Consider the following 144179-nt stretch of genomic DNA (forward strand, 5'->3'; position numbering starts at 1 on the left):
TTTTTAATTTTTAATTTTTAATTTTTAATTTTTAATTTTTAATTTTTAATTTTTAATTTAATTTAAATTAAATTTTAATTTATTTAAAAAATAATTCAAGATATTATTTTTAAATTATTTTATTAAAACTTCTTTAAAATAATTTTTTAATTTTTTTTTAAATTGTTTGTAGTTAGGATCGAGGCACCGTTACCGTTTTTCAACTTTTAAATTTTCTCGACTTTTTAAAACAAAAATTTAAAATTTTTTCATCGCAAAATACACTTTAAACATTTCTAAATACGATACAATTATTGTTTTTGTGATACGTCAAATAAAACATAAAAATTTTTTACTTTTATTTTGGAAAGTCGAGAAAATTTGATTTTCTTAATAAAATTCTCAAGCTACCGTGATTTTTCAAAAAAATTTCAATGATTAAAAAATTTTAATTTTTATTGACTTTCGAGCAAATCTTTGTATCAGATAGCTAGAAAAGCCTATAAATTTTAATAATTGGTAGGTTTCAACAGTCAAATTATTGTGTAAACATACTTTTTTGTTAGAAAAATAAAATCACGGTAGAAGGATCCAATATTTCTGTATGGTTTCGTCTACCGTGATGAGTATTTTTGTTCGTGATTTTTTCATAAAATTGAAATTAAGAGGTTTTCTGATCAAAAATATTGCATAAAATGATGTTAATTAATCAAATAGCTAACAATTAGTTTAAAACTTTTGAGATATTAGCATCTTTTCTATAAAAATATCGAATTTTTAAAAAACTGATAATTTCCAAAATAAACGAGTTGGTACTTTGCACACATGTTTAATTATGCTAAATAAAGTATTTTGCAAAGTTACAGCCTTGTAGAATCATTTAATCGATAAAATTTGAAAAATCGGAAATATCAATTTTGTATTTCAAAACCAACGATTTTTCAACCTTATTTAATGAAAAACCTATTAAATCAAAAGTTCTATATGGACATGTTAGCTTTTTCTTATATTTTAATATTATTGGCACTAAAACGCGGAAAACAAAAATTTTAAACTAATTTTAACGGTAGAAAAGACTATTCACGGTAGACGGACCTTTTCAAGGAGGAGAAAATTCAAGTTTTTAAAATTTTAAATTTCTCTATGAATTTTAAACATAAATTAAATTTTTATGATTGAAAAACACGAATTAAGGAGTTCTTTTTTCATCACAGAAATCGGTTTGCAGATACCTTTACTTTAAGGCAAAAAAATTTATGTTCAAAAATAAAAAATCCTTAGCATCACGGTAGACGGAGCCTCTATCCTAAAAGAAAATTAAAAAATTAAAAAAAATTTAAAATAAAAATTAAAAAAAAATTAAAAATATTTAATGGTAATAAAAAAATATATTTTGCAAAGAAACTATAAATTGTGTTGAAAAAAAAAATATTTTCTATAAAAAAAAAATTTAGTTTTAAATAATTTTCATAAGTTTAAAAATTTTTTCGAAAATATTTTAATTAAATTAATTTTTAAGTCTTATTTTTTTTATTCTTTAATTTTTAAGTTTTATTTTTTTATTTAATTTTTTTATAATTAATTACTTCCTTAAATTTTAAAATTTTAGACATAAATCGTAAATAAACTTAAAAATACGCTTTCATCACAGTTTCCTTACAAAAAACCAACAAAAATCAATTTTTGTCATTTTTCCATTAAATTTAAGCCTTGAATATTCAATCCGTATAAAATATCCCCGTACTTATCATCAAAAAGTCAGAAATAAAATTAATTGAAACATAACAACTTTCAAGCGATTCCATTTCCACGCAACGATTGATGGCTTTATTTTTACATCAGAAATCATAAAATAACACTGCGGATAAAAGTAATTTCAATATTTTTATTTATTTATATTGAGCGGTGAGACCACAAACCAGCTTTAAATTATAAATAAATTACTTTCTCGCCAGTTTTTTTTTTATTCAGAAAAGAAAAAAAAAGAAATCATTATTTTTTTAACTTTCATCTCTAACACGACGACGAAGATTACAAAACGCGTGGAAACGCCAGGTGATTTTTTTCTCTCTCTCTTTCTTCAAATAAATCTTTTAAACATTTTTTCCGATTCTTCCATGCATGCAAAAAAATGGAGAAAAATGAATAAAAGTGAAAGTTATTGTATTATTTCGTAATAAATCTCTAAATGAAAATTTTTCCACGCGCCCCACGAAAAAAAACGAAAAAAAAAGCAAATACACAAAGAATAAAATATGCAAATTTTTCAAGTCTTAAGAAATGTTTCAAATATAATTTTTTTTCCGCGAGTTTTCCGCGCTTTATTCTATTAACAATTCAACACGACGAACAAAAAAAAAACGACGGTGATTCCCTCGACAAACAACGGTAGGTACGAAGATGGTAAATAATGATATTTATCGTTTCGGTTAAATATATTACATGATTCATCATCGCAAGAGCAAGAGAAAAAAATTTATTTTATGAATTATTACACTTTGTTGATGGCAATGTCAAGAAGGTGGGTCAGTAGGTAAGTGGCGAAGGGAATTAAGAAAAAAAAATAAAGTAAAAAATTATACCTTGACCTTTTTTATGGATTCGTAACAAAAAAAAATCTTAATTTTAAGACTTAAAGCCTTAAAGCAAAAAAAGGACAAAGTTTCGTTTTAAAAGATTATAAAATAATTTTTTGTCTCTTATTGAAAAAAAAATATCATGAAGAGTATCAAGACTTTATATTTATTCGAAAAAGTTGCAACAAAAGTTCTAAATCTTCCGTAAATGGAGAATTAGACAAAAAAAAAGAAGCAACAAAAAAATTTACAGCAACAACTTTCGTCAATTTTAAATTCCTTTTGGGAATCATAAATATAAAGTACGTGTAAATACATAATGCAAAGGATTTTTTTTTTTGAACGTAATATATTTTAAAAGGTTCCACCTCCGCAACTTTAGAGAATGCCACACAAACTTTTGCCTTTTTTCATCCTTCTTCCGTTGTTTTTTTTTGCTGTGTGTCGAATGAGAGCTCTCGTTGAACAAGAACATGAGAGACTAACAAAGGTATTAAAATGGTAAAAAATTGTTTGTTTAGAATACGAAATTCACTTTTTTTTTATTTAGCATGGAAATGAGTCTTAAAATATTTTTTGTTGTGTACGGAATTAAGTTGTGTGTAATAAATTATCGGCGGGATTTTATGTCTCTCAGTCTCTCTTTAAATGAAGAATGTGTATTTAGAGTTTTTTTTTATTTTATAGAGGAACTTTAGTGCTTTGCAGTGATCATGGGAGGATTGTAAGTTTCAATACTGGTTAAATTTGACTTTTAAATTTAAAAGGAATTTTTTTAAAGGAGGTTAGATGAGAACTTTTTGGTTTTTAGGACAATTTTAATTAAAAATTAAAATTTTTAATGAATTAGGATTTTTAGAATCAAATCTGAGTTAATGTTAAAATTAATTGAATTAGCTAGAAAGCGATTTGCAAATTTTTGATATGTCATACTTTTGAATGATTTTTTTAAATTTTTGAATAAAAAAATATTCTATTGAAAAAAATTTATTAGAATAAATTAAAAGTTTTTCAATATTATTGAAAAAAATTAATCAAAATATTCTAAATTATAGAAAAAAGGAAAAGTTAATTTTGGTCGAAAAGAAAATTGTCAAAAATCTAATTTTAAGATTAATATTCTGTGTTTAAAAAATCTAAAGGATTTTTTTCAAATCGAAAAAGGGTTTGTATCATTTTGAGTTATACCATAAATGACACTTTTCTTAAAGCAAATCGTATATTTAATTCTTTTAAGGTTCGTTGTCAGAATCTGAATGTCGTTTTTTTCTATTTTTTATTGAAGGCATTATACTCCATGGTTGCTTTAATTTGACTTTTTTTAAACAGCTTAACGGCGTTAAGAAGTAACAATAGTGTTTCGATTTCAAATATTTGTTTCTCATTAGGCGACGGCTCAAGCATTTCATTGACATTCTCAGTATCTGAAAATAAAATAAAAAAACTTAAAATTAAATTATTCAAAACATAAAATTCAAGGAATAAATAAGGAATAAGGGATAAATTTTGTCAATTATGTTCTTTAAAAAATAAAAAAAAATTAATTTATAAAATTTTTAAAATAATAAATTTAAAAAAAATTAAAAAATCTAAATCAAATAAAAATAAATTTATTTTTTCTTAAATGTTATTTAATTTTTAAATAAACTAATTTTTTGCTCCTTATGGCATCTCAATTTTGGTCAAAGTTTTCAAATTTTTTGATTAGAATGTGCTGTGCTGATTTATGCTTCTTTTAATTTTTTAAGTTGTTTTTGATATTTTTTTTATAAGAAATTCGAAGCTATTAAATTAAAAAAGCTTAAAAATAAAAAATTTAAAAGAATTTTTAATTTTTCAATAAATTTTAAAAAATTAAAAATTATTATTAATTAAATATTTAATTGTCTTTTATTTAAATAATTATGAAATGATTAAGTTTTTAATTTATTTTAAAAATATTTAAATAAATTAAATCAATTTACTATTATTTAACTATTTAAAATTGATTTTTTAATTAATTAATTTTTTATGTGAGTAATTTCTTTTTTTTACAATCTAACTGAGATTCTTATTTTTTAGATTTGAAAACGTTTTTTTATTAATTCATTATTTATTTAATTAATTTTGACAATTTTCAGCTTTTCTCTAAATGTGACTAATTTTTTTTCGAAAAGTGCCTGAAATGGCTCAAATAATTATTAGAAACACAAATAAGCACAATACAATCAAAAAAATTGAAAAATTTGACAAAAAACGAGATAAAACGAGGAGCAAAATAAACCTTTTTTTTTAAATTTTCAAAAATTCATAAAAAAATAATTTGACCTGCTACAGCCAAACAAAAAAAAATACGTATCGAATATTTTTTAGTCCTCTATCAACTCCTATAGGTTTTAGAATTTTTAAGAATTTTTTTGTTAAATAATTTGTGGGACCGTGTAATTTTTTTTTAGATAATATTTGAAAATAAAAATTTCTCAAACCATTTTTTTTCTTGAGAATAAAAAAAATCCTGTTAAAACTTTAATTCTACAATAACTTGTAACTTACCTTTAAAAATCCATAAAAAAAAACTTTTTCCATCCTTTTCCTACCTTCTACAATAATCAACATCATTAAATCGGTGCTCTTTATTCCAATTTCAACTGCATCGAGTGACAAAAGCGCAGCAAATCATTTTCCATTAGATTTGTTTTTTAATGATCCTTTTATGACCCCCTTTTATGCAAAAATATACCTAAAGGAGGAACCTAATAAAAATATAATGCACAATAGCAACGTCTAATTAATAAAACTTTATTACCATAATAAAGTGCATCCGGTGCCAGTTTTCCTCCGTCTTTCCTCGTTTTATTGTGTCTCATCTCTCGTTGCATTCCAAAAGTTAATGATAATAGAAGTAGATTGAATTGACTTTATATTTTTATTTCATTATCCTTTTGTCTCTTCTTGCAACTTTTCCTTGTTGCTCATGTTCGAGTTGATGTTTTTTCGTTGCTCTCGATGCAATTGAAATGTTTCGCAGCAAAAAAAAATAGTAAATCCAGGTATCTCATGAATGAAAATGGAAAAAGTTTTGTCGTGTGTTAAACTTTTTTTTTCTGCTTTTTCTCGTTTTTTTTTTCGTACAACAAAGATGGCATAATCTGGTGTGCTTCCACGATGATGAGCAAAAAAGGTGTTTTTGCTTGCAAATAAATATGTAACAAGGAATTAAAAACTTTTTGAATTATTATTGTTGAGTCTCTAACGAGATTTTGTGCGTTGTTGCGAGAGACAGGAATTGAAAGAATGTTCTCTCAGCGGTATTAGTACTTACCTTAATATTAATAAAATAACTTTAGATACAATTTTCTGCCATTTCCCTGAGACAAAACGATCTAAAAAAATTCAAATAGAAAAAAAAAGTTTATCTCAGAACTTCATTAAAAAAAATTTAATCTGTTTATTAAAAACGTATGAGATTTATTCCGAACCTTCCGAGCGACAGAAAATGCGGGTTTAACCATCTCCCATATGTTGATGATGTCGCCTCATTTGCATGTCATTAAACTTTTTTTTTCCATTTTGTTGAAAGATACAAAAAACAAAAAAAAATTACATTAACACACTTAATTTTTTCTATATTATTCCCCCATTTCCTGTTTTCCATTCAAATTTATATGAGCGCCAGAACTCTCGTCGTATTAATAATAAAATATGTTTGGAAAAATTCTGCATGTGAAGAGTACTTGGCAAGCTGCTCTTAGATGATGTCAGTTATGGTAGAAGAAGTCGATGAGGAGCGATGAAATTAAACTTTACTAATGATTAGTGATAATGAGAAAAGTACTGTCATCATCGTTGAAAAGGCTTTTTTTTGTGAAGAGCTCAAGTGATGGGTTTATTGTAGGATTTGCTGAAATTAATCCAATGGTAAGTTACTAACAGAAAAAAAATTAAATAAATAAGTTTTTTTTGGTTCAATATTATTATTACAAAAAAAAAATAACGTTACCCGTAAACTTCGTTTTATCCGTCGATTTTTTTTTTCTCAATTTTTTTTTAATTTTTAATTTTTTTTTCTAAACCTTATCTATAGTATTTCAAATTTAATTAAATAAATTACAAGAATTTTAAAGCATGATTTGAGTTATCTCGTTTCAAAATTTTGAAAAATTTTTAACTTTTAAAAATTTTATTTTTTACTTTTTTTTAATTTTCAAAAAACTTTTAATTTTTTTTAATTTTTTTAAAGTAAAACAATTAAAATAACATTTTATTTTCATTTTTTGTCGAAAAATTTTTAAAAATTTCATTTTTTTATTCAAAAACTTAAAAATTTATTTTTTATTTTTTTTTTTGATGAAAATAAAAAAAAATTTTTGAAAAAAAATTTTTATAAATTTTTTTTAAATATAAACTAAAACAAATTTAATTTACATTTTTATTTATTTTAAAATTAAAAATTTTATTATTTTTTTTTGTTTTTTTAAATTTTGGTTTTTATAACTATAAACCAAAACAAAATAATATTTCAAAAAATATATTTCGATTAAATTATTAAAATTTGTAAAAATAATAATTGAAAAAACAAATTTTTCAGAAACTCAAATTCTCCCTCCCATTCTCTTTCCTCAAATTCTCTTTCTCCCATTGGGAAATTTGGGTCTTTTTTTAGACCCTCAGGGTCTAAAATAAAAGCCTTTTAAAGTTTTCTTAACAGTTTTTCAACTTTTTATAGGTTTTTCGAAAAAAAAAATTAGAAAAACGAAAAATTGAGTAAAATTGAGTCAAAAATTTCTATGGAAAAATATATTTTATTGTAATAATTGTATGATTAATAGAATTTGGGCTCAAAAATAGAATTTTTTTAAATTAATCTGTGAGTTAAAATCGAGCTGTTGAGCCATAAAATATTCAATTTACTTAAATTTTCATTCTTGTAAAATAAATTTCTCGAAAAACCTACAAAAAGTTGAAAAACTTTTAAGAAAACTTTGAAAGGCTTTCATTTAAATGCTTAAATATTGAACAAAAATTTTTTATTTACATTTAATTTTTTTATAATATTTTATATTTTTTAAAGTTATTAAAATATATGCTTTTAAAAATTTATTATAAAAAATAATTTAATTATTTATTATTCAAAAATAAAAAAAAAATAATAAATTATGTTAAATCATCCAAAAAAAAAAAATTAAAATATTCTCAAATCGCATGCCAGATAAAATTATTTTCAATTTTTGATAACATCCAAAAATTGTCATGCAAAACGATAAAAACACTTGTTTCTCCAACTGCAATAACAATAATCTTGAATGACTCTCACAATAATTGTGAACTGAACGCAAAAAAAAATGCAACAATGATTTTATTTTTATTTGTACTGCATGCAAAATGCCTGAAATAATAGCGCACAAGTTCACTTCAACATTCTCATTCCCCATTATTATGCATGTTTTACATGATAAGTTTAAATTAAAAGCTCCATGTCTCTGTCTCCGTTTCCGACTCCGCAAACACAGTTCATTGCATTTGAAAAAAAAACATTGTAAAAAATTGTAAAGTTGTTCAGAAAATATTTTTTTTTTAATTGTCCCGAACAACTTTGCACGTAAATTTAAAAAAAACGAGGAAAAAAGTAAACAGAAGCAGACTAATAGGAGAGACCTCGACAAACACACACACACAAGTCAAGTGCTAAAATGCTCATGAATGGCAATTAAAATTATATTAAATTAGTGAGCATGCGACCGACACCGAAAGCGACTGGAAATGCAGTTATTTTGTGGCATTAGTTACACCTCGAGCTGTTCCTTTAAAGTGTCAAGCGGGAATAATTTTGAAAATCGCTTAAAACTACAATTACTGCGTTTAATCGACTTTGAGTGTTTTGAGAAAATCGGATAAAAAGTCGAAAAAATTCAATGTGAGAAGAATTAAATTGAAATTATTCCCGGATGAACGATTACTTTTTTTCAGTTGGATTAAATATCGAGGAGGATATGTTTAATTGTGAATTAAAATGTTACTTTAGAGTGGAAAAAGCAAGAAGAAAAGAAGAGAAAAGGAAGGAGGAAGCGAAAAAAATGATTCTATTTTAGTTGAAGCGTACCAATGAAAATAAATTACTTTTCCCCGTTGGGTCGAATAAAGACAATTGCATTTATTTCTGCAAAGACTTGAAAAATGTGCGAATGAGGAAAAAAATCGACAAAAGGTAATTTTTTATTTAAAAAAAAAATGTAGGAGGAAATTAAGAAGTGTTTTTTTTATTTTGAATCATTTGTGATTTAAAGTTTTTTTTTTAGAAAAAAAAATAATTTTATTTGAGAATAATTTTTTATCATTATTTTTTTAATTATATTTGTGAAAAATTATATTTAAAAAAAATCGTAGAAAAGAAAATTAATTTTTCATTTATTTGTTCAAATTTTTACGATTTTCAATTTTTTTATTCAGTTTTAAAGTTTTTTTTTAATTTAATTTTTTTTTGTGAAAAACTGAGTAAAAAAAATTAAAAATTCTACGAAATTCTATAACGAGAAAAATTTAAAAATAATCATGAAGGATTCAATTTATTTATTTTTAATTAAACATTTAGCTTTTAATTAATTAATTTAAATTTAATTTAACAAAATTAAGATTTTTTTGCATTTTAAAATTTTTGTGAAATTGAAGAATTTAAAAAAAAATTAAAAAAAAGCTTTTTAAAAAATGAATAAAATGTCAAATAGAATTTTAAAAATCCCAAAAAGTTTATAAAAATTATCAAATAATAAAAATATGATTTTTTTTTATTTTCATAAATAATTTATGAAATAAAAAATTATTAAAAAATTCTAAAAAAATCAAATATTTCCAAGAGATTTACTTAACAAAAATCGTTCAACTGAAAAAAATGTTTTGGAAGAACTTCATGATAAAAAAAATAATAAAAAATATTTGTTTGGCATTTAATTAACAATTTATTACTATTTTTTCACTAAAAAACTAAAATTAACAATTGTCACTAAAATTTTATTGCACGTAACTCGGAGGTAGCTTCAAGTTTTTTTTAAATCTTAAAATTTAGCTAAAGAATCGTACATCGTCCTCGATGTGACTTCCTCAGAACTGATTCTGGTCTTAATTTACTAACTTTTGTTTCATCTACCTTCGTTTCATGCAACTTTCTGACATAAAACGATCTAAAATTGTTAATTTTTCCATTAAAATCCATCAAAATTGGTGCAATAATGAAATTTTTCAGTCTATTTTCCATTAAAATTGTCATTAAATCTTGCTTTTCTTCGTTTTTAGGTACAAAAATACTCAAATCTGAATTAAAAGCTAAACATGAGAAATTTTTCTTCTGCACCAGCAAAGGCAACATCTCCGCCGTGGGCGTCAATTTCAACCCGTCTCCCGATTTCATCCAATTTTGTGCCTTTTTTGTCACTCCAACGCCATGAAAGGTCATTTTCACTCTTTTGGGATGACTTCCAACGGGATGCTTTTCTAAAAATCCCTCACGATCGAGCAAAATCGCCAGTGACTTCCACCATTCATCGGGTTTGTCCTTTCCTGATCCGTAAATTGGTTTTAATTGAGCAAATGCGGGAACGGCTTTCGCTTTACTGCCTCTGAGAGTCAAAACGGAGGCGTTTAAACCTTTTTTGCCGTTGAATAATTTAATGGCTGCAAGTAATTTTCGAGCATCTTCCGAAAAATCGAATTTTCCGTCTTCGGTGAGTTCGTCAAGGTCATCAGAATTTCTCGAAGGACTCAATTTTTCGATCGCAATTATCACAACAATTCGCTTTAATCGAGGTTTTTGGACTCAAACCTTCGAAATAATTTAAAATAAATTCTCGACGACAGTTTCGGGTGTTTAAATAGTCCCACATTTTGTCAGATAATTTTTCTAAATTTTTTTTCACAGCAGGAGATAATCGCCCAGCTTCCCTTAAGACGCCGTGAATCATAAAATCCGCTCTGCTGTAAAAAGTGACGCATTTTGCGGGTTTTCCATCTCTTCCAGCTCGTCCTACTTCCTGATAATAGCTCTCGATGTCCATCGAAGCCCCATAATGAACCACTAATCGCACATCCGGCTTGTCAATTCCCATCCCGAAAGCAATTGTCGCACAAATTATTCGAATTTTATCGTTTTTGAACCTTTCATGGACGATTTTTCGCTGTTCCGAAGTCATTCCAGCATGATATGCCTCACATACGATCCCATTTCCGCGCAGCTGATCGACCAAATCTTCCGTCACCTTCCGCGTGAGACAATAAATGATGATGCTGCCCGTTGGCGTTTGCCGAATTAGCGGTTTCAAGTCGCTCATGGGTCCGCCCTCGCCTTTCAGATGCACGTAAAACGCCAAATTGGCACGATCGAAGCCCGAACACGACTTCAGGGGGTTCTGCAAGCCCAAAACTCGAACAATGTCGTCGCGAACGGCGTCTGTGGCAGTTGCCGTTACCGCGACAATCGGAACGCCGCGAGTTTTTTGACGCAATGTGCTCAGTTGGCGATACGACGGACGAAAATCGTGACCCCTGTGAAGGAATTTCAGGTAAAAAATCAATTTTTTAGGGAAAAATTTTGAAAAAAATCACCATTGACTGACACATTGAGCTTCGTCGATGGCAATTAGGGTCAAATCGTCATGCAATTCGGTTAAAAGCCTTTCTCCGGTTGGACTGGTGATGAATTCCGGTGTCACATAAACCAATCGATACTTTTTCTTGAAGACATCATGCCATACTTGTCTGTCATTTTGGGCTGAATTGAGATAACAAGCGGGAATATTTGAAGCGTTCAAGGACAAAACCTAAAAAAAATCAAAAATTAAAAAATAAATTAAAAAAAAAACGAAAAAATTTACTTGATCCTCCATTAAACTGATCAACGGAGAAATAACGAGCCCGACGCCATCCATGAAAACCGGCGGATACTGAAAACACAAAGATTTTCCGTAGCCAGTTGCCATCACGGCGAAATTATCTTGACGGTTGAGGATTGCGGAAATAACTTTCCATTGCATCGGGCGAAAATTTTCGTGACTGAAGTGTTTTTTGAGAATTTCCAAGTGAAGTTGAGATGGTCCATCGTTCGTTACTTCTTTCAAATAATCTTCAAAGTCATCTAAGTCAATTTCTGGAACAGGATCTCCAATTATTTCGTTCATTTATTGAAATAATTAATTAAAATTTGAAGGAAGAAATTTTTCACAGTCTCACGTTTCGCAATGTTTACGTTTTATTGCGCTTTTTTGTTTTGTTTCATTTTCGGACGTTTCATTGTTGAATTAACAAGAGGCGAATTGTGAAGTTTAGCACTTTCAGTAAATTTTTTTTTAAGAAAATAAATTTTTATGAATTAAATAAATTATAAATTATTAAATTAAAATTAATTTAAACTGAAAATTATGAAATAAAATAAAATTATTTTTATAATTTATAATTTAATTTACAAAACATAAATTTATTTAATTAATTTTCCTATTATTATTTAAAAAATTTCATAAAAAATTCTTATCAACATTTTAAAAAAATTATTTAAAAAAAATTATAAAATTTCAAATACAAATATGTATTTTAAAAATTATTTTTTTATTATTTTGATATAATTATTTTAATTAATTTTCTTAATTTATTAATTTTTAAATTAATTCTTAATTTTTAAAGATAATTGTTAAAAATTTAAAAAAATATATAAATAAATTTAATTTAATAAATTTATTTTTTTAAACAATCCGTTTAGTAAAAGAATTTTTTGTTTATTTTTCTCGCGAATTTATTGTTAATTTTTTTTATGAAATAGCGCTCAAATATTTTTTTTTAAATAGGTGTATAAATATTTTAAATACAATATTTCTAATTTTTCAAACCTTTAATATTTGATCAATTTGAACACAATCTTTTATTATTGTCAAAGGAATTTTTTTTTCAGTTTCTATTTTTCGGCAGTTTGGAGTTTAAAAATGATAAATTAGAGCCCTCTAACAAATTTTTATCCATTTGGAGCAAGATTTGACAAAAATTCCTTTGACACAGTTTTTGACACAGTTTTTTTGTTGTTGATTTAGTTTTCAAAACAAAACTATGTCAAAGGAAAAATTTTTTTTCAGTTTCAATTTTTTGGCAGTTTTGAGTTAAAAAATGATTAAAAATGATAAATTGAGCCCCCTGACAAATTTTTATCCATTTGGAGCAAGATTTGACAAAAATGGCTTTGACACAGTTTTTGACATAGTTTTTGACACAGTTTTTTGCCTTGATTTAGTTTTCAAATCAAAACTATGTCAAAGGAAAATTTTTTTTTCAGTTTCAATTTTTTGGCAGTTTTGAGTTAAAAAATGATTAAAAATGATAAATTGAGCCCCCTGACAAATTTTTATCCATTTGGAGCAAGATTTGACAAAAATGGCTTTGACACAGTTTTTGACATAGTTTTTGACACAGTTTTTTGCCTTGATTTAGTTTTCAAATCAAAACTATGTCAAAGGAAAATTTTTTTTTCAGTTTCAATTTTTTGGCAGTTTTGAGTTAAAAATGATTAAAAATGATAAATTAGAGCCCTCTGACAAATTTTTATCCATTTGGAGCAAGATTTGACAAAAATGGCTTTGACACAGTTTTTGACATAGTTTTTGACACAGTTTTTTGCCTTGATTTAGTTTTCAAATCAAAACTATGTCAAAGGAAAATTTTTTTTTCAGTTTCAATTTTTTGGCAGTTTTGAGTTAAATGAATTAAAAATGATAAATTAGAGCCCTCTGACAAATTTTTATCCATTTGGAGCAAGATTTGACAAAAATGGCTTTGACACAGTTTTTGACATAGTTTTTGACACAGTTTTTTGCCTTGATTTAGTTTTCAAATCAAAACTATGTCAAAGGAAAATTTTTTTTTCAGTTTAAATTTTTTGGCAGTTTTGAGTTATAAAATGATTAAAAATGATAAATTAGAGCTCTTTGACAAATTTTTGTCCATTTGGAGCAAGATTTGACAAAAATGGCTTTGACACAGTTTTTTTGCTCTTGATTTAGTTTTCAAATCAAAACCATGTCAAGGCAAAAATTTTTTTTCAGTTTCAATTTTTTGGCAGTTTTGAGTTATAAAATGATTAAAAATGATAAATTAGAGCCCTCTGACAAATTTTTATCCATTTGGAGCAAGATTTGACAAAATGGCTTTGACACAGTTTTTGACATAGTTTTTGACACAGTTTTTTGCCTTGATTTAGTTTTCAAATCAAAACTATGTCAAAGGAAAAAAATTTTTTCAGTTTCAATTTTTTGGCAGTTTTGAGTTTGAAAATGATTAAAAATGATAAATTAGAGCTCTGTGACAAATTTTTATCCATTTGGAGCAAGATTTGACAAAAATGGCTTTGACACAGTTTTTGACATAGTTTTTGACACAGTTTTTTGCCTTGATTTAGTTTTCAAATCAAAACTATGTCAAAGGAAAATTTTTTTTTCAGTTTCAATTTTTTGGGTTTTGAAAAAATGATTAAAAATTTTTTTCTGACAAATTTTTATCCATTTGTTTCAATTTTTTGCCTTGATTTAGCAGTTTTTTTTTCAGTTTCAATTTTTTGGCAGTTTTGAGTAATAAAATGATTAAAAATGATAAATTAGAGCTCTCTGACAAATTTTTATCCATTTTGAGCAAGATTTGACAAAAATGGCTTTGACACAGTTTTTGACATAGTTTTTGACACAGTTTTTTGCCTTGATTTAGTTTTCAAATCAAAACTATGTCAAAGGAAAATTTTTTTTTCAGTTTCAATTTTTTGGCAGTTTTGAGTTAAAAAGTGATTAAAAATGATAAATTAGAGCCCTCTGAAAAATTTTTATCCATTTGGAGCAAGATTTGACAAAAATGACTTTGACACAGTTTTTGACATAGTTTTTGACACAGTTTTTTGCCTTGATTTAGTTTTCAAATCAAAACTATGTCAAAGGAAAATTTTTTTTTCAGTTTCAATTTTTTGGCAGTTTTGAGTTAAAAAATGATTAAAAATGATAAATTAGAGACCTCTGATAAATTTTTATCCATTTGGAGCAAGATTTGACAAAAATGGCTTTGACACAGTTTTTGAAATAGTTTTTGACACAGTTTTTTGCCTTGATTTAGTTTTCAAATCAAAACTATGTCAAAGGAAAATTTTTTTTTCAGTTTCAATTTTTTGGCAGTTTTGAGTTATAAAATGATTAAAAATGATAAATTAGAGCCCTCTGACAAATTTTTATCCATTTGGAGCAAGATTTGACAAAAATGGCTTTGACACAGTTTGACATAGTTTTTGACACAGTTTTTTGCCTTGATTTAGTTTTCAAATCAAAACTATGTCAAAGAAAAAAATTTTTTCAGTTTCAATTTTTTGGCAGTTTTGAGTTATAAAATGATTAAAAATGATAAATTAGAGCCCTCTGACAAATTTTTATCCATTTGGAGCAAGATTTGACAAAAATGGATTTGACACAGTTTTTGACATAGTTTTTGACACAGTTTTTTGCCTTGATTTAGTTTTCAAAACAAAACTATGTCAAAGAAATTTTTTTTCAGTTTCAATTTTTTTGGCAGTTTGAGTTATAAAATAATTAAAATTTTTAAAAAATATCAGAATATAAATATTTTTCAACAGTTTTTGGTGCTTTCATCGAATCTACATAATTTGATGAAAAATTTTAAGAAATCTAATGAAAGGTCAATTACTTACAACTTTCTTTTATTTTTAATTGTTTATTAAAAAATTATAAATTTTATTAAAACAATTAAATTGGCGCCAAAAATGTACGAATGACGTAACCTCAAAATAATTAAAGGAAGATCGACTGAAAAATGGTTTGATAAGGGAAAACAAGTAAATTTTTGGAATAATAAGTATTCTTTATTAATTATTCATATAAATTGCAAATTAATTGCTCACAAAATAATCTTAAATCTATGAAAAGTCACAGCTTTTCAGTACATTTTTTTATTTATCTTAAAATCTAACCTTAAAACTACTTTCGAAAGGAACTTTATTCGTATCAAAAAACTTTTTTATTTTATTAATTTACCAAACCAGCCAGATCCTCTGGAGTGATGATTTTCTTCTCTGGGCAGTAGCGAACCGTGTGACCATTTTTCCCGCAAGTTGGACATTTGTAGGCATTCAGCACCGGGCAGCTCTTGTTATCGTGGGACTTGAACTCTCGCTGAGGACGTCCATTATTTTTGCAGAATCGACACTAAAAAGAAAAAAATCATTTAAAATAAAATTAAGAGAAAAAAGTTTTAAAATTCTTACCATAATGTCCTGATTCTTGCTCCGCTTCCTCTCGATAGGAAGCTTTTGCTGCGGTGCTGTGGGCTCAGCCCAAAGATGACTAAGGTTCAAAAGAACATCTGTAAAGAGAAAAAATTTTAGTTTATTGAAGGTTTGAAAAAGAAAAGTTTACTTACCAATTTTAGCCTTTTCGAAGTCCTCCTTGGAAGTTCCCAAGAGAGTCCATTGCGGGATTTGAGAATAAAACATTTTGATCAACAAAATTAAACTTACTACTGAACTACCAGAGATTGAATGTGCCGACTAAGGATCCGACATGGGTTTATATACGCAAGGAAAGGACATTTTGGATCAGGATGCTCTTCTGAGTCATCATCGGTCTTTTGATGACTGAAGATATTTGAACGTTTGTTAATGTTTTGGGACATTTTTTGTCGGTTTTTATGATTAATTTTTACTTTTGAAGTACATTTTTAAGTAATTTTATGAAAATATTTAGTTTCAAAATTTTTTTGAAATAATTATTTTTCTTTATATTTTTGAACCAAAAATCAGAATAAAATTTTTGAAACAATTTTTGTCAAAAATGAGTCATTTTTATAAAAATTTACTTTAAATTTTACTATCAAAACTAAATTTTCTTCAAATAAAAATTAATTAGTTTTCAAAATCATTAAAAAGCTTTAGAAAAATTTAGTTCAAAAATTCATTAATAAAAATTTTCGACTCAAAAAATTAATTTTTTAAAATAAAATTTAAATTATATTTATTTTTTATATTTTTCTAAAGAAAATCTTAAGAAAAAAAAACATTATGACACTAATTTTTTTTTTATAAATTAATTTTTTTTACACATATTGTTCAAAATTTATTTTAATTTTATTAATTAAATGTTAACTTAAAAAATTGAAAAAAATCATTAAAAATCCAAATTTTTTAAGTTAACATTTATTTAATAAAATTTTTAAAAAATTAATTTTGAACAATATGTGTAAGAAAAAAATTTAATTTATAAAAAAATTAAGTTTCATAATGTTTTTTTAAGTTTTCTTTTAGAAAAATATATTTTAAATTTTATTTAAAAAAAATTTTTTTAAATGGATTTTTGAAACGTTTTTGAACTTAATTTTTCTATAAATTTTCAAAAAAATTTTTACATAAAAAAAGAATTATATTTTGTTCAAACAATATTTACCTATTTATTAAATAATTTTTTTATTTAACTTTAATTTTTATAAAAATTAATATTTATGAGTCAAAAAAAAATATATTTAAAATATTTATCTTGAATGAAATATATTTTTTTTTCTATAAATTTTTAGACTTGTTTAAGAAAATTAAAAATAAAATAGTAAAATTACTAAAAATATAAAATTTTCATGATTTAAAACATTTTTTTTTCAATTTATTTTTGGTTTTGTACCAAATATAAGATTTTTATGAAAAAATTTACATTTCAACTAAGGCTGCTCCAAATAAAAATCAAAAATAAAGTCCGATGTCCCATTTTAAAAGTCGAAAATCGAATGGGGAAAAATAAAAAAAAAGTTAAAAATTTCATCAAAAATTACTGTTCACTAACTTTCATAGTTTTTCAAGAAATTTTCAAAAATTTTTAAATTTTTACTGTTTTTGGTTTAAAAATCATGTTTTAACAGTATATTTCTTTTCTAAAAATTTATTTCATAAAATTACTGAAATAAATTTTTAAAATTTTTTTGACAATTATTCTTTATGATTTTTTTTTCTTTGTAATATGAAACATTCTAATATTTTTTTTAAATTAGCAAATTTTAAGGTAAAAAGTTTAAAAAACATTAAAAATATTATTTAACGCTCAAAAATTGTTATAATTTTGTCATTTTGTTTAAAAATAGTATTTAAAAACATTTTTTTTTATTTAACCCCCCCATTTTATTTTTAAAAATGTTGGACTTTATTTTTGATTTTCATTTGGAGCGGCCTAAAAAATAAAAATAAATAAATAAATTTTAGAAATTATGTTCTTTATAAAGATTTTTATATTTTTAGAAAAATTTTTTTAGATTTTATTAAAAAAATATTTACCTTCTCATAAACTTTTCATCAATAATAAATGAAAAACCCAAAATTTCATACAATTTTGTTACAAAAAAATTCAATTTATTCCTCGAGCCTTATTTAAAAAATCTTTTTTGTCTTAAAAACGAACGGTTTCTTCGGCTTCGGCGCCAAATTCTGTACAGGTTGCGACGTTTGCGACACACTTTTGTTCATCCATCCATTACTACTCGTACTCGTTAATGGCGCTGCTTTCACCACTGACGGCAACTTCACTTGACTTTTCTCATCGTCACTACTATCGACGCCATAATCAATCTTCAATCCCGTATGCGGTGCCTTACTTTCAACCTTTTTCGCCACAACCGGACTCGAACTCTGAATTTTCGCCTTTTTCGCTTCAAACTGCGACAAAATCTCCTCCGTTGACGGTCTCTTGCCGACCTGCGTCGATCGAAAAGTCCCGTAAGCCGAATCTTGTGTCACTTGTGTTTGACTAAATAATCGCGACTTTTCGCGTTCAAATTCCTCCAAACTCGCAACTTTCGCTGCCAATAATTCGTCATCTTCGTCGTCGCTGAGCCAATTACTTGTCGCCGCTTGAGGTTTTTCCGGGAGTTCCATTTCTCGTAAAAGTCCGTCGTCATCGTCATCGAGCAAAATCGTCTCGGGACTTTTGGCGGCAGAAATTTTGGTCGTTTTTGGCGGTGTTTGACTCGAAATTGGGCGATCTGGATCGACATATGGGTATCCGAGCTGATCTAAATGCCATCTGACATGAACGTAACTCACGACAATTCGAACGCTTTCCCAACTGAAATGCGGAAGTTGATCTTTTACCTTTTTCAGCGTGAATCCTTCCCCAAAACTCGCTGGAAGCTTGGATTTAATGATTTTGAAGACGTCATCATCGATCCCGAGACGCGGAAAATCATTTTTAGACAGAGGAAGTCCACATTTTATGGCGATCGCGAGATAATCCAACACTGTGGTCGACTTTACATCTTTCGTGATGGCGATTTCTTCGATGGACATCCCATCTTCGAACTGTTGGAAGCATTCCTGAATAGTTGGGGTCAATTTGACGCTTTGTAACGGATTTTCCCGCAAAATATCCTTCATCGATCTCAATTTTTGGGTACTTTTCGGCTGTGAACTGGGCATTTTTTGACTAAAATCCGAAGATTGCGTCGATTTCAAGGCATTTCCCGGGCTTTTGGAGTCTTTTTCAGGTACATATCCCAATTTTTCTTGAATAACTTTGATAAAATCAGGTCCAAATTTCAAAATTTTTGCTCTATTAAAGCCATCCAACTTTGCTTCCTCCATTTGTTGCAGATTTATGGGTCTGGCAGTGGCTAATTGGGTAATTGCTACATTCGATGATATCATGTAAGGCATAATATCGAGCTTTTCGGCGAGTTTAACTCTTGTTTCGAGCAGGAGTCGGACCAATTCTTGTTGCAAGTCGTCCGTTGGAGTAAAAGAGCCCAAATTAGAGCTTGTTGAAGCAGAAGACGACCCTTCTTTGGCTGTTTTTGATGATTTTTCGAGGGAATTTTTGCGTGCCAGATGCGGATACATCTCCGTCGTTGGCAATAATCTCAATGCTTGAGCCGTTTTCATCCAATTTTGTCCTTTGTGGGTCACAGCAACACACTGAATCGCCATTTTGAATTTTTTTCGGTACCCTCCGGAGTTGCCGACGGTTCGTTTTTCCAAAAATCCTTCGCGATCGAGTAAAATCGCGAGAGATTTCCACCATTCTTCGGGTCTGTGCTTTCCGGCGCCGAAATGCGGGCTGGATTGGGCAAAAGCAGGTACCGTTTTGGCTTTGCTGCCTCTCAGAGTCAACACGGAGGCGTTTATTCCTTTGTTGCCGTTGAACATTTGCACGACGCCAAGTAATTTTCGGGCGTCTTCCGAAAAATCGTATTTTCCATTCGCGTCGAGACCCTCGTATTTGTCGCAATCTTTCACGGTGCTCATATTTCGGTCGCAATTATCGCAGCAATTTGGTCGTTGGTTGCATTTTGCCTTGGAACCTTCGAAATATTTCAAAATAAATAGCCGGCGACACTCCCGAGTGTTTAAATAGTCCCACATTTTGTCGGATAATTTTTCCAAATTTTTCTTCACAGCTGCCGGGGAGTTTCCAGACTCGCGGAACATGGCGTGCGTCGCAAAATCGCCCCGATTGTAGAACATGACGCATTTCGAGGGTTGTCCATCTCTCCCGGCACGACCTACTTCCTGATAATATCCTTCGATGTCCTTCGAGGCCCCGTAATGGATCACCATTCGAACGTCAGGCTTGTCAATTCCCATCCCGAATGCGATTGTCGCACAAATTATCCGGATTTTGTCACGTACGAACTTTTCATGGACCTTCCGACGTTGCGTTACCGACATGCCAGCATGATACGCCTCACATACGATCCCATTGCCGCGCAGCTGATCGACCAAATCTTCCGTCACTTTCCGCGTGAGACAATAAATGATGATGCTGCCCGTTGGCGTTTGCCGAATTAGCGGTTTCAAGTCGCTCATGGGTCCGCCCTCGCCTTTCAGATGCACGTAAAACGCCAAATTGGCACGATCGAAGCCCGAACACGACTTCAGGGGGTTCTGCAAGCCCAAAACTCGAACAATGTCGTCGCGAACGGCGTCTGTGGCAGTTGCCGTTACCGCGACAATCGGAACGCCGCGAGTTTTTTGACGCAATGTGCTCAGTTGGCGATACGACGGACGAAAATCGTGACCCCTGTGAAGGAATTTCAGGTAAAAAATCAATTTTTTAGGGAAAAATGTTCAAAAAAAATCACCATTGACTGACACAATGCGCCTCGTCGACCGCTATGAGAGTCAAATCGTCATTCAATTCGTTCAAAAGTGTGTCCCCCAAGTCACAAGTGATGAATTCGGGCGTTACATAAACGAGGCGATACTTTTTCCGAAGAACTTCGCCGAAAACTTTTTTGTCTGGTTGGGCGGATCCGAGAAAACATGCGGGAATATTCGAGACATTCAATGCCAAAACCTAAAAAAAATTCTAAATTAAAAAAAAAAATTAAAAAAAATCAAAAAAATTTACTTGATCTTCCATTAAACTGATCAACGGAGAAATAACGAGCCCGACGCCATCCATGAAGACCGGCGGATACTGAAAACACAAAGACTTCCCGTAGCCAGTTGCCATCACGGCGAAATTGTCTTGACGGTTGAGGATTGCCGCGATTATTTTCCATTGCATCGGGCGGAAGCCACTGTGACCAAAATGCTGCTTGAGGATGTCGAGATGGAGTTGCGAGGGCCCGTCACTCGCTACTGCTAAAACTTGGTCGTAGAACATTTGACTCATTTTGATAAAAGTCTGTCATGCGCTTTTTTCTCATTTATTACATTAATTTACGACTAAAACGAGAAAATTTCGAGACGAAGAAAGTTTTTTTTACAATGTTTTTGTTTTGTTTGCGCCTTTTAACTGTCAAATTTTGGTGCAATTCAATTTCATTCGTCTCATTTTTTGAATTAGCAGAAAGCGAAAAATTAAGTTTAGCTCAGATTTTATTACCGGATTTCGTAGAAAAAATGCGGTAATAAATTTTTATTGGAAAAACTGAAATTAAAGCTAAATTTAAAATAATAAATTATTTAAAATTTTATAAAATATAAATAAGGCCACTCCAAATGAAGCTCAATAGTTTTGTCCGATGTCTCATTTTAAATTCGAAAATCCAATAATGCAAAATAAAAAAAAGTAAAAAATTTTATCAAAAATTACCAATTTTTGATGTATTTTCATGATTTTTCAACAAATTTTCAAGTAAATTTTTAATTTTTAGTAATTTTTGTTTTCAAAATCGTATTTTGAGATAAAATTTTCTTTAAAAAATAATTTTCATGAAAATTATTGAATTTTTTTTTCAAAAAATTTTTGACAGTTATTTTTATGATATTAATTTTTTTCAAATTAAAAAATCAAATGTTTTTAATTCAATTTTTAATACACAAATATAAAAAACTAAAACTAACAAAAATATTGATTAAACATCAAAAATTTTGCATTTTGTATGAAAAAAAGTATTTTAAATTTTTATTTCAAAAATTTTGGACAAAACTGTTGAGTTTCATTTGATGAGGCCTAAATTTAAAATATAAATTAAATTAATAATAATTAAATAAATTATAAAATTGAAACTTTTAGAATTATTTAACTTACTTTGTCTTAAAAACTTTTTTTTTTAGAATTTTAGAATAAAAAATCCAAAATTTAAAACAATAGTTATTTGAATTTTTGTCAATAAGTTCTAAAAATATTAATATTGAGATTTTCTAATTCTTTCACTACGTTAAATCTCAGTAATTTGAAAAAAAAAATATAAAAGTTTGTCTAAATATAATTTTTAACAAAAAAAAATATTTTAATTAAAGAATTACTTTAATTTTTTAACAAAAAATTTAAAAAAATTCTTTTAATAAACTTAAATTTTGATTAATAAATGAACCAAAATTTTTTGATAAAATTTTTAATTTTGTCTCGTTGGATTTTTAAATACTCAAAAAAGTTTTATTATTTAAATAATATTAATTTAAAACTTATTTATTTATTGAATCGGCTGAAATAGAAATAATTTTTTAAAAAAATATTTCTTAAATAAATGGATTTTTTTTGTATATTGTGGCCAATAAATAATTCATTAAATTAATTAATTTTTTATTTTTAAGAAATTGAACGAATTCAATGTAAATTTTAATTCAAACTTCAAAGCTAAGCCAAATAAAATTTCAAAAATATTTTTTTTTAAATTTTATCTTGGATTATTTCAAATAATTATGTTATAAAAATTAAAAATAATAATTTTAATAAAACAATAATTAATTTAAAATAAATAATAAAAGATTTTTTTATTTTCTTTTATATATTTTATTCATACTTGATTTATTTTTAAACATAAGTTGTACATTAAAATATATCATTATATTTCTATGTTTTTTTTTATTTCAATTAATTATAATTATATACCATTATACAATATCATCACAATAATTTTTTCTCATTTATTATATTTTATTTTTTTAATTATTTTTTTTCATTTGCTCTTTTTTTATTCAAACAATTTATTTATCTATTACAAATAATAATAATTAATATTTTTTTTTATTTAATAATCACCAAATTAAAAGACAAGTTTTTTTTAAATATTTTTTTTCTTTTGTTTTTTTAACTTTTATTACTGGATTGGATTTCGATTTGGATTATTAGTAGTTAATTACAGTAATATTTTATTTATTTTTATATATGCTAACAATTATTCTATCTCACTTTGATTGATTTTTATTTTTTTTTTTTATTTATAAATCTCGATCTCTCATTTTTTAACAACATTTTTTTTTGTTTAATTATTATCTCATCCTGTTTTCAATCTTTTTTTTTATTTTATAAATACAGTTTATATCTTAAAAATTTTTCATCTTTCATTTTTTTATCAATTAAACACTTTTTTATTTACTGTTTTTTTTTCGTTAAATATATATAGACAAGATTTCTATTCAATTTGTTTTGATGAATTTCAGAGTCCCTAATAAATTTGAAGTATTTTAATACTGTAGGAAAAAGTTTTTATTTTTTTTACCAATAGGATGCCAATTTTTTTTAATATTTTTTTTTTCATTAATTCACAAAAAATAAATAAAAATTAAATAAAAAAAGGAGAAAATCGTGTTAGTTTGAATGAAAATATCGATCCTGTGCGCTTGATCTCCAGAAAAAATGTTTTTTGTTTTTATTCTATGGATTTTAAAGGTGGGAATTTTTTGTTGGTTTTATGGTCAAAATGTGTCTATAAGAACTTTCGCGTGCTACCTTTAAGCTCACCAAATCCATGAACTAATGACATTTATTTTTTTCTGTTTAACTATTTTCTATGATTTTAATTTTTTTTTTGATCTTGTCAGAATTTCTATTTTTTTTGCGTTTTGAACATCGATAGATAAGCATTTCTACGTTCTCTTTTCTAAATATTTTTTTTTTGTGTTTTAATTTTTTTTCTGCTCTGCGTCGAATCATCGATTTAACTAAGCACAGGATGAAACGCTACAAAACTAAAGGTTTGTGATTTACGATACTGCGGGATCCTTGCGTCCAGAAAATGAGACAATCGACCGGATTCCTTTAACTGATGTCTGAGTGTTGGTAATTTTTTTAAAATTATTTTGTGTGATGGTGTTAATGTTTGTGCATTTTTAATAATTTTTTTGTTTAAGATTTTTTTTTGTATTTATTTTAATTCATTGCCAGGAATAGAAAAAAAGAGAAAATATGAAGGGTTGTGTTTAAAAATTTTTTGGGACAAGGGTTCTCATTAAATATTAATAAATATTTTTTTTTTGTAACTAAACTAAACTAAAACAGGCTATAAACTAAACATATACAAGGACATGTAAAAAATATATGAAGGAAAAATATGTAACATGAACATTGTTGGCAATCCAGTTGTGTTTTTTTTTTAATTAAAACTTACCAATAGAAGTAAAAAAGTAAATAGAACCTATTTACAGCAATCAATTTTTGTTCAATAAAAATAGTGATTAAGTATAATAATTAACTAAATCTAACAATTCATGTTTTTTTTATTGATTCTTGTACTAATTTTTTTTTTTCGGAATTATGTTATATAAATATACAATGAGAACTAAATGCTATATAAAATTTCACTAAATGTATGAAAAAATTCTATTCTAAAATATTTAAAATTATTGTGATAATTTAATATTAATAATATATGAATTCAATCAAATGATTTTTAATGATCAAGATTAGAAAAAATAAATATATAATATAAATATAAAATATAAATATAAATATAAATATAAATATAAATATAAATATAAATATAAATATAAATATAAATATAAATATAAATATAAATATAAATATAAATATAAATATAAATATAAATATAAATATAATAAATATAAATATAAATATAAATATAAATATAAATATAAATATAAATATAAATATAAATATAAATATAAATATAAATATAAATATAAATATAAATATAAATATAAATATAAATATAAATATAAATATAAATATAAATATAAATATAAATATAAATATAAATATAAATATAAATATAAATATAAATATAAATATAAATATAAATATAAATATAAATATAAATATAAATATAAATATAAATATAAATATAAATATAAATATAAATATAAATATAAATATAAATATAAATATAAATATAAATATAAATATAAATATAAATATAAATATAAATATAAATATAAATATAAATATAAATATAAATATAAATATAAATATAAATATAAATATAAATATAAATATAAATATAAATATAAATATAAATATAAATATAAATATAAATATAAATATAAATATAAATATAAATATAAATATAAATATAAATATAAATATAAATATAAATATAAATATAAATATAAATATAAATATAAATATAAATATAAATATAAATATAAATATAAATATAAATATAAATATAAATATAAATATAAATATAAATATAAATATAAATATAAATATAAATATAAATATAAATATAAATATAAATATAAATATAAATATAAATATAAATATAAATATAAATATAAATATAAATATAAATATAAATATAAATATAAATATAAATATAAATATAAATATAAATATAAATATAAATATAAATATAAATATAAATATAAATATAAATATAAATTAAATATAAAATTAAAATAAAATTTTTGAGGTTTAAGGCAATGAATATTATTGAATGAAATATGTATGTATTTACCGGTAGCTTTAATTTTTCTTTAAAAAAAATCCTTAATAATCAAAAATTAATTTAAATTCATTTTTTATATCAATTTTTTTGTGCGACTTTGAATATTTTTTAATACTGGCTCCTTTTTACAAATATTCCTGTATTCATCATACAAGAAGACAAAAATAGGCTAGTAGAGTATTATCATCCTAATTATGTCTCACAACAATATAGTTTATTATTTAATTATTTTTTTTTTCATTTTTTTTAAGTAGACGTTACCGTTTTCTCTTCATTTATTATTTTTATTTACTTTGATTTGGTGGGAAAAATTCTTTTGTACAAGTAATTGAACCACCTTTGACAATGGTTTCGCCAAAAAAGGAAATTATTCTATACATGTACAGGACTTTTGAGAGAATTGTTGAGTAAAAAGTGCGAATTTTGTATTTTTTTTAAGCCGAAACACGGTTTTGTGATGATTTTTTCATCTTTTAAAAAAAAACTCTTATTTTTTAATTAAAGCTAATTTTTTATATTTCTCTCTTTTTCATTAATTTTATTTTTTTAAAATCCCTTAATTTTCTCGAGTAGTTTTTTTTTTTGCATTTTTTTAAATGCATAGTAAAAATATTTGCTTATGTTCACTTTTTTGCCACATATTTTTTATTTTTATTTCAGAGGAGACTGGCATGGACCAGAATTATTCGATGAATGGATGAAAAAAGGTAAGAATTTAAGGATAGATTTAGAGAAAATGATTCGATCGATGGATGACAAAAACAGAAAAATATATAAATTTGCATTCTCAAGACACATTGATTTGTGAATTAATTGTTAAATTTAAATGTAAATTGTAACAGAACTTTTAACGTTTAACACTGAACAAATTCTGAATGGATTTTACCTTTTTCTTAGACCCATTTAAAAATTCTTTATACATGTCGGAGCGCAAGTAGCGCGAATACGAGTCGCTTCGCATCAAATGGTACACGTGGTCGGCAGCAATGTCAAAGCACCACCGATTTATCGTGGGCGCCTTCATGGCTTCGCGTGCCATTTCTTGGGATTTTGAGTCAATGTTGACAGGACATGCGCACTCTGGGGCCAAAAATTCCTCAAAGATTGCGGTGGCAGCTTCTTTTATTTTGGACTGTGGTAATGTTTTCATCTCTTGTACCGCTTCCCAGAATCTGAAAAGATTAATTTTTTTTTTTTTTATAACATAAAAACTTTGAAATTGAAATTTTTTGAAAATTTTTGACAGCTGTCAAATTTGAAAATTTCAAAAAAATTTTTTTCTCTTAGAAAATGAATTTTTCATAACAAAAACTTCTAAGAAAAATTTATGTTAAAATAATTTTTCATTAATTAAAAACTATCAACGTCAAATTTGTTGGAAAAATGAAGTTTTATGAAATTTTTGACACTTAAATGTCAAATTTTGACAGATATTAATTTTTTTTTTGATAAATTTGATTAAGATAAGTATTAATTTTTGTGAAATAAAATGAAAAAATTAAAACTGTTTAGCCTTGAAAATGTTTAAAAATTAAGACTTTATGAAAATTTTTGACAGCTGTCAATCGATGAACTGTCAAAATTTTGACAATTAGCCCATTTTTTGAGGGAATTTAAATATTCGGGAAAGTATTATAGTTTAAAATCTTTAGATTTCTACATTTTTGAGACTTTTGAAACTAAAAATTTATTTGAATATTTGACAGCTGTCAAAAAAGCCTTAAAAGCGTTAAAAATTGAGACACTTGCTTTATTCATTTTAAAAGATTAAAGTTTTTTTTAATAAAATTTTTGAAAAAAAATCGAATCTTTGAACCTTGAGAACTCAAAAAATTAAAATTTTATTGGAAAACCTATGAAAAAATTATCAAAAGACAAATTTCAGATAAAACTTACTTCAAATTCTCTCCGCTAAATTCTTTGGCTAAGAATTTGGTGAATTGTTCTCGTCCAATAGGATCATTAAGTAGTTCTCGGAGACTAAAGCTCCAGCGTTTTACCCGTTTTAGTGAAATGTCTTTACTGTAAAGATACAAAATTTGTATAAAATTCTCCTAAAAAACTCTCAAGGTCAACTCACGCATTCTTTTCCGCGTCCCACAACTCTGTGTTCTCAGTCAGCCACGGATTAGGCAAGTCCGGTGGTGATAAAAAGTAGTCAAACTCCTGATACTGCTCGAAAAACGAAATATACGATTCCGCGACCTTTGACACCTTAATTGTCCGTTTCTCCAGCTTTTGTTTCAGCAAATGAATCGTCCTATTTGTCTGTTCGATCGGGTTATTTGACGTGCCCGCAGACCCGCTACCTAAGCTCGAAGCACCTCGTCGATACGCCTTTTTTATATCCATTTCTGTGGTATTCACACAACCTGGCATCGGACGATGCACATCCCAGAATGCTCTTTCCTGTGAGTCAAGCACTTTTCGTTCGAGCTTATCGCGTTTCTTGTCGACTTTGCTCTGCGCTTCCGCCTGCATGAAGATAAATTCCCACTTCCGCGAAAACATTTTCTGTAATTTGGCGAGATTCTCAGCTTCGTAGTCCGCGAGTTCAAGGCGCGCCTTATTCTGCATCGTACGTTTGCACAAGTAGACGGCGTAGTCTGTATTTTCGGGCTCCCAGCAGCTCGAGGGCCAAAAATAGGGTGTTTGGAAACGGTAAAAAGTGCCGTCGTTTTTTACCGCAAGTAAGTGATCGTCGATCGGAAAGAGATAACCGTGTGACGCGAGTAAATTGGCAAGATGTAGTGCTTCCGTGACATCGTCTAACTTGAGGTTTTTCTGCATCCAGGCAATAAGGTCGGAGCCTGTGAAAACGCTCGGCACTTTACTCATGAAAGCTTTGACGGTACGTACGGGCACGCCGGTTCCTTCTTCTTGCATCTTTTGTATAATTGCTTCCATCTACCCAAAGAAAAAAAATTAAAGTCAAAATTTTACATCCAAAAAATTTTCCAATGGGCGAAAATCGGATCAGACTGATCCTTCGGGAGTCAAATTGTGTCCTCAGGAGTCAAATTGTCTCCTCAGGAGTCAAATTATCTCCTCAGGAGTCAAATTGTCTCCTCAGGAGTCAAATTGTCTCCTCAGGAGTCAAATTGTCTCCTCAGGAGTCAACTTATCTCCTCAGGAGTCAACTTGTCTCCTCAGGAGTCAACTTGTCTCCTCAGGAGTCAACTTGTCTCCTCAGGAGTCAAATTGTCTCCTCAGGAGTCAAATTGTCTCCTCAGGAGTCAAATTGTCTCCTCAGGAGTCAAATTAACTCCTGAAGACTTAAGTGAAATTTCTAATCCCTTAAGACATCAACTTGATTCCCTTTCGAGCTGCGGATGATCAAAAAATCGATCTTTGGAAGAGATCAATTTGATCCGTTCAACAGATCCTTTTGATCCCTTCAAGAGGTCAATTTGATACCTTAAAGCTTAAGATATTGAATTGACCTTTCGAAGGGATCAAAAAGATCTTTTGAAGGGATCAAATTGATCGATCAAATCTATATGATCTCTTTTAAGGATCGATTTTTTTGGCCTATAAATGATCAAGTTGATTCCTTAAGGCTTTAGAGATCAGAAAAATCACTTAAGCGGTCAATTTGACTCCCAAAGGGTGACTCTGATCCCTTAAGTTTAAGGCTTAAGAGATCAGTCTGACCCATTTTCCGCACAAAGGTTTTGAAATTTTTACCTTTTTATACACTAAAATATTGGGGGCATCTTCATTGGCACCATGAAAATTTCCACTCATTTTCTTTGGAACAACAGAAGTAACTGCCTTATCTTTTTCCGTCTCTGTCGTCATAGTTACCATTTTCGAATTACCTTCCAGCCCGGATGAAGTTGACTCGGTTCTCGTTGCTGCACCTGTTTCCTCGGCAAGCACGACACGCACAGATATCAATTCAATTTTCAGGATGCTTTTATTGAATTTCCTGTCTGACGTGTCACTTTAGCGTTCAATTAACTCGGCGTGTCACACTGCAAACGAGAAAAAAGTTCAGTTTCTAATTTCCTCGCATGTCATTTTTTTTTTGTTGCTTTGCTACGATTGACATGTCGAAGCACCAGGTGGTTATCGTACTAATAAAAATACTTTTAATGCGATTTAATCTCTTTTTGACTTTGATTTTCTTTCAAAATTTACATGAAAATTGAATATTTTGACTCTTATTTCGATTTTAGGTCATAAAAGAAAGAAATTATTCTGTGCAAAAAAAATTGCTGACTCAAATTTTCCCAAATGGCATCCATTTTTCTGTGTATGTGTGTCACTGGAAAAATTTTGAAACTTAATTTTTAGGGAGTTTTCTTGCTCAAAAGGCCCAAAAATGCTTTAAAAAGACCATGATTGTGTCAAAAATTCTATTTTAACTCATTAAATATCAAAGAAAGTCTTGAATTGTGATGAATTTTGCGTACCCAGATATTTAAATGATTCCCGTTCCACTAAAAATTCTTTTTCCGTGGCGTTTTCTGCTTCTTGCTATCTTCGATAAAAAGCACTTTTAAACGCGACACGGCCAACTCATGACCCGTTGTTCCGTGCAATCAGCATTTCTCGCAAAGTTTTATACAATTTTCTGCCCTAAAAACTAAAATTTTCCCGAGATTTTTGGTTTTTTCGTTCGCGACACTTTTCCCGTTTTATTTTTCGTGCAAGTTGTTTTGTACGACGTTTGTTCGAAAATTTCGGGTTCATGCGCACTGCAGCAAGGCAACTCTTGCGCAAATTCTCTCCCATGGAATTTCTCTTTTGGCGAGATGGCGAGAGGTTCTCCGTGTGTTTACAATTGAATTTTGCCGGAAATTTACTTGGGAGCACGTTTTACTCACGAGACTTGGAAAATTTTAATTTTTTTAATGTAAATATTTAGAATAAAATCATTGATTTACGTTGAATTGTGAGAACAAAGCTAGAATACGATGTAAATTCATGTAAAATGAGTAACTAAAGTTCTCCAGTGCGCAAATGCGATTAACGTCAAAATTTCATTCACCGAATTTATGAATGAAATTCACCAGACATCATGGAATGCGGGATGTTGGAATGGCATTAACGCCGAAATAGCACGTGAAAGTAGCATCAAATCTACTTAAATGTTTTTGGAGTAAAACATTTTCCTTGGTTTCCTTTGTTTCATCAGGTTTTGAGGCACTTTTCATTCAATATTTTCCTAAAAAGACAAAAATTTTAATAATTTATCAATTTTAGGCAACAATTCCACTTTCCAGTTGCCACGTCGCATGCGTCAATAATTTTTACCCTTGAAAATTTCATAAAAATTTGTTTTGCTTGCTTCTTGTGTTTATCATCTTCATCGCCTACAAACAAAAAAAAATCACAAATAATACACATTAAACAGCAAAAAATATTTTTCAGCAAATTTCGTTCGTAAAAATGCTGAAGAAAAGCTTTTCTCACCTGAACATTTGTTAAAAATTAGTGAAAATTTATACGTTACCTGAATTATATAAGAAACTGCAAACAATAAACCAATTAAGAAACAACAAAAATGATTTCACGCGTAAGGAATTTGGTGGCTGTTCAAATGTTGCCCAAAAATTTGAGAATTTCCGCTATTTTGGTGGCTATTTATCAAGTTGTAAGTTGATTTTTTTGTCTAAAAATTCATTTTCACTTTGAATTTTATCGATTTTTGTATTTTTACTTGTAGCTAATTGCTCACTTTTTGATGTTTGTAATGCTCTTGGGACTCGTGCATGCAGAGGAAATGACAAGTATTCTGTCTGCTGATATCGCTGACCAAAAGGAGCGTGAGGATTATATTTTTATTCCGACATTGTCCACGGGAGAGAGTCTCAACACTGTTCGCTTCAAGTCTGCATCACATTTGGCGTTTGGTGAGTCATTTTCTGAAAATAATCAATGGTGCAAAAAAATATGACTTAAGCTTAACTTAAAACTTAAACTTGACTTAAGTCATTAAGTCAAATTGTTTTTTTCTTAAGTTTCAATAAAAAGCTAATTAAGTGAAAACTTTTAACTTTTGCTCAAGGAAAAGCTTAAATCAGAAGATTTTACTTGATTTTTCTTTCGCTTACGCTTAAAATTAAGTCAAAAGTTGAATAAGTTTTTATGTTTTCTATTTTTATCAGGGTTGCAAAACTTCTTAAGTCAAATGTCAAAATTTTTGACTTAAGTCAATTTTACCAAATTCACCAAATTAAAAACTACCAAAATTACCAAAATTTTTAAAAATTAAAAAAAAAATTAATCTTTTCCCAAAACTTGCTCAAAAATTTAAAAATTTAACTTTTGACTTAAATAAACTTTTTCTTTAGCTTAAGCCTTACTATAAAGATAAGTCAAGAAAAAAATATATTTTTTTTAATTTAATTTTGTTTTTTCTAAAAGTTTTCGACTTAAGCAGAACTTAAGTATAAGCATTTACTTAAAACTCTTACTTAAGCTTAATGTTCTGGCTGAAATAGTAGTTTAAGTCTTAAGTCAAATAAATTTGATTTTTGATTTAAAAAGTTTTGTAATCCTGAAAAAAGTTTTAAACTAAATTTTAATATTTTTTAAAAATTTTTTAGTGACTTTGGTAATTTTGTACATCGGCACAGCCATTTCCGCCATTTACCTTCTCAGTTGCCTTGGCCTTCTCATCGGCACGTTACGAAATCGTTCAGAACTGATGTTACCATGGCTCATTCTCGATTCGATCGGTGCGATTCTCGTGCTTGCTGTGATGGTAGCAGCTGCCAATTCGGAGTTTAATGTTTTGTACTACAGCGGCGGCGAAGTGCAATATTGGATCTTTTGTGGCATCATGACGTCTTTTAATCTCGTAATTTGGTGCATTGTGCAAGCTTACTACCAAACGGTGCGCCAAATGCAAAAAATGAGACACATGGCGACAATTCCGATTCCGTTGCCGCCCGCACCGCGCAGAAACTCCATTCCGTATCATTATCGCAAGGAAAATATGTATCTGGGTGATATTGGGCTAAAGCATTACGTGTCGGATTTGGCAGCGGAGGAGAGTTATTTGATGTAAGAACTTACCTGAGATATGAGGAAATTGATCGCACATGGACCAGATGTTCACTGTGCCTAAAATGAGACAAAAAAATTTTTTTTTTCGTAAAAATAGTCGAGTAAATAGAATTTTTTTGGTAAATTTAATAGAAAACAACAGAACATAGAGACTTATCAATATTAAAACTAACAAAAAATCTATATAAATCTATAGAAAAAAATATCTTCCACTTTATCAATGTTATTAACGAAAAGAAATAGAAACACATCAAATTTTAATCAAACCAAGCTAAAAAAAATATTAAAGATATAGCAATAATTAAAAATTAAATAGCAGAGAAATAGAATTTTACTCCAAAAATATTACTGAAAATGTCTCCAATTCAAAAGTTGAACTAGATTTTTCATGCTAAAATTGTATTTTAATCAAAAATATAAATTTAACAAATTTTGATGAATTATAAGTTTTCATAATTATTTTTTAATCAAAATATTAATTTAAGTTAAATTTTAAAAATTTGGTTAAACTTTTTTAAATTAATTAATTTCTAATTTATTCGAATTAAATTAATTCACTAAATATTAAAATTCAAATTTTGAAATTCTTGTAAAAGATTTTAATAATTTTTCTCAAATTTAATTTTTAGTTATTTTTTAAATTATTTAACGAAAAATATTAATTAAAATTTGAAAAACAGTAAAATAATTAATTTAACTGAAATTATTAATTTAAGAATCTTTCTGTTTTTATTAAAATCAAATTTTTTAATGTTGATTTTTTAATTTTTTTTTTCATAAAATTTTCAAGTTTTGTTTCTCATTAAAAAAAAATACATAATTAAAATATAAAGAAAAATTTAATTTAATTAAATTGAATTAATCTTATTTAAATTAATATTTATTTATTTATTTATCTCATTTAATTTAAATAAATTAATAAAATTTTAAAAAACAATAAAATAAAAATTAAAAATAAATTTTTTTCAGAAAAAATTATTTTATAAAATTAAATTTATTAAAAATTTGAAAAATCAACTTCTTTTCATATTTAATTTTTTGGCTTATAATTTAAAATTTTACGAAAAATATCAACATTAAAAAAATTAATTAATTATTAAAAATTTAAATTAAAAATTTTTTATGCAAAAAAAAAATCAAATTTAAAATTTTATTCATCAAACACAAATTTTAACTTTTAAATCCTCACGACAAAAAAAATATTTTCTCGTGGATTACTAACAAACAATACAAAACAAGAACTCCATTTTAGAAATTTTTGTTGTGAAAAAAAAATAAGAAAGAGCATTAAATGGAGTAGTAAAAATGTGTGTGTAGTAAGAAATCATGTCAGCCCAAAAAAAAAAACTAAAAACTTACTCCTATCATACATCGCTTCCGTTTACTACCAACATAAACAATACCTTTATAGATACACACACTACAACGAGGAAGAGCATTAAAGGAAGGATCGTACCTTTTCGTCTATACTCACGTACTTCGTCGTAGAGATCCACTGTAGCATTCAAACATTGCAGTAGCGAAATTTTTCAAAAGTGGGTAGTATTAATTTGACAGGCAACTTGATCGGTCGGGAAATTTTTTGTGGCAAGCAAAAAAGCTTTAACTGAAAAAAAATACAAAAAAAGTGATTGAATTAATTTTTGTAAAAAAAGAAAAATATTAAAAATTGTGACAGAGAATTTTATTATAAAAAAAATGTTATTAAAAGAATCCTTTTAAATAAAAGAAAAAAATATTTAAAATAATAAAAAAATTAAAAGAATGCAAAAAAGAATTATTTAAAAAAAATATATAAAAAAAATGTTGTCAGAAATGGATAAAATTTCACAAAATAATAATAAAAATAAAACAAATTCCGAACCTTATGGTAATAATAACGAAAAACCTGAAATTATGAATCGTCCCTCGTCGCCAAGGAAATTCTTCGAAAGGCTTTACGGGCATTTGGAATCCAACAAAGATGAAAGTCGCGATAAAATTTCCGAGGAATTTAGTTTGCCTAATTCTCCAAGCAGTTCAAATAATTCCGTCGAAAGTGAATCTGAAAAGCATGCTTTTTCCGTGTACGAAAGACAAATGGAAAATAGCATGATGAGACAAGGATTTCCTTCGCATTTCGAGAGTTTACGCGACATGATTGGAATTTCCAGAGAAGCTCCAGTTTTTCCTCCAGGCTTGGCTGCATTTCGTAAGTATTTTTGATTAATTTTTGTGTGAAAGGATAAAAATAAATTTTATTTTTGAAGAAAAATCACACAAACAAAAGATGAAAAGAAATATTTTTCCAGCTTATTATACTCACTATAATGCTATTGTGTGAAATCCAGTTCCAGCGTCGTCGTCGATTGTTTGCGATAGCGACAGAAAAATTGAAATTTTTATTATAAGCTCTTGTAATCGTCTTATGTTTTCTACAAGTATTTATTTTTTTTTTTTGGTACTTTTTTCGGACAACATTTCGAAAGTTTTTCCATTGTTTGGTGCCGAACAATTGAAAAACATCTGGAAAAATTCACGCAAAAATGTTTCATGTAATTTTTCTCGTACACGAAAAAAAAAATACTGGATCGAGTTAACTTTGGGAATTTTTCCTTGATGTGAAGAAAAATCAAGAATCGACACCAAAACATTTATATTATGATTGGATTAAAAATTGCACACATGAACACCCACAATATTGTGTGTGTGTGCGATAAATATCGTCCTAATCTCATTTGTCAAGGAGAGAGGAAAAAATTTCATGCGGAAAATGCGATGTGAATGCGAGACGTGTACAGAGGATATTTTTACGCAGTGTGCAGAATTTTCCCCATTCATGAGCGAGATAAGTTAAATGAGCGATTTTGATTGGTGAACATTTTTTGTGTGGGAATATGCTGTGGCGCATTGGGGAGCATTCACGGATTTCGTGACGATTGTAAGTTTTTATAAATTTAATTTTATTTAATTTTTCTTATTTCTTAGAACAAAAACATAATTCTATGAACATAAAAAGGAGCTTTTGGGAAATTTGGAGGAAAACCTTTTTTTTTAATGTTTATCAATGGATCTTCTGAATCTATTTTCGATGGCACGATTTATTTGGAAGGCATATACCACACTCAAGAAAGTTTATTCAATACTATCGAGATGTCTATATCAGTCCGTGTCAAAAAACATCATTAGAACTATTGAGGACATTGTGGATCAAATAAAACAACGATTCTACCTCACTTTAGTTGAATATTACGGAAAAGGTTATCTAACATAGTCTTAATACCACAAGAAATTAGTTCTATTATAAGGCACATTAAAAATGTTTCGAAAAAAATAGCAATCCCTTGACGAGCTGGAAATGGTGATCTTTGAGCTTTGGTGTTTAAATTTGGGAAATAAATTTAGTCGATGTCGGAAGGTGTCAGAAAGCACAGTAAAGCCATTAACCGAAGATTATACAAATTATTTATAATTCGTATTTGATTAATTTCATTAAAAACACGAAATTAAATTTAAAATTACGTATATTGTCCTATAGTGGGACAAACTTCCATAAATGAATTGCGATGAGCTGGTTGATCGATATAATTTTTAATGAAAGTATGTACGTCGGAATGAAAGCCACTGGAGGTATAGAATTTTACTGTTATAACGCCGATTCCCAAAGTGTGATCAACTAAGACTTAGTATTACGAAAGAACGACTGAGATGAACAAACATGAAATATTATTATTATTAATAATTATTTTTTATTAAACGTTCATTGATTTGGTTCACATACTTATCGGGATAGTTTTAGCTTTGGATTTCAGCAATGACATCATTGTGTCAGCCGTGCCACTTCAGTATATGATTCTCAAGGAATTAATATTTATTTATTTAATATCCGAATACCAACCAGACTTTAATAATTTTTCTTCAGAAAACCTGCAGTAACTAATTTTAAATAAATTAAAGTTTTGACTACATCGCTACATCTTGACAAAGTTGAGATTAATTATCTGTAAATTTTCAATTAATTTAATTTCTTACAATTTTTTCAATACCTGAGCTCTAAGATAAATATTAAATTTTTAAATATTGAACTTAAGGCTTAAAAAACTTCTTTAAATAGTTGAAAATTATTTTTTTAAAAAAAAAAAAGACTTTAACGTAAATACTAAAAAAAACCTTTAAGCTAATTTAGCCACAAATTTTACCATTAAAGATCAACAAAAAAAACGTTACTTAACTCTCATTCGCCCCCAGCACCATCAATTGTTACAAAATACAACAAAATAAACATTTGGCATCATCATCATCATAACAATTTATGATGAATACGGATTGAAATTTAACTACAGAACTGAACATTGTTTGTTCCTGTTTTGTTATAAATAAATTTCCAACACATTTTCCATCATTTTCTTTTTTTCTCATTCAAGTATAGTATTCAACATTATCATTAGATTGCTATTGTTGCTTGTACAAACGCGTGTATCGCATGGAAAAATGATGCTCAACAACAAAACGAGAAAATAATAAGCCAGATTATTTTGCGTTGAATTGTACGTCAATTATGATGATGATGATTCCTTTGTTCATTATTTAAATTTTTTTATTTATTTATTTTTTTTTTTGTAAAAAAAAAAACTGAACGGATTTAAACATTGATTGACAAATTCCGCAATCGGATGCCCTAAACCTTTTTTGAACGAAGCCCTTTTGACATTTAAACGATGATATTTATTACTTTTTTACCGCTTCGTCTTTCGTTCTTACAAGACATTGCATTACTTACACTTGATAAGCTCTCTTTTTGCTCTGTCCCTTTGGTAATTGATATTTAAATAGGAAGCCCTTCCGATTTTTTTCTTGCAATTTTTTGCATTGATTTACTGAAAAAAAATGTTAATGAAAAAAAACTGACAAAAGTTAAGCTGCCAAACCGAAGAGGTAATGACTTTAGCCACAAATCATTTAATGAAGCATTTATGGTGTCAAGTTACATTTTTTTTAAATTTTTAAATTCTAACGGAAATTCACGTTTCAGGAGATATTCTCGTGAAAAACCTTTAAATATCAATTCTCATGCCTAATAACGATTAATCAAATAATAAGAGAAAACATTTCGAGAGGATTAACAAACAATTAGTAATTGAATAAACAAACAAACAAACAGATAAAAAGAAGATGAGCACATACGCACGCATTAGAATCAAATAATAAGCGTATAATTCACCCCAAAATATCTACTTAGTTTGTTTAAGAGGCATAATGACATGATTATTATGACGCATGTTTATTGTTCAGCATATTGCATGCACTTTATTTAATGTTTGGAGTGATCAAAATGAAAATCATAATAAATTATTGTCCAAATAAAGTTGTGGTTCCTCGTTCTTTACATAAAAAAAAATTCATATAGGTAATTTAAAAAAGGGGAAAATTTGAAGAGTATATTAATCACACCCTCGTTCATTCTAAATATTTGATAATTGCGTGTTTACAAAGATCATATCTGGATGTATTTGTCAATGATTTATTAATTTAATTAACAAGGTTTTTTTTTGTGTGGGATTATGATACCTTTAAATTTGGTAAATATATAGTTTAACATGCATTTAGCGTGTGAAGATATTGATGACTTCATTATATGAGAAATTTAAGTGAATTATTTGAAATGTAGGGTGAACATTTTTTAAAAAAATTTAAATAAAAATTAGTTTTAATGAAAAATTTGTTTAAAATATTTAATAGTTTTAAAATTTTAAACTTTTTGTTAAACAAATTTAATTTTTTACGAGTTTTTGTTGGATAAAAATTTTTAAGGATTTAAAATTTTTGAAAAAAATAATTCAAAAAATAAAAACTTGTACATATTTAAATAAGTTATATATTTAAACCAAATGATCAAAAGTCTATTGATATAATATTAAAAAAAAAATTTTAATTAAATTTATTAATTAATTTTTAAAAAAATATATTTTTAGCAAATAAATGTTGTAAAATAAAAAAAAAATAATTATGTATTAAATATTCTTTCAAAATTAAAATTAAAAATTTAATAAATTATTCTTTTTAAATAAATTGCATTTTCAATAAAACAAAAATAAAAAAAAAATTAAAATTATTAAATATTTAAAATAATTTAATAAAATTTTATTTAAACTGTTTTTTAAAATCATAAAAATATTTTTATTAAATATTGATTTAAAAAAATAATCAAATTTAAATCAATTAAAAAAATATTAGTTTAAATTATTAAAAAAAATAAAAAAATTAAATTAAATTAATTAAATAAAAAGAATTTTTATTTGATTAAAATTTATTAAATTTATTTTTTTTTAAAAATAAAAATTAATTAAAAATTTTATTTAAAAAATATTTTTTAATTTTGGGATATTTTTATATATTTAAAAACTTTTAAATTTTTTATTTGATTTTTTAAAATAAAATAAAATTTTCGTTAAATCTATGAAATATGTAAAAGAAAAAATAAGCCAAAAATCGCAATAATTATTTTTTTTAATTTAATTTTTTTTAATGAATTAACTTTAAAATATTAATATTTTTCGTTTTGCTCAAAAACAAAAAAAATATACTTAAGACATTTTAATTTTTTAAAAAATTTAATTCAACAATTTTTTTAATGAACTTTAATAAAAATATCTTTTAATCTTCCAAAAAAATGTTCATCCTACAATTTCTATCAATAAATTTCTGAATGAATTTTACCAAAAACAAAACAAAGAAACAACGTTAAAAGATAAATCAAAAAATTCACACAAATTTACCATATGTTGCTCCCTCTTCTTCCATCCGATACTTCACTCCATTCATTCACAAAAAAATCACTCATTGCACTTTTAATTAAATTAACCCATAAAACACACACGAAAAAAAGTGCGAAAACGGATGTGACCAAAATTAATTTTTAAAAATTTCTCTTTTCAGTGGCTCGTCGTCGTCGCAAAGAAGGACGTCCTCGTCGGCAACGCACGACATTCAGCACAGACCAAACACTCCGCTTAGAGGTTGAATTCCATCGGAACGAGTACATTAGCAGAGGTCGTCGCTTCGAGTTGGCGGAAACGTTGCAACTGTCCGAGACACAAATTAAAATTTGGTTTCAGAATCGCCGTGCCAAAGACAAACGCATCGAAAAAGCCCAAATTGACCAGCAATATCGGTAATTTTTTTCTCGATAACAATCAATTTTTTTTACGACTTCCTCGTACTTTTTTGAGTCATAAATCTAATAATAATTAACACGCACCCGCTCTAATTTTTTCTTCCGTTTTTTATTAATTTTTTTTCAGAAATTTAGCTGCGGCAAATGGCGCCTTTATCGGTGCTTATCAGCATTTTGCGCCCTTTCCATCGACAGCGATCCCACAAAATTTTTATGAAAAAAATAAATTATCGCTAAATAGTAATAGTAATAATGATAGCAATAAAACAATTGATTAAAATTTATTTATTTATTTTTTTTTTTTGTAAATTATTATGTAAGACATTTGATCTCATTTTGGAATAAAAATAAATATTTTGCTAGTCATTAGTCGAACAAAGGAAGTTTTTTTTTTCTTGTAATTTATTCTTTTCAGCTGGATGGATGATTAAAATTTTCTCGTGATTTGAATGCTTGAATAAGCAGGAAATGTTGATTGAATCGTTGGCATTGTTCATTTTCTTCCCACATTCTGGGAAATTTTCCAGAAGGAAGAAAAGTAATTTTTATTTTTTTTTTTTATTTTCTTGAGTCATTAATTTGTTTTTTTTTTGTATTTTTATAAGCGTATTGAAAGAGTTAAGGCAAATGCGAATTTTAAAAAATATTTCATTTTACATCTGAAATAATTTTTTTCAACAAAATTAGTTAAAAATGTTTTTTTTGTTTAAATAATTAATTAAATTAATAATAATAAATACCTAATTGTGATTTGAATAATGAATACTAAAAAAAATTATTTAAATTAAAAAATTTATAAAAATTATTTTTTCACCTATAAGGTTGGTTTAAAAATTGAAATTGAAAAAATAAAATTCAAATTTAAATTAATTACATTAATTTTTAAATTTATTTAAAAATAAATAAATTTATTGAACAAAATACTAAAAACATTTTATTTTATTTTCATGATATTGAAAGAGATAAGGCAATTGCAAATTTTTAAAATATTTCATTTTACATCAAAACTTATTTTTTTTCATTTTTTTTTTTAAATAAAATTAAATTTTAATTAATTATTTTTTTTAAGAAAAATAATATACATAGGTATAAATAAATAATTGATTTAATAAAATAAATTAAATTAAATTAATTAAAATTAATTAAATAAATTCAATAAAATTTTTTAGTTAAAAAATAAATTAATAAACAAATAAAAGTTAATGAATAAAAATATTTTAAAATTTAATTAAAAAGTTAAAATATAAAAAAAAATATAAAAAAATTATCTCGTGATAGTTTTCTAAAAAAATATATAAATAAAATAATTAAAAAAATATTCTATATTTATTTTATGGATTTAATTAAATTTCAGTGGTTTTCATCTATATAAGAATATAATTTTATTTAAAATTAATTTTAAATTTTAAAAATTCCATAAAAAAATTCACCTTGTAAAAATTTTTTGGAAAAACAAATCCACGTTAAATTTTTGATTTCTTCACAATTTTTTTCTTATTTTAAAATAAATAAAAATTATTGAAGACAATAAATAAAATTTAAAAATTGTTTTTTAATCAAAAATTTTTTTTCTTTTCATCAGTAATTTTTTTATTTATTTATTTCTAATGTAATTTTTTTAATTTAAAAATTTATTTTAATTTTTAATTTTTTTTATTTAAAAAAAAAATAAAAAATAAAAAATTAAATAAAAAAAAATTAATTAAATTAATTAAATTAAAAAAATGTTAAATTGATATAATCAATTTATTAAATAATTCTGCTTTATTAAATAAATAATATTAAAGTATTTGACCACTCTCTAAAATTAAAAAATATAATTATTTATTTTTTTTTACAAATATTCATTTTAAAAAAAATAATAATATTAAAAAATAATACCAGACTGTGATTTATTAAATAAATAAAATATATATTAAATCTCAAAAATATATCAAAAAATTATTAAAAAATACATACCTACCCTAAATTTTCTTTGAATTTTGTAATTTTTGATTGATTTCGATTCAAAAATTAAATAATTGGAAAAAAATTGCAAAATTATGTGAAATTCTAATTCTTTAAAAAAAAAAAACTCAAAATAATACTCATAAAAAATAATTTAATAAAAATTGAACAATTTTTATTTTTAATCGCAATATTTTAAAGTTAAAAAAATAAAAAAAAAATTCTTGAATTATTAATTTATTTTTTCTCATTTTTTAAATTTTAAGCATATAGAAAGAGTTAATTTTAATTTTTTTTTTATTTTTCATCATCGATATTTTTTATTCCGTCGCCATTGGTTCAACTTCCTCCACGTCAGCGGGCACTTCCAGCGGTTTAGGTCCGTAAATCAAGACATACGCACAATGCCAATCGCCTCCGCCCGACAACCGCAAAATATCCTCGGAAGTCACTTGCGACACCGTGTCATCGTCAAATTTCGCCCAAACGTCGCCCTTTTGACGCGCCCAACCAACATAATGTCCCGAACTACTCGAACGTCCTTGATGCGTCAAAACTGCCTCAAGTTGATAATAACCACTATTATTGCTGCCCAAATCATCCTCGAACCAGTATGGCAGTTGTTTCGTCTTCTCCTTCGTATCGCCCGTGCTTCGGGTATCCTTGAGTTTTGCCGCTTTTTCCATGTTGGCATCCTCGATCTCCTTGAATTTTTCGCGTGCCGGCGTCAATTTTTGCTGCAATTCGGGCGAACAGAGCTCAAAAGCGTCAAATTCCATCGTAAATTTGATGTCTTTCAAGATTTTCGCGTTAATGGCGTCCTTTGCCTTGTACTGAAAACGCACAAATTGCACCGTCAAATAGGCAGGCAGACGACTAATTAACGAAGATTTTGTGTAAACGGCATCGCGGCCCAGTGTCGACGACATTTTCGTGAGTTGTTCCTTCAAGCGGGACTGCAAACCGCTGTGCATGTACTTGACTTCGGGCGAAATGAAGCAACTGAGTTGCAAAAAATTCTCTTTTGACTTTGAAACGGGCTCGTCTTCCGCTTCCACGCATTTCATCTCGACATCGAACGATCCCCCAAAGTACTGATCGATGAAGGAATTGTATTTGCTGGACCCAGGACCCGGTGCGACAGGCAATTTTTGTTGCAGCATCTTCATCATTTCCGTGAGACATTCGTTGGCGTCCTGCTGACGATAAGCGCCATTTTCTCCCGCTGCCGCAAACTGCGGAAATGCCATGTGAAGCGTTTGCAAGAGCAAAATTGGCGTCACCGTGCTACTTTTCTCCATTTGCTCGAAGGCGCCTTTGAGGGCAAGCGTGATAGATTGCGCCGCAGCGAGCGACATGTCGTCGCGGTACGTCTTGAGGGCGTCGCGGAGCTCAGGTACGGCACGCAAACACTGCACCGTGGCATTCATGTAACACGTATTGCCCAAATTTGTGAGGCCGGCGGGCAAATCCATCGCTGTCGCCAACTCACTTTCGTTCATGTCCTCGATAAACTTGACTTTTTCCACGGGCTCCGTTTGTAATTCCTCCTTTGTGCCGAGCAACAGGCAAACGGCGTTGTTTTTCAACTCGATATTCCATTCGTCGTCTTTCAGCGAGACGCCTTTGCACACGATTTTCTGCCGATCCGGTTGAACGCCGGTCAGCGCAAAGAGCTGGGCCTGAAATTTCGCCGAAAGAAAAAAAAAGCTGAGTAATGATTGGAACGACGAAAAAAAAAGCGAAGGACTCACCTTGAAGAGCATCACATCCTCGTCCGTATTCACGTCGACTCTGTAGTTCTCCTTGCCCCATTTCACTTTGATGTTGTAGGTAGGCATTTTTCTGGCTTTTTTTAATTTAAATTTTGTGTATTTCAGCTACGATTTCGGGTATAAAAACAACGACGGGCGAACGAACGATTTTGCTTCGTAATGACATTAATGACAGCGAATGAGGCGAGTGACGGGAAGTTTTTATTTCCGGCACCGATTTTTCCATTCCGATCACCGGTTTTTTCCATTCCGATCACCGAACCTCCAAACTCTGATTTTTTTGTTTCGTCAAATATCGACCCAATATGAACAGAAATCAACTTTAGAATGAATATTTATTCAATTTTAGGCTTAAAAGTGATCAAAAATTGACTTGCAAAAAAAATCAGAGTTTGAACCTCCAAACTCTGATTTTTTTGTTTCATCAAATATCGACCCAATATGAACAGAAATCAACTTTAGAATGAATATTTATTCAATTTTAGGCTTAAAAGTGGTCAAAAAATGACTTGTAAAAAAATCAGCGTTTTTACTTCCAAACGCTGATTTTTTTGTTTCATCAAATATCGACCCAATATGAACAGAAATCAACTTTAGAATGAATATTTATTCAATTTTAGGCTTAAAAGTGATCAAAAATTGACTTGCAAAAAAATCAGAGTTTGAACCTCCAAACTCTGATTTTTTTGTTTCGTCAAATATCGACCCAATATGAACAGAAATCAACTTTAGAATGAATATTTATTCAATTTTAGGCTTAAAAGTGATCAAAAATTGACTTGCAAAAAAATCAGAGTTTGAACCTCCAAACTCTGATTTTTTTGTTTCGTCAAATATCGACCCAATATGAACAGAAATCAACTTTAGAATGAATATTTATTCAATTTTAGGCTTAAAAGTGATCAAAAAATGACTTGCAAAAAAATCAGAGTTTGAACCTCCAAACTCTGATTTTTTTGTTTCATCAAATATCGACCCAATATGAACAAAAATCAACTTTAGAATGAATATTTATTCAATTTTAGGCTTAAAACTGGTCAAAAAATGACTTGTAAAAAAATCAGCGTTTTTACTTCCAAACGCTGATTTTTTTGTTTCGTCAAATATCGACCCAATATGAACAGAAATCAACTTTAGAATGAATATTTATTCAATTTTAGGCTTAAAAGTGATCAAAAATTGACTTGCAAAAAAATCAGAGTTTGAACCTCCAAACTCTGATTTTTTTGTTTCGTCAAATATCGACCCAATATGAACAGAAATCAACTTTAGAATGAATATTTATTCAATTTTAGGCTTAAAAGTGATCAAAAATTGACTTGCAAAAAAATCAGAGTTTGAACCTCCAAACTCTGATTTTTTTGTTTCGTCAAATATCGACCCAATATGAACAGAAATCAACTTTAGAATGAATATTTATTCAATTTTAGGCTTAAAAGTGATCAAAAATTGACTTGCAAAAAAATCAGAGTTTTTACCTCCAAACTCTGATTTTTTTGTTTCATCAAATATCGACCCAATATGAACAGAAATCAACTTTAGAATGAATATTTATTCAATTTTAGGCTTAAAAGTGATCAAAAAATGACTTGCAAAAAAATCAGAGTTTGAACCTCCAAACTCTGATTTTTTTGTTTCGTCAAATATCGACCCAATATGAACAGAAATCAACTTTAGAATGAATATTTATTCAATTTTAGGCTTAAAAGTGATCAAAAAATGACTTGTAAAAAAATCAGAGTTTTTAACCTCCAACCTCTGATTTTTTTGTTTCGTCAAATATCGACCCAATATGAACAGAAATCAACTTTAGAATGAATATTTATTCAATTTTAGGCTTAAAAGTGATCAAAAATTGACTTGCAAAAAAATCAGAGTTTGAACCTCCAAACTCTGATTTTTTTGTTTCGTCAAATATCGACCCAATATGAACAGAAATCAACTTTAGAATGAATATTTATTCAATTTTAGGCTTAAAAGTGATCAAAAATTGACTTGCAAAAAAATCAGAGTTTGAACCTCCAAACTCTGATTTTTTTGTTTCATCAAATATCGACCCAATATGAACAGAAATCAACTTTAGAATGAATATTTATTCAATTTTAGGCTTAAAAGTGATCAAAAAATGACTTGCAAAAAAATCAGCGTTTTTACTTCCAAACGCTGATTTTTTTGTTTCATCAAATATCGACCCAATATGAACAGAAATCAACTTTAGAATGAATATTTATTCAATTTTAGGCTTAAAAGTGATCAAAAATTGACTTGCAAAAAAATCAGAGTTTGAACCTCCAAACTCTGATTTTTTTGTTTCGTCAAATATCGACCCAATATGAACAGAAATCAACTTTAGAATGAATATTTATTCAATTTTAGGCTTAAAAGTGATCAAAAAATGACTTGCAAAAAAATCAGAGTTTGAACCTCCAAACTCTGATTTTTTTGTTTCGTCAAATATCGACCCAATATGAACAGAAATCAACTTTAGAATGAATATTTATTCAATTTTAGGCTTAAAAGTGATCAAAAAATGACTTGCAAAAAAATCAGCGTTTTTACTTCCAATCGCTGATTTTTTTGTTTCATCAAATATCGACCCAATATGAACAGAAATCAACTTTAGAATGAATATTTATTCAATTTTAGGCTTAAAAGTGATTAAAAATGACTTGTTAAAAAAATCAGCGTTTTTACTACCAAACGCTGATTTTTTTGTTTCGTCAAATATCGACCCAATATGAACAGAAATCAACTTTAGAATGAATATTTATTCAATTTTAGGCTTAAAAGTGATCAAAAAATGACTTGCAAAAAAATCAGCGTTTTTACTTCCAAACGCTGATTTTTTTGTTTCATCAAATATCGACCCAATATGAACAGAAATCAACTTTAGAATGAATATTTATTCAATTTTAGGCTTAAAAGTGATAAAAAAAATGACTTGCAAAAAAATCAGAGTTTGAACCTCCAAACTCTGATTTTTTTGTTTCATCAAATATCGACCCAATATGAACAGAAATCAACTTTAGAATGAATATTTATTCAATTTTAGGCTTAAAAGTGATCAAAAAATGACTTGCAAAAAAATCAGCGTTTTTACTTCCAAACGCTGATTTTTTTGTTTCATCAAATATCGACCCAATATGAACAGAAATCAACTTTAGAATGAATATTTATTCAATTTTAGGCTTAAAAGTGATCAAAAATTGACTTGCAAAAAAATCAGAGTTTGAACCTCCAAACTCTGATTTTTTTGTTTCGTCAAATATCGACCCAATATGAACAGAAATCAACTTTAGAATGAATATTTATTCAATTTTAGGCTTAAAAGTGATCAAAAAATGACTTGCAAAAAAAAATCAGAGTTTGAACCTTCAAACTCTGATTTTTTTGTTTCATCAAATATCGACCCAATATGAACAGAAATCAACTTTAGAATGAATATTTATTCAATTTTAGGCTTAAAAGTGATCAAAAAATGACTTGCAAAAAAATCAGCGTTTTTACATCCAAACTCTGATTTTTTTGTTTCGTCAAATATCGACCCAATATGAACAGAAATCAACTTTAGAATGAATATTTATTCAATTTTAGGCTTAAAAGATTTTTCAGCGTTTTTACTTCCAAACGCTGATTTTTTTGTTTCATCAAATATCGACCCAATATGAACAGAAATCAACTTTAGAATGAATATTTATTCAATTTTAGGCTTAAAAGTGATCAAAAAATGACTTGCAAAAAAATCAGCGTTTTTACTTCCAAACGCTGATTTTTTTGTTTCATCAAATATCGACCCAATATGAACAGAAATCAACTTTAGAATGAATATTTATTCAATTTTAGGCTTAAAAGTGATCAAAAAATGACTTGTAAAAAAATCAGCGTTTTTACTTCCAAACGCTGATTTTTTTGTTTCATCAAATATCGACCCAATATGAACAGAAATCAACTTTAGAATGAATATTTATTCAATTTTAGGCTTAAAAGTGATCAAAAAATGACTTGCAAAAAAATCAGCGTTTTTACTTCCAAACGCTGATTTTTTTGTTTCGTCAAATATCGACCCAATATGAACAGAAATCAACTTTAGAATGAATATTTATTCAATTTTAGGCTTAAAACTGGTCAAAAAATGACTTGTAAAAAAATCAGCGTTTTTACTTCCAAACGCTGATTTTTTTGTTTCGTCAAATATCGACCCAATATGAACAGAAATCAACTTTAGAATGAATATTTATTCAATTTTAGGCTTAAAAGTGATCAAAAATTGACTTGCAAAAAAATCAGAGTTTGAACCTCCAAACTCTGATTTTTTTGTTTCGTCAAATATCGACCCAATATGAACAGAAATCAACTTTAGAATGAATATTTATTCAATTTTAGGCTTAAAAGTGATCAAAAATTGACTTGCAAAAAAATCAGAGTTTGAACCTCCAAACTCTGATTTTTTTGTTTCGTCAAATATCGACCCAATATGAACAGAAATCAACTTTAGAATGAATATTTATTCAATTTTAGGCTTAAAAGTGGTCAAAAAATGACTTGTAAAAAAAATCAGCGTTTTTACTTCCAATCGCTGATTTTTTTGTTTCGTCAAATATCGACCCAATATGAACAGAAATCAACTTTAGAATGAATATTTATTCAATTTTAGGCTTAAAAGTGATCAAAAAATGACTTGCAAAAAAATCAGAGTTTGAACCTCCAAACTCTGATTTTTTTGTTTCATCAAATATCGACCCAATATGAACAGAAATCAACTTTAGAATGAATATTTATTCAATTTTAGGCTTAAAACTGGTCAAAAAATGACTTGCAAAAAAATCAGCGTTTTTACTTCCAAACGCTGATTTTTTTGTTTCATCAAATATCGACCCAATATGAACAGAAATCAACTTTAGAATGAATATTTATTCAATTTTAGGCTTAAAACTGGTCAAAAAATGACTTGTAAAAAAATCAGCGTTTTTACTTCCAAACGCTGATTTTTTTGTTTCGTCAAATATCGACCCAATATGAACAGAAATCAACTTTAGAATGAATATTTATTCAATTTTAGGCTTAAAACTGGTCAAAAAATGACTTGCAAAAAAATCAGCGTTTTTACCTCCAAACTCTGATTTTTTTGTTTCGTCAAATATCGACCCAATATGAACAGAAATCAACTTTAGAATGAATATTTATTCAATTTTAGGCTTAAAAGTGATCAAAAATTGACTTGCAAAAAAATCAGAGTTTTTACCTCCAAACTCTGATTTTTTTGTTTCGTCAAATATCGACCCAATATGAACAGAAATCAACTTTAGAATGAATATTTATTCAATTTTAGGCTTAAAAGTGATCAAAAAATGACTTGCAAAAAAATCAGAGTTTGAACCTCCAAACTCTGATTTTTTTGTTTCGTCAAATATCGACCCAATATGAACAGAAATCAACTTTAGAATGAATATTTATTCAATTTTAGGCTTAAAAGTGATCAAAAATTGACTTGCAAAAAAATCAGAGTTTGAACCTCCAAACTCTGATTTTTTTGTTTCGTCAAATATCGACCCAATATGAACAGAAATCAACTTTAGAATGAATATTTATTCAATTTTAGGCTTAAAACTGGTCAAAAAATGACTTGTAAAAAAATCAGCGTTTTTACTTCCAAACGCTGATTTTTTTGTTTCGTCAAATATCGACCCAATATGAACAGAAATCAACTTTAGAATGAATATTTATTCAATTTTAGGCTTAAAACTGGTCAAAAAAATGACTTGCAAAAAAAATCAGAGTTTGAAACTCCAAACTCTGATTTTTTTGTTTCGTCAAATATCGACCCAATATGAACAGAAATCAACTTTAGAATGAATATTTATTCAATTTTAGGCTTAAAAGTGATCAAAAATTGACTTGCAAAAAAATCAGAGTTTGAACCTCCAAACTCTGATTTTTTTGTTTCGTCAAATATCGACCCAATATGAACAGAAATCAACTTTAGAATGAATATTTATTCAATTTTAGGCTTAAAACTGATCAAAAAATGACTTGTAAAAAAATCAGCGTTTTTACTTCCAAACTCTGATTTTTTTGTTTCGTCAAATATCGACCCAATATGAACAGAAATCAACTTTAGAATGAATATTTATTCAATTTTAGGCTTAAAACTGGTCAAAAAATGACTTGCAAAAAAATCAGCGTTTTTACTTCCAAACTCTGATTTTTTTGTTTCGTCAAATATCGACCCAATATGAACAGAAATCAACTTTAGAATGAATATTTATTCAATTTTAGGCTTAAAAGTGATAAAAAATTGAGTTGCAAAAAAATCAGAGTTTGAACCTCCAAACTCTGATTTTTTTGTTTCGTCAAATATCGACCCAATATGAACAGAAATCAACTTTAGAATGAATATTTATTCAATTTTAGGCTTAAAAGTGATCAAAAAATGACTTGCAAAAAAATCAGCGTTTTTACTTCCAAACGCTGATTTTTTTGTTTCGTCAAATATCGACCCAATATGAACAGAAATCAACTTTAGAATGAATATTTATTCAATTTTAGGCTTAAAAGTGATCAAAAAATGACTTGTAAAAAAAATCAGAGTTTGAACATCCAAACTCTGATTTTTTTGTTTCGTCAAATATCGACCCAATATGAACAGAAATCAACTTTAGAATGAATATTTATTCAATTTTAGGCTTAAAAGTGATCAAAAAATGACTTGTAAAAAAAATCAGAGTTTTTACCTCCAAACTCTGATTTTTTTGTTTCGTCAAATATCGACCCAATATGAACAGAAATCAACTTTAGAATGAATATTTATTCAATTTTAGGCTTAAAACTGGTCAAAAAATGACTTGTAAAAAAATCAGCGTTTTTACTTCCAAACTCTGATTTTTTTGTTTCGTCAAATATCGACCCAATATGAACAGAAATCAACTTTAGAATGAATATTTATTCAATTTTAGGCTTAAAACTGGTCAAAAAATGACTTGTAAAAAAATCAGCGTTTTTACTTCCAAACTCTGATTTTTTTGTTTCGTCAAATATCGACCCAATATGAACAGAAATCAACTTTAGAATGAATATTTATTCAATTTTAGGCTTAAAAGTGATCAAAAATTGACTTGCAAAAAAATCAGAGTTTGAACCTCCAAACTCTGATTTTTTTGTTTTGTCAAATATCGACCCAATATGAACAAAAATCAACTTTAGAATGAATATTTATTCAATTTCAGGCTTAAAAGTGATCAAAAAAATGACTTGCAAAAAAATCAGAGTTTGAAAAAATCAGACCCAATATGTTTTAGAATGAATATTTATTCAATTCCAAACTCTGATCTGATTTTTTTGTTTCGTCAAATATCGACCCAATATGAACAGAAATCAACTTTAGAATGAATATTAATTCAATTTTAGACTTAAAAGTGATCAAAAAATGACTTGTAAAAAAATCAGCGTTTTTACTTCCAAACGCTGATTTTTTTGTTACGTCAAATATCGACCCAATATGAACAGAAATGAACTTTAGAATGAATATTTATTCAATTTTAGGCTTAAAAGGTCAAAAAATGACTTGTAAAAAAATCAGCGTTTTTACTTCCAAACGCTGATTTTTTTGTTTCGTCAAATATCGACCCAATATGAACAGAAATCAACTTTAGAATGAATATTTATTCAATTTTAGGCTTAAAAGTGATCAAAAAATGACTTGTAAAAAATCAGCGTTTTTACTTCCAAACTCTGATTTTTTTGTTTCGTCAAATATCGACCCAATATGAACAGAAATCAAATTTAGAATGAATATTTATTCAATTTTAGGCCTAAAAGTGATCAAAAATTGACTTGCAAAAAAATCAGAGTTTTTACCTCCAAACTCTGATTTTTTTGTTTCGTCAAATATCGACCCAATATGAACAGAAATCAACTTTAGAATGAATATTTATTCAATTTTAGGCTTAAAAGTGATCAAAAATTGACTTGAAAAAAAAATCAGAGTTTTTACCTCCAAACTCTGATTTTTTTGTTTCGTCAAATATCGACCCAATATGAACAGAAATCAACTTTAGAATGAATATTTATTCAATTTTAGGCTTAAAAGTGATCAAAAAATTACTTGCAAAAAATCAGAGTTTTTACTTCCAAACGCTGATTTTTTTGTTTCGTCAAATATCGACCCAATATGAACAGAAATCAACTTTAGAATGAATATTTATTCAATTTTAGGCTTAAAAGTGATCAAAAAATGACTTGCAAAAAAATCAGAGTTTGAACCTCCAAACTCTGATTTTTTTGTTTCATCAAATATCGACCCAATATGAACAAAAATCAACTTTAGAATGAATATTTATTCAATTTTAGGCTTAAAAGTGGTCAAAAAATGACTTGTAAAAAAATCAGCGTTTTTACTTCCAAACGCTGATTTTTTTGTTTCATCAAATATCGACCCAATATGAACAGAAATCAACTTTAGAATGAATATTTATTCAATTTTAGGCTTAAAAGTGATCAAAAAATGACTTGCAAAAAAATCAGAGTTTGAACCTCCAAACTCTGATTTTTTTGTTTCATCAAATATCGACCCAATATGAACAGAAATCAACTTTAGAATGAATATTTATTCAATTTTAGGCTTAAAACTGATCAAAAAATGACTTGTAAAAAAATCAGCGTTTTTACTTCCAAACGCTGATTTTTTTGTTTCGTCAAATATCGACCCAATATGAACAGAAATCAACTTTAGAATGAATATTTATTCAATTTTAGGCTTAAAAGTGATCAAAAAATGACTTGTAAAAAAATCAGAGTTTGAACCTCCAAACTCTGATTTTTTTGTTTCGTCAAATATCGACCCAATATGAACAGAAATCAACTTTAGAATGAATATTTATTCAATTTTAGGCTTAAAAGTGATCAAAAAATGACTTGTAAAAAAATCAGAGTTTGAACCTCCAAACTCTGATTTTTTTGTTTCGTCAAATATCGACCCAATATGAACAGAAATCAACTTTAGAATGAATATTTATTCAATTTTAGGCTTAAAACTGGTCAAAAAATGACTTGTAAAAAAATCAGCGTTTTTACTTCCAAACGCTGATTTTTTTGTTTCGTCAAATATCGACCCAATATGAACAGAAATCAACTTTAGAATGAATATTTATTCAATTTTAGGCTTAAAAGTGATCAAAAAATGACTTGTAAAAAAATCAGCGTTTTTACTTCCAAACGCTGATTTTTTTGTTTCGTCAAATATCGACCCAATATGAACAGAAATCAACTTTAGAATGAATATTTATTCAATTTTAGGCTTAAAAGTGATCAAAAAATGACTTGTAAAAAAATCAGCGTTTTTACTTCCAAACGCTGATTTTTTTGTTTCGTCAAATATCGACCCAATATGAACAGAAATCAACTTTAGAATGAATATTTATTCAATTTTAGGCTTAAAAGTGATCAAAAAATGACTTGCAAAAAAATCAGAGTTTGAACCTCCAAACTCTGATTTTTTTGTTTCATCAAATATCGACCCAATATGAACAGAAATCAACTTTAGAATGAATATTTATTCAATTTTAGGCTTAAAAGTGGTCAAAAAATGACTTGCAAAAAAATCAGCGTTTTTACTTCCAAACGCTGATTTTTTTGTTTCGTCAAATATCGACCCAATATGAACAGAAATCAACTTTAGAATGAATATTTATTCAATTTTAGGCTTAAAACTGGTCAAAAAATGACTTGTAAAAAAATCAGCGTTTTTACTTCCAAACGCTGATTTTTTTGTTTCGTCAAATATCGACCCAATATGAACAGAAATCAACTTTAGAATGAATATTTATTCAATTTTAGGCTTAAAAGTGATCAAAAAATGACTTGCAAAAAAATCAGAGTTTGAACCTCCAAACTCTGATTTTTTTGTTTCATCAAATATCGACCCAATATGAACAGAAATCAACTTTAGAATGAATATTTATTCAATTTTAGGCTTAAAAGTGATCAAAAAATGACTTGCAAAAAAAATCAGAGTTTGAACTTCCAAACTCTGATTTTTTTGTTTCGTCAAATATCGACCCAATATGAACAGAAATCAACTTTAGAATGAATATTTATTCAATTTAAGGCTTAAAAGTGATCAAAATATGACTTGCAAAAAAATCAGCGTTTTTACTTCCAAACGCTGATTTTTTTGTTTCGTCAAATATCGACCCAATATGAACAGAAATCAACTTTAGAATGAATATTTATTCAATTTTAGGCTTAAAAGTGATCAAAAAATGACTTGCAAAAAAATCAGAGTTTTTACCTCCAAACTCTGATTTTTTTGTTTCGTCAAATATCGACCCAATATGAACAGAAATCAACTTTAGAATGAATATTTATTCAATTTTAGGCTTAAAAGTGATCAAAAAATGACTTGCAAAAAAATCAGAGTTTTTACCTCCAAACTCTGATTTTTTTGTTTCGTTAAATATCGACCCAATATGAACAGAAATCAAATTTAGAATGAATATTTATTCAATTTTAGGCCTAAAAGTGATCAAAAATTGACTTGCAAAAAAATCAGAGTTTGAACCTCCAAACTCTGATTTTTTTGTTTCGTCAAATATCGACCCAATATGAACAGAAATCAACTTTAGAATGAATATTTATTCAATTTTAGGCTTAAAAGTGATCAAAAAATGACTTGCAAAAAAATCAGAGTTTGAACCTCCAAACTCTGATTTTTTTGTTTCGTCAAATATCGACCCAATATGAACAGAAATCAACTTTAGAATGAATATTTATTCAATTTTAGGCTTAAAAGTGATCAAAAATTGACTTGCAAAAAAATCAGAGTTTGAACCTCCAAACTCTGATTTTTTTGTTTCATCAAATATCGACCCAATATGAACAGAAATCAACTTTAGAATGAATATTTATTCAATTTTAGGCTTAAAAGTTATAAAAAAATGACTTGCAAAAAAAATCAGAGTTTTTACCTCCAAACTCTGATTTTTTTGTTTCATCAAATATCGACCCAATATGAACAAAAATCAACTTTAGAATGAATATTTATTCAATTTTAGGCTTAAAAGTGATCAAAAATTGACTTGCAAAAAAATCAGAGTTTGAACCTCCAAACTCTGATTTTTTTGTTTCATCAAATATCGACCCAATATGAACAAAAATCAACTTTAGAATGAATATTTATTCAATTTTAGGCTTAAAAGTGATCAAAAAATGACTTGCAAAAAAAATCAGAGTTTGAACCTCCAAACTCTGATTTTTTTGTTTCATCAAATATCGACCCAATATGAACAGAAATCAACTTTAGAATGAATATTTATTCAATTTTAGGCTTATAACTGGTCAAAAAATTATTATTTAAATGAAATGACTAATATGAGAAAATTTTATATAATCAAAATCGTAGTTTAGGACTCAAGAAAAGTAACATTTACTCACCTCATTCTAAAATAAAACTTTCAAATATGAGCCGAAAATCAATTTAAAAAACTCTTTTTGTTCAATTGAAACTTTTTTCTTTATTTTCTTTTAATTTATCAAATTTTATTAATATATACAAAATTCTTCTACATTTCTCTACCAAATAAAATAATATTAAATAATAGGTCATGACCATAAAAAAGTTTTTAAATAATTTAAATTTCGTACCTACCTCCATCAATCCATGTTTCTTGACATTTCTGACTTTTTTTAAAAAGAAAATTAAAAAGTAAAAAAATATCACGTACCTGCCATTTTTGTCAGCTTCTCTCCTCGTGACCTATATATATGGAAGAAGTGGTAAATTAAGACACAGAAACAATCCCATCCATGGATCCAACATCTGCTGCACACTTTTTCCGAAAAGGATATTTCTTCGTGCAGAGAAAAAAAAGTGGGAATGAAAAAATAAAATTTTCATTTTTTTTTTAAATTAAAATAGAAATTTTTTTGAATATTTTTTATAAAGGATAGGGGAGACATACATTTATAAAAATTAAAAAAAAAAAATAAAAAATTGCGACGAACACAAAGAAGCGAAATTCTTTCTGTTCTCCAACCAACACACCAAAGGTGATTGTTAGACTCAAAATTTGATAAGATACTGATAAGAAACAAACAAAAAATTCATACAAGGACCTAAACTCTCTCAGTTTTTGTTTTGAGAATATACCTTGCTTCTGCTTTTGGACCTCTGCCTGATTTTCTTTCTTCTTCTTCATCTTCTAAATAATAATTTATTATCAGCTACCATTCATTTTTACTGATTACTTTCAACTTTTCTACCAAATATTAATTTATTATTTTTTTATTGTACAAAAAACATTGAATTTCCTAAAACTGAAGAAGACCTTTTCATACTAACCTGAGAAAATTTTTGAGATTTTTTTTCCCTGAATGCAAACTAATTATTTGCGATTTTTTTTATACACGTATCCTTTTTTATCTTTATTAGTTTTCTCTTCTATATTTTCTCTTAATCTTTTTTTTTTATTTAAATATAATAATAAGCGATATTTTTTAATATTTTTTTCTTAAACCTACAATATTTCCTTGTTATTTATTTTTTTTTCGGGAGGGGGATTTTTTTTTGCTCAATGCTTTGTCTCTCAAAGAGACGGGACTAAAATTGAGCTTAAATTCTATGTTTCAATTGATTTTTAGATCATAGCTAGTAAAGCATGTTTTACAATTGGATGGGCTGCTACAAATCAGTATAAAAAATTTTTCCACATAATTTTCTATTGATAATTTTTTTTTCTTCAGATTGATTCAATTTTTTTGATTGTTCCATTTTTTCTTGCCTTGTTAACAAAAATTGTACGAATAAGAAAGATTTTTTTTTCGGAATGTTTCTTTATAAAAAACAGTACCGATGTTAAATGTTATGACTTTTTTTATGAGTAATTCTAAATATTTTTTTTCTATATGGGACTGAATTACGAAAAATGTTTCATACTTCATTTTATTAATTTTTTTAAAAATTCTATAAAATTTTTAATGAGCAAAAATAATTAAAAAGTATCAAAAATGATTAAAAAAATTATTTTAAATTTATTTTTGACATATTTTTATTCAAATTTCGTAAATGTCAGTTCAAAAATTGACCGTTAAAAATTTATTTAAAAAAAATTTAAATAAAAATTTATTCAAGAAATTATTTTTTTAATTATGAAATTTATTTAAAAATTATATTTTTTAATTTTAAATTAATTCAAAAATATTTTTTTCATTAAACTTTTTAATTTTAAAATATAAAAAAAATATTTTTAAAAACAAAAAAAATTAAAATGAAAAATAAAACATTTTTTCAAATTTCATCTGCCCAAGATATATTTTTATTTTTTTGGACGAATTTTTGACTAATATTTTTTTATATTTTTACGTTTTTTAGGCAAATTATTTTTTTATAGTTGAAAATATTTTGAGAGATTTTTTTTCTGTTTTTTTTTATTTAATTAATAAACAGAAAAATTAAATTAAAAGCTCTCTCTTGGCATTAAAAAAAATCACTACGGAGGGTGGAATTGTAAAAAAAAACTAACTAAAGATTTTTTTATAATATATAAAAATTACATCTGACTTTTTAGTTGATTTTCTTTAATATATAAAATACTGACTTAATTCCTATATTTTTAATAAAGTTCTTTGTCATCTGCATCATCACTAACAGCATTTGTCAATGTGATGTTGTTATTTTGTCTCTTTTTTAATTCTAAATCCACGGACATATGTAAATGGTAAATCTAAACATTAATAATTAATAGTGTTTGTGTGTGATAAAATTACGGGGTAATTTTTGCTTTTTATCAAAATTGCTTGTGGTCAACAAACTGCACCTTTTTTTATACCTGTCAACACCTGTTTCTCTCTGGGGGTCTCCTACCAAAAACCTGTTTTTCTGCAATTCTTTCTTTTTTTCTAACAAATTTTTTCTTTCTTTTCTGAGAACCTGACTTTTTACCCTATCTTTTGACTCTAAAATTGGGCAGAACCTATTGACCTACAATGGGGGGTAAATGAGAGAAAATATTTTCGTAACATTAGATTGTTTTTTGTGTGTGATTTTTTTGATGAAACATGAATCAACACATTTGAGGAAAAAAAAGTCGAAAATGGGAAAAAAAGTTTTTTTTTTTTGTATGGAAGGTTTTTTTTTGTTTCGTTGATGGAAAATGTTAAAAGAAAAAAATTAGGAAGAAGGATACTCACCACAAGCAATTTCAATGAAATTCTGTCTTTTTTTAGTATCTCCTGTTAAAATTTCCACCTTGGTTACCGCCGAAGCCTCCTTGGTTGCCTAAAAAAAAAATTATTTTTAATTTTTGTCTTTTAAATTTAAAAAAAAATTATTAAATAAATTTTTTGAATTAATTTAAATAAATTTAATTTTTTTTATTAAAAGAATTAATTTTTTTTTATCAAATTAAATTTTGAATTATTTTTTTTAATTTAAATTTTTTAAAATAAAAAAAATTAAATTTTATTAAATATTTAAAAATTTATTTATTTATTTAAATTCAAATCTTTTTAAAAAATTATTTAAATAAATTTTAAATTTTTTAAATGAGATTTGAGTTTAAAAAAAATTGTCGCCAGACAGTGTGTTGCCACAGACATTGTAGTTGGCCTGTGTAACATAGCGAGTCGAAGCTTTTTATCTCACAGAATCTATAATTTCTTTTCCACACAACCGACGTTCGTATGTCTGAAGTGCTATCCCAGTCTGTGATTCGCATTTTTAAGGCATAAAAAGTGCTTTTTTCGACTTACCGTAGTTATTTGGGGGTCCTCCATACGGTGCCGCTCTGTTATTTTGGGCGCCAAATCCGCCGCCACGCACTGGTCCCGCATTGTATCCCTGTTGGTAATTGTTACCAAAGTCATCGTGACCCCATCCGCCGTTATTCTGGTTGCCCTGATTGCCCCATTGGTTCCCCTGATGATCCCACGGACCTCCTTGCACGTGCCCGCCTTGATTCCAACCGCCGCCCTGATTATTGTACCCGCCATTGCCATAACCGCCCTGATCGTTGCCCCAACCGCCATCGTTGCGATTCCAACCGCCTTGATTGCCGCCGCGCATGCCCTGATTGCCCCACTGATTATTGCCGCCGCCCTGATTTCCATACCCTCGACCCATTGGAGGACCTCCGTAGCCTCCGCCGCCGCCGCCCTGCCGTTGAGCATCCTTGTGTCGATCCATTTCCTGCTTGGAAAGCGCTTTTTTGACGTCCAGCAACTTATTTTGGATCGTGTGATTTTTTTGCAGGACAATTTTGTCGACGGGATCGTAATCGTCGAACTCGACGAAGCCAAAGCCGCGTTTTTTGCCCGTTTCTTTTTCCGTTACGAGAACGACGGATGTCACGTTGCCGAATGTCGAGAAATATTCGCGTAAATGCTCCTCTTCGAAGTCATCGCGGAGACCGCCAACGAAAAGTTTCTTCACAGAAGCACCTGCTTCGGGACGGGCGATGTCTTGACGTGGCACAGCACGTTTTGGCTCGACAACTCTGGAAGAAATTAAGAGAAAAAATTGTTTTGAGTAAGAAATTCTCATGAAAAAGTAAGAAAATTATTAAATTTAATTTTTTTAAATTAAAAAAAAATTATTAAATTAATTTTTTATATTAAATTTTTCAAAAAAATTTTCAAAATTATTTTTTTATTTGAAAAAAAAAATATTTATCTTTATTTTTTAAATTAAAAAAATATTATTTAATTTATTTTTGAAATTATAAATTGCACTAATACTGTTCCATGTTTAAAATTTTTTTTTTTTTTTTAATTTTTAAATTTAATTTTTTTAATAAATAAATTTATTTTATCTTTGAATTTTTTATTTTAAAATTCAAAAATTTTTTAAATTTATTTTTAATTCATTTTTTTTTTAATTTTAATGAATTTATTTTTTTAGGAATTAAAATTTAAATTTATTTTTTTTAATGAATAAAATTATTTAACTTTAAATCAATTTTTTAAATTGAGAAAATTATTGATTTTTCATATTTTTGAAAAAAAATTTAAATAAATAATTTATAATAAAATAAAAAATAATAAAATAAATTTAAATAAAATTTTGAATTTTTTAATTTATTTTTGTTTTCAAAAATCAATTTTAATTTTTTTTTTGTTTTTAAAAATCAATTTTAATTTTTTTACCAAAAATAATACCTAATATTTAAAAAAAATTAATTTTAATATTTTTTTTTTCGTAAAAATATAATTAAAAGCTTTCACATAGTTACTGAATGACCTTCAACAACCACAAAGATAAGCTCAAAATCCACTAATTCGTGCTCTTACAGTCAAAAGAACGCCGATCTCTGTTATGAAACGCAGACTCGGAGCTGGGACTGTGACGCTTTTTGCATATTTTTTTTTCTTAATTAAAATTTAAAACTCGAGCGAAATCAACTTACCGTCCGTCAATTTTGTGTGGGCGTTGTTTTTGGGCATCGTCAACCATGAAAGATTTCGAGTACGTGATGAAACCAAAACCACGTGAACGTTTTGTTTTCGGGTCTTTCATTACGACGACATCCACAACTTTGCCCCATTTCTCGAAATACGCCTTCAAGGTCTCGTCCGTGGTGCGATAATCCAATCCGCCGATGAACAACTTGCGAAGACATTCTTGCTCACGAATTGGTTCCTGCGAAAAAAAAAAGATAAGAAATGTGTCTTTGCCGGCATATGCTAATCAATTTGTATTTATAGAAACACACATACGAGCGCGAGACAGACAACGAACCACGTTATCGATTGAAAAAATTTACAAAATGGCGGAAAGCGCCATATTGGAAGGCATTTTTGTGGTAAAAAATGTTAAATTTTTACGATTTTTCAGGAATAAAAGGATTGATTTTTTGCGAAAATTAATTCAAAAGACCGATTTTTGTCGAGATAATGTAAAAATGTGACGGAATGCCACGTTGAACTCACCCCATCTTCGTCAACTTGGTTCCGACCATTCTGATGATTATTTTGGTTGTTTCCATTCTGGGTTTCTGTTTGACTTTGACTCATTTTTGTTGTGTAAAAAATTAAATTTGGTCTTTAAAGGGAGTGATTTGCGAAGTTTTTTTTATGGAATTTTTTTTTTGATTATTTGATTTTTTTGCGGAAACACGTCTACTCACTGTTGCTGTTCACGATGAATTGAACGAATTTCACGTTCCGTTTTCAGATGTCAACCAAATGTCAAATGACATGAAACTGTCAAAAAATTCATTCGCACGGGTGTAAAATTTAAGATGCTCCTGAGCCATAAATATTAAGTTCACATAAAAAAAAATTTTGGTAAATTTTCATGAAATTGTCTGAAATTTTTTAATGCTTTATTTATTTAGTGAAAATTTGAAGCGTAAAATTTGAAAAAAAAATAAATCATATTTTAATAAAGATTTTGATTTTTTTTTAAAAAATTTAAATAACATTTGAATTAATCAAGGGGGTTTGGTGCCTTAAAATGGGTCAAAAATATAAATCAATTTTTTAATTTTTTGATTTTTCAAAATGGGTCTAAAAAATTAAATAAAAATTTATTTAATGAATGTGGTGGTGCCTTATCATATCTATGGGTCAATAATATACAAAAATTAACTAAATTTCTTGATTTTTCAATAATCACTCGATACTCGGAGTAAAAAAAAGCATTAAAAAATTAAATAAAAATATATTTAATGAAGTTTTCAACTTCTTAAACTAATTTATGTTGAGCAAAAAAAAAAGAATTAAAGACTCAAACTATAAAATATTAAAAAAGTTAGAGAGACATATCAAATCCGCTGAGTTCCTCAAAGTTTTAGGGTAAAGATCAAAGTATACTTATTTATGATGTATAAAAATATTTTTTTTCTTAATTTTCTGCTTCTCACTTTTTTTATCTAGGCTTGGGACTGGTCAGTGATAAAACACTAAGCAAACTTAGCAGCTAGTTGTAACTAGTGACGATGATGTCGCAGCGCACTTCGCTTCTGGTTGATGTGCTCTCTCCATCTCTTTTGATGATCCTTGACGGTCATCAGACCCCGATCAACGACCACTGCCTCGACCACTTTGAACAAGTGGGAGTCCTTGAACTGGAGATACCCAGATCCCTTCCGCGGTCTCGAAGCCACTTCTCCTTGAAGCTGTTCGCCAAATAGGACTCCATACGCTCTGCAGACAAAGTATGTGACACTTGCCGGGGTGATGTGCCGTGTCTTGTGTCGTATGAACTCATACATCCGCATCCACTCTTGCGTATGAGTGATCTCCAGCCTTCCATTTACGTTCACAAACTCCATTCGGTAATTCATGGGGAAAAGAATGCGGAAGAAGTCCGAAACTTGGTACGGGCGAACATGTGGAGGCACATCGTCGTCTTCGACCGATCTTATCAGATTTTTTTGTGACTTTAAAACTAAAGTTTTTGATATTTCTGAGGAATATAAATTTTTGACAACATTATAAACAATAATGTAAATAATATAAATCTGTCACAATAATATAAATCTAAAAATAAATAAATTTCTACAATATATAAAAGATATATTTTTTCGATTTTTTTTCGAAAAAATTTTTTTCTTAATGAAATATTAAAAAATTAACCGAAAATTGCTTTAAAATCATAATTTACAAGATTTTTCAAAAAAAAAAGAAAAAAAATGTCAAAATACCAAATAGACGTCAAAAATTTCCAAACAATTACCTGACACCGCGCGAACATCTCATCGAACTACCAGCACCGGCGGCAGATACGTTTTGTTTACCCGAGTAAATAGCTCGATTATATATTTCGTGTTAAAGCAGTAATTAGTGTAAAAAATTGTAAAAAAATACGGCAATCAGCCAATAATCGAGTGGAATCCTTCGATTTTCCGATAATTCGTGCAGTTACGTGGTAAGTTAAGAAAAATATCAAATACGTGGCTCTTTGGTACTTTGTTCGCCTTGACTTTGTTCCAAAGTTGCGGAATGAAATTTATGAAATGTAAAACAAATCGACTCGTATTTGCTCGTTTCTCGCGTAGAATCGCAAAAAAAAAATGTCGCAAAACCCACATTTTATAACGAGATGTGACGAATTCATTTTTTGCGGTGCTTTTGACGAGAAAAAAAATCTAAGCAAGCCAGGACTTTGCTTGTAGTAACCATAGCGATAAAGTAACAAGAGTAGAAAAAAAAGCGTTAGTCATCGTATGTTGATTTCCTCTTCTATTACATTTTCAGTAGTGCTTGACAATCGTTCTAGCATACAACTCCGTTCAATCTAATCGAACACAACACCAACAACAAAGCGAACCAGCGAAGCAATTGAAGCGGAAAATATCGCGCGAGAGAGAAAAAGAGCAGAAAATGGGTCGTCGTTCGCCTGATTCGCCAGACGTCGTTACGGATTACAATGGTGGCGGCGGAAAAATGGACAAATATCGTCATCGGTCTCCCGCATCGCCCAGCAGCGTTGATCGTCGTCGTTACGCCGAACGTTCAGTTACGCCCGTCAAACGTCGTTCCCGTCGCAGTCGAAGTTACGATTCGCCCGATCGCCGACACCGAAACAATCGCAAAACTACGGATAATCCGCCGCCCTCGAGATGCGTTGGGATTTTTGGCATGAACATTTACACGCGTGAATCTCAAATTCGTGATTTGTTCTCGAAATTTGGCGAGATTCGTCGTATCAACATGATTACGTGCTCACAGGTGAGTTTTTAAGATTTTTCTTTCATTTTTTCCAGAGAAAATTTACTTTTTGACATAAAAAAATTGTCAGAAAGTTATTGATCTGGATAGAGCGAAAGTTCAATTCACTTGAGTTTAGGATGCGATTCTGATGAGTCTCGATATCGTATCAAAGGCCTTGTGAAACAATTTTTTATTGTCAGTGACGTATCTGAAGTTTTTGTGTTAAGGGGCAAACAGCAGCAAAAGGAGCCCTTTTCATGATTTTTAACTCAAAATTTGAAATTAAAATTTAACAATTCAATAAAAAATGAAAAAAAATCGTGCCTCTCAGGCTGAAAAAATTAATCAAAAATTTTTTAGAACGTTAAAGACTTAAAAAAAATATCAGAAATTTTTTTTTTTTTGAAAAAGAATTTATATGAAAAAGACAATTTTATGGAAATTTCCAATAGAAATCCTTGAGCTTTTCTAAAATTTTATAAAAAAATTTAAAAAATTACGGATTTTTATGTTTTTAAAACTGTACATTTTTTCCGAAAAAAAAAATCTTAAAGTTTTAGTTTTTATATATTTTCAAAAAAGTAAAATTTGGAGTTAAAAAATTTAAATTTTTATAAAATTTCAGGGCGAATTTATTATTTTTTCAACTTTTTAAGTCAAAAACTAAAAGTTTTTTCATGAAGTCAATTTTTTCTAAATTTTTTAGTGATGAAATTCACAAAAATATGAATTTTGTAAAGAAAAATATTCTAATCTTTAAAATTTCAAATTTTTTGTGTTAAAAATTATTTAAAATCTAACAAAATTTTATAAAAATTTTAATTTTTTCTTTCTTTTTAAATTTTGAAGGAAGATAAGATATTTCATGCTCTATTTTTTCAAAATCTCATGAAAAATCTTAATATTTCTCACTAAATTATCAAAAATTCTGATAAACAGTTAAAATTAATGACTTTTCATCAGTTTTTTTTACAAAAATTTAAATTTTTTACCAGCTTTTATAATTTTTTTTTAAATTCGATTTTTTTTATTTTCTATTTTAAAAATTACTCTTGAAAAATTTCAAATAAATTAATTAGAAAAAATGTTTTAAAATTTTAAATTAATTATTTTTTAATTAAAATTTTCAAAATATCATAATTTTTAAGAAAATAAAAATTTTAGAAAATAATTGAAAATTTCCTTGAAAAATGTCCACTGAGCCCCTCTAAGCTACGTCACTGACTTTAAAAATATTTTTTTAATAATAAAAACATAACCTCAAAACTCAATTTTTTCCAGACTGGTCGTTCCCGCGGCTTCGGCTTCGTCTATTTCCAGCAACTCGAAGACGCAATTAACGCCAAGGAACAAACGAACGGCATGGAACTCGACGAGCGTCGTATTCGCGTCGACTACAGTATCACAGATCGTGCTCACACCCCGACCCCGGGAACTTACATGGGAAGTCGTTACGATAGCAGGTAAGGAAGTGCGTGACCGAAATGGACTCGAGAAACGCTCAAGACGGATTTTAAATCAAAAAAACGAAACAAGATCAAGGATTTACCGAAAATTTTTCAACGATCCAAGAATTGCTTCAATCAATTTTCACATTTAAAAAAAATGACTTTTCGACCTTCAACAAGCAACAATTTCAGCAATTTCAAACAAATTCTTGTCTGTATCCGTTTCAGATACCGTCAACGAGGAAATTATGACCATGATAGACGTCGGCGATACGATCGGTGAGTAATTTATTTTTTTGCATTGACATTTCCTGCATTTTTGCTAAAAATTTTTATAAATTTTTTAGTCGTCGTTCGCCGTCACGTTCCCGCAGCCGTTCGTACGAGCGCAGCAGCCGATATCGCAGCAGCAAACGTCATCGTCACCACAGCGCCCGTTCGCACTCCCGTTCCGACTAATGTCACGCGACTCTCTCTGCCACGAACTAGTATTCAATTCCCGGTGCTTTTAACAGAAAAAACACAATAAGAATCGCCTTGATATTTTCTTTTAAATAAAATAACAGAAAAATTAATTTAAAAAAAAATACTTAATCGAACATGACAGAAGAAAATTTATGTTTTTAGCGAAAAATCTTTAAAAAAAACCTCGATTAATTAATGTTAAAATTAAAAAAAAATAATTGCCACCTAAGTTGTAAGATTTTTGAATTACAAAAAAATCGTCTTTTTTCGAGAAAAATTGATCTCTTAGAAAAAAATCAAAATTAATTTATTTTCGCACGTTTGTCAATCAAAAAATTAGCTTTAAGAAGTTCTTTCGTGATTTAGATTCTTCGCACATTGTCACAAAAAAATTAAATAAATAGTTAAGAGATGGTGTGGATATTCGTTCTTTTTGTTGAAAAAACAAAAAAAAAAATAGTTTGTAAAACTATCCGATCAATTATTTATGAGAAACAAAAAAAAAACGTGCTTGCACAGAGACTGAGAGAAGAAATAATGGGACATTTAATGTAAAAACAAAAAATAAAGAAAAAAATATGAAATATCAGATGAAAATATATATATTTAAATATTCGTATGTTTAGAAAATAATGATAAATAATTAAAAATAAAGAATATCATGTATTGTTATAGCGAAATTGTTTTGGAGTTTTTATTTAAAAATTTTTTTCAGGTCTTTGGGTATTTAAAATTAGATTTTTTTTTTTGTTGAAAATTTTAATATTGATTGTTTTTCTCAAAAATTGTTATTTTTGTACCAATAATATTTTTTTAAAATTTAAATAGGACTCAAGAAATAAAAAAAATAATTCTTAAATTGCTCGAAAGTTTAAAAATTTCTTTAAAATATATTTTCTTAATATTATTTTTTATTTATTTTATTTTTTAATAAAGAAAATCCATCGATTTATGAGTAAAATTTAAAAATAATGCAATTTTATAAACTGAGGTCAATTAAATATTTTAAAATTCAAAAGAAAATTTGTTTCAAAATCTTCAGAAAATGGAACAAAAATTCAATTTTTCAAAAATATTTGATTAATTTCAAGAAAAAAAAACTTCAGATTATTCGAAAATTTAGCTTTGAACATCGATAAAGCCTCAAAAACTTGAAATTTGAGTGAAAAAATTTTTAAATTTGCCCAAAAGCAATAAAATTTAGATTTTTGAATTCAAAATTGGTAAAAAAATTTTTTTTTAATTTTTTAAAAATAATTTTGGGAGATATTTAAACAAAATTTTCATACAAAAGGCACCAATTTGATTAGTTTTAACAATTTAGCAACAAAAATCATACTTTTGAATACATTTTCTTAATTTTTTTTATCGAGTAAATGTAAATGAATTTTAATTTTAAATGAATTTAAAACGCAGGAAATGCTTAAAAATTTGTAAGTTTTTCAGTAAAATAAATAACATCGAATGAAATTCTTACAAAAAAAGGAAAAAATATAAAAAAAAAATTGTTGAAAAGCAGAAAAATTCTTACGAATTGATCAAAAAAACATGTTTATTGAAAGATTTTCCTTTATTAAACGTAAACAAAAATTATAAAATTATTTTTTTAAATTTTTTTTTTGTCATTAAATAAAATAATAAAATTAATAGTAAATTTAATTAAGGCCGCTCTAAATTTTTTTCTTTGTTTTTGTTCCATGTCCCATTTCAAAAGACGAAAATCCAATGGGGCAAAATAAAAAAAAAGTTGAAAATTTCATCAAAATTGACCATTTTTTGGTCTTTTCCCATATTTTTTTAAGGAATTTTCAAAAAAAAAATTTTAAATATTTTCAATATTCAAGAATTTTGTATTGAAAAACGAAATTTAACATAACTTTCTTCTCTAAAATTTTCTACAAAAAAAATATTTTTTCAAATTTTTTTAACAGTCATTTTTATGAAATTTTTAGAATTTTTTTTTGATTAAATTTTTAACTTGAACTATTCTGAGATTTTTAATTTACAAATCTTAATATTTTATTTTTTTTTTAAATATTCATTGAGGACCAAAATTTGTTAAAATTTTGTCATTTTGTATGAAAAAGTATTGAAAAACTATTTTTTTGAACAAACTATTATGAAAAAAATCTTTTGGGACAAAAACATCGAAAAAAATTTGGAACGGCCTAAATTAAATTAAAATTGAGAGAAATAAACTTAATAGTATAATAGATTTCTTTATCGAAACTCTTGAAAAATAGCAAAATTTAACATTAAAAGGTCAAATATTTAAACTTTTTGATTTTTTTAAAATTTTACTAAAAACATAACATTAAATTCTTTTAAGCCTTGAGCAGCAATTCTTTAAATTTTGATTTTATCACAATTTCTTGAAAATTTTATGGTTTTTCATGATTTAATGACTTGAAAGAATTTAAATTTATGATTTCATGAGACAAAATTTGTTAAAAAATTTAAATTTAAATTTTATGTTTCAAAAAAATTGGTCTGGCCTAAATTATTTGAATTAATTAAAAATTGAAATAATATCATAGAGAAAAATTAAAATTTTAAAATAAGTTTCAAAATTTTTAAAAAATTTGAAAAATTATTTTTAAAATTTTTGTTCTTTTAATTTTAAATTTTACAAAATATCAAAAGTTTCGATAAAGAATTCAATTACTCTTCTGAAAAAATTATTTGGATTTATTTAAAATTATTTATTTTAATAATTTTTGAGAAGAAAACTAAAAAAACTTTAAAATTTTGTTATTACATTTTATTTTTATTAATTATCTTTTTTTTAATAATCAAAATTGCGCCATAATAATGATTCTTAAAGTGACTTTTTTTTGTTGTTTCTTAATAAAAAATATAGAACTTATTGTGTACGCGAATTTCCCTCGTGCATACACACTGCTTACAATTCTTAATGATTAAAGTCGGGACTCTGTTTTTCTAAGCTTACAATTAATAATGTACTAAAAAATTGTCAAAAAAATGTTAAATTATTCGTCCTTTCACAAAAAACAGATCATTATTCGGAAAAAGGAGGGGGGAGCTTATCATTTAAAGAAACTTAAAATCTAGAAATCTGAATGAATTTTAAAAAAAACTTGAAAAATCCGCCCGGAAATTTATCCGATAAAGTGAGGTTGGAGGTATTTCATCATGCCGAATGTACGGAATCGCTTGACGCCGATGACCTTCAACAAGTCGGCATCGCAAATGGCAAACTGTTTGTTCTTCGGATCGTACAAATTGCGTTCCTTGATGAGGGCCCAGACCTTCTTGACGACTTCGTGTCGCGGCAACGTCGATTCGCCCATGAGACTTGCCAATTCGGGCGATAATTGCAGGGGGCGCGTAAATCCGGTGCCTCCTTTGCCACCTTTTTTGGCGCCTCCCGCTGCTGCCTTCTTCTTTTTCGGTTTGTAATCGTCGTCCGAGTCGGAATCGGAGCCCTTCTTTTTCTTCGCTTTGCCGCTGCTGCCCTTGCTCTTGTTCGGTTTGTAGTCGTCGTCGGAGCCGTCGTCGCTGCCGTCGTCACTGTCATCGCGACGCTTTTTCTTCGGAGCCGCCTTTTTCGAGGGTGCCGGTCGTTTTGCGGGCTTTTCATCTTCCGATTCGTCCTCGGACTCGTCATCGTCGTCCTCGTCATCCGATCGATCGTTGATAAATTCCATCACAAGCTCGTCCACTAACTTTTTGCGATCCGTCAAGTCGCAATCCAACTTTTCCTCGAGTTCCTGTCTAACCTTGCGGGCAGACGTTTTTGACAAATCCGCATCTTTCAAGATTGCTGCAGCGAGAAAAATTTAAAAAAAATTAGAAAATTTTGATTTTTAAACCCGATGGCGGTTCTTATGACAACGAACGACGACGCGAAATAAACAAACACAAAAAATCTCGTAAAAAAAGTTGGAGAATGGCCAATTTGAACGAGCGCCGGTTTTTGTGTTTTTTTGAATGAACTAACGCGAAATCCGCCAAAATGTGGGAAATTTTGAATGTGACGCGATTTCATCGTTCACGTTGTCATATTTTTACGGGGAACAATCAAAAGATAAAAACGTACCGTGAATTTCTTTCTTGAGGGTTTCTCGTGATGGTACTTCAGCCATTTTGTTGTTTTGCCTTGCGGTATCAATTTCATTCGTCTCACAAGTGAATTGAACTTGAATTAGAACATGGCGAGTTGTGTTATCATTTTCATTCGTCTCAGAGCTGTTGAGTACCGTATTCCGGCGAACAACAAACTCCGGTGTGGGCTTTGATCGTCGGACGAATTTTGAATTAGCGTGCTGACAAATGGATACCCCCGGCGATCGGCGATTACAACCCACACAGGAGTTTGTTGTTCGCCGTGATACAGTACTCAACATCTCTGAGACGAATGAAAATGATAATCGATTTGTCTTTGTGCTTATTCAATGAGGCAAGTGACTTCATTGTGGATTTCCACGTGAATTCCAAGTCACGTGCCTCAATTGCTACTGTCTTTCATCGATCATGAAAAATTATGTGAAATTTGAATTTTTCGTGGAAATAGAAACGGTTAGAAATTGTTTGGTTAAATTTTTTTTTCTCATAAAAATCATTCAAATGAAGCTGATATTCATAAAAAATTTTAAAAATTTTAATTTTGTCTAAAAAAACTTTTTTTTGCTAAAGATATGAAATTTTTAAAGATTTTTAGGTATGTTGATAATTCGAATATTGTCTTCGTGATTTTTAAGATTCAAGTGATTTAAGTCAATTCAAATAAAAATATTGTATTTTTGTTGTATAAAAGCCCAGATCTTTGATTAAAAATATTTTTTAAATATTTTCATAAGAAGAAAAAATTCAATAAAAAGCATTTTCTGTCTAAAATTGACTGAAATTGGAAAAACTTGTTTGACTTTTGAATTATATTCTGATACTTTAACTTCAGGTTAAGTCAAATTCAAAAATTGACTTAAATTTTAACTTTAGCGTTCACTTTTTAAGAAATTGATTTAAACTTAAGTAAAAGTCAGTTCAATTTTGACTTAATGACTTTTACTTAAGATTAGGTGAAAATTTATTTCGATTATTGTAAATTAGTTTAACTTTAAGTTTAGTTATTTAAGTTTTTAAGCTTAAGTTAAGTTAAAAATTTTGTTGCCCTGGCAAGGTCTAAATTTTTGACTTAAACTTTAAAAAACTTTAACTTCAACTAAATTAATAAAAAAAAAATAAAATTTTTGAATAAATAATTTAAATAAATTTTTTTTTGTGCTTAAGGCCGTTCTAAATTTTTTTCGAAGTTTGAATATTAATGAATATTTTAGTAGTTTATGTGGTATTCACATTGAGATTTGATGATTTAAAATTTTCAGAATAAATTTTTTGTTAAAAATTTAAACTGCAAAAATTTCATTAACTTAAAAAATTTTGAAAAATAAGTTTGTTTGAAAATATTTTTGACTTCAAATAAATTTTGTTTTAAATTAAGAAAAAGTTAAAAAAATCTTGAAGTTTGAAAATATTTTAAAAAAATTTTTTTTATTTGACCAAATTTAAAAAATTCAAAAAAATTCAAATTTTTGAAATTTTTAACTTTAAATTTGGTTTCCTCCGATTTTTCTGAAACTTTGTGAGTTGAAAGTACTTAAAAAAAGAAGAAAAACTGCGGTATCAGAATTTTCATTTTCCGCGAATTTTCCGAGATAATGGGAAAACAAGCATTAAATTTTTGTTTTGAAACTTAAGGCTCAAGCTTAAGTCATAAGTTAAAAAAATTTTGACTTAATAAACTTAAGTTAAAAATTAAATCAAAGGCCAAATTTTCTGATTAAAAGTTCTTAACTTTTTTCAATATTTTTGAATTTTCCCGGGCGAAAAGGATAAATCGCACAACTTTTTTTGAAACATTTTAAGACTGGGAAAATCTTAAGGCTTAAATTTGAAGATGCTTAAGTTTTATCCAAAATTTTGAAAAAAATTTGAAAAAAATTGATTTATTTTTTAAAAGAATTAAGAAAAATGAAAATTGGTAAAAGTCAAATCAAAAATTTCCAAATGTTTTTTGATATTTTTTGTGAATTTTAAATTTAATAAATTCAACCAAAAAATTTTTGACATTTTTTTCCTAAAAATTTTTTTCTCAATAAAAAATTTCCCAAAATTAATTAGTTTGTTTCGAAAAAAATTTTTCTGTAAAAAATTGTTTAAAAAATTGGCCAATTAAGTTCTTTTGCTTAAAATGAAAAATTTTTTTTTTGCCATTTTTTGGTTTAAAAAAGGAATTTTTAAAATTTTTTTTTCTAATTTTTTTTTTAATTTTTTTATAAAAATTATTTTATTTGTATGAGGTCTAAATCATCGTTTATGAACAATTTTTAAAAATTTAATTTTTATGAGATTTTGACAAAATCATTAACACGTAAATTTATTCTAAAAATCTTTCCATTAATATTAATTTAATTTAAATAAAATTTCATTAATTGATGAAAAAATCCCTTTCAAACCTAAAATAAAATTTTGAGCCATAAAAATTTATTTAAAATTTCCAAAATTTGATAAAAATCTAAATTCTTATCTTTAGATCTCAAATTTACCTTTTTTTTATACGATTGACACTCTTTTCAAATCATGCCCATAACTCTTAAATCTTTATCACTTTTAACGATGCATTTCGAGATATAATAAACTTTTTTTTTGTATGAATTTGTGAAAAGAGAGAAAAAATTCCTCACACACAAAAAAAAAACGAATAAAATTTTCATACATACTTGAAGATGCATTTTTCATGAAACCCATAAAATATTTGGTTTTATCATATCTCTCCTCATTTCATTCCTTCCATTCAGGGAAGAAACCAACAACAACAACAACAATAATAATGTCAGTTCAGTATTTTTCATCGTCGTTGTCGTCGCATAACCTTCGAGAGATGAAAATGATGATGAGAATATATTGCATTTTACATTATGCCTTTTTTTCGTCTTTCTCTCCTTTCTTTCGATGCTGTGAGGAGGAGAGAGAGCAGAAAAAAACGAAAGAAGAAAAATATCATAAAAATTTATGTGTTTGGGATTGTTTATTTCCAGAACCTAAACTATTTTATCTGCAACCGGATGATATATCAATGGAATATGTTAGTTATGTACCGCAAAAGTGCATCATCTTCGGATCGTCGTGCAGAGAGTAACAGATGACGATGATGATGATGAAAAGAAGCAACATATGGTCAAAAAGTGTACATAAAATAAGTATGTAATCGGCATGTGAATGGGAAAATAGATAGGAAACATATGTTGTTGCGCTAGCATTTCATGAAAATAAATGCGAAAATATAAAATAATACGCAAAACTTAAATAAAATATGTTTTTACAGCTATTTGATGGAAAAATGCCATTCATTGTTGTTGCAATTCTTCGCAAATCGTAAACAACAACAAAGTAACATCTCATCATTCTTGCTCAAATTCAAAACAAAAAATTAAAATGAATGAAAATTTACTAATTATTTGCCTACTTAGGAAACCACTAAAATGCACGTAGCACTAATTGCATTACCCTCACTAAATTATGGTACTTGAACCTCGCAAACACACACGAAAATAAAAGTTTTTCGTCAAAAATTTGTGAGCACAAAACACACATGTGAAGAGGAGGAGATGTTGAGTGTATGAAGTAATTGCGTTGCATCATTAACGGGTTAGTTGTGCGGAAGGCTTCATTTTTCGTGTATACATGAGGATTTTGGATGGCGGAGTTGTTCAAGTCAAGGATAATTTTAGAAGGAAAAATTTTTTAATTTGGAAAATTTTTTAGGTAAGTAAATTTTGAAAATCTTAAAATTTTTGAAAAAAAAAATTATTTCAATTAATTCAAACCAAGCATATGAAATGATATTTTTGGGCTCAGAGATATTCAAATTTTTAGAAAAGAAGGATATTGAAAAATACATAAAAATTAATTATTTTCTGATAATTTTCGTGCTTTTTTAGATTTAGCATTTAAATATTTTTTTAAGAATTAAATTTTTTAAAATTAAGTCGGATTTTCCCTAATAAATTAAATATAATTACTAATTTTTCACTAAAAATTTTAAAAGAGTAAAGAAAGGCTGAATAAGTTACATTTGAATAAAAACGTTAATTTTTTTTTAATTTTTAAACAAAAAAAAAATCCAAAAATGGTTGGAAAGGATTTTGTATAATTGACTTTTAACTAAAGGTTTAAACAAAAAACGATAAGTTAAAAATAATTATAAAAAAAAATATTTTTTATATTCAAAATAAATTAAAAATATTTTAAAATTTGAGATTTTATCTTTAACTTTAATGTAATTTTTTTTTTAATTTTTTTAAATATTTTTAAAAATAATTTTAGCTTTAATTTGAGCTTAAAAAGTCTAATAATTTTGTAAATTTGAGTGAAAAGTTTTCTCAGCTTCGAAAGATTTTTTTTTCAGCTGGATAAAAAAAAATTCCCATAAATTTTTTTATTAATTGAAAAAATTCTTTTTGATTTGCAGTTGTCAAATTTTTTATTGAGTTTATTACCTAAAAACTTTGTAAAAATTTAAATTTAAAATTATTTATTTTAATATTATTTTCATTATAATTTTGAGTTTATTATCATTAATAAAATTATTTAAAAATATTAAATTTAAATTATTTTAAAATAAACTCTTAAATTTTTAATTTTTTAAAAATTTGTTTTGAATTAATTTTTTGTTTTTATAATTAGGTACTTTAGATTTTATTATTTAAATATATATCAGTAAAATTTGTCAAAAATTTTAAATTATTTTTATCTTAAATATTTTTAAAAAATAAAAATAATGAATTATTTTTTGATAAAATTCTTTAAAAAATACAAAATATTTTTTGTTCATTCCTTGAAATATTAAAATAAACCTTTTTTTTGAAAAATTTTCAAAAATTCAATCAAACCTCGAGTCACACAACCCTTCCTCTACTATAAACTTGTTAAAATTAAGCATCCATCTAAAAATTTGTCGGTATATGTCGGTTTCATAACACGCTAAATTATTTAAATGCCGTCAAGCATTATGTTCACATTGACATACAGACACGTAATAAATCCACAAATTACAACGTTAATTACTCTAAAATACTCTTTTTTTGACTCTACTATTACTCGACTTTGTAAATTTGCATATAAAGAGCACGAATTAAGAGGATTACACAATTTTAATTAAGGAAGTGACTTCTTGAATTAAGCTCGCAGGATAAATTGAGGCGAATGGAGACGTCTGGTTATTAAAAGGATTCGAGACAATTAAAAGTGAAAGTTAAAATAAATAAATAAGCAACAAGTGCCAATTTACCCGTACAAAAGTGAGAAGAGAAATTTCTGCACCTTGAATTCGCATCGTGTGTGGTTGACTGTCGTAATAATATTGTTTTTATTTATAGAGTACACTCGCTCATCGCCCGCCATCCGTGTACATAACATTACTTATTATTATTATAAAATACTATTTTACTATCCACCTCTAGGTCAAGGCTATTTGAAAATGAATGCATTTGCACATCCATATAATAAAATCTGAACATTTATCGTTTTTCTTCATACACGACGACGACGGCGATGACTACCGCTTATTTACCTTCGCATTTATGTATCTATCTCGCAAAAGCATTGTGTCGTCGTCGACATCGTGTTGCAGCGGAGCTGTGGCAAAACAGACACATTTATTTATTTATATATATATTTACATAAATGCAACTAGTACTACTTACTAACAAGAGAGAGCCAATAACAGTAACACACTGCACTATTATTTTCATTATTATTATTATTTTATATTATTATTATTATAATATTGTTGTTGTTGTTGTTTTTACTATCCGATGCAGTAACAAGCTAAAAATACGGTTAACTCTCGCTGCTTGGTGTGGTTCGCGATATAAATAAATAAAACAGAAGTGTACGATATGTCTGCGCGACTTTTCATGGCGCGATGCACTTTGTTGCCTCTTCGTTGTAGAAAGATGCATGTACGAGTTATTAGCATTCATTATGCATTCAAATCGGTAACAGCAATTACTTACTACGTTATTATGTCATTTTGTAGTAAATTGTTTGTGTTTTCTTTTTTAAGCTTATGGGAGTTTCCTACAGGAAGTGATAGGATTTTGGGTTTGGAGATAAGCTTTTTGACTCAACGTGGATAATTTGAAGTTACTTTTGTATTAACAACTAATGAAGGTAAGAGATTTTCTGACTTTTTCATGTAAATTTTCATCTGCGACTTAAGCAGTTGAAATGATGAAAAGTTAAAAGTATCGAAAGTAAACACTTAGACTATTTTCAAAGGAATTTTTCGAGAATTTGATCGCAATTCAACGTGCTTTGAAGTTTGCCCCCCCAAAGGCCTTCTATCGTTAGTTTAAACTAAAATTTTTCATCAAAAGTATTGAAATTAATTTCGACTTAACTTAGGTAAAAGTCTCAAGATGCCATAACTTTTCTCAAAAATCGTATTAACGTCTTTGAAAATGCTTTTCAAAGGGTCGTTAGTTAAAACTCAAAAAAATTCTTTTACTGAAGTCATTGAAGTCGATTCAAGGTTGGTAAAAGTCATTGTAGATTTACGGCAGTGAGGAAAAAAATTTTTAGATAATTTTTGTACCCCCACCCCCCCTTAAAAGTCGGAAACCGTCGGAATTTAAAGACCCCCCTAATTTACGACGTTTTGCAAAATATACATTTTTTTTATGAATTGTTTTGTTTTTTAAATTTAGCTCAAATTTAAATAAATAATTTTGGGGAAAAATTGTACATGTTTAAAAAGTTACAAAACAAAACAAAAAAGTTTGAAGCGCTCATTTAAATTATTGTATGAAAAACTAAAAAATTTAGAAAATTTTACGATAAATCGTATTTTTTTATGGAACCCCCCTCCCCCTAAGTAAAATTCGGAAAATTTTGGAAAATTTTCATTTGACGCCGTAAATCGCCTAAGGCCATCTTTTCTCAATTGTATTTAAGTCTAACAATGCTTTTCAATTCGTTCTTAATTTCAATTCTTTTCTGAAGTTCATTGAAGTCGACAAGGTTGGTGAAATCATTGTAGATTCTGATGCAGTGAGGAATAGGTGAGTTTTCGAGGTACTTTCTTGTAGTTGTTAAAAGTAAAAGCTGAGATCTTACCTGAATACAAATGACTTAACCGATTAAAGTACGAAGCACATCTACGATGAATCTCATTTCTGGGCATGTTTTCTTTTAAGTGCTCCTTTTTGAAGGATTTGGCTCTACCAAATGGTCGAAGCCTATCAGCTATAAGTTTTATAAGCTCAAGGAAAAATCCGCACCAGTACCTATTTGAGGTCTCCAATATGGTTGTCGTTCGTCAAAAGAAAATCCTAAAAGCTTTAATTATCTTTTCAAATCAATTTCATCTCTTCAACTATCAGAAGTTTGACAGGATCTTGACAAATACTTACAGGTTCAAATTACATCACATAAAATAGTAAAGGTGACCTCTACGTGACCTTTAATTGTAAGATCTTTCATTCTGCCTCAAATTAGCTCTTAACGTAACCAAAATTTGCTATAAAGTTAAAATTGTCATCATAGTTTACTTACCTGTTAGTTGTTTCAGCTTGGAAATATTTATACTTATTTTTTTAATCAATTATTTTTTTTTCTTCTTCTTATTTATTTTATAGGTTATCTAAGATGTAATTAAAATTATTTATTGATTGAATTGACCAAATTCTTCATATGATCACGGTAAGGCTTTAAAGTTGACTTTAAAACTTCTAAAATCATGAAAATAAAAAAAAGAAATTACTTAATAGAATATTCCAACTTAACAAAACGAGTTAAATCAGCAAATCTCCACCAACCAGAAAAAAAATTAATCCCCCATCAAAGCACGCATTACCGCTTCATTCGCATATGAAAAAGAAGTACTTTAAATAACAAAATTCCATATCCTTGAAAGCAAATCACAAACTCATTCAACCTCTTTCTCATTGAAAGCACATGCAAGTAGCTCTGCAAATCTATAAGCTCACAGAAAATACAAAAATAAAAACAATGTGGTTTTAAATCAAACCCACTTCCATTCATGCATTCGATAGATCAGAATTAATTAAAACAATAAATTAGTTCAGTGTGGAAATGCAAAGTTGTTATAACATTAGACGTGCATCGCTACGGAAAAGCTCGCAGGAGGAAAAAAAAGTATAATGCAGTTAGTTAACCCATATTGAAGAGGCTACTTGAAAAAAATATATAAATACAATGAAAAAAAGTTTATATATTGATTGAACGGTACTTTGAAAAAAAAAAATCGTACTCATATCCTTTTATTTCAATGCTTTAGAGCAGAACTAATGTTAACTCATTGAAAAAAAAAGAGTAAATTGAAACCAATTTTTTTAATCATCATAAGTAGTTGTGTGGATCTGGAACGATCGGAGGTTTTACGGTTGAACTGGGAATGGAAAGGATTTTCTCATGTAGGTAAAAAGAATAAATAAAGCAGAAATGGACAAAGAGATGAACATAAATTTTTCTGTGAGAGAACAAACTATCTGCCGATGAATTATTGATCCTGTGAGACAACAAATTTGATCGGGGACACGAAAAATTTTCACACATAATACACGAAGCTTTCTTTTGCGATAAAGTTTTCACATATAGACAACGACCTTACTCTTTGATTTTAAAAGGAGATAATTTAACATTTTTTTTTCTTTACAGGAATCGAGAAGCAAGAACGAATAAGTCAAAATCGAAGTGATGCTTTACGAAATTTTAAAAAGAATTTCAAGTAAGGAGATCCAAAACAACAGAAAAGCTACCTTTTTTAATTTGGCTGGCCCAATCGCTGGTGAATTTTTGTGCTTTTTTCGTATCTTTATATGTTTTATCTTATGACGACTGTAATGGAAAATACCTCACCAATCTGAAACAAGAAGAATGAAAGTCGAGATGCCATGAAATTCATTATTTTTTCAAAATTTTATTTTAAAAGATGGGGTTTTTGACGGAGATCTTTGATGGAGGGTTTTTGATGGCTTTTTTCCCCAAATATTATTCATATAAGACTTGCCAAGGTTGATCAAGTTAAAGAGGAATTATCTAAAAAACTTATTTAAATTAAATTTAATAATTGATTTTCTTAAGAAGATATCAAAAGAGCAGCAGAGTAACCAAGGCTTAACGACTCCTTTCATGCCAGTTATATATCTTTTATTCACCAAATCAACTTATCTGATCCAAAAGTCATCAACATCACCCTTACCAACTGAAACATTGTCTTTAATCATGGAAGCCTGAATTAATAACCATAGCCTGAGAAGACTTTCCCTCTGAATTATCCTTGAATGATTTTCAAAATTAAAGTAATGTCCTCAAGAAAGTTTAATTAAAAAACCATCAATTCGTCTTGATCGATTAAATCTACAGGTTCTGGATACCAGCTTCCAAAATAAGTTCCTAAGGATTAAAATTCACTCCTTTTTGCATCATGGAACAAAAAAACTAAGAACCGAAAGAAAACTTACAAACAAACAAAAAAAAATTCGAACAACTTTAAAATAATAATAATGGCAGCAACATCTTTTCGTAAGCTACATTGGCCATCATCATATTTTTTTAGTAGTTTTTACCTCTTTTGATGCATCTTTTTCGTACACACGAAATAACGACGACCATCATCATTGCATCAACGACGAATAAAAGTAGAAGAATAGAAGGATGACTAAAATGCTTAAATAAAGAATAAAATGGCTGGCTAGCTCTTTTTTTAAGCCCAACGAATATAGACAGAATATAATAATAATAAAAGTAATCGGTCAACGACTTCGTACCCAACTTTAGTGAGACGCTAATATTTTATATTTATACTATTATTATTTTATGATATTTGTCGATGATGTTACGAACGCACCTCGACGTCTCGAAGCAAGCAGAAAGAAAAAAAAACCGAGCAAAAGACGTTCATCTCAATCATATTTGCTTTGCCAAAGCACTAAGCCACTAATATAATGCACATATATTAATAAAAAGGCAAATAAAAATCAGAATTTTCAACTTTTTTAAGCAAACGCTTTATTCATTCAGGTAAAGTATGAGGAGAGAGAGGAGGACAAAAAAGAAAGATAGAAAAATAGATCGACACAGAAGATACACATTGTAAGGTGTCGTATTTCATTGCACTTTGTGCAAATTAATCACATATTGATGTAAGATGACATTTTCGAGAAAAACGACAACAACAACGACGACGACGAAGAAGAAGAATGGAGATGAAGAGAAAAGAGAGAGAATCTACGAATCGATAGACAAGACATATTAAATAAGGTTGAACAGCGACAAAAAAAAAGTAACTGACTATTAACTATTTAAGTAAACTTGATTTTTAATTTTTGCACATATTATTTTGTGTGTGTCTGAATGCAGCAACAGGCTGCGAAGAAAAATATTTGCTAATAAATTTATAAAAGGCAATGTTCTTGCCGTGTAGAAATACCCGGACGCGCAACAAAGATTGAATGTGCAAAAAAATTGTAATGAGATGAGATGTGATGGGCAGTGATAATGAACGATGGGTCTGGAAAGCGAAATTTCTTGATTTTCCTAATTTCTTAGAAGTTTAAATAAAAAAAGATTAAATATTTTGAAACAAAAAATTTAAGAAAAAAAATTAAAACAGAAAGTCAGTTTAAATTTTAATGAGAAAATTTTAAAAACATTGAAAACAACTTGAAAAAAATGTATAAAATTTAAAGAAAAGTCAGAAAATTAAATTTATGAATCATATTAATGAAAATTAATTTTTTTTTTCTATTTTTTAGAAAATAAATTAATGAAAAATAAAAATATAAAAAAATTTTAAAAATAATTAATCATGAATAATTAAATTAATTAAATAAAATTAATTTTAAATTAAATTTATAATTAAATTTAATTTAAATTTAAAATTAAATTAATTAAAAATTAATTATTAGAAATTAGAACCATATAAAATTTTAAATAATAAAAAAAAAATTTTCAAAATTTAGTAATTTCAAAAATTATTTAAAAATTAAGAAAAATATAAAAAGCGAATAAAAATTATAGAAATAAAATTTTATAAAATTTAAATAAAATTAAAAGCCAAAAAATATTTAAAAAATTTAAAATCCTGGAAAAAATAAAAAAAAACATGAATTCTAAAATTGGGTTAAAAATTAGAAAAAAAGGTTCAAGAACTTTTTAATTTTCCGAAAAAAAAATTTCCTCCCTGGAAAAAATTTAAACTTAGTACCCACTGTGCAAATTAATAAGCTATGGGATAGGCTAGTTTGGTAACATTTTTATATTTAATTTTATGAAAAAAAATTCTGCACAACATACTTTTTCATTAAGGTACACTACACACGTATACACACGGAGAATTGGATAAAAGTACGCGAAAAAACGACAAACAACAGAAAACCAGAACTAAAATAGCTGTACGTTCGCAAAGAGTTTCATACATAAAAATAATAAAATAATTCAAGTTGATGGATGTTGGATAAAATTAATATTAAATATGTGTGTATGTGTGTATTTTACATCTTCGCATCATCATCATCTAAAAATGCTTGATGCTGTGGCGATGTGAATGTACTCTCGTCCATCGTTCGGCAGCGTATGCATGTGGACAAAACATTCTTTTGTATAAAATAAAATTATAATTGATTAAAAAAAAAAAATTTTTTTTTCGCAACGCATAAATGAAAAGCACAAATATGGATGGAAGAGACGACAAAAGAGGACAATGAACATTGCAGAGTTGCGGTAGATCAAGATTTTTACAGTTTGTTAAGACATATTCGTCTGTTTTACTTATTTTTTGTGCTGATTTTTTTTTTCATGTATTCTAGATATTTTACTTGTTAATGCATCCCAAGTGTTGTTTTTTTTTTGCAATTTAATTGTGTATTTCTGTGTGAGTTTAATTATTTTCATAGAATTGATTAATGAGTATGGTCTGGTTTTGAAATTATTGAGAGAACGAACGAAATTGCTCGCATTTATATATATGGAGTCAAGGGAGTGATCCTCGTCTTGCACTTCTGAAAAATAATTTCAAGAATTTTTTAGAGGAAAAAAAAACGGGCGTAGCTATAAATTATATCTGTGTAAAGCATGGTACGTGAAAAAATCATAAATTCTTGTTGAATGCACTAAAAATGCTAATTTTTGTCGGTTTTTAACACGCACATCACACATTAATTCTACTTTTGTGCAACAATTTTGTAAGAACATGTATTGTTTTACGAAAAATCTTAGAGGATTAGGCATGACAAGAAGTGGGTTTCCATACCGGGACGAAATTATTGAAAATTTATTATTTTGAAGATGAAAGTTTGGTTAAAAAAAATTTAAAATTAAATATTGCTTTTGGACCCGTAATCTTGGTTCTACCTAAGAAAATTTTTCATGAAGATGAACTTGAGTTAAGGATTTTTTTTAATTTTGCGTTTATTTAGAGTTTGTTGTGAAAAATCGTTAATAAAATCGTTTTTGTATCAATCTTCAATATTTTTTAATAAAATATGTAAATTTTTTTCATACCGAAAATTATACTAAGAAGGTCGTTTTAAGGTTGTATTTCGTTTAATATCCCAGTGGGACAAAATTACCTTTTTTTAAGGCCCTCAAAGTTTTACATGAAGAAATTCCAAAATTTTTATTTTTTTTAAAAAAAAATTTTTTTTTTTTATTTTTTCAAAAAAATAAAAATTTAGGAATTTCTCCTTGTAAAAGTTTGAGGGCCTTATTTTCAAGACCCCAGGGCCTTAAAAAAGGTAATTTCGTCCCACTGGGTATAGTTTCAAGTATCAAATCCATAGGATTGTGTTTCAAGTTGAGAACAACTTTTTAATTTATGAATGATCCCAAGTTTTTGTTATTCCTAAAACATAATTGAAGCATGTCACATTATCCTCCATTCAGGATTTTTGGTATACCATCAAAAACGCTTCACCCAGTTTTCAGCTTACATTGAAAATTTAAGTTTTACAATAAGCCAAATTCTATAACTCTTCGACAATGAACAAAATATGGAAACTTAATTAAAGGTCTTCTCTAGAACCGACTAAATGATGGCTTTCAGTCAATTTCAATTTGACTCGACTGTTCGTGAGAGTTTTTGGATACATGTAAGCTTTTGAGCAACTTTTTTGTTATTCCTGAAACGTCTTCTTCTATTCGATAAGTGAGATTCATTTAATTTCTTTGGCATTTTGAATTGATTTTCTTAACATCATTCCTTGGAATTCAAATAGTTTGCATATGTTTTGAAGAAAACATTGAGTCTTAATCCACTTTATAGAAAACCTTAATTCTTTTGACTTCTTAAGAATTATATCTAAAAATTGAATTAAAGTTAAAATAATATGAAAATCGTTAAATTACTTACCTTTTTGTATAAAATCACTTCTGAAAGAAAATTTTATAAAAAAAATTATTTAAATAAATTAAAATTAAAAACTTACCTGAAACTCGGAACTTCTTTCCCATTAGATGTCATGCCTATTCACAATTTCTATTTTCTGTTCAACCTAACTAATTTAATTTTTACACAAGAACGAAAATAAAAACACTTTTAATTACCTTATTTTTATTATTTTTTACTCGCATTATCTATCATTAATTATTAATTCATCGTAAGTACATTTGAATATGTATAATGGGTGGCTCTCTTTCTATCTTCAGAATTTACGCACCCATCACTTTGTGGTTAGAACTCGTACATACTTTCGAACGTAATCATAATAATTATTGAACGAAAAAAAAAGCGAAGAACATTCACAATGTAATAACTTTATAACTTTGTATTCCTCCTTGTTTGAGGTTAATGATTTTTTGTGTTCTGCGAGATCTTGTGCGTATCGTAGGTACTTATATATCGAAAAAATTGCATGCATGCAAGTGTAATTTTTATGTCTATTTTTAATGTAATTTTTTTTTAAAGAACGAAAACTCATGTTGTTGTTGTTTCTATTATGCGTAAATATGATTTTTTCATTATATATGATAATTTTTATTAGAAGTTAATGAACTTTAATGGCATTTTTCGTTGGTACTTTTTTTCAGGTTTGCAACATTTTACGATGCGCCGTAATTTTTGACGATCGATTAAAAGTAGTAACAACAGTTAGTTCTACTGATGCCCAATTAAAAATACGCTTTATCGCATCCGACAAGCAACCATTGACGCCTATTTCATGTAAAAAATTCGCGCCGTGTATGTTCGATAGTGTCAGATACCGAATTAACATAAAAGAAAAACACTTAAAAAAATATGAGATGAGAAAAGTGGCGCGAAATGAAATATTTGAGCGTATTTCAAATTTTCTTCAAAAATTTTTGATTAAAAAAAATAATAGGTATATTCTTAATTAATTATAAATATAAAAAAAAATTAAATATATTAATTAATTAATTAAATAAATTAATTAATTTCATTAAAAAAAATTAAAAATAAATAAATTAATTAAATAGATTTTTTTAAATTAAATTAATTAATTAAAAAATGAAAAAAATAAATTAATTAATTAATTCTTATTCAAGTCTTTTTAATCAATCAATTTAAATTAATTTTCCACAAATTTTTTAATTAATTTGATTTTTAAATTAAATTAATTTTTTTATAAACTCGTTTTTTTTTTGTAGAGACAGACAAAAAATCGAGTAAAAATCAATTTTTTCCTTAAAATGCATTAAAAACAGTCAAAAACGGGTTCTTGTTAATTTAATTCTATAAAATGCTGCCGTAAAATAGAATTAACATTAAATTATAAGTAAATTTTATATTTTCACTACGAAGCAGTTTTTTTGTTCTTAACTAGATGCCTATTTTTGCATATAGGCGGCGGCGATGCTTAGGAAACCTGATATGCTATTAAAGTGCGCAAAAGATAATCGATTGGAGATTATGAGATTGTCCAAGACTCGGAGATTGCTTTTCTGGCTACTGTTAAAATTAAAAATCTTTTATGGTTTCCTGTTTATCGGAGCAGTTTTAATTAATACATTTGAACAAAATAATCATATTATTAAGTAAGAAGAAGTTTAACGCAGAGGGGTGTTACGTTTTAATAATGAAACATTAAAACCCTTCTGTTTTGCGATTTTGATCTCATTTGGAGTAAATTAATAGAAATGCATTTGAACGTTAATGAGATGTGCGGAGATTTGATTGCAATATGTTTAAGTTTAAGTTAATTATTATCGATGTTTGATGTTTAAAATGTGATTAATAATCTTGATTGTTGAGCGTTCGTTTTATAAATTGATATTTTTTTTACAAAGGAAATTTTCTTTGTTTTGTGATTTAATATTTTTTAAATTTAAAAAAAAATCGAAAAAATTATGAATTCAGAATTAATATAAAATTTAATTTAAATTTAAAAAATTTCGAATTTAAAAATCAAATACATAATATTTTCGTTAATTTTTTTGTAATTAAAAAAATTAATTATAAATTTTTTAAATTAAATTTAATTATTAAAAAAAATTAATTTAAAAAAATTAATAAAATTTAATAATTTAATTTAATTAAATATAATTATTTAAAAAATAATTAATTATTCAAAAAATAATTATTTAAAATTATTTTTAATTATTTAAAAAATAATTAATCAAAATTTAATTATTTAAATAATAATTAATTAAAATTAAAAAAAAATAATTATAAATTTTTTCAATTAAATTTAATTATTTAAAATAATTAATTTAAAAAAATAATTAAAATTTAATTTAATTTAATTTAATTTAATTAATTAATAATTTAATTTAAAAAATAATTAAATAATAATTCAAAAAATAATTATTTAAAAGATAATTAATTAAAATTTAATTATTTGAAAAATAACTAATCAAAGTTTAATTATTTAAATAAAATAAAAAAAAAATTATTAAAATTTAATTATATTTAAAAAATAATTAAATATTTAATATTATTTATTAATTAAATATTTTTAATTCATTTTAAAATTTAATTAATCTTTTAAATTTTAATTAATTCTGATTTGACAAAAAACTACATTTTTTCATGCAATTTCAATAGATACAACTCAATTAAATGGCGGCACGTTTCTTTCATTTTTATGGGATTTTTGATATTTGATAAGAAAATTTTTCTTTCAACAGTTTTGTGCGCATTCAAATGAGATCAATACAGATTAATGTTCTTTTCGCATGATTTTCTCTTTATCTTGAACCAAAATCGACGTATCACGTAATTATATAAATATTAATAATATCAATACAATTAGAACAATCAAATTGCTTAGCAATATATAAATCAAAAAATTTGCTATAAAAGCTCTCTTTTCTTGCACGATTCAATATTAGTTTAAATTTCTTCGGTTAATTAACAACTCTTCAAGAAAAAATAAGGAAATATAAAAAGTTCATTTAAAAAAAGTCAAAATGATAGTTTTATATTCCGTAATTTTCATTTCCATTCTGACTTATTTTTTGGTTCGAATTCAGCTTAAAAGACGTGAAATCGAACGAGATTTCGGGCATATTCCAAGTCCCAAGGAATTGTCTGGATTCGGAAATATTTTACTCCTGAAAAAACGATCACTAACTGAAGCATCGGATTTATTGGAAAAAATTACTCCTGAACCAACTACAAAAGTGACGTTCGCGGGACATGTAGCTTTTGCCAGTTACGATCCAGAAATTTGTAAGCAAGTTTTACTGTCCACAAGTTTCTTGGAGAGACCTTTTATGTTTGATTTTTTCAAACTGGAACATGGATTGGTTTCGGCTTATTGTAAGTTTTGCTGATACTTCAGAAAAATTATTTTAATCTAAAAGTTTTTTTTTTCAAAGATAAAAATTGGAAACCAGTAAGATTGGCTCTGAATAAAACTGTGAGTCAGGCAAGTGTCTTGGGCATGATAGAAAAATTTAATAAACATGCCGATCGATTAGTGACAAAATTTGAATGGTTTCTCGATGATGAAAAGTTTGATGTGATCAACATTTGCATGCGGTATGGGATGGAACAAGTATTCGGTAAGATAAAGTAAACCAACCAATAAAATAATTTTTTGATTTCAAACCTCCTTAACATTTTAGAATGTGTATTGGGTCAAAATTTCAAAATGTGCATTGGGCTAGGAGTAAAAGTTTAGAAAGAATCGTAAACTTTTTCAGTAAACGTTTTAGAATTTTATTTCATTAGAATGATTGGACTCCTTTAAGGCTCTGGAAGTCTAAGGAAAACCTTCCAAATTTTCATTTTTTCCAAATTTTAACTTTTTGGAAAACTAAAAAAAAATTTCTATGAAAATTGAAAAGGTTTTTCCAGGCCTAAATCCATCAAGAAGAACATATTATTCTTTCGACTTAAAACTTTAAAACGTTTACTGTAAAAATTTACGAGTCTTTCCAAAAATTTGACCCAATGCACATTCTGAAACTTTTATCCAATGAGCATTTATAAGTTTGACCCAATGCACATTCTGAAATTTTTATCCAATGGGCATTCTATAAGTTTGACCCAATGCACATTCTGAAATTTTTATCCAATGGGCATTTTACGTTTTTACCCAATGAACATTCTAAAATTTTTATCCAATGGGCATTCTATAAGTTTGACCCAATGCACATTCTGAAATTTTTATTCAATGGGCATTCTATAAGTTTAACCCAATGCACATTCTGAAATTTTTATCCAATGGGCATTCTATAAGTTTAACCCAATTCGCATTCTGAAATTTTTATTCAATGGGCATTCTATAAGTTTGACCCAATGTACATTCTGAAATTTTTATTCAATGGGAATTCTATAAGTTTAACCCAATGCACATTCTGAAATTTTTATCCAATGAGCATTTTATAAGTTTAACCCAATGCACATTCTGAAATTTTTATCCAATGAGCATTTTATAAGTTTGACCCAATGCACATTCTGAAATTTTTATCCAATGAACATTTTATAAGTTTGACCCAATGCACATTCTGAAAATTTTACTGCCCATTTTACAATTTTTACGTTATGTAAATTCGAAAACTTTGACCCAATGCACATTTTAAAAAACTTCCCATCAAACTTTACTCAAGTTCATTATTTCCTCTGCAGATACAATGCTCGAAACCGAGTTCACCGCCGACTATCACGATGGTCACATGATTCAAGAGTTAAATGAAGTTGCGTGTGCCAGATCTTTCTATCTCTTGTACTACCCGGAATGGATTTTTCGATGGACCAAATTGCATAAACGAGCGCAAGGTTGGCACGATTACATGGAGTTGATTTTGCGACCAATCATTCAAAAGCGAAAACTTTTTGAACATCTTAACCATGAAAAAATCGACTCAAAACCAACTTTCATGCAAGAACTTCAAAGAATCACTTATGGCGAGAAAACTGTACCAAAGCAAGCGATGATGGACAACTTGAAGTTGATAATTTTGGCAGGAGCTGAACCTCTATCGATCGCAATTTCGAACGTTTTGACAATGTTGGCAATCCATCCAGAAATCGATGAAAAAGTCTACGAAGAAATTCAGCAGTTTTACAAGGAAGATATTCCCTTGGACAATGAGTACTTGAAAAATTTTGAACTTTTGGACAGAGTTATACAGGAAACGAACCGATTATTCACCGTTATTCCTGGAACAATCCGAGATACAATGTTCGATACTTACATAAGTAACTTTTGAACAATTTTTTTTAACAAAAAAATAATTTTTAAGAAAATTTTCTTTTAACAGAAGGAATCGGTTTAATTCCGAAAGGTACCGTAATTGGTCTCATTTACACCAAATTGCATCGTGATCCCAAAATTTGGGGTCCTGACGCCAATAAATTCAATCCGGATCACTTTCTTCCGGAAAAAATCGCTGAACGTCATCCTTATAGTTACTTACCGTTCAGTGGAGGCGCCCGTAGTTGCTTTGGTCGCCATTTTGGCATCGTAGCTACAAAAATCGCCCTAATTAAAGTCCTCGCCAAGTACAAGTTCACAACGAAAGCCAAGATGGAAGACATTATCTTCAGATTCAGTCTCGTCATGAAGATTGAAAATAAATTCGGAATGCAAGTGAATAGACGATAAAAGTGAGTGGCCCTGAACGAAAGAGGAGAAGAGCAGAAAAAAAACTTTCTGAAGTACTTTGTTTGTTCATCACTCAATGACAATATTAATAACAAATAATAATAACAATAATAAATAATGATAAAAAAAAAGTTTTTAATCACAATAATTATCACAATATTTTTTTTTTAATCCATGAAAAATTGTAAAACAAACAAAATGGCAAACACCAACACACATTCGAGAGATAGAAAAAAATATTTTTGATTGATGGTCGTGTCATTATTACAGATGAAAGGCTTATTACTACCATCATTATTTTTATTATTGTTATTAAACATTGCGCAAAATGTGTATGAAAATTGTGCTATCTGAAATCTATGTTTGTCTATTTACTTTTTTTCATATATATTTTTTTTGTATTGTTTGGAAAATGTGTGTGGAATTGAAAAATTTAGGTTTATATGAACTTTTGAAAGGCTCTAATGTTAAAAAGATTTAAAAAGTTCGACCTTTCATCGGTTTTATTGAGAAAAATTTATTTCCTTCGAAATAAAATGCATAAAAAGGGGTTCAGGTATTCTGTTGACTAAATTTTTTTTAAGGTAGCCTAAAATTCAAAAGAGTACCGATACTTTCTAGGAATTTTTATGCTCTTTAAGAAAAATAAACTCTCAAGGCTCTAATTTTTAAGGCAATGGATAAAAGTTCAAACATTCAAGGTCAAATCAAGGGGATTTTTTTTCATAAAAAGGGGTTCAGGTTCTCTGTGGGCCAAATATTTTCACGATTGCCCAAAACTAAGATGTGCTTTCCTACTTTCTTGCATTTTTTTTGTTCTTTAAGAAAAAAAAATACCCTCAGGACTCTAATTTTTAAAACATCGGAGAAATTTTTGAAAATTCAAGGTCAAATCAAGGAGAAAAAATTTTTCCTTTGAATTTTTTTTGCATGAAATTATTCTGTTGACAAAATTTTTTCATGATAATTTAAAGTCTATCGTTATTATCTTGCATTTTTTTATGTTCTTTTATAAAAAAAATATTTTGAAGACTTTAATTTTTAGGACCACTGAGAGAAATTTTAGCTTAATTAAAGAGAAAAATTTTTTTTCTTCTAATTTAAATGCACAAAAAGAGGTTCAGGTATTCTGTTGACTAAATTTTTTCACGGTAGTCCAAAATTCAAAAGAGTACCGATACTTTCTTGCAATTTTTATGCTTTTTCAGAAAAATATACCCTCAAGGCTCTAACTTTACAGAAAAATGAGAATAATTTAACATTATCCCTTTCCGGGGCCAAAATTTTTTCGATTTTTTGCGCGTTTTGAAATTTCTCTTAAATTTCAAAGACCAAAATTCAAAAATATTTTTTTGTTGAAAAGCTTAAACCCTTGGCTTTCAAGTACAACTTGAATTATTTTAATAGCTGAACTTAAAGTTATTGAAAAATTAGTTTTTCCAAATTTTGAAATGTCCTCCTTTGTGGATAAAACCGAGAAAGGGATAAGAAACTCTAAAATTAAAATAAAACAAAAAAAAATATTTAAAAAAATTTAATAAAAAGGTAAAATAAAAACTTATCAAATTTAAGTAAAAGTCAATTTTTCATTTTTTTCTCACAATCACTAACTTGAAACCCATAAATTTAAATTAACGAGTAATTAATTATTTTCATTATTACCCGATTAGATAAAAAAAATAATTATTTGAACAAACATTCAATTCAAATTTATCCAGATTGAATAAAATTCTTTAATATTAATAAAAAAAAATATTTCCATGCGTTTCTTTTATCAGAAATCTTATCTCTTTGTCTGCTTTTAACGTTCGTTTAGCACATCATAATTTAAAAAAAAAGTCTGGAAAATTTAAAAAAAAATTACCTCTTTTTGAACTATGAAGCTGATCCTCGCGATGAATCTGAAAAAATGAAAAAAAAAAATGATGAGAAAAATTTATTCAATGCATGACCAAACATTATCAAGATGTAAAAATTGTCGTCTAAAAATGGGGTTTCATTCACAATTTTTTTTTCGCTGTTCAGCATCAAGCCACCATTCTTCAGTCTCTTTCTCCACATATATTCCATATCCGATGCTTCATCAACATTGACTTGAAAAAATTATTACCATATTTTTTTTCTTGCTTCATTATCACCGACTGTGTATCTTTTTCGCCTGATGCCATGCTGCACATGCAGGACGACGAGCGCGCGCGAGAAGAGAACAGCATAAGAGATGCGTCGCCCGCCTGCTTGATCTAATGCAAAATAAATGTATATTTTAGTGCAAGTTGCATACAGAAAACGTGTAAAACGTTCCCTTTTTTCCATAATTCTTTTTTTTTCGCTCTCTCGTCGCTCTCTAATATTATTTGTATAATCTACGACGTAAAATCCATAATATTTTATTAATAAAAATGATGGAGAATGTCAACTGCGATGGCATGGCATGGCAGAAGCAACAGCGGGAAAAAATTATATATTTTTATATGTATGTTGATTATATTATTATTATTATATTCTGGTGCCATGGCACGTCAGCCAAGCCTAGAAAGTCATCATTCACGGCAAGGAAGCGAATAAAAAATGTGGATTAATGTGTGGTGTCGATTTTTTGTTCTTTATTTTCCTTGTCGTGTTCCACTGATGAAGATATCTCTTTTTTTTACCGCTTTTCAAAGGAAAAAAATGCGGTTTTGGTAGTTAAGTTAATTAATTATTTAAATTTTGTGAAATATTTAATAAAAAAAAAGAAAAATTTGCAAAAATTAAAGTTTTAAGAATTAAATTTTAACTAAGGGCTATTTGACTTAAGTCAAATTAATTGACTTGAGTCAAATTACTTGACTTGATTTAATATTTATTCTATTAAAAAAATACATGTATTTTATCTTTTAAAAATTAATAAAATAATTTATTATTAAAATAAATTATTTAATTCGTTATAAAATAACTAACTAATTAATAAAATAAAAAAATTATGAAATTATAAAATTTTTCTTTACCTTTAACAAAGTAGTAAAAAAAGTAGTAAAAAAATGCTGTCCTCTTTCCAACGATATATAACACTTTGCATTTGAGACGATTTTTCCTTACGAAATGAGATGAAGGTACCTCGAAAATTTATTTTTTTAAATAGCCAAATATAAAAAAACCTTGCTATCTCTTTAAAAAAAAATTTTCGCTCAAATTTTAGGTATCGTGAGGATTTTGAACATCAAACACGATAAACTAACTTTTAGAGACAAAAAAAATTTTTGTGGCAAAAAAAAAATTCTTAAATAAAGTTGTAGTTAAAAAAATGAAATAAAATAAATATCTTAAAAAAAATAATACTAATAATAATAAAAAATAAAATATTAATGAATATTCTAAAATTTTCTTTACGAAATTTTTAATAATAATTTTTACTTAATTTACTTTTTTTTTAATTTTAACAAAAATTATTCTTTTTTCCGATTTTTTTTTTTAAATAAAAAAAAAATAGTTGACTTAAAACTAAGTCAAAATTTTATATTTCAATATTATTTATCAATTCATATTTTTTATTTAATGCTTATTAATTATAAATTTTTATAATAACACGGTCCAACAAAAAAAATTTATTTCAAAAATTTTTAACAATTCTGAAACCTATTGGAGTTGATAGAGGACTAAAAAAATATTCGATACGTATTTTTTCGTTTGGCTGTAGCAGGTCAAATTATTTTTTTATGAATTTTTGAAAAATTAAAAAAAGGTTTATAATTAAAAAATTTGAAAAATTTGGCACTGCTACAGCCAAACAAAAAAATACGTATCGAATATTTTTTAGTCCTCTATCAACTCCAATAGGTTTCAGAATTGTTAAAATTTTTTTGAAATAATTTGTTGGACCGTGTAATTTATTAATATTAAAGTTCAATTAATATTATTAAAGAACTTTTTAAATATTAATAAAAAACTTAAATTAATAAAATTGTAATATCAATGTGTTAAATTAAAATTAAATTAAAATTTATTTAATTTTATTACCTAAAAAAAAAATAATTTTTCTTAATTTAACTTAATTATTATTTATTTTTATTTAAATTAAATATTTATTAAAATAATTAATTTAAAAATTTGTATGCTAAAAATTCTAAATTCCAACTAAATTCTTTAAAAATTTGATAAAAATACGCAAAAATATTGTTAAATGATCAAAATTTCTCATTTGATACCAAAAACTATCAATTTCATCTTCTTTCAGCATTTTTTAACCAAAATTGCATCTCAAAAAAAATTGATAACCATAAAAGTCAAGTTTATTATTGCAACAAAAAGAAGAGTGCAGAACATGATTTTCGCACAAAAAAAATAATAATAACAAAAAAGAGTTTTGTATAAATAAAAGAGGGGAACACTTACATGCACGAAAATACAAAAAAAAAATACACATCATCACAATAATACTATAACTTTTTTTTTCGCAACACACACATAAATGCGTTTTGCGTGCTGAGTGCATTTAATACAAACCATTTTTTGTACAAACAAAAAATTATAAGTGAAATAAGTGAAAAAAAGAGACGAAGTAGGTTGCTACTCGCACACGTATGTCCCGCACTCACACACACAATATTTTTTTTTAGCCACATAAGTTTGAGTTTAGCACTCACACACACGCCGCGCACATGTGTGCTAAGTTTTGTTTGGGGCAAGGTCAATGAACCTATCTCAATTTTTTCATTGTTGGGATAGGTTCTTTTCGCATACATTCGAGTTTTGTGTGTTTTTGGCATTTTAGCTGCTGCTGCTGCTGCTCCACACACGAAAATGCATTCGAAGAGAGCGAAAAAAAAAAGATATTTTGCACATGTGTGTGTCATCAAGTCATCGTCTGAACGATTACTTTTTTTTTCGTTTGTCGTAAAGAAGGCCAATGACTTTTTGATTAGTTTAGTCATTATTTTTGTTGAAAAATTTTGTGTCTGACTCGTTGCAATGACACGTGATTCGTTCTCAAAAAAAAAAAACGGAAATTCTTGCGTAATTTCTAGATGATGAGGATAATTTCAGTTTCATTGCACAATGGGAAGACATGTGAATTTCATTTTTTTTTGTCTGCAATTAAAATTTATTTTTTAGAAAATTTTAGTAGAAATTTTTAGGTATTGAAATAATTTTGACAGATTTTTAAAATTAAAAAAAAAGTTAAAATTTAAAAATAAGATTTGACAAAAAAAAAATTTTTTTTTGATAAATTTCATGAAAATTAAGCAACATCAATTTTTTATATGAAAATAAAATAATTAAAAAATTTATAAAAATAAAAAAAATTAAATAAAAGTAAATTAAAATTGATGTAAGTAAAAAAAAAATATTTTAATTGGAAAGTGAAATTTTATGGAAAATAATAAATATTTTTATTTTAAATTTGAGCCATATATTCAATATTTATTTTTTTCAATATATTTTTTTTACAAGACCACTCACTATTTTAATTTAAAATCATTATTTAATTTCTTTTATTTATTAATTTTTTTTTTATTAAAATATTTAAATTGAATTATTTTTTAGATATTTTTTTTTAATTGTTAATACTTTTTAATTTTCTAAGCTAATTTTAATTAATTTATATTTAAGTTTTATTTTTTTTTTTAATAAATTTTAATTAATTAAATAATTTTATAAAATTTTAATTTATTTTCTTTAATTAAATTAATTTTTAATTTGTTATTTAATTTTAATTTTTATTAACATTTTTGTTATTATTACCAAATTTGCCCCTTAATTATTTTACCACTTAAAAAATTTTCAGCAGTTATATTTTTTATTTTTAATAAATTTTAGCACTAAAAAGTATGAAATATTATTATTTAATTTTGAAAAAAATTAATAATAAAAATAATATTTTTTTTATAAAAAAATAAATAAAAAAAACATAATATTTATTAAAACACAATTTTTTATTTATATTTTTATTTTTTATATTTTTTTAAATATTATTTTTATTATATATTTTTTTAATTTTGAATTTAATAATTTTTTATGTTTAATAATTTGTTTAATATTTTTTTTCTCAAATTTTTTTATTACTTTAATTTTTATTTAATTATTTTTTAAAAATCTTATTTCTTTTAATTTTAATTAATTTTTCAAATTTAGTGATAGTATTATTTTTATTTAATGCCTAAATTTTAAACAAACTTAATTTTTTTTAATAAAAAAATAATATTAATATTAAAAATAAAATCACTAAATTTGAAAAATTAATTAAAATTAAAAAAAAAATAAAATTTATAAAAAATAATTAAATAAAAATATTTTTATAAAAAAAATAAATTATTAAACATAAAAAATTATTAAATTCAAATCAGCAAGAACTTTTTTCTATTTTTTTAAATTTTTTACTAATTCATCAAATTTCTATTCTTTACAAAGCTCATTAAAATCTATCATAGTATTAAAAAAAATCAAGAAAATCGACTTAAATTTAAATATTTTCAATCAAAATTCGCCTTTAGGACTCCATGAAATTTTTTTCGGTTTCAAATTTCGTCTGAGCCAAAATATAAACGAAATATTGCAACATACACATGTAAAAATTGTAAACAATCAAACAGAGACACAAACGCAAGTGTGCCACATAGAAAGAGAGTCGTACTCCGAGGTGACTGAACTACCGAAGGTTTTTATCGAATTATTTTTATTTCCCTTTTTGACTTTAAATTCACAAAAAAAAAAACGCACAAATACATTAACGCCGCAACTACGACGACGACGACAACGAACGGACATCACGTAGCAAAAGTTTAAAAGAAAAGTTGAAGGACAATCCAATCAACATTATTTTGTCGTTTTTTTTTTCTTCTCTCCTCGCCTCGACTCGACACGCATTCATTATTTCGCCAATTTCGACGATCCTGCACGACGAACCGAACTTGCATGAATCAATCAAGTGAATTTTTTTTACGGCAATGGCAGGAACAACAACAATGCAATTGAGTTGAGGCGAAACCTTGAAATCTACTTAAAAACTGCAATTTTTTTCGTGTTCTTTGCTTGTGTCTTTTTCGTTCGAGTTCGGGTACAAAAAAAAAATAAAATGTAAAATAACCAATTTCCTTTAGGCATTTTTTTGTTGTATGCGATTGATTTGAAGCTTTTCTAGGCTAGCTACCAAAGTTGTAGAACACGAAAAAAAAGTGAAGTTTAAAAAAATTGTATGCAAATTATCATTTGTTGTTGTTGTTGTAGATGTTCGCAGGCTTGGTTGATTGATCTTTTCATTTCATTTCACTAAATAATTGCACGTCACACATATACATGCAGATTGAGTCAAGTTTTTTTTTGTCGTAGAGTGAACATTAATTTTAAAAGAAAAATAAATTATTTGACGAAATTTGTCAAATTTTATTTAATTCGACGTAAATTTTCTTATTTTTTTTAAATTATTTTTTTTTTAATTTTTATTTAATTGAATTAAGAAGAATAAGAAAAATAATCAAGAAGAACAAATAAATGCAGGGTTGCCCAAGAAACTAAGAAAAGCTAAAAAACTAATTTAAGACTGCTTTAAGATTTTTCAGTGAAATTTAAAAAAAATTAAATAATTAATAAATTTTTAAAATAAAATAAAATAATTTAAATGAATAATTTTTTAATTAATTAAAATTTTTTATAATTTATAAAATTTATTTTTTTTAAATTTTAATTTTTGAAGTTAAATTTTTATCCAGGGTTGCCAAATTTTTTTCCATTAATTTTTATTTATTTTTTTTTAATTGAATAAATTTTTCATGTGTTAATTTTAATTCACAAGAAGTTTAATTTAAAAATTAAGTTTATTCAAAAATTTATTTGATTAAAAAAAATAAATGAATTGATCTACAATTTTTGGCAACCCTGAATAAAAATATAACCTCAAAAAATTCAAATTTTAAAATTGTTTAATTTCAAAATTTTTAATATGGCAAATTTTTCTATTTTCATCGATTTTTCAATTTTTTTAATTTTTTGTAAGATTTATTCGAAAGCTTCATTATTAAATTTAATTTAAAATCAAATATAAAAAAATTATAATATTCACCAAACTCACCTCAAATTTTTATTTTTTTTTTAAATTATCAGTATAAAATTTTTAATTTTTAAAAGGAACAATTTTAACATAATTTTAGAAGATTTTTTGAGTAAATTTTTTAAATTTAAATTGAAATGAAATTTTTCTAATTATAAAAAAAAATTTTGTAATTTAGTAAAAGGCTGAAAAAAATTGGGCAAATAAAAAATCAAATCACCACATGAAAATTACTTTCTGGCAAATGAAAAAAAAAACAAAAATCTATTAAGAAAAATCCATTAATTTAATTAATTAATTAAAAAATAAAATAAATTTAAAATTAAAAAAAAACTTTTTTGACAAATTAAATATATAAATGTACAAAAATTCACCAATTTTCTCGAAAAATCTTGTATATGTCAAAAAATATAAATTTTTAATTAAAAGTTTGAAAAATATGAAAATTTAAAAAAAAATGGTCTTCCTATTTAACAAACAACCTGCTATCACCTTGGTCAATTTTATAGATTGACGATGCGGTGGTACCTAAGATCAATCTTTTCGTAATTTTTTTTGCGTCTTTCCTATTTTACTTTATCTTTTACATTTTTGTTTGTATTATTATTGCTATTTACGCATATAAATATATATGATTTTTTTTAATACGTACCTTCCTTCTTCTCTTCCTTTTGCCATCGACTTCGTCATCTTCATCTTCATCAAAACGCATCAAAAATACGAAAAAAAAATTGTTGACTGTGTAATAGCTGCAACAACAAAATAATAGTAATAATAGAGCAGCTGCCTGTCTTACCTCGTCTTGTCATGCATGCAGTTTTTCGTATTGGGCAGTCGAAGAAGTATCAAAGTACGTGAATTTATGCGTGCAAAATCTACATGATGATATGATGTTTCTGGAGCTATGTAGCTGCAATATGTGTTCCTTTGCTGACGATGGATGATGAATATTGTAATAACAAATATAAAAGTAACAAGTTTTTTTCTAAAGAAATAATTAAAGCATGTATGCCAGCAACGCCAAACAATGATGAGGATGATGATGATAGTCGAATCTACACACACACACACACAAAAGTAAAATAGCCAGAAGTTGATTGAAGTGTGTAAGAGCAACATTCGAGTTTAGCGAAAAAATTGTTGGTTCTTTTTTTAGTAAAGGCGGATTCGAATGGAAAAAATGTTGAAGTTTGATTTGATGAAAAAAAATTTTTTAACGGATTTTTTTTTAAATTGACATTTAAAATTTTTTACAATTTTTTGAAAATATATTTTAAAAAAAAATCAAATTAGCTTTAAATATATTTTTTTTAAATTTATTAATTTTTTTTTATTTTTGAATTGACATGTAAAATTTTTATAATTTTTTAAAATATATTTTATTTTTTTTTTAATTTTATTTTTGAATTTTTTTTAATTTAAATTAGCCTAAAATTAAATTTCAATTTTTTAACGGTAATTTTTTTGAATTGACATTTACGATTATTTTCAAATTTTTTATTTTTTTAAATTTTATAAGATTTTGTAAATAAAGCTTAACATATTTTGATATTTCTCAGTTCAAAGTAGTCTAAAATATTTTTTTTTAATTTTTAACGGTCATTTTTTGAATTGACATTTAATTTTATGAAATTTTTTAAAAATATCTAAGAAATTTCATAATTCATAAACTCCTATTAGCCTTAAATATTTTTTTTACTTTTTGATGGTCGCTTTTTGAATTTAAATTTACAAATTTTTGTTTAAATTGGAAAAATTAAAAATTATTTATTTAGTTAGTTATTTTTTAAACTTGAATTAGCAAAATGACGAATTTCAAATTTTGATAAGTCATTCATTTAAAAAATTTGAAAATCGCCATTTGCTAATTCAAATTTTTAAAAATTTCTAGATTTTTTTCAAAAATTTTAATTTAATATAGAAAAGTATAGAAATTTTATTCAAAATCTTCAAGTTTTTGACAATTTTGAATAAAATTTCGTAACTGTCAATTCAAAAAATTTCCGTTAAAAAAACTTGAAAATTACAATTTTGTCTTTTAAAAGTAAAAAAAAGTAAAATTTGGAACGAAATATGAAACCTTTTCACTAATTGAACTCGCCTTATCATTATTATATTGAATGATATGTGATGCGTTCAATAATCGTATTGAAGGACAAGTTTCACATATACGCAAAAATTATCATGTTGTATGATGAAGCAGCAAAATATAGATTACGGCACGGTTACATGCAATAATTAGGCAAGACATGTTCACATTTTATTTTTTTGCGTATACGATGCACTTAAATATATGGTTTGGCTAGAACATATATATTTAGCAACGGAGAGTGGTAATGATTGAAGGCAGTGGCAGTTAAAAAATTGTTCAAAAGGAAATGAAGAATTAAAAGTATGGCATACACACACATGTGGCATAGACCGAATGCCATTGACCTCTTTGATTCATTTTTGCCATCGATGCATGCAAATAATGCGATATTTCGTTACAACTCGCAAATAATAGACAAAAATGCGTTTCACACCCCTTTTTGTGAAACCAACGAAAAAATTGCCGGTAACAATGTTGCATAGAGACTTTTCTAGGCAGTCTATCAAAACATTGTTAACGCACAAAATAAATAAACATTGCACCAAGTAAGTGAATAACAACCCCAATTTGCGTAAAAAAGCATGGTTGGTCAATAACCCCCGTGCCGCGTTTCATTAAGTGGATTAAATTTAGATCTGGGTGCATTAGCATCGCAGAAAATAGTTGCGTCGTCTTTATTTATCTCCCTAATCAGGAATTTGAATGCATTCATTCATAAATTTCAGAAAACATCAAAAAGGTTTCGCAGGTGTTTAGTGAGAAGAGAAAGGAATAACGGTTTTTTAGAACCGTTAAAAGAAAAATTTCGTTTAGGTTTCAAAAATTTTATGAAATTCATCCAATTTTATTTTAAATCAGAAAAAATTAAGAAAATAATTATAATTTCTAAGAATTCATCTTTTTCTTAATTTATTTAAAAATATAAAAAAAAATGGCGGGAAAAATAATGATCTATTAGATCTCGATTTTTCCCGCCAAAATTTTGCAAAGTTGTTAAAAGATAAATTTTTAAAAATTTTGTGATTTTTTTAAAGCTTTTCTGATTATATTTTAAGAAAATTTGAGTAATTTTTAAAAAGTTAATGAAACTCAAACCAAATTTTATCTTTTATTAAGAGAAGATCAAGAAGATCGTTTAAAAATTTGTGATCTAAAACGATCTTCAAATATAACAGATCAGAAATATAACGGTAAAAGATGACAAAAGCCTTAAAAGAGACTAAAGCCTTAAGATTTTGTATAACAAATTTCTTCAAAATAGGCCACAAATATTAACAAAAGGGGTCTTAAATAAAAATATTTTTTAAATTAGTTCAAATGAAGCGAAAAATTGAAAAAAACAATGTATCAAATCATATCTTTAAAATAATTAGTCAAGCCAGATCAAAACTTTTAAAATAATCGAGTTCTAAATTTCTTTGATTTCTTTGTCAGAAAAATTCTGATCTGGCTTGATTTGATCTATCAATTATATGATCTGAATTTTTTTTTGTTGAATAAACAAAAGTTTTTTTTACATTTTAAGGCCTTGTTTAATTTTTGAGGCCTTTCCCTTATTCTTAAGGAATTTTCTTAGATTTTGAGGCTTTTTTTTAATTTTTGAGGCATTTTTTAATTTTTGAGACCTTTTCTTAATTTTGGCGCCTTTTTAAGTTTTGGCTCCTTTTCTTAAATTTTGGCGCCTTTTTTAAATTTTGGCGCCTTTTTTAAATTTTGGCGCCTTTTTTAAATTTTGGCGCCTTTTTTAAACTTTGAAAAAAAAATGTTTTTGAAAATCATATCTGTGAAATTCTATTAGGGCACCCAAGATTAAAATAAGTGTAAATAAGAGAATATAGATTCTCTAATAGGCCATTAATGTTTTGCATGCTCTTGTTCAGAAAAAAATTTGTAAAAAATTATGGATTTATAAATATTTTTGATCATTAAGCTAAATTTTTTGTTTTGATAAAAATTATTCAAAAGTTTTTTTTTGACATTTTAAGGCCTTGTTTAATTTTTGAGCGCTTAGATTTGAGGCTTTTTTTAATTTTTGATTTTTTCCATTGGCGCCTTTTTTTTTCTTAAATTTTGGCGCCTTTTTTAAATTTTGGCGCCTTTTTTAAATTTTGGCGCCTTTTTTAAATTTTGGCGCCTTTTTTAAACTTTGGCGCCATTTTTGAAAATCATTATAGTATAGTCGAAGCTCAAAATTCTAAGTCAATTTAAAGACTTTTGCTATCTTTCAACCGTTAGAGTTCGTTCTCTCCTATTGGTCACCACTATTCCATGCCCCTTACTCATTTCATCAATAAACAGATTTTTAATGAACGTAAAACTAAACCGAACAACAACCAGACAACAACATAATCGAAGTCCCATAATAATAATTTCAATATATTTGAACAACCTGCTTAACACTCGATTAACTAAAATGTATACTAAAACTAAACAGCATCACATAGACACAAATTGATGATACGATTAATTTACACCACATTTAACAATTTTATCAACAAAAATCCTCCGCTGTATCCCCATGTTTTAAATTGTCGTTGCACCATACACAAATCCAGCCTCATCGACCATTATCTCTCCCTCCCAACTGCTAATAGATTTCACAATTGTCCTGTTTTACCAAACCAAACTTGAAATACCATTTGATGTTTACTCGGCTTCGAACAGTATTGGGCAGTGGATTTGTCGAGCATCAAAATGCTTGTGGTTAATTAGGCCAAATCCAAAAACAATTCACAACGAAAGCCGGTTATGAAAACCAAATATTTGCTCTTTGTCACTGTGTGAGCGTAGGCAGGCCCAATGACAACAAGGATAACAACAATGACAATGATAATATCATCAAATTTTAGCACATTAAAAGGTAAATATTTGGCATTGTCATTTCTGGTATGTGCAACAAGTGTACTTTGGCAAGGCATTGGAGGTATACGGAGACAATCATGATAATAATAGAGCAATAATGGAATTGGAGCACCAAAAATATCTGTTGATCGAAAATAGTTATTTTTGGTTTGTGCGAGTGTTGTTGTGAAAATTCAATTTGAATTGCGACGTAATTAGATATTCAATTTCGGGAGGAAGTTGTTGAAATTTCGGTTATGGCAAAATGGATATTTGGCGACGATTTATGGGTAAGTCATTTATATTGGAATTTTAACATTGTCAATTAAATTGAAATGAAATTATTTATGATTTTTATTGAAAAATATCTCATATTTTTAGCTTTTTAAAGTCTTCTAAAAATCTTTAAAGCAGAAAGTTGAAAAAAAACTCAAGAACTGAATAAATTGACTTTGACCTTCAATTAACCTTGAGGTTCAATAGATGAAATTTGGTTAAAATTTAGTCTTTATGAGCCTTAATAGGACTCAAAAAGATAAAATTTTACCAAATTTGATTTATTGACCTTCTTAAAGGAAAAAAAAACTTCTTAAAATGAGGCTCAATAAGACAAAATTTTACTTAAAATTGTTTCAAAGATTTTTTTAATATTTTATAATCATTTAAACAAATTAAGATTGGTCTTTAACTTTCGAGTTAAAAAATAAATATTCCTTTATTGAATTGGGTCGAATGTTAAAGCAGAATGTTGAAAAAAAAACTCAAGAACTGAATAAATTGACTTTGACCTTCAAATTTGTTAAAATTTTGTCTGAATTTATGAGCCTTAAAAGGACTCAAAAATAAATAACTTTACCAAATTGACCTTTAATTAAAAGGATGACTTTCAAAATGAGACTGACAAAATTTTACTTAAAATTGTTTTAAAAATTTTTCTTAAAATTTGTTTAATATTTTATAATTTTTAAAATAAAGAAAAATCGATCTATAATTTTTCAATTGAGAAAAAAAAATAAAAATTCTTCTCTTGAATTTTGTAGAAGGTAAAAAGCTTCTTTTAAAACCACAAAATTACAATTTTAAAGAATTTACAGAAAAAAATTGGTAAAAATTGTTACTTTAATAAAAGTTTCAACCTCAAATTTGCAGTCTCATTCATTAAACTTTGAAACAATAAATGTCGCTAAACTTTAAATGAAATGCCATACATCTAACAATAATTTATCAAGCATTTCAAAGAAACATTTCCCACATCATTTCATACCACATGCAATTTTCTCCCATTTTTTTTTTCGACAAAAAAAATTCAACTTCCAAACAGTCGGCACAAAAAAAAATGCATTAAAAAGTACAGCGTACGACTCTAATATGAAAAATATTGCCTCGAGGCACTAAAAAATAATATGCATTGTCGCTTATCTATGATGAATTTTTTAATAACATTTTTTTGTCAGCACACCACCGTACGACGACGCTACGCTGTGAAAAACTCTTTTCGTTCCTTATGGTAGCAGAAAATTATAATAATAATAATAACAGTACTGTACCTAGTTTCTAACGTTATTTTAAACTATACAATTTTTACTATTCTAGGAGGCCTCCTATTGTCCAAAACACAAACACCCATATCACATGTAAAGTACCATACAAATTTTATTTTATTGTTTCAAAAGTACACTTTTTTTTTTGCATAAAAAATTCATTTAGATGGTGCTTTTATTCGCGCTCTACCTGTACAGACACGGAAAAATTACTAACAATGAACGAACACGCTTATTTGGACATCATGCGGGTCTTTATTCCACAAACCTACAATAATTTTGGTGGAACACGAACACAAAACGACAAAAAAAAGTACATCGCGCAAGGTAGAAATGCATTATTGTGAAGCATTTTTATGATTTTTTTTTATTATTAGGTGAATGCAATTAGTGGAAATGTTTCACGGGGTTTCCTAATTATTTAGAAGTAAATGGTAAGATTTACGATCTTTGTGCAAAAGACAAGTTCTTCGAATAATTTTGGGTATTATGACAAAATGATATGCTTTGAGGGAGCTAATATAAATTTTGTCATCTTATTCATTTTACTTAATTTAGTTCAATTCAATGAATTTCAAAGATAAACAGAGTTGAAGGTCCAAAATGAAATACTTAGAAATTGGAAATCGCTTTAAGCTACCTTTAAGATATTGGATAGTTTGGAGATATTTGATGAATGCTGGCGGGGATTTAATGAGAAATCACTCTTTAATTTATTAACTCTGTCCCCAGACTTTGATCAGTCTAATAATTATCAATTCTATATAGGGCGAAAAATTAATTGATGGAAAATCTATGGCGTAGAAAGCCCTTCATTTCTTAGAAATTTCTTAAATTTTATTTTTCAAAAATGACAATTTATGTTTTTAAGCACTTTTAGTTTGGTCGAGTATGCCACTTGAAAGCCCTCAAATTCAAAAAAAAATTTCAAAAAATTTTTAAAATCTCAAAAACTCATTCTAGAGTTTTGAATTAAGGTTTTTTTCACAAAAAATGTGAATACGTTATTCTTAAAACTTACGAGAAAAGTGTTGTTAATCGACAACGGAGGCATCTGTTAAAAACCTCTGAGGAAAACTCACTTTGATGGCATTGAAGCTCGAAGAATCTCATGTTTTTCAGTTGAAATGTCAGTACATGTCATTTGAGTTTGTCGCAAAGTTCTCGATACTTACCCTATGGGCGAAAAACGAGTCAGATTGATCCTTTAAGGGATTAGGTTGACCCCTCAGGAGTCAAACTGATCCTTTAAGTGAATTTTTTGTACCGTTAAGGGTTCAATCTGATCCCTTTAGAGATCAACCTGACCCCCTTTCGAGTTGATCAACCGCAGACTCAAAAAATTTACGCATCCAAAAGGTCATTTTGATCCCTTCAGAGGTCAATATGATCCCTTAAAAGATCAAATTGATATTCTAGAGGGGTTAAATTGATCTCTTGAAGGGAAGAAGTTGACCACTTGAAGGGATCAAATTGACCTCTTAAGGGTTCATATTTATCTCTTAATGGATCAAAATGATCTCTTGAATGATACAAATTTTTGGGTCTGCAGATGATCGACTCGAAAGGGATCAGGTTGATCTCTTAAGGGATCAGATTGAATCCTTAACGGTACAAGTTGATCCCTTAAGAGATCAAAAAATTCCCTTAAGGAATCAGTTTGACTCCTAAGGGGTCAACCTAATCCCTTAAGATATCAATCTGTCCCGTTTTTCGCTCATAGGGTAAAATTTCTCTTATAAAGATCAAAAGCAAACATTATCTCGATCATCTCGATCAACATCCATCTTGATCGATAAAAAAGCGCTCAAAATACCAACCAGCTCATTTCTTGAATGATAATCAGAAGAATCGTTTCTGGATCGATTTGTTTATGTTCGAATTAGTTCTTGTATAAGAGCAAAAATCTCAAAAATGCACTCGAATGATTTTATATAGATTTGCACCCCCCTTCGTTCCGCTTTTTCCGCCCTTGGTTTATATTAGTCTTAAATCTCACCTTCAGCTAGTTACTGATAAGATTTCATGAAAATATATCTCTTGCGGATTTGGGTAACTTCTTCAAACAATTTAACTCATAACCTTTCCTTGCAGTCCTTTAAGTTACCTACAAATAGAAAATAATATTAAAAAAATAATTCTTACCTTTTCAGCCTGATTTTTAATTTGAAATATTTTCCTTCATTGCAACTTCCTAATAAAAAATATACAGAAAGTTGTGAGTAGCGATGTGCGACGCTATTACCTAGTTGACATAGGTTATGGACTTTGTGATTTTAAATTAAAATGATATCAAACATGCAATCATAAGCAAGCATTTTTGAGCTTTTTTTCGCTGTTGTCGGTTTTTTTTTATTTTTATTTTCATTCGCATGGCATATTTTTTTTTGTGTGTGTTATTTTTCGAGGTAGGTGTACCTAACTGTAAAATTATTAAGCTCATAAATTATTGTTGTAATTTCTATAGTTTAACAAAATGATGATTATAGCTAACGCGCGACGTATGATGTGTGCATTACAACGATTTGGTCACTTTCATGGCGTGACAATTTTCCATTCTTTTTTTTAATAAACTTCTGAATTTTAAATGTCCTCCAATGGTTTTATGAACTCGTTTGTTTGCATTTTTCTTGTTAGTTTTTTTTTTCTAAAGAAGTAGTAGCTTTTTTTAATTGACTGATAAAAACGGTACTCGTGTCTCAAATAAATAAACAATTACTTCACATGGGTGATAGACAACATTTTTTACAATATGCGCGTCGCCTTAATGTATTTTTAATGGAAATTTTCGTTGCAAACAAAAATTTTTCCGTCAAAATAACAATTATTTTGCATTACAACACAAAATTATACCGGCATGGCATGTCCATCATTTATAATTCATACGAAAAATATAAGGACGAATATAATTTTCGTGTCAAGTGAAAATTTTTTTTTCGTTGGTCACCACAACACGTTTGGTCTGATGATGTCACCAAATTGCATGCAACATTCGAAAGATTGGGGGTACTGATAACGATGCAATTCCAAACTGAGTAACCAGGCAACTGTACTTTTGACAAACAAATGTGCAGCAAATGCCTTAAATCACAAAAAAAAATGAAAAAAAAAAACTACCGTCAACATTAAATATTAAATTATGGGAGCCGGCAGTAAACATCAAAGAGACAATAACAATTTTTTCTGCTTTTGTGTGACATTTTTTGTGCCGCCCCAAATACAATTAGCCACAATTTTTTATTCATTCTTTCAGCTTTTTTTTTCTAATCACACAAATTATAGCTGGAAACATTAAAATTAGTAGATATTTTCATGCATTTTTAAAAATGAGAGCACACATGCATCTACAGAACTCTAGCAAGTGGAAGGAACTTGAATGAATCATAAGTATATGAAATATATAAAAAAAATATTTTTTCCCATTCACTCAAATGCATCGTTTTGTAAATTGTGAGAAATTCTTAAACACATACTTAACTATGCATTTTTTTTTGTTTTATTATTATTTTTTCTCTTTTTTTATTTTTTTAAGTGAACTGACATTTAGTACAATTTAAACATTCATCATAACATATGTGAGCGGAGTATGTCACATAACAAAACTTTCATGCGTTACATAAGAAATTGCGAGAAATTCTAATGATAGTTTGAGTAGAATAGAATTAAGTCGTTCATGCAGTCAAATAAAACAATAATACGAAGATAAAAATAATAATAATGAGTATCTAAAAAGTAAATAACTGTTTTTCTTGTAAAATGTTTGTTTGTAGATACAATATAATAAAATATTAATAATAATGTAATAATAAACGAAAACCTATGTTGAACAATAAATTGATAATTTATATGCAACATGGAAATTTTTGCATGTAGCGAAAAATATTAACAATGAAAAAATTGTTGTTTGTCTTAAAAAGTATTTTTTTCATAAATTTTTCTTTATTAATGAATTTTGTTAGCAGTTTTCATTCACATCTACATCAAACGAATTATTTTTTGCAAGCTTATATAACTGTTCTTTTGTGTTGTTATTAACTATTATTTTTTGTTTAAATCTTCGTATTAAATTTGCAAATTTTGTTGGATGAAAGTACAGGAAGGTTTCGATAAAATGGAGATGTCTGGTAAGATTACTTAATTTGAGCTTAATTTTATCATAGAAAAAAATTTTGACAAACTAATATTAATTTTGGCAATAAAAAGTTCTATTTTAAAAAAAATAAAATAAAATTTTAAATAAAAAATAACGATTTAGAGAAATTTTCCGTTTTTAAATTTTCTGTTGTGAAATAAGCTAGAAGGAACCTATGAGACACTTTATTTACTTTATCTTATTTGAATTATTAGTTTCGTTTTGTTTAATAAAGGAACATACCGATATTCATTATTCTAATTTCATTATTCATTATTATTAATATTCAAACATCCCTCTCGAATCTTCAGCGGCACTCCAATTGACACGTTATCGGCTCCGATTAACAGCATTGGTTGGATTTGCTCATACGAATTTAGCGGAAGTGTCTTTAGATGCCTGAATCGTTCCTTCAATTGCGCAGCATCAAGACCTTGTTTCGGTAAGCACAAATTAACGACGGTACGGACGTCTTTCATGCGAAATTTCTATCGACAATTTTGCGGATTCGCCATAAAGAACGACGTGATGCGATACTTTTCTTCCGTTCTTGTTTGGCCGTTGGTCCATTCGAGGCATAAGTTTTGAAGTGTGAACTCCAGGGCGCTTCCGATAATCCTCGAAGTGAACAAATTAAACAAAGGTTTTTCCGGGACGTTTTGCAAGCAATTTTATTAGTAATAATGGCTTCAAAACCTAGATAAATTTAGCTTTTAATTGTATGTTTTTAACTAGATTTTTTTAAATTGTCTGATTTGTCTCGTTTTTTCTTTTAACACTTAATTGTAACAATTATTTTACTTAGATTTAATGTTATCGACACGCACTCGACCAAAAATGTGAGTTGCAACGTGCTTCTTCATTCCACACTAGATTGCCGACACTAATATTACTTCCCTTTGGTCTCTTGCCACAGGTGCCTTTGCTTAGAATGTTACTTAAGAGTCAAAGAAGACGAAATAACTGGAACAAACAAAAAATCTGGTAAGCTCTATCATAGTAAGTATTTTGGTCTGTATCAATTAATGTGCTCTCAAAAATGTTTCCAGGTTGAGTTTATAATGGGATCTATTGTTTTTTTTTAATTTAAAACTTCTTCAAACAAAAGTAGCCAGTCTTATGAACAAAAGAGTTGACGTTAATATATATCGTTAAGTATTTTGAACCTTCTTGATTTTTTTCTATTTCTTTAATTTACTTTAAATACCTTCGAACAAGATGTCTGAAATGAAAATAAATGGATGTATGAGTTTCAAACGAAAAACTTTACCTTCTAAGACCTTTTGTAAAAATTTTTTCTTGACCGTCGCAGTTCAGATTCGATATCGACTGGCACATTAATATACCGAATTCTTATCCGTAAGATACTTCTTCCTTAGTCAAGTGTTTTACTTCAAACTCCAAATTTCTTTTGCCCATACCGCATGTGCCGTAAACCAACGAACGGATCAGTCAGAACAAATCTTCTAACACGATAAGTGATTTCTGAAAGTAAATCCATTAAAAAAGTATACTTAGATAATAAAAATTTCAAAACAAGATACTCACCTGTAACCTTAACCAAAATTCCACATAATCGCCTCCTCCCTGTATCTCTAAAAATTTAATTTCTCCTGTGACACACAAACATTTAACATCAACCAACACAACATAATCAAAACATTTTCATGTAATTTCGTCGTTGTTGTTGTTGTTGTAACATTTATACATTCGCAAAGACAGCCAACTATTATTATTGTTATAATGTGCACTTCAAAACAATCATATTTTTATTCGCGAGGAGCCACATGAAACTTTTTCTATCGCATTTTTGTGTGATTTTTTTTCCTCTCAAATACGAAAAAACTCACCAAATGCGAAAAAAATCTTGTTTTGTGTTACTGTAAAAAAAACTACACTTTTGTACAATTTAACCGTTTGTTTTATTTTATAACATCATACACTTTATTTTGTGTACGGGATGGAGTGAATGTCAGTTATTTCGTATCAAAAAATGTGCATGCGGTGTGTGAGCTAAAAGTGCATCTTCTTCTCTCTCAAATATGGGGAATTGTTTTTGATGGTATTTGATGCTTTTGTGAATTCTCGGTTTTTTTTCGAGTGTTTGGTTACATGAGGCGCGCGAGAGAAAAAAAAACCAACAGTGCGATTAACATTTTATAGTAATAATAATATAATCATAAAAAACGGGAAAATTTGAAATGCACGGAATTTGTGTCTTCGCTTTGAAACAGCATTTGAAGCTGGAAACGGAAGAGTATAAAATAAAATATATCATTAACGGATTTTTAACGATCACTATCATCGCGTCTATCTTTGTTTATTATGACATACGGCAACTTTTTTGTAGAATTTCATCAACACCATATGACGGCTTTATGAGAAATTTAGTTCACATTGGGAGACAATTCAAACTATTGTTGTTCGCTTTTTTTCTGTAGTTTTGCATGCAAATCAAATAAAAAGAAATTCCTTGTCTCCCAAGTACCACAAGTCGATATGCACGATAAAAATAACAAGTCAAGTGGCTACTCGGAATTGTGAATTGTGTATAAATACTTGAGCAAATAGAACAACAAACGTGCTGTTGTACAATAAATGCCTCGCACTTTCAAAAGATTGTCAGTCATTAACAGTCTTAATCAAAAAAACATTGAGTTAGGTCAGTGTTCCTTTCTTCAAACACTCTGTACGGGCATGCCTTGTACCTTGGGTACATTAAAAAAGCAAATAAAACGTTGTCAAGTATTATAAATATAAAAAAAGTAGCGTAGTCTGTATGTACACAAAAGATAATAATAAAATGATATCACAACCTTTATTTTGTGTGTAATTTTTTTTTTCGCAATTTTTTTTTATTTATTTATAAATATTGCACGGTACATGACGAAAGTAGTTAAAGTAGCCATAATGATGATAATAATGGGAACAATGCAATGATATGTGAGTCAAAAATTAATGCGCAATTTCATGATGGTACTTTTTTTTATATCTATTTTCGTTGAAAATTGTTAGAAATGAGTTTCAAAGTTTGACAGAAAGTTTAGTTGGATTACCTCTAATTAATTTTTATTTTTAATTTTTCTTTTAATTGTACTGAGCATTTATGGTAAATTTTCAAGAAACTATTTTTTTTATCAAAATATATTCTTTAAAAATTATAAAAATAAAATGTACAAGTTTTTTAATTTAAAAAATTCATTCATTAAAAAAAAAATTTTTAAGTAAAATTTTGGAATTTTTTTTTATTTTTAAAAATTAAGTTTTTTATTTTAATTTTAAATTTAAATGTTTTTATTTTTATTAAATTTAATTTAATTTATTAAATTTTTATTTTTGCAGAATTTCCCAAAAAATAATTAAAAATTTTATTTTTTTAATTTTAAAATATAAAAACGTATGAAAAAGTAATTGAACTCATATTACATACTTGAAAATGAACGAAAAATATTAAAATAATTAAAAAATAAATTAATTTTTGTGTGAAAAACAACATCATATATTTAAATTCTTTATGGGATTCTTTAATTTTCGCATCAAAGTCAATAAATATGAATAAAATGTTGCAAAAACGACTTTTTAACAGCAAAAACTTGTTTTGTGTTCTTCAAAAAATAAGTTGTTTTGGTTGCGTTTTGGTACCTTCTTTAGACCATGGGAAATAAAACTAGTTTTGTACGCTGTGAAAATTGGATGTTTTTGTATTTTTTAAATAAATTTTGAAAATAAAAATGCTTGGGATTTAATTAAAATTTCCTCAAATTTTTATTTTAATTTTTTTCTATTAATTTTATTTTTAATATTAATTAATTAAAATTTTTAATTTAATTTTATTATTTTAAATATTTTTTTTTATTAATTTTTGAAGAAAATTTAAATAATTAAATTTTTACTCGTATAATTTTTGTAAAAAAAAAATAAATAAATCATTTTTTGCTAAAAAATTACTTTTTTATTAAATTCTTAATTTTTGGGAAAATAATAAACTCAAAATACATTTATACACCTTAAGTTTTTTATTAATCAAAAAAATATTTACAAAAAAAATAATTTCTAAAATTAATTTAAAAAAAATAAATTAAAATTATTATTATTTTAATTAATTAATTAATTAAATTAAATAATTCAATTTTTTATAAAGAAAAAAAAATATAATATTTTTTTTTAATTTAATGAAAAAAAAAATAATTTAAATTATTTCAAATTTTTTTTTCAATTAAATTAATATTTTTAATTTTTGTTTTTCAATTTTCTTCAAAAATTAATTTAAATTAATTTCAAATAATTTAAAATTAAATTAATTAATGAAAATAATAAAATTAAATTAAAAATTTTAATGTATTTTTTTTTGATTAATATTATAAATTTGAATTTTTGTGTTTAAATATTATTTCAAAAAAATAAGTTAAATATTTTATTAAAAAAAAAACAAAACACAAAGTTCAAAAAAAAAATCTTAAAATTTTTCAACAACAATGTATTAAAAAAAATACAAAAGTATTAAAGAACAAAAAAAATTAAACACTGATTAACTTTTATTAAACCTTCCAACAAAACCAAACAATAAATAAAAAAAATCGCAAGCAAAATGAATGTTTTTCATTATATTTTTTTCACAAACATTCACAAATCGTTCGTCATTTGTTTTCATTTCAAAAAATAATACGAAAATAGCATTTTACAATAAAAATCATTAATAAACGACAAAAAAATTACTCGCCGCCACATAAATACATTCCATGCAACAATAATAATAATGCTGCTTTTTGTTATGATTATACAAAAAAAAAAAAAAAATAATAATAATTCCGCTTGATTATTGTCGACAAACAACTTTTTTCGTTCATTCATTTCGTTCCAATGCAATGGCAGAAATACGACGCGCTGCACAGCACTAACCTATCCTTCTAAAAACTCTTTTTTTTTCACCAACATTATTATTAGTATTTCGTTAATGCATTTTATATTTCGTACCAGTAGGTCAATGACCAGTTGTTGAATTTAGTTTTGCTTTTATGCCTTACATGCACATTTTATTTCACAAAATAATTTTTTTTTCGTCGTTCCGTTCGAGACGCATACACTGAAGAAGAAGAAAAAAACGCACACACACACGCATCGCCACCAAATATTCTTTTGCTCTTTCTTCTTTTCTATTTTTTTTTTGCGCGTTTACTACTTGCATCATCATCATGTTATTATATTATTATTATGGGCAGTTTTTCGTCTCTCGTTCGAAATTCTTACAAAAAAAAACTTACATCGACGACTGCTACGATGATCTGCTACGAAAAAAAAAAAATTTAAAGTCATTGCCTTAAACGATGCATGATGATGGTTTGTGTGTGCGAAATGTGTCTGAAGACGGCGACGGAGAAGGCGAGTATTTGGCAAAATGCACGAAAATACAAACGAAAAAAGAATATTTTTCGTCGTACGTTCGTAAGGCATTTTGTGTTGTTCGAGGTCAGTTACATTGGTAATATAACATGGCGGTGTGTGTGGAGAGGTACCTTCAATGCATGTTCGAACAAAGTTTTGGCTTGTTTTGTTTCATTTTATTGAAATATTTGTGAATTTCTAGGGTTTCCTTCGACTTTTTTTTTCGTTTTTGTTTTATTTTATTTTATTTTGTTGTTTTGCAAGAGAAGCCTAAAAATTTCCATTTTTTTTTTGCTAACAAACAAAAAATGGAAATAAATTAAATTTTAGTTTGAAAAAATGAAATAATAAAAAGTTTTTATTAATTTTGCTTCTGAATTCTTTTGATGGCTTTTTTAATTTAAAATAGGAACGTGATTTTTTTTTAAATAAAATAATTTTGTTAAATTGTTGATTCAATTAGAAAAAATAATTTTCTTGTATTTTTAAATGTTTGAAATTCCTTAAAATTTAAATATGCTTTTAAAAAAAATATGAAAGTAAATTCACAAAATTATTTTGAATTAATTATATAAAATCATAAAATATTTAACAAATAATTATTTTTTTAAGTTTAATAAAAATTTAAAGTACTTACTATCATATTCTTTTTTATAAATTTTAAAATAAAATATTGAAAAAATTGACTAATTTTAAAAATTGTAAAATAAAAAAAAATAATAAAATATATTTTTTTAATTTTTAAAAATTTTTATGGTTTTATCAGGGGCGTAGCAAGCCGAAAGTTTTTGGGGAGGCAAACAGAACAAATTTAGCTCTTGATCCCCAAATTCTGAAATTTTAATTTTTTTTTCTGAAAAATAAAGAAAATATTTTTTCTCTTAACGTTTACATTATTTTTTAATTTTTATAGTTAGTATTATTTTTTATTAAATAAATAAAAAAATTATAAATTAATTCAAATATTTAATTTTTTTTCTTAAAACATATAATTTTAATTTAATAAAAAAATTTAATGATTTTAATTAATTCATTCTTAGAAAAAATTTTAAATTTCTTCCAAAAAATGATTTTAATTAATTCATTCTTAGAAAAAATTTAATTATTAAAAATAATTAATAAAATTTTTAAATTATTAACTCAATATTTACTATCATATTCATTTTTATTAATTTTTAAAATAAAAGATTTAAAAAATTAACTTATTTCAAAATTTCACAAAAATTAAAATTATTTGTTTTAGATTTTTCTAATTTTTGTGATTGCAAATAAAAATTATTAATAATTAATTAAACATATAATTTTTATTTAAATAAAAATTAAATAATTAAAAATAATTTTTTTTTAAATTATTTATATTAAAATATATGTAAAAAAATTAAAGTTTGATACTTGTATTTTTTTCTCAAAATTTATTTATTTAAATTAACAATTTATAATCTTTAAAAAAGTTATAAATTAACATTATTAAAAAATAAAAAAAAAATTATAAAAATTTATTTTACTTAGTTTTCTTCCTATTTTCCTTAATTAATTAATTAATTTAATTTAATAATTTTTCAATCAGCTTTCAAATAAAAAATTTCTTTTCTTATGAAAAACTTTTCTTCTTGAAAACATTCCAATAAAAATAATTTTAATTGCCTAAAAACCCCAAGATAATAAAAGAAAGACAAAGTCTCGAAAAACAAACGCATCAATTCCGTCTGTCCCTTTCATTCAAATAAAAATGCAAATTGCTGTTCAAATAGCTTTCGTTTGCAATTGCATGCATACACAAAAAAAACTTAAATAAATAATAAAAAAAAACCAAAGGAGAAAAAGAACACAGAGAGTAATCGAAAAAAAAAACCGACAGCCAACTGGCCGGCCATCATTCCGAATGAAGAATTTTTTTGTTTGTTTGTAAGAATATTTTATTATTATTACTCGACTGAATCTTATTTATTTTTTTGCATGTACAGAGAATTCTTTTATACTTTTTTTTTTCGTTCGTTGTTATTATTATAATGCACACTCACTCATGCTGTAGCATGGCATAGCGAGAGATAGATTTTGATGCATAACCAAATGAAATGAACGAACAACGAACAAGTCGACGAAAAAAAGAGAGAACTTTGGTCAATGTTCGTATTCAAGGACGCTTTCTGATAATTTGCTTTTTTTCGTATTTTATTGCACATTAATATTATTTTAGAATAAATTGCAAAGTCGTCGTTTAATGTGTTTTTTTTTTCGTGTGTGCAAGTGCGTTTGTGTGTGTCTCCTCTATGATGACGACGACGATGGAACATATATTCGTATATTGATGTCTTATTTTTAATTTATTATAAAGAACATGTGGTTTTTTGTTTAAACTCCGTTCCATTTATACACGGAGGTTCTACTCACAAAAGATGTTGTTTGTAGATAGATGATATCTCTTGTTTTCATTTCTCATTATTATTATATTTATTATATTAAGAAAGTTTGCACAACTTAAAAAACCGAACGTTTGTGTATGTTTGGAATAATATTACGCTATTTTTTTTTTCGAAGGCAATGTACGATCAAGTGTCACTTGAGGAGAGGACAGGAAATGGCATTTGTCTCAGTTTGAGAAAGTTTGTTCAAACTACTTAAATATTTGTTTGTCTCTTTTCAACTGACCTCTGACTCCAAAAAAATAATGGAGAAAAAATTTGCAGAAGCAGTGACTTTTGCCAATATTTTAAGACAATTAATTGCAGATAAAGTCTTGTAGAAAACTACGTTGAGATAAAAGAAATTAAATCAAGTCTAGTTATTACTAAATTGGCCATAAATTCATTTTAAACATTTAATTAAAATTTCATTTCGTTCTGCGCATTGAAAAATTCAAGCGAGATTCCCATCAACTAAGCTGAGTACTGAAATGCATAAAACTGTGAGAAATTGATGTTTCGCAGTATAAAAAAAATTTGCGAGATATTTGGGTTTAACAAAGTGCTTTTATAAGCAGAATCGTCAAAAAAAGTACTAAGTCAGTTTAAAAGTACTTTATCGAAAAATTTCACACCGATTTATTGTTTACCTTATTTTTAATGATTTTAACCGTAGATTTTTCTGCGAAGTCAAGTAGGATTAGTTTATTTAGTTTAAGAAAACAGTTTCTCGTTCTTATTCATTCTCATTCAAATCGTTAATAGTCGATCCATGGTATATTTTCAAATTTTCCAATTTTGTTACTTCAGCCTAGTAGGAAGAAGCTTCCGTGATCATCGGATCCTAAATGGAAATTACTCGGCAAACAAATCATTTTTTTTTGTAAAAGTTGTAGTATCTCTTATTGTTCTCCATTAGGTTCTGCCTTCTGGTAGAAAAACCAAAATCTCGATATAAATAGATGCCAACTGACAAAAACAATATGTTGCTTTTAATTGCCCATTCTCATATTTCGTTAAATAGGTATTTAAACTCTTGTTCACTTTTCTTTTAGCAGCCAAATTTGGTCACCTGGTTTAATTAGTTTGAAGCCTTATCGATGTTCAGACTTGACAAGATACATATTTACTTTTTTCATGAATTGAAACCAATTTAAAGGCACCTGAAGCCTCTTCTAGTCTTCGTTTCCAAAATTGTTTAAAAAAATTCTGCAAAAAAAAAATTGAAAAATATGTCATTCTCTACAAAAATATTTTATATCTCAGATTGTGATCAACTTAAAAAATTAAAACTCATACTTACCTCGCAAAATCCTTGAACAAAAAAAAAACTCCGCAAAACGTCAACTTTTCACAGCAAATATTTGTGAACGAAAAATTAATGAAACAATCATTAAATGCTCTTTGCTGCCGCCTAAAATGATGATAATAAAGAGCAATACGATAATAATAATAATTTTCATTCTCTGTACCCGAGTCATGGTTTCATCAACTCGTACTGGAAAGGCATCTAGAATGCTGGATATTTATACAATTGTTATGGTCAAAAAAGAGAATAGTGCAATTGTACATACAAAAATATAATCGTTCGAGTTTTTTTTTATATATTTTTAGCGTAATGTGTATGAAAATATTTACCGCAACATCCGTTTGATCTGCCGCCCGACAAAGAATTGCGAGTTTTTTTGTTTTGTTTAATAAAAATGGGCATAAAGGAAGATTTAAAACTTTTATAGTCACAATAGATTACTTAACATTTTTGTCTGTGCCTGTCGTACAAGTTGCAGCTTCGGAGCGATAGCATCTTCTTCTTTTCTTTATCCGCAGCTGATGTGAAGACTAAAACGAATACAATAATAATAATAATAGAAATTACCATCTTTGAAATAGTCTTAAAATATTTATATGGCAAAATAATGGTTTTCTAAATGCAATTTCGTTAATGGGAAAAGATTGTAAGTGTGCGACAGTTTTGAGGCATGTGTGTGTTCGTCACTTCAATGTTTGCCGAGTCGCATGAGTCACTCTCATTCAAATTGTATTTTTATATTCCTGATATGATTTAAGTGTTCCATGTATTGAAGCCACGTTATGAATGATGGAATTTTTATGCGTTTGTTTACGATTTTTCAGAAGTTTAATAAGCAGTTGCATTAAAATGAAAAAAATAAAATATTGTTGAGTGTTTACCCTGGAAGTGCATTGAAGTGCACAAAATAAGTTCGTTATGTAATGAATTCACAAGTGGTTTTGTTCCGCTTTGAATTTAAGCTTAAACGCACATATACGCGCTCTTGAGATTCGCCCCCCATTTGTGCCATCGATGACCAGCAATCCCTTTGTTCGAGCAACAAAACATGCAAAAAAAAAGAAGAAAGGAATGAAAAAATCTATTCATCACATGTTATATGTTTCTCATCATCCGCTCATTAAGCCACCCACCGCCTCCAATTCGCCACAAATCCATGTACTTTCTCCCCTATTTTAAAAAATGTGTAAAAATAAAACAAAAAAAAAAATAAAACATAAAATTGAAGTTCTATGTATTATAATAATAATGGCAAGCTTCAACAACACAATTCAGTTCATGCCAATCAAAACTCGGCAAAACATATTGAACCAATCCTACGCTATGTGTGTGTGTGTGTGTGGATCTTTTGATTTTATGTGCTGTTTGTACTGCTCTTCTAATGTCCATTCAGTTGATTTTTTTCATATCTTTTATCCATATTCAATTCAATGGTAATGATTTTTTTATAAACAAAAAAATGATGAGTTTTGTACGATGATGGAACAAAAGTATTCAATATATCTGACGGAATAGTAAAGAGTGGCGAATGTCTTTAAATAAACTTATGATGAGTTTGCATTCTGAAATAAAAATCGATTTTGGTAATTAAAAAGATTAAAATTAATAATGAGAGTAAAGTTAGAAACAAAGATTTTTGAAAAATATTAAGAAAACTTTGGAGGATTTTAATTTAAGACCCTGAGGTATTGACATTTCAATTAATTTTACGTATTCGAAATGTTAAGATCGTCACAATATTTTCTTGCAGAAATTCAAAATTTTTTGTTCTACTACTCGAAAGTCAATGAGAAGAAATTAATATTTTGTGCTTAAAACTTCTTTTCGATTTCGATTAAAATAACTTTACTTTAATCTAAATTGTCGAATATTTTCCCCTTTTATTAAGAAACTAACTAATTATTAATTGAGAAACTAATGTTACTGTAGGCTCTAGTTTTTCGATTTTCTACAATTTTTCAAAAAATACTACAACACTTATTCATCCAAGAAAATTTACTTCCAAAAAATTCTCCGAACCTACAAGAAGAATTATGTCTCCAACTACTCTTTGTCATAATTTCAATGAATGTGACATTTTTATTAATTTTGAGTCTTGATCAGTTGTTTTGCGGACGAATTTAATTTTTGTTCATATCATGTTTATTTTTTTGTTCATATCGGATTCAAATCTTGGCTGCTCTTGTTTTACGTCCTTTCTCCTGTGGTTGTCCAGATTGCATTCTATTGGCTTGCATTCTATTGGCTTTTTAGCGTTAACGTTGTTATAAGTCCTTGGTTCACATTTATGAGAACCAAAACATTTATTTTGACTCTAACTTCTTGATTTCAGACAAATTTTCATAACACCGGATTTTGTGGGTATTTCATTTGAAAGGCTCAAGAAATTTTAAGAGACTTTCATATATATTGAAGGTTTTACTTTTAATTCAATTTATCTTTAATTTTGACATCGGTTATGCTAAAAAAAAAATAAAAATAAACATTTATAGAATTTTTGCTTAAAATTATTAATTTTCACCTTCCTCCAAGAATAAAAATAACTTACCACAAAATCCCTTTAACCGTTTTTGCGCATCACGGCAGCTTATCAAACGATAGACATAGATAAAATGCAACAACTTTTATTATGTTGTTATATTATTATGGACTTTTATGGATTTGTAAAGAGATCATGTTTGTAGTGATAATGAGGATAGCTGCATGGCAGGACGATGACGATGACGACGTTGACAACAAGCATATTATCATAATAAAAACTAAGGGAAAATGTTACAATAAAAATTTATATGTAAATATGTGTGATTAAACTAAAGGATATCGTTTGTAGGTATTTTAGATTATTGGGGATTTGAGGTAAATTTTGTTGCTCGTTCCATTTACTTCGTACAAAAAAAGCGCAATAACAACGTCTCGCCTTGACGTTGCACACAAAAAGTGGTTCAATAACCTATCACATCGTCGTCATCCTCTTCTCATATTCATCATCACCATTCATTGTCGTCTTTCGGTCTTTTTTTTTAGCATAAAAAATGGCATTCTTGTTTTATTCCATTTTATAATATATTGCACTTAATTCATTTAAACATGAATGACAAACAAGACATTCAATCAAAAGCGTCGTTGTACGACGAAAAAAAAAATCCAACAAATTCATGCCCTGCCACAATATATTTCGTATTGTCCGAGTGTTTTCTTCGTCTTCGTCGTTGTCGGGTTTTTCGCTGTGTAGTACAGAGGTTGGCACTTTATTTTATGAAGATGTTCGTCTTTAAGTTTATTTTACTTTTTTGTCTTATATATATTTTATTATTTTGTTGTTGTTCTACATGGGAAATTTTTTGTGGTGTCTCATGATGCATGATTCTTGTTTGTTTTGGGATTATCTGGAAAAGAATAAGTGAAAATTTTATTAAACTAAAGCAATCAAGAAAGGATTAGATGGGCTTTATTCTTTCAATATTTTTATTTGAAAAAAATAAAATATTTTTTTTCTCATTTTATTAAATAAAATTTTTGTTTTAAATTCCAATTTTGGTCAGTATTTTTTTTCATGGAAGGAATTTTTTTATTGGTTGAAATTTTGGAAATAAATAAGAAAAAAAAATTATAAAATTTTATTAATTTTTATTTAGAAGTAAAATAATAAAAAAAAAATTAATAAAAAATAAGAAATTTTGGAGCTTATTTAAGATTTAATTTTTTTCTGTATTAAAATTATTTAATAAGGTAAGAATATTTTTTTTACGATTTATTTTATTTAAGTTTTTATTTATTTAAAATTATTAATTTTATTAATTTCAATTTTTTTTTAATTTCAAAAATTAATAAATATTTATTTTTTTAAAAAATTATTAGGTATTTTAAAAAAATTGTTTTTGTTTAAAAAATAATTTAAATTAACCTTTAATTACTTTTACACTAACATTTTTTTCATATTTTTTTTATCTCAATAAATAATTTAATTTTTATTTTATTTTCAGAAAAATTTAACAGATTTGATGGAACTTTCACGTGCTAAATCAAATAAATTATTTTTGTTAAATATTTTTTTATTTATCGAGTCAACTAAAAAAATAATCCCTTTTAAAGATATCTCTCAAAATTATTTTTTTTTTCAAATAAAGCTTTAGCTGAATTTTCATTCCTTATCTTTACAAATAAATTTTTATTTTGAATATAAAATGTGACACATTTCAACAAAAACAAACAATGATTGTCAACGTCAACCAGCAACAGTGACAAAATCATCGAATGAATGCGAAATAAAAATAAACTTCAAAAAACAATAAAATAAATTGTACAAAAAAAAACGGCAGCAGCAGCAGCAACAACATCAAAATCTATGAACAATAAATGATTTGATTCATGAAAATGATAAATCCAGTGAAATGTGCCCAGAATTCTATTCTGTTTCCTCTACACACATGTGCGACATACGCTACAGAAACGTCATGTTTCAAGATTAAATTGATAGTTTTTAGAGTGAAAAATGCGAATAGTATAAAATAATAATAATAAAAAAGGATGAATGAATATATCAATGTACTAATAATAATGGGTAATAGACATGATGTTGCTTGTTGCTTTAATAGTACCTACCTATTCACGTACAGTACTTATGTATCGACAACGTTGCTTTTATTTAATAGTCTTTGACTGTTGCTGATATGTTGCTACCGGATGTTGAAAATTTTACTGGATTCTGCATGCGTTTAAACGTGAAGCAGTTATAAAGCAAAAATTTAATAGGATTTTTGCCTCCGGTCAATTCTTCTATTTTTTACAAGTGTTTCTAAAGAAGACGAATTATTATTTTTCTTTCTTTTTTTAAAATTTCTGATTGATTGAAAACCACAGATTTCTAAAGATTCACGAAAAAAAGTGAAGAAAAAATTTTGATTGATCACAAATTTTATATATTCATGAAATCATCAATTTTCTTGACATCCTTCATTAATATCGCACACAACAAATTTTTTCTTCGCAAAAAAAAATCTCCTGCATCGTTCCATCATCCGTCAGGCGGCTGCTGGGCACCTAGCTGGTAGAGTAGATGCAACAAGAAAAATGCTGCCCACTTCATACGGATTTTTTTCTAACAATTCGTATTTACTTTCGATAGACTCGTACTGCGTCGTATGTCGTCGTCGCATAGAAAAGTGGCGAGGAGATCAACAACGCAGGAAAGGGGCATTTAAAATTTTTTCTTTCCATCAAATGTGCAGTGTGGATGTACGCGAGTATATATAAAAAGTACCAATATAATGGCATTTGTTAGTTAAAAAGAGATAGTTCTAGAGATTTTTTGTCTATTTTACACTCTTTTTTTTTGTAGAAACGTCCAGCTCGTACACTAAAATGCAATGTGCACGAAAAAAATATAAAGATGCGCGCAAGACAAACTTTGTACGCGCAAAGTAGCGTGATTTTGGTAGGAAAAAAGTGTGTTCTCATTTTTTTTTTGTATTTTTCGAAGGTGGTGCTGACACACAGGACTTGCATACGACTATGTGCCGGGCATTTGAGGAAAAAAAATTGTCAAAAGGAGTGTGAGAGAATTGCAAGGCGTATGTCGTACAAGGGATAACTAAATAAATTTTATTTGATGGAAAAAAAGTAACGTTTCGAGTGTGAGGTTATATAAACAACAACGATGACAACGCTGCTGCTGCTGTTGCCTCCATAGAGCGAACATAGGGATTGTTTTTGCAAGGTGTTCATGCCAGAGCGTTTTGTAAATGGCATCATTATATTTATTTATTTTTTTATATGCCTTTTTGCTGAAATTCACTTGTTGTCTGACTGAGATTCGGTCGTTTTTAAGTTTTTGGCAACAGATGGCGCTTTACTTTTAGACATTTAGGAGTTCAATTAAACCCAAAATTAATTTTTTAATTTATTTAGAGATTAATTTAACTCTCTAAGGAATCTCTGATCTTCAAGAAGTTAGTTTGATCTCTTGTAAGGAGTTAGAAAATTTCCTTAAGTAATTTAATTAAGGGTTAAAAAGCCTGAGGGGTCAATATCACTCGTTTTAAATTAAATTTAGCACGTGAAAGTTGCAAAAATTTTGTTTTTCTGAAAATAAAAAAGAATGAGTTAATAAAAATTTAAGAAAAATTAATTTTTTGAAATTTTAAAAGATGAAAAAATATTTATACTTACCTTCTAAAATCTAAAAATAAGCTATAAAAAAATCAAATTAGAATTTTCCTAAAATTTTTGCTTTTTCGTTAACTATTGAATTTTTTGAAATATTCTCAAAACCTAAAATTACTGGTTTAAATTAAATAAAAATAATGTTAATCAAACATTTTTTTTTAGTAATTTAAAAAAAAGTTAAAAAGTGTCCTAAAAAGAAAAAAAAATCATCGTGAAAAATTTCTGTAAAAAAAATTTTTGTAAATTTTTTCACATATTTTTTTTCAACATCAGCATCATCGTTGTCGTCGCCTTCGCATGTCGATAAGACTAGTTGCACTACAAATACAAAAAAAAATTACAAATTTTCCGCTTCACTGCTTGCCTAAATCGGAATCTGCGTTGCCTTGCACTCGAGCTGCTGCTGTTGCACTCGGGACCTTGAACATTTTAAATTACATTTTTAAACCATTAATTTTGTGCACAACTATCATTGCCTTTTTGTGCTCGGAACATGTGTTAGAATGGATACAAGAACAAAAAAAAAACAATAAGAAACCACCACCACAACAGCAAATAATCTCAAAACGTTCACTTTTGCCAGTTAAACACAAATTTATGACATGAATCGACGTTCGGTGTCAATATCAAATTTATTGTTTTGTCACATTTTTTCCAGTAGCGTCTTTTTTGAGCAAATATTTGTAATTGATTGGCATATGTGTGCTTTTATTATTAATTTATTGCGAGAGACAAAAGGAACCTGACTTGCATTATTTTTCGGTATTGTTTAGCGCACACTTAGATATTTAAAAAAAAAAAACAAAAAAAGAAGTTGCATTTTGATTACTTTATAACTACAAATGCAACTTTGTGTCGCTATTGTTCTCAATAAATAAACAACTTTTGACCTTCATGCAATTTTCGATGCATGATTTTAATGTAATTTGTATTCAATATCTTAGTTTTTTTTGTTTTGTGTTGCATTTGTTTGAAAAAGGAATTATTTCAATGTAGATTTATGGAGTCCTATTAATGGGAACTTGACGTGAAATGATAGATGAATGGAGTGACATCGTGTTTTTGCTCTACAATGAGACTTTTGTTTCCTGCTTAGTTATAAAAATAAAGTAATTAACTCCAAATTTTTATATTTTTTTTATTGACCTTTGCTAAGACAGTTTTGTATTTTTAATAGGCTTATTAAAATATTTTAATTTTAATTTTTAGATTTTTTTTATTTTTTAAAAATTTTAACTAATAAATATATTTTTTATAAATTTTGTATTTTTTATAAGAAAATAAATAAGAAAATAAAAATAAATTTTAATTTTAAAAAAATGATTAATTAATTATTTTTTAAAATAAATTACTCGAATAAAAAAATTATTGAAATAAATTAAATTTTAATAAATAATTAACTTAAAAAAAAATAAACTTTAACAAATAAAAATTAAATTAAATAATAAATAATTAAAAAAATAATTAATTTTAAATTAAAATTAAAATAAATTTAAATCTAAAAAAAAACTTGATAAATATCTCATAATATAAATTTATAAAATAAAATTCTTAGAAAAGAAATTTTACCAAAAAATTAAAATTTATTTTAAAAAATTTTTAAATTGTTATAAAATATACAAAGTTCATAAAAATTATATTTATTTATTAAAATTTTTAAAAAATAAAAAAAAATCGAAAAAAGTTTTTGAAGTATTAAGTATGACAATACAGAAGAAAAAAATAGTTTTTGAACTTTTTCCAAATTTTAATATATTTTTTTTTTATTTGTTACACTTTGTATCGAAAAATTCGATACTTGAATGATTTCTCATAAAAATTGATTTTTTTTTAAATTTTTTTATGAAATATTTCTACCTTTTAAAATTTCAATTGATGAGTTTATAAATAAAATTTAAAGAAAATTGATATGAATTGATCAAAAAATTTTTCGAAATTCTAAAGTTGTTTTTACTCATACAAATTAATTTATAGAAAATATAATTTAAGTTTTAATGATAATTTAGATAAACTTGTTTAAAAATTTTAATACATTTTCGACTTAAAATATTTTGATTTTTTTTTAAATTTGTTCAAGTCACTCCAAAATTAATTTTTTTTTCATATATTTTCCAACTTTAGGTGAAAAATGATCAATTTTGTAAAAAATTGGAAAAAATTTTATTTTTAATAATTTTTAATGATAGAAAAAAATTAAAATTAATTAAAAATTTGCTCAAAATAATAATTATAATAATTAAAATTAAATAAAAAAAATTAAATTTAATAATAAATTAAATAATATTAATAATTAAATTTAAATTAATTAATTAAAACTTTAACTAATTAAAATTTATCATAATGTCTGGGAACCAAATAAATTAATTTAATTAAAAAAGGTTATTTAAATAAATTTAATTTAATTAAACAATTCATTTTTGAATAAATTTATTTTTAAAAACTTTTTTTAAAATTCAAAAATAAAACTATTTTAATATCCTTTTACATCTCAAATGGAGACGCCCAGTACCGTCAAACATCCCTCAATCAACTTAAACGAAATTTGACGTTAGCGAAAATTCAGACATTTTAATAACACCTCATCATTTATCACAATTTACAACATTATCCTCGTAATTAATGACACTAGAAAATAACATTTTACCCTCGCGTTCTCACTATTCTTTGCCTTCTCCTGTTCCTCCTCCACACACACTCACTCGCACTTATAATAATAATCAAGTATCATCAGTCAAATGCAAGAAAAGTGCAATTAAACTCTACACACTCCTGGCACACTCGACTTTTATAAACGGCGAAGAAGAAGCAGCAGCAGCAAAAAAAACGGATGATAGGGTTATTTTCCCGGAGGAATGTAAAAAAATGGTAAGGATGATGCAACAACTATGTCTTAAATTCTGAGCGAAAAAAAAATAAAATAGAAATTAACTGCTTCATCTAGAATTTCGCTTGGCATCATAAAATGAAAATTATGATAAAATTTAATATTAATATTATAAAACCTTGTCCGTGTTGCATTTACGGGTAAATGAGAGCAAGAGAGAGAGAGAGAGAGTACGGGAGAGCAAGGCACAAGACACAAAAAAAAATAATTAAAATTGGATATCTTTTGATATAATCTTGAATAATTAGAGTTTTATCTAGCGTGTGCCTTGTTGCAGTTTCAGAGCAAAAAAAAAAAACAAGAAAAAAAATTTAATGAATTTTTAAGTTGCCATCGTCGTCGTTGTTTTTTCTCTACTCTCGTTACGTTCCCCTGATGATGCGATTTTTTTTTCCATTTTTCTCCCATTTTTAATTTTATTTTAATAATATTCACTTATTTTTTTTTTTTTTTGCTTAGAGCGTGGAATGCCATTTTTTTACCTGATTCTGCTTAATGTTATCATTAAAAAAATTAAAATTCTGACCGCCATCAAGTGCCTTGACAACTCGCTATGCAACGTAAGAATAGAACACGAAAAAACGCATTTCTGCACGCAAATTCAGAGCGCGCGGACAAATTTTAGCAAGAAACATCATTATTTTTGCATGTTTTTAGAGCAATTTTTCCCTGCCAAGCACGTTAAAACGTTCACGGAAATTATTATTAAAAAGTGCGTACAAGTGTGGGGAAGGTAGCAATTTGTTGCTGCAACATTTTTATTTTAAGTTGTTGTTGCGTTAATTTTGCAGTTCAGAGCCAATTAATTCAGTAGATGCGAGTTAATGAGCACTTTTTTAAAAAGAAAGAGAAAAAAAATGTTTAAGATGATGATAAAAAATTATTGATGATAATAATATGATGAGCAACGATGAGTTTTTTCAGTTGCCTGGAGCAAAGAAATTTCATTAACGAGTGTTTTTAAATTTTTCTATGATTTGGCTAAGTTTTTTTGGATTAAATTTTTAAATTTTGTCACTTTTTTCAATTTTTTTTTAAATTATTTGTATTTTAAAAATATTTTTTATTTATTTTTTATAAATATTTTTTCCACATTTTTAAGCTTTCTTTTGATTTTTTTAGGATTTTTTGATTTCTTCTGAATTTTAGCTTCAAAAAATAATTAAAAATAAAGCAATTTAAAAAAATTCCTTTTGAAGTTTAAAGATATTTTTATGTCATTAAAAATTTGAATTCTAATCCAAAATTTGATTTGAGCAGATATTAAATAGGGGTAACATTTCAAAATGTCACCTGGGGCAAAAGTTTTAAATGTGTTTTGAATCAATTTTTTAAAATGTGCATGGGTCAAAAATCTAAAATGTGTTTTGGGCCTATCATAATTAAATGTCTAATGGGGCAAAAACGATGAATTTACATTGGGAAATTTTTTCGAATGTGCACTGGGTCAAAATTTTTATCCGCATTGGATAAAAGATCTGGGGCAACTGGGGCAAATTTTGAGTATATAATACCTTAAAAACTTTAAATATGCACTGGGACGAAAAATCTAGTTGTATAATGCGTTATTTTTGATATTTGCTATAAACGACGTAGCTTTATAACGAATTTTGTGAACACAAGTTCGTTAAATGAAAAGTTGTACGTTTTTGTTAATTTGTTGTTTTTTGTCTTTTTTTAAATCAATTGAGTTTAATTGAGTTTAATGAGTTTAAAAAAAATTCTCAAGTTTGACTAAGACTATATTCATAAAATTTAGAAAAAAAAAAATTTTTTCTTCAAAAAAATTTAAATTCAATTCAAAAAATTAATTCAATATTAAAATTCAATTAAAAAAATTATCAAAAAGTCAAAAACCAAAAGCCAAAAATTTTTTTCTACTTTTACTCAAGTTTAAGTTAGGTCAATTTTTTAAGTCAAAAATTTTTTCGTTTTTGCATTTTTTAAATTTTCCAATTTCTCGAGTTTATTCGTCTTTTTTGTTAAAAGAACTTTTAAAAATTTTATATATCCTCATTTTAATAAATTTTAAAATTTTATCGAATTTTCCTTCAAAACAAGCCACAAAAATTAATTTAGAGTACAAAAAAAAAACAACAACAATCGCCACTAAATTTATCTCGCTGGAAGTAAACAATTTAGTCCGCACAACTGTTCGTTATATTTATTTCTCTCTTTTGTAAAAATCACTTGCCTGTCCGTAATAATAACAACAATAATAATAGGCCAAAGCAATAAAAGCAAAAAAAAGAACGAAAAAGAAACAAAACAACAAAAAAACTAGATTTTTAAAAAAATGCACATTGCACTTGCAAAAATTGTACAAGTACATGGCAGGATGTTGATTAGATTCGATGTGCAACAGTTTGTTGGCTGGCAATGTTATTACATTTACACACAGAAACAGCTCGTAGCATGGTACATGGACGGAAAGGTATGCGCGCAACTTGCAATTTATTTGATTGGTCATCTGCGCGATGGATGCAATATCTTCTGTTTTTTTGTCTGAATTTTTTTTTTTGCTTTTCTATAGTTTTCTGTGAACGTAATTTATATGCGACGACGCAACGTGTCATCAAAATAGCTTGATTGGAAATAGTACTCGGCATGAAAAAAAAATGATGCGAAACGGAGGAAGACATATGCAGGAAACGGAAATCAAAGAAAAATTGATAGTTTTTTTTTCTTTCTTTCTCGTTATTTATTTTATTATTATTATTATTACATTTATCTCTTGCAAAAATAGAAAAAAAGTAAAAAATAACAAAACTGTGCTAATCTAAGATCTGTTTGGATTAGACTTGTTTTGTTTTTCTAAAAATTAATTAACTAAGATCATCGAGCCGAGCGAACAAAAAAAAAATAAAAACAACTAATTTACACTTTTTGCTACGATTTCGCGTTAACTAGGCAACGAACGAAGTTTGCTTTTGTAGTATTTTTTTCCTAATTAGATAAACAAACACTATCCTTTCTCGCGTCTCATGGAACTTCGTCATTCAGAGGTATCCATATCAACTAATATACATATATGAAAGTTTATGCAAAAAAAAAATATTAAAAAGTCTTTACCTGAAATGCATCTGCGTTCGAAGGCAGATAATTTCTTCTTCTTATTTTTTCAGATAATTCAACAATTTTTTTGCTATTAGAAGAAAAAAGTTAACTTTGTTTTGGATTAAAAATTCATTTATGGACAAAAAATTCTTGTAACCAAGGATAGAACGGGAGAGATGAGAAAAACAATGAATATAAAAAAAAAAGTTTAATGAAAAAATTTAATTGAAAGCACTACCAACAAAAAAAATATCGCGGAGAGTGCATCGTGCGCTTACGGTAGAAAAAATTAAAAAATATTATAAAAGGTTTTCATTGGAATGAAAGTCGAAGGACTTTAGTGCATTTTGAGTTATTTTTAATTTTTATTTTTTTAAATTAAATTTTTTTTTGTCTTTTTATTATTTACAAATTTTAAACAAAATTTAAAATATTCACAAAACGAAACTAAAGTCTTGGAATAATTTTTGATTTCAGCCTTTTTTATAACTTACAGTTTTAACTTTTATATCAAGTTTTTTATTTAAGTTAATTTATAGGGTTTTAGAAAGAACTTTCAGATAATGAGTCTTTTATTTATTTTCGTTTATTAAACTTCTCAACTGTTCAATGAACACAACATTCAAATTACTCGATCAGGGGGAAAAGCCTTTATATACAGAATCCCATTTAAAAGTTCAAAATTGAAAACGTAATCCGAACAGTTGACACCTTTGCAAAGCAAAGAGCCAATCCTGGTGTCTGCCAAGCGGAGAGCGGCCAACAAGTCTTAACGGAAGGGATGCAAAAGGGTCAACTTACAATCGATATCACAAAATAAAACATCAGCATTGATTCACAGATCATCTTGACTTTGATGTTTAAGATGAGAATGTATTAATGTTTCTTCTAACAATTCCTCGATTAATATTAGATCGGTCGCCTTTTCGTTCAATTGAATTGACATAACCTTATTATCAAAAATTAATGAAGCTGGTTAATATTTCTGTTTGTGAATTTATTTAGGTTTGTATACTATTTTTTGAATAAGATTTATTTTAAATTGTATGTCGCTTCAGCTTTTAAAGAGTTGAGGTTGAAGTAGTATTTATTATGACCAAAATGAAAATTGGTGTACTTGGATGAATTCCATAAAATAACACAAAAAAATAATTGTTTTTTCTGCATCAGCTTTAATTTCAAATCTAAAAAAAATAAGAATCTTAGTTAGATTGTAAAAAAAGAAATTACTCACGTAATAAAATGTAATATAATAAAATTAATTAAAAAAATAATTAAAATAATTAAAAAAATTAATAATTAATAATTTAATTAATTAATTAAATTAATTAATTAAAATTAATTTGAAATATTTTTTAATCAAATTAAAAGCCTAATCATTTCATATTTATTTAAATGAAAGACAATTAAATATTTAATTAATAATAATTTTCAATTTTTTAAAATTCATTGAAAATTAAAAATTCTCTTCATTTTTAAGCTTTTTTAATTTATTTAAATTAATTTTTAATTTGAAATATTTTATTTAACTTTTTTTTTTAAATAACTTACCTGATTTAATACAGACGGACAACTTCTAAGCCAAAATCGCCTTTATGTTTCTCCTGAAATGTCCTACGAAGATAACATAGTAAAAGCAAACTAAAAAAATTGTTTTTGATCCATAATTAGTCTGAACTTTAAAGTATGATAAGAAAACATAAAGAAATCTTGGAAGCAAGGAAAAAAAGGGAGACATACTTTTTATCAATTTCGAGCTCATCCCCATTTTTTTGTTGCCTATTTTAAAAATAAAATTTACTTGGAAATGATAAAAGAAGACTTAATATACTCACACCCACATCACGTCATGTTCCAAGCTACCATTCTACCGATGACGACGACGACGACGTTCGAGACGACCTACTTTCGAGCAATAAATTGTCTGGACATCGGTACATTTGATCGGTAGGTACCGAAAGTGAACACATGCGTGTCTAATGCCTCGACTGCTAAAATAAATTACAGCCAAACATTTTACCAAAAATTTCTCGGTCATGCACCTTGGTTTTACTTTTTTTTTTGGCACACAAACACAAACCCATACACTCCCCAAATAAACGTGACGTGAAACGAAATGTTTGTCTGGCGTTTGCCGGCATGAGTTTGTGTACGGCGAAAATTTTATAACAAAATGCATGTCAGTTGCATCACACAGACGAAAAATTTGTGTGTGCCAAAAATGAAAGTAAAAATTTTTGTGTTTTCGGGAAAGTTTGTTTTGACGTTGCGATAGAAAGTGAAATTTTTGTGATGCAAATGAAAGGTGAGTAGTGTGAATTTTTGCTGAAATTTAAAGTTTTTTAATTTTAAAGCAGATTTAAAACTTACCATATGGCTTGGAGCGATCTAATATGAATTGTCGTAATCTCGCTCGTTGCACAATTTTTTTTTCTAAATCCAAACCAACACGACCCCCTTTCGTTCGTTGCTGATGATGATTTTATGATTGTTATTTTTTCTTCTTTACATCATCATTTCATAAATTTTTTTTTATAACAACGTCATTGTTTTTGTTTGTTTACTGGCGGAAAAATTATTAACGCAAGGAAAATCTAATATATGTGACAAACAACCGCCTGCTGCTGTTGCTGCTGCAAAGACAGAGAGACCGAGAATCATATATGATGTCGTTTGTGATATGAATGCATGAATGATAATGCAAGGCACTTCCTTTTTAATGCATCATTTTTTTCCAAGCTGTATTTACGTTACACTCGTATTCATTTCATTTTAAAAAAATTAAAAAAAAAATAATAATAATGATTTTAACAATATGTAATTTTTTGCTACTTTTTTAAGAGTCTTTAAATTTTTACTGCTTTGAATTAAAAAAAAAATGTTTGAAAGTCATCTAAATAGTGTTCCTTTGAAAAATTCGTTAAGTTGTGAAAAACGTTACACTCTAAATTAATGACGAAAGGTGTGGCTTTGGGAATTTAAAACATTTTTTTTCCCTAACTGGTATTGTTGTTAAAAGCTTCCAGCACCGCACCTATTTTTGTGTGCAATGTGGATTAATTTGTATCCTTTTGTGGTTTAATTTGAGCTTTAGAATGTTTCTTTTAGAAAGTCTCAATATTATTGCTTTAAATTTTTTTAACGATTTTTTTTTTAAATTTATAAAAAAATTTATATTTTGAAAAAAAATAATTAAAAAATTTATAAATAATCAAAAAAATAAAATAAAGATAAGTTTTATTAATTTTTGTATAATATTGTAAAGTAAATCTTAAGTTTTTAATCTTTAGAATTTTCTTATATTTCACAAATATTTTTTCAATGTTTTCAAAAAAATTTTCCGTAACTTCAGTAGCATTATCAAGTTTTTTAAAAAACAAAATTTAATTTTCTTTATTAAAAAAATGATATTTTACATCAAAAATAATTTATTTAAACTTTAATTTGTAATTATTTTTTTTACTTCTGATTTTTTTAATTTTTTTTTAAAGATTCCTATTTTTTCAACATTTAAAAATATTAAAATTTTAAGTTTCTTTGAATTTTTTGTGATTATCAAAAATTTTTAATCAATAAATAATTTTTTTTTCAATAAATTAAAAAAAAATTATTAAATTTAATTTTTTTAAGATTTTTCAGATTGTTTTTAATTTTTTTTTAATTTTTACTCTTTTTTTGATGAAGAATAAAATCTTTAAAATTTTTTGACGAACAATTTTTTTAAGTTTTCAAGAATTTTCGTAGTATTTTTTTTTTGCAAAACATGCAATTTAATTAAAACTTTTAAAAAAAAATTACTTAATAAAATAAAAAAAATAAAAAATAAATAAATAAAAAATAAAAATAAATAAATATAACATTAATTAATTAAATAAATTTTAAATATATTAATAAAATTTTTAAATAATTTGATTAATTAATATTAATTAAATTAAAATTAAACGAAAAAACGAAAAAAAAAATTTTAAATTTAATTAATTAAATAAATTGAAACTTAATTAATAATTTAAAAAAATTATTTTAATTTTAATTGCATGTTTTAATTAAAATTTTAATTTATTAAATTAAAATAATTTTTTTAGAATATTTAGAAGTAATTTTTTTGGGTCTCTAAACTTTCCCTGAAATCTAAAATTTTTCTAGAATTTAATTTTTGGTTTCAAATTTTAATTCACAAAATTTTTTTAATTGTCAAAATTTTTTTTTCACTCCACAAAGAGCGAATAATAAAAAATGTTTCATATCAAAAAAAACCGAAAATAAACACTTAATTAGGTCATAAATGTTTAAATTCGCAAATTGGGTCATTTCATCATTATTTTCATTAAAATTCATTATCTGTCATTAACTTGATCTTTGCCAAAAAAAAAAAAAAATGAGAACAATTTTTCGTATAAATTCAGTACGTAAACCCATACAAGGCAATGTCATTGACATTTGTTGCGCGTGCATTGCCGAAAAATATTTTTGGCAAATTTCGTACGTTAATCGTACATTATCACATTAGTCGCGTCGTTTTCGTTCTGTTTCTATAGACAGTCAGAATTGGGTTACGTTCATTGTCGTTGCTGTGTTGCCTGTCTGTCTGTGTCTATTTATGTCTCAAAGGTTGATGTACTTCAAATATTTTTTTTTTGGCAATGACTTTCGTTTGAAATTTTTACGCTATTTACGTTCAAGGACGGTTCATTTTTTCATCGAGGTGAATAAACTGCAGATTTTTTGTCGGTAAAAATGCAAATAAATGGAAAAAAGGGGAGTTCTTTGTGCCTAAAAAGCGCAATTAAATGAGAAACGGAACAATGTGAGATGCATTTTTAATTTAATAATAAAGAAAATAATAATCTCTTACCCTTCGTTGTCTGTTTTCCTCGTCATTTAACGAGGTTCCCGCTCATTCAAGGGACGACAATCGACAATGACTTCCCCCTCCCGCACTTTGAGCTCGAGCGATTGTTTGTCTTTTGAGTTGTTGTTATCTTCGTCTCCTTTTTCTAATCGCACAATGCGAGTGTTTTGCAAGTGCAGCAAAGAAAGAATGAATGAAGATGTGGAATAGTAGAACAATGATTGCTCAATTTAGGTCTCGCAATAAATTTATCGTTGTTGAGATTCTCCCCTTCATTGTTGCTGTGAAGGATCATTGTTACGTGTATGGTAATGAAAGAAGGTTCTCTTATGAGGAGAAAGGTAATTTTTCATCATTCAGATTTTTTTGTTTTTAAAAATGGGGAGAATTTAAAAAGAGCTATAGATGATTTATTTTTAATTATTGAGTAAAAATTTAATTTTTTTTTGTTCATGATAATTAAAAAAAAATAAATTTTAAAAAATTACAAGAATTTTTTTATTTTATAAGAAAAAATTTTATGAAATTTCTCGATTAAAAAAATAATTTTATTTTAAGTTCTTTAATTCATATTTATTTAATTTTTTTTGTAGCGTTTATTTTAAATATTTTATTTAAATTTTTAAATAAAAATTCAAGTTTTGATTTTTAATTTTGATAAAATATTAATAGAAATATTAAAATTTAAAAAATTTATAAAATATAAAAATTTAAATATTAAAATTAATGATTTGAAAAAATTAAGGTTAATTAACATACTAAAATGTTTTATATTTTTATTTTATTAAACAATTCTTGATTTATTTTAATATATTTTTTTAATATTATTTTTTTTTATTTTTTCATAATGAATTAATTAAATAATTAAATAACTTAAAATTTTCCTCAAATTTTACAATTTTTTATTGGCAAAAAATCGAATAAAAAAATTTACTTAAAATTTTAAAATCTTTAAAAACAAAAAACAAAATTCAAAAAATTTTTGAAGAAACATTTTTTAAATTTAGTCCAATAAATTTTTATCAAAAATTGACAAAAAATTTCATTGCCAAAAAATTGACAAACTGTCAACTTAAATGTTTGAAAATCATTTTTTTGATACATTAAAATTAAAAAAAAATACAAAAGAAAAATTTACAAAAAATCGTGAAAACTTGAATAATGTTGGTTAAAAAAGTTTTTCATATGTCAACATTAAAAAAAATAGTAAATTTTATGAAAATTGAATTTTAAGAGAAATGATCTAAAAACTAAATTATAAAAATAAAAAAATAATTAAAAATAATAAAAAATTTGAAGAAACTTTAATTTTTTATTTTTTTTTAATAATGGAAAATTTAGAAAAACTTGGTAAAATCAGAAAAATTTTACAACCATTAAAATTAAAAAAAAAAAAAGAAAGAAATAATTTTGTAATATTTTTTTTAAAATAAAAATTGATTAATTAAAAAAATCAATTAAAAATAAAAATAAAAAAAAGAATTAAAAAAATTAAATTAAAAAAATAAAAAAAAAATGAAAATTTGATAATGTTACTTAAGTACGTCAAAAATATTTGAAAATGAGAAAAATTCCAGAAAGTGTTAAAAAATTTGTGAAATATAAGAAACTTCATAAAATTTTAAAATTATAAATTTTTAAAATATTTTTAAAACAATTAAAAACATGCCAAAATTAATTTTTTTTAATTTTAAAAAAATTTCCTGATTAAAAAGTTTTTGATTTTTTTCCAAATACTTAATTGCAAAATTTGTGCAAAGCATTTAAACTTGTTTTCTTATAAATTTTTAAAATTGCAAAAAAAAATTAAAAAATAAAAGGCTCAAAATTCAATTCAACCCAAATAATTTTTAAATGAAATTCTGATATGAACCAAATTTTTTGTGCCATTTTTCGTACAAATCTGTCCCAAATTCCCAAAAGTATGTCAATGCAATAATTTCGTGAAATTTCTTTGCAATTGCATCGCATCATCAGACACGGCGCGGCAATTGAGTGATAAGACCCAAAAGATAACATTTTTTCGTACTTCATTTAATTTAATTAGGCTAAATGACACAGAAAGCAAACAATTTTGATAATAAACGACATTCGATGATGAAATTTCGTGCCGCGCAGCAGAAAAATTGGAACAAGATGCAACACAAACGACTACAGCTCGACCTAGGCCAACACAAAAGTTATTGACAAAAGTCGTTCAACCAACAAAAAAAAATAAATAAATGAACGAACACACACACACACGTCAGACATTGCCCCAGACCGAAAATGCATGCAACCGAAAAAAGCCATTATTACATTATTTTACGACGACGACACAGACACAGACACACAGAAAGCGAGTGAAATATAATAATAATAATTCGTGCAACATCATGCGACGACGATGACGACAAGAATATCGGAGGAAAGCGAAACAAAGAAGGAATTGCTGGCAATAACAATAAAAAAAATTGAAGAACCAAGCCCCAGTCTGCGTTTCTTACACACACGATTGTTCTAAAAATCCGTACGTAAGAACACAAAAAATTTTGTGCAAACAAAAAATTTATTTTTGCCAGCCAGACACGATGATGTATTTCATTAAGGCTGACACATTTCGTACAAAAACGAAAAAAAAAATCGTTCGAAGGGGGGATTTGTTCGCAACTTTTCGGTTTTGTCTGTTGCATTTTTTTTTTGGTTTGAGCGAAGAAAACTCTGGTTATTGCCTTAAATTGAATAAGTGGAATAAAATGAAATAAATTGAAATGAAGCGCATGACCAAGGCCAACAATTTTTATTTTATCATGAACATGCAATTTTTTTTTCGGGGTTTGGTAAGTGCATCAAGACGCAGAAGAAAAAAAAATTAAATGAAAAAAAAATTGAAGAAAAGAGATGATTGAGCGAGTTTTTGTGGGCGGTAAACTTTTTTAATGGATTAAGGGACATTTTTTTTTTGTGGGTGAATGATGAAAAGCAGAAAATTCATTTTATTAAGTAAATTTTTATTTATCGTCAGCTGCTGCTTGAGGAATTTTTATTGTTGGGTTTTTGGCTTCTGGGAAAAAATTAATTTTATGAGTAAAATAATAAAAAATATTTTTTGCTACAATTTTTAGTGAAAATTAAAGTTTTTGGTGAATTTAAAAATTTAATTAATAAAATAGAAGTTTGCCTTAATTTTCGAAATTTTTGCTTTAACTTTAAATAAAAATAAAAAGTAATAAATTAAATTAATTAATAAAATTAAATTTAATGTTCATATTCAATTAAATTATTATTTAAATTTCTATTTACTTAATTAATGTAATTTATAATTGTTAATTTTTTAATTTTTTTTGTTGAATTTCAATTTTATTTATTTATTTATTTAAATTATTTAAAAATTTTATTTAAATTTACTTAAAAGTATTTTTAAAATTAAATTTTAAATCTATTTAAAAATTAATAATTCAATTTATTTAAATAAAGAAAAATTAAATTATTTAAAAAAAATATTTAAATAAAAATTAAATTAATAAGATTAATTAATTATTTTTTAAAATTTAAATTAAACAATCATAAAAAAAATTTATTAATTACTTAAATACATTATTTTTGTTTTGGTTTCATTTTTTTTCTGGGTAAACTATTTTTATGAAACTAATCTTAATCGCAAAAAAATTATCTCGCGTAAAAATTTCCTCAAAAACAAACAAAAAAAAATTTTTTAAATTTTACAAAAAATTACAAATTAAAAATTAAAAAAAAAATTATCCACTTGGTCAATTTGAGCTATTTAACTCATCAAAAGCCCCTTTATTTATTAATTTTAGCCATACGAACATTTTTTTTTTTTTTAACAATTTCAAAAACTTGCACAAATTAACTTTATAAAAGTGAACATTAAACGAAAATGCAAAGAAATTTTTTCATAACATTTTTACACCATCAACATCATCATCATTTTCATTTAATGTTGCTGCGTAGCCGAAGTAGATAGACCTTAATTAATTAGTTTTTTTTATTCAAACCATTTTTTGTGCACTTTTTGTGTAAAAAATAGTTTTAAATATGGTTTAATTTAAAAAAAAATGTTCAGCGGCAAAAAAACTCTTTTTGTAAAAATTAAAAAAAAATTAAAAATCTTCAGAATTTAGAACAATCTTCACGCTCTGTCAACTTCATTAACCTCCCACAGTCACTCGTTTTATTGATCCTTCAAAACGTTTATGACTGCACTCCAAAACTAGACAGACAAGCACTTGACAAAAAAAAATGACGCAATCAAAATGCACAAAATTTAACAAATCAACTTGTTTTAAAAGCTTTTTGTGTTGTCAATCAAAAAACTCAGACGCATACAAAATCACTGAGCTAAGTACTACCGAAAAGGCCATCAACATTTTTTTTTGTGTGTGTGCGAGTTTTGCTTTTAATCTATGACTAAAAATCTCTGAAAATGAACAGACACAAAAGACGACAATTTAACATCAATAACAACAACTGCAAGTCCATTTATCTCTTTTTTGAGGCTGACTGGCTCTTCTGCACTCAACATAAATCTACCGAAAAAAAACTTACTCTTTTTAACTAAAGTGCACTGGACATTTGGTCCCGACAACAGCAGTCAACGTTATACTCAAAAAAATAAAACGGGCGAAAAACACATAAAAAAACTATTCAAAAGAACGATTATTGCACAGCACCTATCTATAATGACAAGAAGTGTGTACGAAAAAAAAACTTTACATTTACACTCTAAAAATTGCAATAGACAACGACGACGACGACGAGAATTGGTTTAAAAGAGTTTTTGATGATGATGGTCTTCGTTCGTTTTGTTCCTTTTGCACAAAATAGTTGGTTGCAATTGTTCAGACAACAAAAATTGGGCCTTGTGGGACTAACAGGAGTTAATTTTAAGATCAAAAGAGTTCATTTAATTGAATTTTCGTCGTTAAAAATTAATTCTATAGATTTAAATTTTTTTACTCAGCGCCATCTATCGTCTAAATTAATTAGAAGCATTTTTATTTTTTTTAAGAAAAGTTAAGAAAGATTTATGAAGAAATCCAAAAAATAAAAACTAAAGTTGGATCTTGAAGTGCAATAAAATGATTTTAAGCTTAGACTAAGACTTTAGGTTTAAATTTTGTCTCTTCTAAAAGTTCTAAAGTGGTTCATTAAATTTTAATCAAGTCTAAGTAAAAGTGCTAATTTTTACATATAATCCTTACTTTTTAGATTTAAGGTTTTTTTGAGGCAGATCAAACAACTTTGAGTATTAATTCTTCTTGACCTTCAACTGACCTTCAAAGTATTTTTTCGATAATGCAATATTTGATTTGTTTGGAGAATTACATTTTGAAAAGCTCAATTCTATCTGAATTTTATCTTTCGGCAAGAATCCTTCAAATATTGTTAAAATGATTTAAAGAAGGATGTTCAAAGTTTACAAAAAACTTAAAAATCCAGAATAAAAAATTTAATACAAAAAAAAATATTTTAATTGAATTAAAATTCCTTAAAACTATTCAAAATTGACAAAATATAAATTTCATGATGTTTTTTTTTCGTACACACTTTTGTCATTAAAAGGCGCGAAATTGAATCGTTCTTTTGCGCCTTTTTTTTATGGCGTTTTTCGCCCGTTTTATTATTTTGAATAATTTGTAGGAATTTTGACTCTATTATTCTTTTGAAGATGTTCTAAGTTTGAAAAAAACCTAAAAATCCTGAAAAATAAAATTAATACAAAAATAATTTATCTATAGAGTTGGTAGAAATTTGAGTGCAGAAGAACCAAAATATAAATTTTGCGCTCAAAAAAGGCGAAATTGAAATGGACTTGCGCCTTTTGTTAAATTGATCACCTTAAATTGGTCAAATTAACTCATTTTCGCTTCAACGTGCGAAGAAGGATGCAAAAACTAAAAAAAAAAACTACCGAAAAAAACAAGCATCAAAAGCAATTTTATCTGCAATTGTAATGTCGGCTTAACTCTATTCCATTCTCTTCTCTCGTCTCCCATTCATGCTTTATTAAGTGTGTGTGTGTGTGTGTTTGTTTCTGTGTTCAGATACAGACAAAATCTAGTATTTTGCTGCCTTTTAATTTTTATTTTCCTCTTCTTTGGACACGAGAGTTTGTTGTGCCGCTGAAGCGTTTAGAAAACCACACAAACACACAAAAAGTGCACAAAAAATGGTTTGAAGTGCACTGAACTGAATTGCACAAGGTCTATCTACTTCGGCTACGCAGCAACATTAAATGATGATGATGATGATGTTGATGGTGTAAAAATGTTATGAAAGCATTTCTTTGCATTTTCGTTTGATGTTCACTTTTATGGCAGTGTTTGTGCAAGTTTTTGAAATTGTTTTTCGGCACCAAAAAATGTTCGTGTGGCTGTAATCGCTGAAGGGGCTTTTGATGAGTTAAATAGCTCAAATTGACCAAGTGGATAGATTTTTTTTTGTTTGTGGTTTGTAAAACGATTTTTTTATTTGTTTTTGAGGAAATTTTTACGCGAGATAATTTTTATGCGATTAAGATTAGTTTCATTTAAAAAATAAAAAAATTGCCCAGAAATAAAAATTTAAAATGAAACCCAAACAAAAAATTACATTTAAGTAGTTAATAAAAATAATTGTTAAATTCATATTTAAAAAAAAAAATAATTAATTTTTTAAATTTAAATTTTATTTAAATAATTTTTTATAAATTTAAATTATTAAAAAATTAAATTAAACAATTTATTGAATAAAAATGATATTTTAAAATTAAATTAAAACTAATCTTTTTAATTTAATCAAATTATTTTTTTGTACAATTTAATTAATACGAAGTATTTTATTTATTTAAATTATTTAATTTTTTGCGAATTAAATTAAAATTTTAAGTGAAATAATTTATTAAATTAATTTATTATTTAATTTATTTAATTAACTAACTAATTTATTTAATTCGCAAATAATTAAATACATAAAATACTTCGAATAATTAATAAATAAATTGAACCGTAAATAATTAAAATTTATGAATATTTAAAATTTTTTTAATAAATTGTTTAATTTTATTGTCAAATATTTAAACAAACTTGAAGTTAAATATAAAATTATTATTTTTAAAATAGAGTAAAAATATTTTTTTGGAAAAAAATCTTAAAATCTTACAAAAGTACTCAAGAATTCTAAAAAATTCTAAAAAACTTCCTGAAACGTCAAAAAACTGAAATTCAATACATTTCATTAAAAATCAACTTTTCCGCTTGTTCTTACAAAATGTTAAAAATTTCATTTCACACACCTACCGCATTGTAAATTCACAAAAAAGACAACCTACCTTTATTTTTTTTTCGTTACTTGCATTCGTATGTAAAATTATATTTTCAAGGTTCCATGTAATAATAATTACAACTGCGTCACATACAGGAAAAATATCGCTCGTTTTTTACCTCAAAATACAATTTTTTGATTTTTTCGACGTTCATTCGTGTATCAATTTCAGGTTTTAATGCACGACAATTGTTTGTTTGTACAATACAAAATATTAAAATTTTGCACAAAAACTGGTCGGCTGAATTATTATTTCAAGTTTTGTGTTGCAATCAGACCGTGAAAATTAAATTTCAATGCAATAAAAGTTAATAACTGCAGTTTTTTTTCGTATTTTTTTTTTGGAGGGAGGGAGTGTGTATGTGAGGGATTGTCTTTTATTTTTTTAATCAACTTTTCAAGGACTTTTTATTTTAGAATATTAAGTCATCGTGCATGGAAACCTGCAAGAATTCAATTTAGAAAATGAAAGTACATTATTATATTATCTCTATATTATTATGGCAACTCAATAATCACCTGTACCGCACGACGACGACGACGACGACGTACAGCTGCACATTATTCACTTTTAGTCACGAGAAACAACGACGACTGTAGACAGGAAGAGTTTATCTAATCTCACGGAATTCGTTCGGAGAATGGCTTGCGATGGAAACTATCCTGCCTATGCGACGATGACGACTAGAGAGAAAAATATATTGTGTTATTATGTGTTATAAAAGGTAAATAGGTGCTCAAAGTACATAATAGTAATAATAGTAATGTGCGGAGAAACAGTTACCCACTTTATGGTTCATTTGATGTCGACACTTGGAAAACTTCCCGAAAACGAAATTGAGAGTCAATGTCAAGATTCGTTCCCCACAGAGCGAGAAAGAGCGCAAAATGAATGAATGATTCACCTGATGATAGTAAAATAGTGGAATAGTAATGTGAAACAATGCATTTGCATATTATTACTACGAAAAATGTGCACCGAGTTTCCGTAGGCGCGTAGATACTTTAATTGAATTGATGGTTCGCTATTATTTAAATAAATAAATAGAAAATAAAATTATCGTGATGACATTGTGTGATAGCGGTTTATTTTATTTACCATTTAGCTATCTGTATCATCCGTAATTTAATTAAGGGGTAACCGTATTTATATGAGATATGTGAACATTTTTTTTTTAATTTTTTGTGAAAAAGTAAAATTGGGAAGTAATGGATTTTTTTTCAGTAATGTGAAAAAAAATCTTTGCATTGTTGATTTTTTTTGCGGAATAAAAAACAGAATCAAAAATGACTTTAAGTTAGAAGTCAAAAGTTTGATTAAAAATTTTCAAAGAGTCAAAAGCTTTGACCTTTGACTTGTTAAAAATTTAAGCTTCAGCTTAAGATTCGATAAAATTTCAATCAAAAATGAAAACTAAAAGCTTTTGCTTTTTTTTAAGTCAAAATTAATTTTACTTTCGACCTAAAAATAAAAGCTAATTAATCTAATTCGTTTTTTCTTAAGTCAAAATTAAAAAATTTATTTTTCAAAAAATCCCAACTTTTTCGAAATTCGAACAATCTTTCATGTAACAATTGCGGTTAGAAAACTTTAATCTTTTAGTTAAAGTTTTAACTTTTTTTTTACTTTTTGACTTAATCTTGACTTTTACTTAAGCAAAAGCTTTTAGTTTTTTTTTTACTCAAAAAAAGTATTGTCGACCCTCTTTTAAAATTTTGAATTTTATGTTTAAGACAAAAGTTTTTTAGACCCTGTATAGAAGCAATAGAATCGCCATTTACAGGGTCGAAAAAACTTTCGACTTTTACTTTTGACTTTTTTACTTTTTAAGGCTTGATCTTTGACTTGAGTTAAAAAAAAATTAAAAAAAAATTTAAAAAAAAATTGTTTTAATAGGCTTTTACTTAAGTTTAATTTGAAGAATAAGTAAAAAGTCAATTATCTTTTCACTTTTTGAAGATATTTAAATAAATTTTTAAAAAAATCATTTTTTGAAAAAAAAATTAAAAATTTCTGAATTAAGTCAACTGATTTGACTTAAGTCAAATTGAAATTGACTTTTACTTAAGCTTAAGTCAAAAGTCAAATTGTTTCGACTTTTGACTTAAAAGTTTTTTCGACCCGTTTTTTTTGAAAGTTTTTGGTCAAGATTTTAAGCTTTTTTGGCTAAAAATTAATTTAATAATAATAATTTTTTGATATTATTATTATTTTGATAATTTGTCAAGCTCTTCAAAGGCTTTCGAATGACTGGGTTAATGAGTAAATGATGCTAAAGTATTTCGAATTGTTTCAGTATCCTGTTGAGTCTTGACTTAATATCTGTCAATTAGTATATAATCAATTAGTTCATTCAGAAACCGACACATTCACGTTGTTGTCCTCTTTTTAGTATTATGAAAGAATAAACTTAGAATTCTTCTTCTCTTAAACTAAAAATTTACTTCTTTTTGATTTTTTTCCAATAATCCTGAGGTTTGTTCTTAACACCTAAAAAATAAAAAAAAACTAACTTAAAATTTAAAAACTTGTTTTTACTTACCTCTTATATAATTTATATCTTGCTAAAATTTACCTGAAAAAAAAAAATTAAATAAAAACTTTAATCCAATTACTGCTTGATTGATGACCATCCATTTTAAAACAAAACAATTTTCATAAGCAACAAAAAAATGTGACAAAACATTTTTCATACAAAGCTAATTTCATTATTATGATTTTTACCGTAAAATAAACGGACAACCACTAAAAAATGTAATATAATTTAATTTAGTGAGATAGTCCATCAAAACCAAACTAATTTTATTATTAAATAATTTTTACTTTATTGCATGTTGTTCCACAATAGTTTTTTTTACGCCAGTTGTAGTTTATAAAATTTTCCACAAACACAAAAAAAATAATAGAAAATAAATCAAATTACATTAAATTTTCCAGACAAACATAATTTCATTACAAATTTAAAAAAAAAATTAAAACCTTGAACAAAATGACATTAAAAATTGCATGCACCTTGATCTTTTTCCCTTTTTTGTGTTCGTAATTCGTGAAATGTGTTTATTGATGCGGCGCGTCTTACCCGAAAATAAAAAAAAGAAACAACAAAAAACTCGTGTGTATAATTTTGGCTGACCTACTTTTTCCAGACACGCCGCCGCGTCCAAATTTTTGTGTGTGCATTGTTCATATATGCATAAAAAAAATATTTTTGTGAATAAAGTAATAAAGAGAATAATTTCCCTTTTATTTTAAACTTGTTTTAACGTCGGTTCATACACATTTATTACATCCAAATTTTTGTGTAAACATATGTCTGAAAAGTTTTTTTTTTTGTTTTTTTTTCGGTGCACAGGCAGTTGCAACTCGTAAAGAAAGTAATTCGTGAAATTAAAAGTGGCAAGAGTTGGAGTTGAATATCCCTCGTTGCTCCATATAACAATGTATAAACGAATTTTTTGTTTTGAGCAAGAGTTATGTCTGCACTTGTGGCCTTGAATCCGAAAATAATAAAAATAAATGCAAGCAAAGTCAAGTAATATGGGATGATGCGTCGTCGTAATAGCGTTGTTGTTGATATTATTATTAAAATTTCATCGTTCGTTAACTTTTTTTTTTGCTGCTGCCTTTTTGCGAAGACACATCAAGAACAGACCTTAAAAATGCATACAATGCTTGTCAATTACGAGCGCTTTTTTTCATTATTTTTAATGTTTTTTCGTTGTTGCTGTTACATCTTTTCATACTTTTGCAATTTTTGCAGAGGCGTTTCGAAAATGGGGCAAAATCTTAAATTTTTAAAAATTTTCTTTTTAAGACCTCAATTTTTTTAAATTTTATTTTTTAACCATTTTCTACCAAAAATTATTTTTTTTTTAACATTTGGGGAAAATTTTTGGATTTTTTTAAAAAAATTATCAAATTTAAAAATTTTTTAACGATTGACCCAATGAACTTATTCCTGGTTACGTTCCTGACTTCAATTCAAGTACACTACTTAACATTAAGAAGAAAAAAAAAATTGCACCGAAAAAA

The 144179-nt window shown here is 26.7% G+C and overlaps 11 protein-coding genes across 14 annotated transcripts; 4 read left to right on the forward strand and 7 right to left on the reverse strand.

Annotated features, from left to right (window-relative positions):
- Window positions 1–9476: 9476 nt before the first annotated feature.
- LOC134833964 (bifunctional 3'-5' exonuclease/ATP-dependent helicase WRN-like) lies at window positions 9477–11747 on the reverse strand. Its single transcript, XM_063848474.1, is given in 4 exon segments — window positions 9477–10299; window positions 10301–11066; window positions 11127–11341; window positions 11396–11747. Coding segments are annotated over 4 exon segments (1989 nt in total). The 5' UTR covers window positions 11699–11747; the 3' UTR covers window positions 9477–9594.
- Window positions 11748–15574: 3827 nt separating this feature from the next.
- Window positions 15575–16041, reverse strand: LOC134835216 (nanos homolog 1-like). Its single transcript, XM_063850085.1, has 3 exons — window positions 15969–16041; window positions 15814–15911; window positions 15575–15754 (listed from the first exon to the last, which is right to left on the reverse strand). The coding sequence occupies exons 1-3, from the start codon at window positions 16039–16041 to the stop codon at window positions 15575–15577; spliced, it is 351 nt and encodes a 116-aa protein (XP_063706155.1).
- A 1871-nt stretch (window positions 16042–17912) lies between these two features.
- LOC134833963 (bifunctional 3'-5' exonuclease/ATP-dependent helicase WRN-like) lies at window positions 17913–21274 on the reverse strand. Its single transcript, XM_063848473.1, has 3 exons — window positions 20927–21274; window positions 20658–20872; window positions 17913–20596 (listed from the first exon to the last, which is right to left on the reverse strand). Exons 1-3 carry the CDS (start codon window positions 21191–21193, stop codon window positions 17953–17955), a joined length of 3126 nt encoding a protein of 1041 aa, XP_063704543.1. The 5' UTR covers window positions 21194–21274; the 3' UTR covers window positions 17913–17952.
- A 5228-nt stretch (window positions 21275–26502) lies between these two features.
- LOC134834981 (regulator of G-protein signaling 7) lies at window positions 26503–30298 on the reverse strand. The gene is made up of 5 exons (XM_063849818.1): window positions 30074–30298; window positions 29343–29632; window positions 27736–28562; window positions 27552–27677; window positions 26503–26827 (listed from the first exon to the last, which is right to left on the reverse strand). Exons 2-5 carry the CDS (start codon window positions 29463–29465, stop codon window positions 26503–26505), a joined length of 1401 nt encoding a protein of 466 aa, XP_063705888.1. The 5' UTR covers window positions 29466–29632; window positions 30074–30298.
- Window positions 30299–30991: 693 nt separating this feature from the next.
- Window positions 30992–32916, forward strand: LOC134835063 (uncharacterized). The gene is made up of 3 exons (XM_063849914.1): window positions 30992–31257; window positions 31330–31516; window positions 32213–32916. The coding sequence occupies exons 1-3, from the start codon at window positions 31168–31170 to the stop codon at window positions 32674–32676; spliced, it is 741 nt and encodes a 246-aa protein (XP_063705984.1). The 5' UTR covers window positions 30992–31167; the 3' UTR covers window positions 32677–32916.
- Window positions 32917–34490: 1574 nt separating this feature from the next.
- LOC134835217 (homeobox protein rough-like) lies at window positions 34491–40106 on the forward strand. The gene is made up of 3 exons (XM_063850086.1): window positions 34491–34866; window positions 39591–39825; window positions 39956–40106. The coding sequence occupies exons 1-3, from the start codon at window positions 34491–34493 to the stop codon at window positions 40104–40106; spliced, it is 762 nt and encodes a 253-aa protein (XP_063706156.1).
- Window positions 40107–41985: 1879 nt separating this feature from the next.
- Window positions 41986–43708, reverse strand: LOC134833235 (ubiquitin carboxyl-terminal hydrolase 14). The gene is made up of 2 exons (XM_063847491.1): window positions 43530–43708; window positions 41986–43457 (listed from the first exon to the last, which is right to left on the reverse strand). Exons 1-2 carry the CDS (start codon window positions 43614–43616, stop codon window positions 42096–42098), a joined length of 1449 nt encoding a protein of 482 aa, XP_063703561.1. The 5' UTR covers window positions 43617–43708; the 3' UTR covers window positions 41986–42095.
- A 13201-nt stretch (window positions 43709–56909) lies between these two features.
- On the reverse strand, window positions 56910–60667 carry LOC134834669 (heterogeneous nuclear ribonucleoprotein 87F-like). 4 transcript variants are annotated; one of them, XM_063849408.1, is made up of 5 exons: window positions 60468–60667; window positions 59945–60177; window positions 58293–59035; window positions 57790–57819; window positions 56910–57265 (listed from the first exon to the last, which is right to left on the reverse strand). In XM_063849408.1, exons 1-5 carry the CDS (start codon window positions 60549–60551, stop codon window positions 57213–57215), a joined length of 1143 nt encoding a protein of 380 aa, XP_063705478.1. In that variant the 5' UTR covers window positions 60552–60667; the 3' UTR covers window positions 56910–57212. The 4 variants fall into 4 exon arrangements, with proteins under 4 accessions (XP_063705478.1, XP_063705482.1, XP_063705480.1 ...); XM_063849412.1 differs by having other exon boundaries at window positions 57732–57819; XM_063849410.1 differs by having other exon boundaries at window positions 56910–57321; window positions 57732–57819.
- Window positions 60668–62266: 1599 nt separating this feature from the next.
- LOC134833534 (transformer-2 protein homolog alpha) lies at window positions 62267–65776 on the forward strand. The gene is made up of 5 exons (XM_063847875.1): window positions 62267–62409; window positions 62739–63212; window positions 64476–64657; window positions 64871–64921; window positions 64990–65776. Exons 2-5 carry the CDS (start codon window positions 62865–62867, stop codon window positions 65099–65101), a joined length of 693 nt encoding a protein of 230 aa, XP_063703945.1. The 5' UTR covers window positions 62267–62409; window positions 62739–62864; the 3' UTR covers window positions 65102–65776.
- A 2083-nt stretch (window positions 65777–67859) lies between these two features.
- Window positions 67860–69240, reverse strand: LOC134833522 (uncharacterized). The gene is made up of 2 exons (XM_063847856.1): window positions 69168–69240; window positions 67860–68891 (listed from the first exon to the last, which is right to left on the reverse strand). The coding sequence occupies exons 1-2, from the start codon at window positions 69211–69213 to the stop codon at window positions 68227–68229; spliced, it is 711 nt and encodes a 236-aa protein (XP_063703926.1). The 5' UTR covers window positions 69214–69240; the 3' UTR covers window positions 67860–68226.
- Window positions 69241–85470: 16230 nt separating this feature from the next.
- Window positions 85471–88298, forward strand: LOC134834765 (probable cytochrome P450 313a1). The gene is made up of 4 exons (XM_063849539.1): window positions 85471–85871; window positions 85931–86116; window positions 87186–87758; window positions 87821–88298. Exons 1-4 carry the CDS (start codon window positions 85520–85522, stop codon window positions 88162–88164), a joined length of 1455 nt encoding a protein of 484 aa, XP_063705609.1. The 5' UTR covers window positions 85471–85519; the 3' UTR covers window positions 88165–88298.
- The last annotated feature ends 55881 nt before the right edge of the window (window positions 88299–144179 follow it).

This window comes from Culicoides brevitarsis, chromosome 3, assembly GCF_036172545.1.
Source record: "Culicoides brevitarsis isolate CSIRO-B50_1 chromosome 3, AGI_CSIRO_Cbre_v1, whole genome shotgun sequence".
Classification (NCBI taxonomy): domain Eukaryota; kingdom Metazoa; phylum Arthropoda; class Insecta; order Diptera; family Ceratopogonidae; genus Culicoides; species Culicoides brevitarsis.

Coding starts and splice junctions, on each gene's coding strand:
- LOC134833534 (XM_063847875.1), top strand. CDS start 62,865: ATGGGTCGTCGTTCGCCTGATTCGCCAGACGTCGTTACGGATTACAAT. Junction 63,213..64,475: donor ACATGATTACGTGCTCACAG/GTGAGTTTTTAA, acceptor AATTTTTTCCAG/ACTGGTCGTTCCCGCGGCTT. Junction 64,922..64,989: donor AGACGTCGGCGATACGATCG/GTGAGTAATTTA, acceptor TAAATTTTTTAG/TCGTCGTTCGCCGTCACGTT.
- LOC134835216 (XM_063850085.1), bottom strand. CDS start 16,041: ATGTTTTATTCTCAAATCCCGCAATGGACTCTCTTGGGAACTTCCAAG. Junction 15,912..15,968: donor CTTCGAAAAGGCTAAAATTG/GTAAGTAAACTT, acceptor TTCTCTTTACAG/ATGTTCTTTTGAACCTTAGT. Junction 15,755..15,813: donor GCAAGAATCAGGACATTATG/GTAAGAATTTTA, acceptor TTTTCTTTTTAG/TGTCGATTCTGCAAAAATAA.
- LOC134833963 (XM_063848473.1), bottom strand. CDS start 21,193: ATGAGTCAAATGTTCTACGACCAAGTTTTAGCAGTAGCGAGTGACGGG. Junction 20,873..20,926: donor TCAGTTTAATGGAAGATCAA/GTAAATTTTTTT, acceptor AATTTTTTTTAG/GTTTTGGCATTGAATGTCTC. Junction 20,597..20,657: donor GCGCATTGTGTCAGTCAATG/GTGATTTTTTTT, acceptor ATTCCTTCACAG/GGGTCACGATTTTCGTCCGT.
- LOC134834765 (XM_063849539.1), top strand. CDS start 85,520: ATGATAGTTTTATATTCCGTAATTTTCATTTCCATTCTGACTTATTTT. Junction 85,872..85,930: donor TGGATTGGTTTCGGCTTATT/GTAAGTTTTGCT, acceptor TTTTTTTCAAAG/ATAAAAATTGGAAACCAGTA. Junction 86,117..87,185: donor TGGGATGGAACAAGTATTCG/GTAAGATAAAGT, acceptor TTTCCTCTGCAG/ATACAATGCTCGAAACCGAG.
- LOC134834981 (XM_063849818.1), bottom strand. CDS start 29,465: ATGGTAACTATGACGACAGAGACGGAAAAAGATAAGGCAGTTACTTCT. Junction 28,563..29,342: donor ATATTTTAGTGTATAAAAAG/GTAAAAATTTCA, acceptor TTCTTTGGGTAG/ATGGAAGCAATTATACAAAA. Junction 26,828..27,551: donor TTTAGCGGAGAGAATTTGAA/GTAAGTTTTATC, acceptor TAATCTTTTCAG/ATTCTGGGAAGCGGTACAAG.
- LOC134833522 (XM_063847856.1), bottom strand. CDS start 69,213: ATGGCTGAAGTACCATCACGAGAAACCCTCAAGAAAGAAATTCACG. Junction 68,892..69,167: donor CCTCAAGAAAGAAATTCACG/GTACGTTTTTAT, acceptor TTCTCGCTGCAG/CAATCTTGAAAGATGCGGAT.
- LOC134833235 (XM_063847491.1), bottom strand. CDS start 43,616: ATGCCTACCTACAACATCAAAGTGAAATGGGGCAAGGAGAACTACAGA. Junction 43,458..43,529: donor AGGATGTGATGCTCTTCAAG/GTGAGTCCTTCG, acceptor GCGAAATTTCAG/GCCCAGCTCTTTGCGCTGAC.
- LOC134835063 (XM_063849914.1), top strand. CDS start 31,168: ATGATTTCACGCGTAAGGAATTTGGTGGCTGTTCAAATGTTGCCCAAA. Junction 31,258..31,329: donor TGGTGGCTATTTATCAAGTT/GTAAGTTGATTT, acceptor TTTTACTTGTAG/CTAATTGCTCACTTTTTGAT. Junction 31,517..32,212: donor TGCATCACATTTGGCGTTTG/GTGAGTCATTTT, acceptor AAAATTTTTTAG/TGACTTTGGTAATTTTGTAC.
- LOC134835217 (XM_063850086.1), top strand. CDS start 34,491: ATGGATAAAATTTCACAAAATAATAATAAAAATAAAACAAATTCCGAA. Junction 34,867..39,590: donor TCCAGGCTTGGCTGCATTTC/GTAAGTATTTTT, acceptor TTCTCTTTTCAG/TGGCTCGTCGTCGTCGCAAA. Junction 39,826..39,955: donor CAAATTGACCAGCAATATCG/GTAATTTTTTTC, acceptor ATTTTTTTTCAG/AAATTTAGCTGCGGCAAATG.
- LOC134834669 (XM_063849408.1), bottom strand. CDS start 60,551: ATGAGTCAAAGTCAAACAGAAACCCAGAATGGAAACAACCAAAATAAT. Junction 60,178..60,467: donor ACCAAGTTGACGAAGATGGG/GTGAGTTCAACG, acceptor TTTTTTTCGCAG/GAACCAATTCGTGAGCAAGA. Junction 57,266..57,789: donor AGGCTTCGGCGGTAACCAAG/GTGGAAATTTTA, acceptor ATTAATGTTTAG/ATTTACCATTTACATATGTC.